The sequence below is a fragment of the Microcaecilia unicolor genome, chromosome 11 (genome assembly GCF_901765095.1).
Source record: "Microcaecilia unicolor chromosome 11, aMicUni1.1, whole genome shotgun sequence".
Classification (NCBI taxonomy): domain Eukaryota; kingdom Metazoa; phylum Chordata; class Amphibia; order Gymnophiona; family Siphonopidae; genus Microcaecilia; species Microcaecilia unicolor.
Window position 1 is genome coordinate 98,260,267 of NC_044041.1, and position 144,179 is coordinate 98,404,445.

General features: G+C 43.7%; 1 protein-coding gene across 1 annotated transcript; it reads right to left on the minus strand.

Moving 5' to 3' along the window:
• Positions 1–2,363: 2,363 nt before the first annotated feature.
• On the minus strand, positions 2,364–96,188 carry LINGO3 (leucine rich repeat and Ig domain containing 3). Its single transcript, XM_030219772.1, is given in 7 exon segments — positions 2,364–4,033; positions 4,036–4,209; positions 4,212–4,418; positions 4,421–4,514; positions 4,516–5,488; positions 76,466–76,571; positions 96,019–96,188. Coding segments are annotated over 5 exon segments (1,812 nt in total). The 5' UTR covers positions 5,455–5,488; positions 76,466–76,571; positions 96,019–96,188; the 3' UTR covers positions 2,364–3,635.
• Positions 96,189–144,179: the final 47,991 nt, after the last annotated feature.

A 144,179-nucleotide genomic window follows, 5' to 3' on the forward strand; every position in this document is an offset into this window, starting at 1 on the left:
GTTATAGGTGTCTACATGCCTTAGTAAAAGGGCCCCATTGTTTTTTTGTTTCTGGCTGTCTTAAAAACCCAGATCAGATTTAAGAGCCATAACTCAGAACAAAAACAAAAACACACACACATAACAATTGCTCCCAGTCACAGAAAGAGATAAATAAAACTCCACAAATCTTTAATTTTTACATGTTTTTAAAATTATAGCGCATATCACATGCTTTATACACAAAAAGGCAACTTGTCATTTTTGTCTTAACCGTCAAAGCACATAACAGTGAAGTTTAAATTTTTTCATCTAAATGAAAAATAGAAACCATGGCTACAAAATATCTGCTCGCACCATGGGGTGCTTATACTCTCTGACAGTACAGCACATGCATTGGCCTTTTGCTCATTTCTACAATGGTATCGCTCTTCCCCATCCCTCCTCTAACCCAGTTTAACCCTACCCCAGTCCCACCTTCCCCGCTTATCCTGAAAAAGAAAACATGTGAGCCTGGAAGACATATGCAAAGGTGAATAATCGCTGGAAGAGAAATGTATTCCCCTCTCACACCAATCCCCCTTGCCTTGGAAATCTGGATATGTCACTCAGGGATGCAGAAGATGGGAAGGAAACAAGCTCATGTTTTCAGAACAAGAAAGTCAAACTGTCCATGGTGCACATTGGTGCCCTGCTCTGGGGCTTCCATTCCATGAGTTTTTCAGGAAGCTTGAGGGCTTGGCCTTGGCTTTTTTTCTTTTTTTAGCATGCAGTGTAAAGTGTCATAGATCCCTATGTCCTAAGAAGCAGGCTAAACAAGTCTTGGTTTGGGCCACATTCCATCCATGTAGAAAACCAGCATGGGATTAGCAGTATATAAGCCCCTTGTACCCTATATCCTAGCTTAGTGGGGGAGCTTTAAATACTGATTTGGGATACTTTTTTTGGAGGGGGGAGGGAAACCCATGCTTAGAAATGAATTCTGTACTCCAAATACAGTCTGCTGAGAGCTTTATATGGCAGATATTGGCATCTTTATTAAGTTAATCGATTTTAATGTATACTAAACAAGCAGAATCATTTTCCTGCGTTGCATACTCATCCTCTAGTTAAGCCTGAGCAAAAAAAAAACTCTTCCTCTTTCTTTGAAGCACACCAATTCTGGAGGCAGCAGAGTTGCCAAGCCTACCCAGTTCCAGTTCCATTTCTGCATTTCTGAGAACACCACCCCAAAGTATTATGGGACCTGTAGCACTGATTTCAATGGATATCAAAAGCAATGCTTTGGGATATAAGTTCAAAACCAGGGCTGGCCAAACACCTTCCCCCCCCCCCCCCCACCCAGAACTGGGTAACTTGGTACCTCTGAGAAGGGACAACAGTCATACTGTAATTATTTATCTAGACAGATAAACTAAGGCCAGGAGTCTTCCTAACTTACAGCTTGACACTTTACTACTACTAAACATTTCTAAAGCGCTACTAGGGTTATGCAGCGCTGTACAGTTTAACATAGAAGGACAGTCCCTGCTCAAGGCGCTACTTTATCCACTGGACCCCATTCTTTCCTGAAGGAATCAAATGGAAGTTTTGTTAAAAGCAAGAAAATACATCCTCACGTGGACTAGACTTAAGATCCAACTACAAGTGCTGGCCTGTCTAAACAGACCCATCCGTACACCTAGTTTTTGCCTAGATAGCCAGTGTCTGCTATGGAAAGAGGGTTGAATCACTCTTGTTATTGCAGTACATATCAAAAGCTCGGAGTGAAGAAGAATCTATTATTAGTTCTTGCCAGCAATCTGGTATAAAAACATAAAATGTGTCGTGTTGTGTCAGACTAAGGGCCTGTTGAGCCCAACATCCTTGCTTCTGATAGCAGCCAGTCTGGGTCAAGAGGAATTACCCAGTAGATCCCAAAGGGGAAATCTGTGCCTTGCTGCTCATTCCTGGGGTTAAGTAGTAGCTTTCATGTTCTCCAGTTTGTTTAAATCTGTTGCTGATTAATTTCATGAAGTATCCCTTAGTCCTAGCACTAGTTAATAGGGTAAATAGCCATTCCCTATGTATCTGTTATACTCTTTATTCTGCTTACTTTGTAGTCGAACAATACAGAATTTTATAAGAAATTACAGAGTTCCTAATTTTAGAATCCTACATTTTGCCCTAACTTAGAATCCTAAGGGCCCTGTTTACTAAGGTGCGCTAGCATTTTAGTGCTTAAAGGTTATGCTTATAAAGGGGTCCTTTTACTAAGCTGCGGTAAAAAGTGGACTATGATAGTTTGGGTGTGTGTTTTTGGCCCACACTTGGCCAATTTTTACCACGGCTGGGAAAAAAGGCTGTTTTCAATGGGGCAGGAAATGGCTGTGCACTAGAATTAAAGGTAGCACATGGCTATTTACTGCCTGAGCCCTTACTGCCACCCATTGACCTAGCGGTAAGAGCTCACATGCTACTTCAGCGGTAACGTGGGTACACTGCTGATTAGTGCCGGGAAGCCCCCCCCCCCCCCCCCCCCCCCGCTGTAGAAAATATTAAATATTTTCTACCCTGGGAACCAGCGCATGCCAACTTCAGAATTATCACCAGGCACCCGTGCTATTCTGGCGGTAGTATTAATTTGGAGCGTGCTACCTGCACATTAGCTCTACCGCTGCTTTGCAAAAGGGCCCCAAAGTTAGGCCTGTCATGCGTTTGCCTAGATTTATAAGCCTAATTTACGAATTGGATGCTGAAAGTCACTGCTAAGCTCCTACCTTTTTTTTCTGTACCCTAAATCTGTCCCTGTTGCCAACCCACTTTTTATGCTCCTAAATTGAGGAACGTTATTGAAATTTTGAGTAAATCTTTAGGCACTCAGTCCTAGTATATTTTCAAAGTTAGGAACATAAGTTCTTTATCAGGCCCTATATTTTTTGGTCTCTCCTTTATCTTTTCAGGTTTCCTTGTTGCTTGTTCCTTAGCCCGTAAGCTTCCTTGCCTCTCTGTGTTGTTATTAAAATGTCAGATAAAAATGTCCATTCTAATAAGACAAAGTGCACTGGATTTAATAGAAATCTAGTACAAGCACAAGTGGAATGAGCTCTATAATCAAACGTCTGCAGTCTCAAAGTCCATTGCTAGTGGTGTGCACTATCAATACAAAGTGTTTTAAAACTATCTGATCCACATTAAAAAATAAAAATTTTCAGTACCAGAGATGAGAAAATGATCATAGTGCTTTAAAAAAAAAGTAGTAATCTAAGGTCTAGTTTGTCTTGGGTATAAATGCTCTTTTACATTAAGCAAATGGTTTCTTGGAGTTAAAAATAAACACGGTTTTCAAGGAAGTCCTTCTGAAGCATCTTCAGAAAGTCACAATGGGAATTCATGATGATGGAAGCCATTCTAGAAAGGGGCCAAGGAGCTCAATGAAACATCTTGGTCCTGTAGAGTGGTGGTCAACACATTCCATCATGTGCCGGAAAGCCCTTGTGGTCGATCTTAATCAAGGCAAAATTTTCAATGACATCTAAATTAATCAGTGTGCATTACCGATTTTAGTCTATTTAACAAAACCATTGCCTGTATATGATTCAAGGAAAATGCACAAAGAATCCTTAGTTAAGCCATGCCCAATGAGTCAGGCAAGGAGTTTCCCTTCCAGCTTATTCTTAGATCATCTTCATGTTGAACTTCCTGGCACCACCTTGACCAGCAGCCGAGGTTGGCCCATCGACTTTGCGGAAGGAATATTCCACTGAGAAGTTATTCTTGTGCTGGCCCCTTCCTCTGCTCCAGACGAAGAGGAGAAGAAAGCAAAACAGCACAACACCCAGGAAGGTTATGCAACCCATTGCTGTTGACACCAAGATCGTCTTAAGGTCAAAGGTAAACTTTAAAAAGACTTGTGTCTCATTATGCAAAGAATCATTGCGCTCACTGAGGTATAAAGTTTGGTTTGCATAAATGGACCCATCTGTTGGATGCCCTTTGACAGTCAAAGTGGCAAAATAGGTGTCGTTGCCACCTGCATTGCTAGCAATACAAGTATAGGTGCCACTGTCTGGACTTGGGCAAATCGGATTTCTAAGGTGCCCCCAGAGAGAACAGTTGCTCTCCCAGAACTCTTGCTTGTGATCACTTTGTGCTGAGGAGATACCCAGACAATTACTGGTGTGGGTTCCCCATCTGCTCTGCAGAGGAAAGAGACAGACTGTCCTTCATGTGCTGTTACATGTTGAAGCTTCGGTCCCTTATTTTGGGTTTTTGGCAGATAAAGTACTCAAAAAGAACTGAGTCAGGGAAGTCTCGCAGAGCATTACCCTGGATCTCGGTAGGTGAGGCACAAGTTGGTGGCTGGCCATCAAAGTTAAGTGTCTTCCTGCGCTGCAAGATCCAGAGAAGGCGGCAGTCACAGGCCAATGGATTCTGGTCTATGCGTAGGGTCTCCAGTTGTTGACAGACTGGAAGGTGCTTTCCTCCAATGTTGACAAAAAGTTGTTGGAAACATTTAACAAGCGGATTTGTCTCAGGCCAAAGAAAGCTTGAGGTTTCTACCATTGTCAACATAGCACCAACAATGTGGAGTTCACAAAGTCGGACAAGGTCCCTGAAAGAGCCCCTCTGCACAGTGCTGATAGGGTTGTAAGACAGATTTAAGTGTCTGAGATACACCAAGTTCCTTAAAGCTGCTATAGGGACTGATGTGATGTTGGTGTACGTTATGGAGAGTGAGGTGAGGTTCAGTCCTTGAAAGCTTGTTGGTGAGATGTCCTCCAAGAATAACCAGTTATCGATTTCCAACTCCTTGAGGTTGTATAATTTTTTGAAGTTCTGATCTTCCACGGAAGTTATGCCAAGGTAGCGAAGCCTAAGAACTTCCAGGTTCTGAAGATAAGAAAGAGATTCTGCCGATAATGAGGTCAAATTGCACCTTTCTATCGTGAGTTGCTCAAGGCCCAGAAGGCCAGAGAAGGCCTTCTGAGAAACATATACCAAATCGTTATCACCCACTTCTAGGCTCTTCAAATTCTTTAAGTCTTGGAACATGTAGTCCAATAGAATCACAATTTTGTTTTCGCTAATGTCTAAAAAAGTCAAGTTAGATAGCTTGGTGAAGACACCGGTGGGGATCAGCTTCAGCTGATTGTCTCTCAGGTGCAAGGTCTGCAGATTGAATAAGTTACTAAATGCCCCTGGCTCTATACTTGAAATGATGTTCTCACTGAGATCAACTTCCTCCAGCAAAGGGTAGGGGGACAGATCTCCTGGATTCAGGTAACGGATTCTGTTTTTGCTGAGGTCAAGAATTTTTGTCTCGGTGGGGATCCCTTCAGGGATTGAGTTCAGTCGCTTGCGGTGGCACACCACGGACTTGATCTGGGGAGCACACTCACACCGGGCTGGGCAGGCCCCTGCTGAGTTCATGCTCAGCTGGAGTAAATGGAAACCCAGTATTAGAAGCCAATATGATGTCATAGTGCAGCACATGGTCTCATGGGTGCACGATCATTCTCCCATGCACCTGCAAATTTAAAAAGAAAGAAATAGAAAAGTATTAATTCTATTTGCTCTAAAATAACAAACAAAGGTTAGTCATCAAGTACAGTAAAGCATTTGGTTGGAGCACCATCCATACTTTAAAATGATTAATCTAATTATAATACACGTTACGGTTTTGTTATTTTTGGACTTGTCAAAAAAAATCAGAGTTCATAGAACAGAAAACATTGGTGACAGCTACAGATTAAAAAAACACAAACAAATACATAATAGAGCTTGATGGTGAATTCCCTGTGCCACATTCCTGCCTCTGGCATTAAACCAGGACAAAATTATGGCTTGAACTCTAGAAAAGTAAGACTGTCTCTCCCCTTCCCCCCTCCACCAAATAAGCAGTGAATGCAAAAGTATTGTATGCATATTCATTATGGAGAACCTGAAAACCTTGACTGGTAAGTGGATCCCACAGGACAAGGCTGAAACCCTGAGCTAGTGTAAAGTTACATGTGCTGAAAGCGCCCCAACACTTTACTTCTGTTATTTGTGTATGTGACCGAGCAGGGCAAAAGAACAAACATAAAATTGAAGAAAAAAAATGCATGCTGTTTTCTCCCTTGACCTACAGGAACATCTCTTTTTAACCTACCTACAAATCTGTATGCCAGGGGTGTTGAACCTTGGTCCTCAAGGGCCACAATCCAGTCAGATTTTCAGGATTTCCCCAATGAATATACATGAGATCTGTTTGCATGAACTGCCTTCATTTTATGCAAAGGCAGAGGCTGGACATCCCTGCTGTATGCTGTAGAAGCTGACATGTGCTTTTACCCAGACAGAGAAGTATAATTTCATCCAGGACGGTAGGGCAGTTGAGTGGGTGAGGACAGTTTTGTGGGGTGGTGGGGCAATTATGGGGTAGTGCTTTTTCGGGGGCTGGGAGAATTGTGGGGTTATTTTGGGGGTGGGGCAGTTGCAGAGGTAGTCTGAAACTCTTTGCCAGAGGATGTAGTAACAGCGGTTAGCGCATCTGAGTTTTAAAAAGTTTGGACAAGTTCCTGGAGGAAAAGTCTATAGTCTGCTATTGAGACAGATATGGGGGAAGCAACTGCTTGCCCTGGGATTGGTAGCATGGAATGCTGCCATGGTTTGGCTTTCTGCCAGGTACTTGTGGCCTGGCATGGCCACAGTTGGAAACAGGATACTGGGCTAGATGGACCCTTGATCTGACCCAGTATAGCTACTCATATGTTCTTATGTATGGGGATGGGGCATTGTGTGGGGTGGTGGGGGAGTTGGAAGGGTAGATTTTTGGGAGAGACAATTTGCAAGTTGGTGAGGCTGATGTGGGTGGAGGCAGCTTTACAGGGTGATGTAAGTTTTTATGGTACAGAAACTGCAACTCTTTCTTCCATAGAAAAGCATTGGGCCTATTTATGGGGGCTTGTTTCTCTGGAACCACCAGTCACATCTGGCCTATTTTCACTGTTTTTTCCGCATGCCAAATTTCATCCCATTCCATGAAATTTTCATAGAGTTAATTGGCCCCCCAGACAGATGAACAGACAGATATTCTTGATCCCTGTTGTATAATTCTTTCCAACTTCCATTGGGGTTGGAAAGAATAGCCGTTCTGAAGAAAAGAAAATGTGATGCAGATCTGCCAGTACCTAACCAGAGCTCTACTGAGATGCTTGACAGCACTTTCATTCTAACCAAACACTTGGTAAAGAAAAAAAAATGTTTTAAATTCTTTCTTGAACCTCAATAAAGAAGATTCATTTCAAATTCTAAAGGGTAAAGAACTCCCTACTACAGGCGCTAAGTAAACCAACATGGATTTTCTTATAATCGCCATCTTAATTCTAAAAGAATATAGAACAAAGTTCCCTGGATGGAAAATAAGGAATAATCGCTACTGATAAATAATGTGGCACTCTTTTCCTGTTACTCATTTCTTGGCACTCTTAGAACTTCTAAAAATGTACTTGGTTTTGCAGTTACTGACAATTGAAACTGTTTCTGTTAGTCACTTACATTATTTGCCTAGAAGGTCTAGGACCCCCAATAAGGAAGGAGCTTTAGATACTATTCATTCTCCAGACAGCTTAGATTTGACTAGATTTCGCGAGTCCTCTCAGGAGCCTTTTACTAAGATGGTATCTTTTCTAAAAGAGGAACATAAATTTGTAATAATGAAAGCTTATTTGGCAAAGATAAATGTTCCTTTTTTGGGGGCAGCCTATTATGATATTTCCTGATGTTTGCCAGATCTATGCAAATGAGGTGGAAAGTTTTTCTTCAGTTAAAACCTAGGGTCTTAGCATTAAGAGATTCTTTCCTTTTTTTAATTTCCTTGTAAGTGTCTGGTAACATATGAGAATAATGTTTTTGTTTTCTTGATCTCTTACACCTGGAAACTTTTCTATTAGAAAAAGAGAACATTTAGTTTAATTTTTTTTGTCCTTTACTCATTGATCAGGTAATAGGTGGGTTATAGTGATTGATCCCCCCCCCTGTTTACAAAGCTGCACGGCATTGCTGGCACAGACCATTCAAAGTAAATAGAAATAAAACAAAAGAAAGGAAAATAAGGTGATACCATTTTAAGAACATAAGAGCATAAGTGTTGCTATACTGGGACAGACTGAAGGTCCATCAAGCCCACACAGTGACCAATCCAGGTTGCAAGTACCAGGCAAGATCCCAAAACAGTACAATACATTTTATGCTGCTTATTCTAGAAATAAGCAGTGGATTTTCCCTAAGTCCAGCTTAATAATGACTTATGGACTTTTCTTTTAGGAAAGTAGGCAAACCTTTTTTAAACCCTGTTAAGCTAACTGCTTTTACCACATTCTCTGGCAATGAATTCCACAGTTTTATTATACATTGTGTGAAGAAATATTAAATTTACTACTTTGCAGCTTCATTGCATGCCCCCTAGTCCTAATATCTTTGGAAAGATTAAACAAGCGATTCACATCTACCTGTTCCACTCCACTCATTATTTTATAGACCGCTATCATATCTCCCCTTAGCCATTTTCTCTCCAAGTTGAAAAGCCCTAGCTGCTTTAGCCTTTCCTCATAGGGAAGTCATCCCATCCCCTTTAACACTTTCATCATCCTTCTCTGTAACTTTTCTAATTCCACTATATCTTTTTTTGAGATGCAGTGGCCAGAATTGCACACAGTATTCGAGGTGCGGTCACACCATGGAGTGATACAAAGGCATTATGTTTAAATCTTTTTTATTATCATTGCGCAACAAATAGAAAACCCAGTAAATATGCAACAAACAGTGAAAATCACAATGATCAACAGCTAGCCAGGCGTCAACATGTCATTTACATTTTCTCCCATCCCCCCAACCACTCCCTCCGATTCCCTCCTCCTCAACCCCCTCCCCTCTCCATCCCTAGCCCTCCCAACACCCCCCTCCTCCCTCCTCCTACTTAGCATCTCCCCTTCCCTTCTCCCCTCCCTTCCCTCCCTATAATCTTATGCGGATAAGATTATTAATGTTAACATTACTATCACTATTAGGTACTATGAATTGAGGATTCTACTTCGTGCAGTGGGTTGCAGAGTGTCCCAAAAGTTCGCCTATGTTTTCTGCAGTGTCCGACCTTCTCTTGATGTCAAATCTTGAATTCCGCGCCTCTCTAACTTCAATAATTCAATCATTTGTATCTGCCAGGCTGCTATGGACGGTGCTCTACTGTCTCTCCAGTGCAGCAATATGACTCTTTTCCCCATCAATGCTGCCCTCTGTAAGAAAGCGCGAAGGCCTGAGGGAGAGGGTCCAACGTATTTGAATTCTCCAAAAAGGAGTAAGGGTTGTCGCTGAATTTATGACCCCAATATCTCCTAGTCTCACGCAGTATCTGTGCCCATAGCAATGACGAGTGGCAGCAAGTCCAGAACATATGTCCAAGAGAGGCTTGAGCTAAACCGCACCACGGGCAGATATCAGACTGTCCATATCCTGCTTTAAAGGCTCTGCTTGGAGAAACGTAAAGTCGAAGGGCAAATTTATATTGTAATTCCCAGAAGCGGGTGAAGACCGAGGTACTTTGTATGGAGGTCAGGAAACCACTCAATGTATCCTCTGTAATCTCCACCTTCAGGTCTGCCGCCCATTTTCTTGTCACTGTTCGATAATCTATGTCCTCTGTCGAGTCTTGTAGGTATCTGTGGTGGTATTTCAGGGGTACCGGGTTCTGTGCCCCTAAAGTCAATGCAGTGCTTAAAATGTCCTGAACATCCTCACTTAAGTTGTACCATCCCAGAGATCTGATGTAATGATGCACCTGTAGATAGGCAAAGCGGTCTTTCTCGGTCAGCTTAAATTCCTGTTGCAGTTCTGTAAATGGTCGTATCTTGCCCTCCTCCGTCACTAGTTGATAAATGTATTGTATCCCACTTGTCCGCCATCGGGCGAAGGCTGCCGAGGTAGATCCCTCAGGAAAATCCGGATTGTGATACAGTGGCTGAAATGGAGTCGCCCTTCAATCAAAGTTATGTCTCCTACAGAGCCACTTCCATATTGCCCTAGCTGCCAGTAATAATGGATTCTTCCTCAACCCCTCATCTAATCTATGTCCCGGCGCATGCAACCCCCATCCTAGATGTGCAGTGGGAGCCAGAGCCATCTCTAAAGATGTTATCGAAAAATCCTGGGTTCCTGCTAGCCAGTCTTTTATGTGCCTCAAAGAACTAGCTATAGTGAGGTAACGTATGTTAAGTAGGCCCATTCCCCCATGTGATTTTGGTTTCTGTAATATCTGAATAGGGAGTCTGGGCCTTCTCCCATTCCACAAAAACTTCTGTGTGAGCTGATTAAGAGTCCGCTCCTCTCTCCCCCTCAGGTACAAGGGCAGCATCTGAAATATATATAGCCACTTAGGGGCAATCATCATGTTAAAAGGCCTATCCAACCCGAAAGAGAGAGAGGGCATGCACTCCATGCCTGTAATAGTCTCCTGGTTGAGGTCATGAGGGGTGAAACATTACTCTCATATAGTGCCTCCATGTCTACTGGGATTGTGACCCCCAGATAACGGATTTGCTGTTGTGCCCACTGCAGCGGCTGTTGGCCTCTCCACTCCCTCCGCACCGTCTCACTCAGCGGAAGGGCCAGTGACTTAGACAAATTAAGCTTATATCCCGAAAGTTTCCCGTAATTCTCTATCACAGATAGGAACAACATCAGCACGTCATCTGCGTATGCAAGTACTTTCAGTTCCCTCCCATACACCTAGATGCCCTTAATACTGCACTGCGATCGAATTTCTGCCAATAAGGGCTCCAGAGTCAATATGAAAAGCAATGGTGACAGAGGGCATCCCTGTCTTGTGCCCCTTTCGATGTCAAAACTATCTGTGTACACCCCATTTACTCTTATCATTGCCCGTGGGTGTGTATACAATGTTTCTACCGCTTGAAAAAATCACCCTGCCAACCCTCTGTCTTTCAGGACTTCAAACATGAAAGGCCATTCCACCTGGTCAAAAGCGCGTTCCACGTCTAAACTCACAAGCAACCCACTGGCCTCTGAACCTGGTCTAGCCAGCATGGCTAATAGTAATTTCCGCACGTTGAGGACTGACTGGCGGCCCCGGATGAAGCCGGTTTGTTCCTCCTGTACTAGTTGAGGCATTAGGGGCGCCAATCTATCTGCTAAAATGTGGGACAGTAGTTTCGCCTCTACATTAATGAGTGATATGGGTCTGTAGGAGCCAGGGTCCAAGGGGTCTCTACCTGGTTTAGGTATAAGGCTAACAGCAGCCGTGTTCGCATGTGCTGGGAAACACCCCGCCTCCACCACCGTATTTAGATATTCTGTTAAAGGACCTATTATCTGTAATGTCAATATTTTGTAAAATTCGCCGGACAGGCCATCGGGCCCAGGGGCGGAATGTAACTTCAGCGCTCTAATGGCTGTCTGTAACTCTTTGGCCTCTATCGGGATATTTAAAGAGGCTAAATGGTCCGTCAAAATACTCCCCAATTTTCTCTCTTGTAGGTATTTCTGAATTTTCTCCCGGAGGCCTACTTTTTCTGTTCCTCCCCTATATAAGGTGGCGAAGTGATCTTGAAAAGTCTGAGCTATTTCTGATAAGTTATTTGTAGTCTTGCCCCCAGGTGTCTTTATGGCGGAAATGAAATGAGGTCTCCGGGTTCCTTTCACTAGTCGGGCCATCATTCCTCCTGCTCTGTCCCCAAATTTGTACAACTGGTACTTCCTGTACAACAGGGATTTCTTTGTTCTCTCGTGTAGTAGACTATTTAAGGCCACCCTAGTAGCCATCAGTGTCTCATAGTGGGGTTGAGTAGGTTCATGAATGTATCTGCGTCTCGCCCCTCTTAACTTCTTCTCTAGGTCTATGATTCCCTGGGTGATTTGTCGATTCCGTCTACTGACGTAGGCGATAATCTCACCCCTGAGTACCGCTTTGGCGGTAGACCAAAAAAGAACAATATCCTCTACGTGTTCCCAGTTATGTGCCTGAAACTCCTCCCATTTCTTTTGCAAGTGGGCTTGGAATTCTTTAGAGGAGAATAAATATGCTGGGAATCTCCACCCTGATGGCCTCCAGAAGAAAGTCCCCGATTCAATATCCACCCAAATGGCAGAATGGTCCGAAATCTCTTCCGGGCCTATTGTGGCTGCAGTGATCTTCGGGAAGAGATCCGGTGTTACAAGTATATAATCTATTCTAGACTGTGTGTGATGTGCTCTGGAGGTATGTGTGTAATCTTTCTCTTCCCCATGGAGGGTCCTCCAAGGATCTATCAGGCCCAGTCCCTGACAAAAAGTTTCTAACACCGAGGGGGAAGAGGTCGGACTTTTGGGAGGTGGGTTAGATCTGTCTAACTCTGCATCCATCACCAGATTTAAATCCCCTGCTACTATTAAGGGCCGCACCTTTCTGTCTTGATATCGGGCTAACAGCTGTGCATAAAATTTTTGTGCTGAGGAGTTTGGTCCATACACTGAGGCCAGCAGTATCTCGTTCCCTTGTAGGTTAAGTTGTATCCCCACCAATCTTCCCTCACCATCTTTGTACATCATTTTTGCTGTGCATAATAGTGTTTTGTGAATCAGGATCGCTACCCCCCCTTTTTGACCTATTGCTGGGGAACTAAAAACTTCTCCCACCCAATGGTGCTTCAGCTTCTCATGTTCTTCCTGAGAAAGCCTGGTCTAGAGGCAGGCTATTCCTACTTTGTGGCGATTAAGGGCCGCAAGTATTTTAGTTCTCTTAACTGGAGAGGAAATGCCCCCAACATTCCAAGAGATCAGGCGAATCCTAGCAGGTGGCATACAGGGGTAACAGGCTGTCCCGGCAACGCTAAGATGTTTTGTTTATGTCTCCAGGGCACCCAGCCTTGCCCCAGAGCTCCCTTTTTCCCACTGCACATCGTTTTGTCACTATCCTCTCTTCTGTACCTTGTGTTGCTATGTGTTTTCTTAACTGGTACCAATGTTGTAGTCCTTGTTCCCAAATGAAATCTTATGCTCCCCCTTTCTCTAACCCTTCCCACCCTATATCCTACCCCCCCTCCCAAAAATCTAACCTGTTTACCCGTTCCCTATACATCAGCCCTCGTTAAGTTGGGAGCCCCTACCATGCACGAGGCCTCCCGCCCTTGTTGGATGTATAACTAAGAAGTGTTCTCACAACTTGTTGTACTCACTGCATCAGTCCACTGCAAAGTCCAAGAACAGTCTCACTCTCCCCCTTCTTCTGCGGAGCCAACTTGCTTTCCAACTCTGCGATGTATTCCTTGGCTGCCAGCTCTGTGTCAAACGATTTCCATCTGTCTCCATGTCGTATACGTAACACCGCTGGGTAGATAAACATGAATCTGACCTGCAATTCCTGCAAACGGCGGCACAACGGGTTAAATTTCTTCCGTCGTTCTTGTAGGGATACTGAGTAGTCCTGGAAAATTCGAATCAGATGGCCGTCATATTTGGTGGTCTCTCTCTTTAATCTGTATCCTCTCAGAATCTCTAGTTTATGTAGGTAGTTATGTACCTTCAATATGACTGCACGCGGTACCTGGCGGCCATCTTGTCTCCGGCCTACTCTGTGAACTCTCTCCAGACAGAGTGCCCCAGCGTGGTCTGATAAAGCAAATTTTGATTTGAGCCATTTTTCCACGACCTCTGCTAATGCCGGGTCGCTGATCGATTCTGGCAGACCAATGAGACGCAAATTGCTCCGTCTCGATCTATTCTCGAGATAGTCAATCTTTTCATTTAGTGCTGTTACCGTACTCTGCAGCTGTTTCATTGTTTGCTGTATCGGGGGGTGGATATCATCCAAGTCTGACACCCGCTTTTCTAACTCTCCGGTTCGCTTGGAAGATTCTGCCAGACGGGCTTCGAACTGTTCTATCTGCGTCGATAAACGTTCTAGGCGCGGCTCCAGCGCTTGTGTTACTGCTGTCGTTATTTGCAGTAGCTGTTCCTCGGAGAGGGCAAACCCGCCTCGTGCCGTTAGCTGATCCGCGCCAGCGTCCGCTCCTCGCGGTTTTTCTTTTTTGACGCTGCGGGCTGGCATTGTTTTTGGTTGCGCTTCGACAAACTTGTCTATCGGTGGGTAAGCTTCCTCTCTCTAGTCTTTTCTGACCTGCTCAAGATATTTTAGCGAGAATAATTGACGATTTTGGGCGTCGGGCCTCGAAGAGCAGAGATCTCACGTCCTGCTCTCTCAGCGCATCACGTGACCCCCCTCATACAAAGGCATTATAACATTCTAATTTTTGTTTTCCATTCCTTTCCTAATAATACCTAAAAATACATTTTTTGACAAACTTTCAAAGAAACTTCTTCAGGTCAGATTGAGCAAAAGATGACAATATCAAAATATATATAAGACATGAAAAGCATTTCAATGACAATAATGATAAGGAAAAGGTAGGGATGAGGGGGTGGTGCATGAGGAGTGAGAAACAGGAAGAGGTGGATAGGCAGAGTGAAAAAGCTGTATAATTTTATGGTTTATAATGTGATAGAAAACTCATATTTTTGCTAAGTCTTGTCTGATGTGTGTCAAAATATTTCATTATCTTAATTTCAAAAGTCTTATTTTTCTGGATTATTTTAAAGCTACCTCTTTGTATTCTGACCATAAGGAAATTGATCAATGTTCTTCAGGTCATGAAAAATGCTCAGCCACATAGATGTCACCTTTATTTGTCTCCAAATGGGTTGGTTTTGTACACACTATGAACCTCATTCCTATGACCTCAGGGCTCCTATTACTAAGCGGCAATAAGGCCAATGTGGGCTTACTGCTAGCTATACAGGAAATACTGCCGGGCTACCACAGCAGCCCGGCGGTAATTCCTACCCCTAGTGTGCTGTCATTTCCAGTGCTACAAAAATTTATTTTTGTAGTGCCGGAGTGTACCTGGCGGCAATTGAGCGGTGCCGCACGCTGCCCGGTTACCACCGGGTTAACGCGGGAACCCTTACTGCCACCTCAATGCTTTACTTACCGCCCGGCCATTTCCTGTAGGAAAGTGAGACTTCCCTTTTACATGCGCCGACGCCAGCCCCCTTTTGCCTCAGCTTGGTAAAAGAGGCCCTCAGTTTCTTAAATTTACTGCTAATGTTTGCCGTAGTAGTTTCATTGTGCCAAAGAGAGCCTCCCTCTGGAGCTCATATGATGTTACATGTATAGGCAACCATTCAGGCATACCTGCACCCAAAATGATGAGAAATATTTCTGTAGCTTTCTGCTACATTTTCTTGGTCTCAGACTGCATTTCTTGGTACTTGAGGATCTTCCCTCTCTCCACATGATTCACAAAATAAGCGCTTGGGACTGACACCTCTACGATCTGCTTTGTGGTGTTTGATGGATGCCTACAGTGTGATTCTTGTTGTCAGCACCTGTCCTGTGTCCCTAATATAGCACATTATACTATATTATACTACTTGGGCGCTAGAGGTCACTACATGTTCATCTCAATCCAAATAAATGCAGATGAAGCAGGCAAGGAAAGGCAAGGGAGAATATAGCAATTAGCCACTGCAAAGGAATTGAGTGGCCTAGGTGTATCTTTGTGCCTCGCTTGAAATTTTGATAATTATATTCAAAAGTCATGATCAGCCCTTCCAAAATGATATAATTGAACATCATATTCTTATATATGGGGGTAATTTCAAAGCAGGGCATGCATTTTTTTCTACAAGTCCCTATGTTATAAAGGCAACGTGGAGGGACATTATTGATATGATGTCTAAGTCCAACTTTGGACATTTTACTAAAGACATACAAAATTCAAGTGGGGAATATAGCCATTTTCAAAACAGAAAAACATTTTTTTAAATGGCTATTTGGTAGATGCTCTTGTGCTCTGTGCGTTTATCTTTTTGGTCCATTTTTGAAAAAATAACCCGTCCAAGTGAAAACCACACAAAATCAAGCCATTGGGATGTAGGAGGAGCCAGCATTCTTAGTAGACTGGTCATACACACATCCCAGGAGAGCAATGGGGCACCCTAAGGGGCACTGCACTGGACTTCAAATAAATGCTTCCAGGTGTACATCTCACCGCTGCTCCCTTGTCTGCTGAGTCCCCCCAAAACCCATCACCCCCAACTGTACACCACTACAATAGCCCTTATGGGTGAAGGGGGCACCTATATGTGGGTACAGAGGGTTTCAGGTAAACTTTGGAGGGCTCATGGTTTTCAGCACAAATGTAACAGGTAGAGGGAGGTATGAGCCTGGGTCCACCTATCTGCAGTGCACTGCAACCACCACTACACTACTCCAGGAACCTGCAAGCAGTTCTAATGGACCTGAGTATAACATCTGAGACTGGCATAGAGGCTGATAAGTAATGTTTTAAATCACATTTTTGGGGGGTGGGAGGAGGTCAGTGACCACTGGGGGAGGAAGGGAAGGTTATCCCTGATTCCCTCCAGTGGTGATCTGGTCATTTAGGGCATTTGTTTTGTGGCTTATTCGTTAATAAAACAGGTCTAGACCAAAACGTCCAACTTATAGCCCTGGATATTTTTTGTTTTGTTCCATTAAGACAGAAAAATGTCCAAGTGTTAGGAACACCCAGATCCCACCCTTAACACGCCCCTGGCAAGTCCCCTTGTGATTTGAACCCACTTCTGATGGACTTCATAGAAAAACATCTAAAAATCCTACCTTCACTACCCTACTGGCACGCCCCCTTGAATTTTCGCCAGCTCTGCAACGGAAAACAGTTGAAGCCGTCCAAAATCGGCTTTTGATTATACCGATTTGGCCGGTTTCAGGAGATTGCCGACCATCTACCGATTTGTGTCGGAAGATGGCCGGTGATCTCTTTCGAAAATGAGCTGGATAGTCACCTATGTGCCTTTATAAAATAGGCTTGCACAGTGACCCCAAACAGTGCCCAAATAATGTGCACAAGTTGTACACCTGCTTTAAAGAAGGTGTAAAGGTGTGCACAAACCAGGGGCTTAGCCAGACAACAGATTTTGGGTGGGCTTAGACAAGAAGTGGGTGGGCACCAAGTGTTCTCCCCTTCACCCACCACCAAAAAAAAATCTCAGCTGGTGGGAAAACACTTCTTTCCACCTTAGTACTCTGCAGCAGGCATGCGCTGAAAATTGAGCATGTGCAGGTGCTGGTATCGTTGAGAATAGCGTTTTCATTACCATCAGGGGGAAGTCTTCAGCTGGCGGAGCTTGGGATCCCCACCTGCTACCACTAATACGTGTGCTACTGTTAGGTGGCCCTGATCCCTAATTGGGTGGGCCCTGGCCCACCCAGGCCCACCTGTGGCTACGCCACTGGCACAAACCCTATGAATGCATATAAGTATTTTATAAAATACATGTGCACATCTGCCCCAGTTCTAGCTAAACTACCCCTGGGAAAGCCTATGAGCAGACTGCACCTACTTCTATACAATCTTTTGGTGTGTCCACTTCTTACACACTATTATCATCTCACACAATTTTTATAAAAGCCATTTTTCACATGTAAAACCACGACTAGCATTACTTAGGAGCCCCTTTTACTAAGCCGCATAGGGGCCTACGCACGCCGAACACATGGCAAATTGGAGTTACTGCCCGGTTATCACATGGCACTTGCGGTAATTTCAATTTTGGCACGCGTCCACTACGCGTGTCTGAAAAATATTTTTTATTTTCTGGTGCACGTAATGGACGCGTGCCAAGTGGCATTTGATACACGTGTAGGTCATTACTGCGCAGATTCTTTACCGCTAGATCAATGGCTGGCAATAAGGTCTCAGACCCAAAATGGAGGCGCTGCAATTTTGATTTTGCTGCATGTCCATTTTTGGTTAAAAAAAAAGAGGCCCTTTTTACAGGCGCGCTAAAAAATGGATCGGGGCGCGCCCAAAACCCGTGCCTACACTACCGCAAGCCATTTTTCAGCGCGCCTTTGTAAAAGGACCCCTTATTATTTCTATAGGGCTAGTAGATGTATGCAGGGAATGTCTGTTCAAGACAGACAAATAGAACAATTGAGAGAATTAGGGAGTTTAACAGCAGTATTTTGTGTACAGAAATAAGGATTTTGAAAACTGCCAAACATACACACATATACTAGGGAGGTAGTTCCGGGAGGGGAAGTAGAGCAGTGTGTGCGTTTAATTTAACCACACGCTTTTGGGTTTGCGAAAATACATATACTGGAGAGGTAGTTCTGGGAGGGGAAGCATGTATACCCTGGAGGAAAGGAGAAACAGGGGTGACACGATACAGACGTTCAAATATTTGAAAGGTATTAATCTGCAAACAAACCTTTTCCGGAGACGGGAAGGCGGTAGAACTAGAGGACATGAAATGAGGTTGAAGGGGGGCAGACTCAAGAAAAATGTCAGGAAGTATTTTTTCACGGAAAGAGTGGTGGATACTTGGAATGCTCTCCCGAGGGAGGTGGTGGAGATGAAAACGATAATGGAATTCAAAAATGTGTGGGATAAACATAAAGGAATCCTGTTCAGAAGAAATGGATCCTCAGAAGTTTAGCAGAGATTGGGGTGGCAGCACCGGTGGTTAGGAGGCGGGGCTGGTGCTTGGGAGGCGGGGCTAGTGTTGGGCAGACTTCTATGGTCTGTGCCCTGAAAATGGTAGATACAAATCAAGGTCAGGTATACATATAAAGTAGCACATATGAGTTTATCTTGTTGGGCTGACTGGATAGACCATACAGGTCTTTTTCTGCCGTTACCTACTATGTTATTATAAGAAGATGGTGAACAGGAGAATATGGGATTTAGGTTTAAAAGCAGCCTCAAAATGTTGAGCTTTTAGACTTGGTTTGGATGAGACCAGAGAGGGGCCATGAACCCCTGATTAAGGAAGTCTGTTCCAGGTGTATGGAGCAGCAAGTTGGAAAGAATATAGGGGACCCTTTTACAGAGCGGCGGTAAACCAACGCAGGCTTACCGCTCGCTCTTCCGGGACTACCGCCGGTGGCCCCAAGTGCGCACCATTTCTAGGGAAAAAAGAAAACTCCTGGAAATGGCTTGCGCGGCAGTAACCTGGTGGTAATAGGGCATCGCGCTGCCTGGTTAGCACGGGAGCCCCTATCGCCACCTCAATGAGTGGCGGTAAGGGCTCCCCGTTGAAAGGCCACATGGTAAGAGTTCTCTTACCATGTGACCATGTGTGTCTGGGGGCCTTTTACCCGCTGAGGTAAAAAGGGCCCTGACGTGGGGGAAAACGGCCCCTGCCACTAGCACAGGGCCCTTTTTCCTGCAGCATGATAGAAGGACCCCAAAGTTTGTAGTTGGCAGTGGAGGAGAAGAGCACAGGCACAACATGCTTTGTAAATGGAAAAATATTGATAAAATTATCCCCCAGGAATGTTAGTTTGATTTATTAACTTGTTAGTCCATTCTTCACCGAGCATTGCTGTGGCTTACAATAGCAATTAAAATAACAATAACATGGCAAATCGGGCTATTTGAACACTGCTCATCCTCTCTGCAGGTAAAAGTACACCCTGATGGTTATTGGAATTAGTGTATCCATCTGCAATTACTGGTTTGCTTTTACTGCAGCTGCTGTTTGACATTCTTCCCTTCCCCTTCCCCCTGAAGCTGCCTAATGGTTAATCCAGACCTGCATAGCGAAGCCCTTTTCAGAGGGGAACAACATCAAATTCAGGTAATCCTGCCTGACTCCTGGCCTGCCATGGAAACTATCACGCTTGTGGTGGCCCCCATAAGTTATTCACAGCTTAGTGCTTATGTGCAGAGGGAACAGTTGCATTTAATTTTTAGTTTCATAGCTTTATAATCCATATTTTTACTGCTTCTGTGAGTAATGACTTTGGTGACTCTCCCTTCACCCCTCCCCAGTATTATTCAAATTTTTCCTTCCCAAGGACATTATGAATTCAACACTGCAGAAAAATTAGTAGAAATTGTTTGACTGCTAACAGCCCCTTACAGGGCGAGTCTCCCTATATTTAGGATTTATTTACTGCCTTTTGAAAGAATTCCCTCTTTCATTAATTCCACAGTTTCTAAGTGGACAAGACAAACAACTTGTATCTCCCTGCTGCTGCTGCTTATTGATATTAGTATCTTATTAATAATTAAATGCATGCCATGTTGCTTGGAGACACCCACCACAGCCAGGTTGCTTGCTAAAGAGGTTGGATTGTTAGGTATTATGTTACCTGCCTTGCAGACAGGACTGAAATGGACTAGAAGCATCCAAGATGCCTCCAGAACTGAAAACAATACTCCAAGTGGGTCCTCGCCACAGGGGTATTAACTTCTCCTTTCTTCTGCTGGTTATGTTTCTCTCTACAAAGCATAGCATATGCTATGATATGTGCTTAAAACTAATTATATGTTATGTTTACATTCTATAAATTACATATTGTAATTCCACTTAGAAATAGAAATATATTTATAAAATACAATTTACATAGCTAATTTAAGGGACAAATTTCAAACCATTTACACTGGGACAAAAGACCGTGGGGCTGATATTCAGACCACAGGAGGGAGCCCGGCTAACTCCTGCCGTCAGCATTAAACCTAGATATTCAATGCTGGGCCGTTTTCGGTGACCGGCATTGAATATTACTACTACTATAAATCACTTTTATAGCGCTACCAGTCGTACGCAGTGCTTTACAATTGAACATGAAGAAGAAAGACAGTCCCTGCTCAAAAGAGCTTACAATCTAAATCAGGACAAACAGACAGGACCAAAAAGGATAAGGGAAGGACAGACAGGAGGAATATCCAGTTTATTTTTGGCTGGTTTGAACATAATTGGCCAATTCAATATTCAAACTTAGCCGGCTAAAGATATTCCATGTATTGACATGGCCAAATATAGCCTCTAAAGTGGGGTTGAAAAATCAGTGGACAGCCGGTTATGTTGTCCGATATAACCGACTATCTGCTAACCAGCGATATTCAGCGGGAGATAGCTGGCTATCCTCTACTGAATATTGCTAGACAGCCGGTTATAAGGCATTTAGGGCCCCTTTTACCAAGCTGCGGCAAAAGGGGGCCTGCACTGGCATCGGAGCATGTTTTTTATGTGCACCAAGGCCCCCTTTTACTGGAGCGGGTAAAAGAGAAGTCTCTCTTTCCTGCAGGAAATGGCCATGCAGCAAGTAAAGCACTTGCCGTGTGGCCATTTGGGGGGGGGGGGGGGGGAGCCCCTCCAAATGACACACTAATTACAATTTATAACAAATAACTACTCTACCTATGAAAAGTTATTTCGTTATTATACTTCATCTGTATACATCTCTATGCTTCACAAGCTGGCATGTTTGAAAATACAATTGAGATGATATAAAAAAGCTACCAGCAATAAAGGGGAAATGGGACTTGATGTACCACCTTTCTGAGGTTTTTGCACTACATTCAAAGTGGTTTATTTTTTTTGTTACATTTGTACCCCGCACTTTCCCACTCATGGCAGGCTCAATGTGGCTTACATGGGGCAATGGAGGGTTAAGTGACTTGCCCAGAGTCATAAGGAGCTGCCTGTGCTGGGAATTGAACTCAGTTCCTCAGGACCAAAGTCCACCACCCTAACCACTAGGCCACTCCTCCACTCCTATATATTTAGGTACTTATTTTGTACTAGGGGCAATGGAGGGTTAAGTGACTTGCCCAGAGTCACAAGGAGCTGTAGTGGGAATTAAACTCAGTTCCCCAGGATCAAAATCCACTGCACTAACCACTAGGCCACTCCTCCACAATAACCTGGCTGCAGAAGTTCATAGATTGGTTTGCTAGGTTTGCTTGCTTTGTTTTGCATGTGAAGGGGAAACAGAGACTGACTTATTGGCTTCAACTTTTTGACTTCATCCCATCTCCTGTTTTCATCCAACCTCCTTGGCAGCAAAAGCGTGTCCTAAAGGCCGTCTGCTCTGTGTCCCCAATGGCTGTGAGAAAAAAAAAAAAGCAAGCGCAGGGCTGCAGCAGCCTTCAGGCATGCACTGTCTGCTCTGCTGGTCCTCTGCCTCCGCTAAAGTCAACTTCCAGTTCTGGGGGCAGAGGACCCACAGAACTGACAGCACATGCTTGAAGCCTGGTGCAGCCCTGTGCTTGCTTTTTTTTTTTTTGTTTTGCCGCCGCCGCTGTCTGCAGTAGCGGTTTGGGAGGCAACCCAGAGAGTTTGCTGCGGTGCACCAGGGTGGCACGGCACACAGTTTGGTAACCGCTGTTCTAACTGAAAAACACTACTGTAACTTCATGTAACTGTAAAATTGTAAGCCACTTTGAATCAAAACCTGTTTTTGGAAAATAGTGGGATACAAGAATGCATAAATAAATAATATTGAGTTTCAAGTTTTATTAAGGGATTGCTATCCTGCCTATCAAGGCATGTGTCTAGGCGGCTTACATACTACAAGTTACATCAAAATAGTATAACATATATTTATAGTGACAACATGACTCAAGAGGGGCAGAGGGAGGAACTAAAATATGGATAGGAAAGATGGGGGTGGGGGTGGGGGGGGGGGGGGGGAGGGAAGGGAGAGGAAGTACAGTCATTCGGGTTCATTCTCCCCAGTAAATGAGTAGTGAATTTTGAGTATGCATGGAGAATTGGGAGTATGCATCCAGGAACAGAAATGTTTTGAGCTCTGCTTTAAATATTTGAAGGGAGATTTGATGACGAAAGAATTGTGGTAATTTGTTCCAGTGTTCAGGGCTCTGTACAGAGCTATAGATACTTAGGGTCACTTTGCTTTCCCCTGGCTTGGCTCCTAACAGAGTTGTTAGGCAATAAGAACTCTTTAATGCCTTCAGTGTGAGCAGGGCTTTGGCCAATCATACTCAAGCCTTGCCTCCCCCAACAATCTTACAGGTGCTCAAGATTGTGCCCCTCCCCTCAGCCAGTCAGGTTTTCAGGAGATCTCTAGTGAATATGTGTTAAATAACAATCTGCTGACTACACTTTTCCCACAAACAATATTATAAGAGTTTAATACTTATTACTTTCTTATGGTTTTCTCACATCCATCCATTCAAACACATTCATTCTACTGTCTCCTCCTCTCTCAAACCTTTTATTTGTTTATATAGAATCCAAGGAGATGACACGATACATAGATTTTACATAACCCATAGGTATGCAATCAATTGTTACAACTTATCACGTATATGACCTTCCTCTAAATCTCTTTTTGCAATTGTGGATGTCCTCTTTTCCTCAACGATAGTCTATTCAAAAGGGTACTTTTCCACAGCAGAGTAGTTAACTCCAAACTGATGTATCACCGGTCAAAGTTTCACAAAGTGTTAATAAGTTGTCTATAATAATTCTTCCGTCTTTGTATCACGCTTCATCCTCGGTATTTCACTTATATGATCTCATATCAACAAACTGTTCACCACCTTTACTTCCATTGGTGAATCTAGATGAACAGCACCTTACTGTGTCAAACCCAACGCACTTGATGCGTTTTACCTGATTGCATCTTCAGGGGTTAAACTATAATGAAACATGAGCCTAATCATTTGTTTTACAGATGCTAGTGGAGTGTGAGGGAGGGTTGGGGGGGCCTGATGACTTGAAGAGCGCAGCAGTTTTTCAGAAAACATAAGAAGTTTCATACTGGGTCAGACCAAATGCCCATCAAGCCCAGCACTACATCTCTGATATCAGATTCCCTGCACTCAAGAAGCACAGTCCGTAGAAATCCCTGCAGCTGCTGCAAGGTAACACAGTGCTGTTCTTCTCCATCCCAGCAGGAGCAGGCAATAGGGCAGTGGGATATCTTTACAGCTGTATTAATGAATACATTTCAGCTGACTCCAAATGGGAAGAATGGAAATGTCAGCTCATTAGACATTAGATGAGCTAATTATGGACACGAGTTCAGCTTGTCAGATGAAAATGAAGCACAATGTGAAGAAGGACTTAGGGCATATTGTTTATATTGGAGAAAAAGAACCAGAACTGATAAAGCATGATTTGGACAGGGGTGGGGGCAGAGAAGGTGTATGTGTAAATATATTGGGGTTGAACAGATTGTGTGTGTGTGTATGTAAATAGACTACAGCTAGACAGATCACGTGTGTGTAAATAGACTGGAGCTAGACAGATCGTGTGTGTGTAAATAGATTGCAGCTAGACAGATTGCGTGTGTGTATAAATATATTGGGGCTGGATCGTGTGTGTGTGTGTGTAAGCGGATCTGATACTGCAGTATGGGTACAACCTGCAAAGGAAGCCCTGACATTGCTCTGCATATACTGGGTGAAAGAAAAGGGGAGTGGGGCAATAATGATAATAAAATGTTGGAGCTGATGGGTTAGGTATGGGAGGGCAGCTGTTCACCCAGCAGGTAAACCACTATTAAACCTTTAGTTTCTGCTGAAGTGAAAGGAGGGGAGGGAAAAGCAGGCTGAGAGCTTTTCCTTGCATTCCACAAAAGCCCATTAGTTATTCTGTATTTATGCAGGTATTGCCACATTAATCTGAATCTTCAGCCGGTTGGATGGCGCTGGTGACATGTTCCTTAGGCTCCGGATCTGCCTGAAAGCACATTTTCAGAGATTGGAAAAAAGGTGTGTAAGAGTTTAGATGAATGCCTGTATATGTGTGCGAATGTTTATATCTATCTATATGAGGGTTTTCAGGATTAATATGCATGAGATCAAATTGCATATACCTGTCTAATGCATTCGGATTAATCTCATTGATATTTAGTGTAGTGATCCTGAAATCCCATTGACTGTGGAGTCCCCAGATGGTCCAAAAGAAGAGGAGAAAATCCAAACCTTACGAACGTGCAACAGCAAAACAAAGGAAGTGAGGCACAAAAAAAGATGAAGATTCCAAAGGATAAGTATAGAACCTTTAATCTTGTCAGCAAGTCTGTTTGTCTAACTCGATACGGCCGTGTTTCGGCATTGTATGCCTGCATCAGGAGTCAAAACATTTGTCACATATGCTGGTGCAGTATGGCCCCATATATGTATAGTTGTGCTTGCTACAACCGATGCTTGGCAGCAAAAAATAAAAGAGCGTCAACAGCATTGTGGCTGCGGGAGAAGTCCAGAATGCTGCCGGACTTCTCCTGCAGCCATGTTTTTAACGGAAATGCTCATTTTTGTTGCTTTCCAATTTTTAAAGTAGTCCGTTTTGGCTTATTTTTATCTTTCTGAACGTCCTTAGGCATTTTTAACTTGATTAGCTATCCTACTTAAAGTTTTTTGAATGTAATTATATCTTTTTGCAGTTACCTTTGACCTCCTCAGCCTGTACATAACTAGTCTGTGTTATCAATATGGCTGATTCACTATTTTGAAATTGAGGTGAGAAGCTGCTCCTGCTCTGTATCGTACTGCTTCTATTTCGTATTCAGGAGCTGCTAATTGTAAGTAATTATCTTCTTTTGATAATTCCTCTTTTAAAGGAATTTTTAAATAAAAGTATTTTGATTACTGATGTTTAGATTGCATTTTTTCTTTTAGGCAGTGTTGAATGCATATTTGCTAGCTAGGGGAAGCACTGCTCTAACCCCCTGTTAGGTATGTGTCCTTCCTGGTGTATATTCAGTCTGTTCTTATACATATCCACTACAGTGTTTGACACACAGAGTTTTACATTCACATTATGTTATTTTAAAAGCACAAACATTGTTTGTATCGGTTAGGAATGTTATACTGGGTTGTTGTCTGTCTGTACATTGGGCATATTTTATTTGATTCCTATCTGGCACTCTTGCTTTCTTTTAAAGAATGTTTATATTTTCAGGATGTTATGATTTTTAGCATATGAATATACTTATGTTTATTATTGCATGTTTTTAATTTTTTTGCATGTACATGTATTTTAATTATATTTATAATTTGCATTTTATATGTATGTTTAATTCCCACCCACCCCCACCCCCGATGCAGCCTGTTTGGCAAAACATAGCCACATCGGGTCTATTTTAATAAAGGTTTCTCTGGACTCCGGATCTGGTGTGGTTTCTGTTCCCTGTTCTTTCTGTAGACTTGAAGAGCCTCTTTTGATGTTGTGTATTAAGTTGACATTGCCAGTAGCATATAATATGAATTGTTATGTGAATATTTGTATTTATTTATTTCTTTATGCATTTTACAAACATTTATTCAAGATACACCTTGAAGGATAGTGTTACATCATAGGGATATGAAATTAACAAACCAAAATAAATATTACCATTATTCTTAAATGGGAATACTTCTGACATAACTCAAGTCCTAAACAAAATGGGATCCAAGATTCTAAATTATGAGGAGAATCAGGAAAAGTAAAAAATAAGAAATCATACACTTGTGGAGGGAGTGCTATCTTTCCTTAAGGCTACCAGAAGTTCTTTTAGACGCAATAAAAGCCGACAGCTGGGAAGGGTCCAAAAAGACACTTAACAGAGTCAATCCTAACAATACATTTACATGGGTATCTCAGAAAGAAAACACCTCCTAACTGTTGAATCGCTGGTCTCATAATAAGGAACTGTTTACGTTGGGTTTCTCTAGAGAGATCAGGAAACAAGGAAATTTTTAAACCCAAGTTATGTGAATATTTTGTACTTATGTAATTGTCTATTGCCTATTGCTGGCTTATTCTTGTTGTGCACTGCCTTGGATGAATTTCCTCAACAAGGTAGTCCATAAATCCTAATAATAATAACAACTAAATAACTGCACCTCTACTCCACCCAAGTTATGCCCAGGAAAGTCTCTGCATAGACCCTGCAGTAATAGGCATGCACTTTCCATGAATCTATATTCTGGGGTAAATTCTATAAATGGCATCCAAAAAAAAGCAGCACTGAAACAAAAACGTTTAAGCGGTATTCTATAAGCCGCGCCTAAAGTTCAGCATGGTTTATAGAATACATGCTTTAGCAGAGAGTCGCACATAAATTTAGGTGCAGCCATTTGCACCAACGAAAACGTAGTGCAAATGCCTGCATGAGTTGCTACTTGCACACTTTTCCCACGCAATTGGGCGGGTTTTTAACATTGGCCACAGGAAATCTTCAGCAGTCGTTGGTTGTGGGTTTTTGGGTGTTTTCACTGTTCCGATTCCTGTGTGCATTTCAAGCCTCATTCTGGGGCTCCAATAGCTTCTCTCATTCCAGCCTTCATTCTGGGGCTCCAATAGGAGAGAAAGTTATTGGTCACTTATGTCATCATCATCATCTTAGTGCTGGGCCAGGATGGGAGAGAAGGCAGAGAAAGCGAGGTGAGCAGCTGAGTACAGTAGCAGCACATGTGGTAGCCAGGACGGAGGAGGAGGAAGAGTGAGCTGAGCACAGCACACATGATGCACAGGTAAGGCAGTGGATTATGACCAGGTGGAGGCAGGGGGGGAGGGTAAAAAAATTGTTGGGCACAAAGTTATTCAGGGTCGTCAAGTCACAGGAGGAGTGTGAAAGATTACAGGAGGACCTCGCGAGACTAGGAGATTGGGCGTCCAAATGGCAGATGAAGTTCAATGTTCACAAGTGCAAAGTGATGCATGCAAGGTTCCGCGTTAGGAGTTACAGACCTAGAAAGGGATCTGGGAGTCATCGTGGATAAGACTTTGAAAACTTCTGCTCAGTGTGCTGCGGCAGCTAAGAAGGTGCACAGAATGTTGCGTATTATTAGGAAAGGGATGGAAAACAAACACGCAGATGTTATAATGCCGTTGTATCGCTCCATGGTGAGACCGCACCTCGAGTATTGTGTTCAGTTCTGGTCACCGCACCTCAAAAAAGATATAAAGGAATTGGAGAAGGTGCAGAGAAGGGTGACAAAAATGATAAAAGGGATGAGAGGACTTCCCTATGAGGAAAGGCTAAGATGTTTAGGGCTCTTCAGCTTGGAGAAGAGGCGGCTGAGGGGTGATATGATAGAAGTCTACAAGATAATGAGTGGAATGGAGCGGACAGATGTGAAGGGTTTGTTTACACTTTCTAACAATAATAGAACCAGGGGACATAAGATGAAGCTTGAATGTGGTAGATTTAAAACAAATAGGAGAAAGGTTTTTCTTTACTCAGCGCATAGTTAGACTCTGGAACTCATTGCCGGAAAATGTAGTGACAGCAGTTGGCATTGCTGAGTTTAAAGGGGGTTTGGCAGATTCCTGTAGGAAAGGTCCATTGAACATTATTAATTTAAATTTTTGTTTTGTTTTTGGGTTTTTGCCGGGTTCTTGAGGCCTGGATTGGCCACTCTCGGAGACAGGATGCTGGGCTTGATGGACCCTTGGTCTTTTCCCAGTATGGCGGTGCTTATGTTCTTATGACCATCTCTTTGTCCTTTTTTTAGAGGCAGTAAGAAGGGTCATATGGCATCCAAGGACACCGTAGCCTGTTGGTTGCGGGAGGCCTTCTCTTCGGCATACGTGGCATTGGGCAAGCAAGCCCCTTTGCAAGTTCATGCTCATTCTACGCGAGCTCAAGCTTCCTCCTATGCAGAGTCCCGTTTGGTTTCACTGGAAGATATCTGCAGGGCAGCTACATGGGCTTCGGTCCATACATTCACTCGTCATTATCGGGTGGATGTGGTAGCTCGTCAAGATGCGGTGTTTGGCTCGTTGGTGATTTCTGCTGGGTTGTGGGTGTCCTGCCCTACTTGAGGACTGCTTGGGTACATCCCACAAGTCTCTGGATTGATCTGTGGGACGCCATGGAAGGAAAAATTAATTCTTACCTGATAATTTTCTTTCCATTAGTCCCAACAGATCAATCCAGAGGCCCCCCCTGGGTTTACTGTTTGCGGTTTTGTTGCGGTTGGTTAGTTTTTTTTCCGGGTTCCGTTCTGAATGTTCCTTCATTTGATTAGAAAATAAAATAAATATAGAAGTGCTGGAAGTATGTTGGGCAATTGGTCTGACAATGTCAGGAGAGTTTTTTATTGTTTCCATTCCACTGCTTTGGTATCGTTCATACTGAGGTTCAACTGGCTGCACAGGTCCACATATAGCAAACCTCGGAGGTTCTCTCTATCTCCACCTGCTGGTAGAGGGACACAACCCACAAGTCTCTGGATTGATCTGTGGGGCGCCATGGAATGTGAGTCTTATAAAGAGGATAAAGGAAGGAAAAAGCCTCAGAGAACTCAGTGGGTTTGATACCCTGATTCAAATTCTGTCAACTGGCATAAAAAACCTTCTTGTGTATTGTAATATATTTAAATTATCATGCAAAATATCAATGATCAAATTGAAATAAATAGAAGGTAGCAAACGTTTTGAGGGACAGTTTATTCCTTGATTCAGCGGTTATATAAACAGAAATCATGAAATACTGACCACTATTTTTTTTTCAATTTGATCAATGATATTTTGCACAAGAATTTAAATATATTACAATATAGGAGGAAGTTTTCTTTTTTATGCTAATGACAGAATTTGAACCAGAGTATCAAACTCATTGAGTTTTCTGAGGCGTTTTCTTTCCTGTATCCTCTTTATAAAACTCAAATTAAGTACTGGAGTAATTTTTGATTATTTCTGGTAAAACAGGATGCATGTCCAGGTCAGGGGTGGGGAAGTACACACGTGGATGGAATTTTCAAAAATTGTTGCAAGCATTCTTTCAGCATTAATCTACCCTGCAGAAAAAGCAGGCAAATGCGACTATATACTTTGTGCTCCCAACATGTTTCAGAGTGAAAGTACACCAGTGGATAACATTTATTCCTGACATGTCTTATGGAAGTAGGAACCCAGTTGCATATGGGGGAGGGTCATATTCAGAGGAACAATGGCCTGACTCAAAACTGCTCTCTTCAGTTGTGGCTAAAGATAGATGCAGCTTCATAAGTATTGCCATACTAGGACAGACCGAAGGTCCATCAAGCCCAGCATCCTGTTTCCAACAGTGGCCAATCCAGGTCACAAATACCTGGCAAGATCCCCAAAAAGTACAAAACATTTTATACTGCTTATCCCAGAAATAGTGGATTTTCCCCAAGTCTAATTTAATAATGGTCTATGGACTTCTCCTTTAGGAAGCCGTCCAAACCTTTTTAAAACTCTGTTAAGCTAACCGCCTTTACCACATTCTCTGGCAACGAATTTCAGAGTTTAATTACACGTTGAGTGAAGAAACTTTTTCTCCAATTCATTTTAAATTTACTACTTTGTAGCTTCATCGCATGCCCCCTAGTCCTACTATTTTTTGAAAGTGTAAAAAGACGTTTAATGTCTACTTGTTCAACTCCACTTATTATTTTATAGTGTAACAATAGACCTCTATCATATCTCCTCTCAGCCACCTTTTCTCCACGCTGAAGAGCCCTAGCCGCTTTAGCCTTTCCTCATAGGGAAGTCATCCCATCCCCTTTATCATTTTTGTTGCCCTTCTTTGTACCTTTTCTAATTCCACTATATCTTTTTTGAGATGCGGCGACCAGAATTGAACACAATATTTGAGGTGTGGTCGCACCATGGAGTGATACAAAGACATTATAACATCCTCATATTTGTTTTCTATTCCTTTCCTAATAATACCTAACATTCTATTTGCTTTCTTTGCCGCCACCGTTGCCGAAGCCACACACTGAGCAGAGTGTATCAACGTATTATCAACGATGACACCTAGATCCCTTTCCTGGTCAGTGACTCCTAATGTGGAACCTTGCATCACATAGCTATAGTTTGGGTTCCTCTTTCCCACATGTATAACTTCGCACTTACTCACATTAAACGTCATCTGCCATTTGAATGCCCAGTCCTCTTGAGATTTAATCCTCTTGCGATTTAATAACTTTGAATAACTACTACTACTACTTATCATTTCTATAGCGCTACTAGACGTATGCAGCGCTGTACACTTGAACATGAAGAGACAGTCCCTGCTTGACAGAGCTTACAATCTAATTAGGACAGACAAATAGGACAAACAAGAGATAAGGGAATATTAAAGTGAGGATGATAAAATAAGGGTTCTGAACAAGTGAATAAGGGTTAGGAGTTAAAAGCAGCATCAAAAAGGTGGGCTTTTAGCTTAGATTTGAAGACGGTCAGAGATGGAGCCTGACGTACCGGCTCAGGAAGTCTATTCCAGGCATATGGTGCAGCAAGATAAAAGGAACGGAGTCTGGAGTTAGCAGTGGAGGAGAAGGGTGCAGATAAGAGAGATTTACCCAGTGAATGGAGTTCCCGGGGGATAACTTTGTGTCATCCTCAAATTTACGCTGGGGTTTACTAAGTCACTAGCATGGATGGATGTGCGCTATTGCCGACACAGCCCATTCGTTTTGTTTTACACGTGCACCGAGGCCCCCTTTTACCGCAGCTGGTAAAAGGGAAGTCTCGCCTTCCTGCAGGAAATGGCTGTGCGGTAAGTAAAGCACTTGCTGCACTGCCATTTCGGGGGGAATCCCTTACTGCCACCAATGCCCGATTACTGCCGGGTACACTTTTTGTGACACCGGAAATGATGATGCGCTAGGGGTGGGGAGTACGGGTGAGCTGCTGCGGTAGCCCGGCGGTACTTTTTGTATAGCAAGCGGTAAGCCCGCATTGGGCTTACCGCCGCTTAGTAAAAGGAGTGCTCTATATTCAATTTAAACAACAGATTGATTTCCCGTAGGACTACAGAACTGAATTTAACAATATATTCAATCTCATGGGAACACTTTTGGACCAGAATTTCCAGACTAACACAATCAGCCAACTTGCTCCAATCTATGTACTTCTAGCTCATAGAACATTATGGACTCCAGAATGGAAATATAAAGTAAAATTACATGTTACTAATCTTTGCTGGCATTGTAATTGTTCAGTTGAAACTTTAAAACGTATGTTTTATGAATATCTAATCTTACATGGTTTTTGGTGCTCTATTGGGAAAACTGTACAAACGATTCTAAATATTGATGTATCAATCACATTTTCTGTAATAATTCTTCAATCACTGCATCCCAATCAAATTAGAAAATCATAGTACTTTACTGAACTTACTTCTTTCAGCTGCTCTTCAAATGACTTTAAGATCATGGAAAAATGTAACCACTTTAAATGAAACATTTTGGTGGCACACTGTATGCCTTGAATAGAAATAAAAGCATCAGAAAAAAAAACAACAGGGTCTATATGGGTTTTTATCATTTTCATTATTTTATTTCTCACTATTCTTTCATTTCCATTTGGTTTACTTTTTATTTTTTTTGTTTAATCATGTCATTATTCATGCTCCACAAATGTTATTATTGAATTGACATGGTTACTTGTTATTTCCAGGATGGTAATTATTGTTCTGATTGTACTGGCTAATTCAGTCACTGTTATATTTATTGAAAATTCAACAAAAATTGTTTGAACTAAAAAAAAAAAAAAAATCAGAGCTGTAAGTCCCATAACGCTCTAGGATTGGGTGCTCAGAAATCTAGGACTGTCCCAAAATCTCCAGCCTGGAACTGAGAAATAGGTACTACAGCTTCCATGCCTGCAATAAGGGGAAAGGAGTGACTCAGTCTGTCTCTTTTTAATATTAAATTGTTGGCAACCATGGGTGCTGAGCATCCTCAATATCAAGCAAACTCCTTCACCGTGTTTAGCAGCAGTGTAGCTATGGGTGGGCCTGGGTGGGCACAGGCCCACCCATTCTTGGCTCAGACCCACCCAGCAGCACCAGCCCACATCAACATTTCTCCTCCTCTGCGACATCCCGGCATCTGCCTGCCCATTGCTGGCCCTCCCTGGTATACCTTACAGGCATCCCCGGTGCCTGCAGTGTTTCAATTATTGCTGCCTGCGCCAGCCCTGCAGGTTTCCATCAGCCAGGTCCTGCCCTCGCTTTCATCATTTCCTGTCTGGCGGGACCTGGCCAACGGAAGCCTGCAGGGCCGGCGCAGGCAGCAATAAATGAATCACTGCAGGCATGCCCCTTTTTGTTTCTTCTCGATTACTCAGTTCTTCTCTTTTTATGAGGACTCAGACGCCATGGCTATGTTGGTGTAAGGGGTGATCTGAATAATCCAGCAGAAACATAAAGAGGCTAGTCTTGAGACAGCAATAAGACGAAACGCATGTCAGCACGTTGTCCCCTGAGACTTCTACATTGTGTGGGTTTAAACGTCCCCCAAAACCATCAAGTTATCTGATTAAGATAAGTACAAGTATCTTGTTACTTCAAGAAATTATACAGATTGATAAAGTTTGTTTAAAGAATAGTTGGACCGATGGCAATAAAAGGTGGATATCATCATTGAACCACTAAGGAATTTGAGGAGAACTTTCTCTGATGGTCTGAAGTTACCTTTTTGCATGAACTGTTAAGAATTATAATATCAAGTGTTTATATGCGGTGTGATATATTAATTTGAATCTACTGTAATTAGCTTTGAGAATTATTGGCTATTTGATTGCTTGCTTAAGACCTAAATTATAAGCATAACTTTTAAGCTCCTAAATTACAATGAATTTTCAGCCAAAAATTCATGCTCCTAAGTTTGGTTAAAAATAGGGCATACGTTAGGAGCCTAATTTAAGAGCATACATTTAGAATCTCAGCCTTTTTTGAATATTGGGCCCTAAAGATTCAGAGGCAGGACTCAATGTGATTAAAGCCTTGTCATTAGGGTGTGACCCTCTGGGCACTACAGCTCTAAACTTGGAGGTATCCAGTAGTAATGCTTCTTTTGGCCCTTCACCATTCTCTTGCTAGATTGAACCACAATCTTCCAACTGCTGGCGTGCAAGCATTCTAATAATAACATTTGGTTTAACAGACTCTCTCAAAAGCAAAGTGTCCCTTGATGACAAAAGAAAAGCAAAGCAAGAAATGGTTTAAGATGAGAGAAAATAAAAACAGGATGAGGCCTTGTCAGAGTAGCAGAACAGATGTTCTTGCCAGGGGTCTCCGTTCTTGAAGACATTTAGATAAAATATGTATGAGCAGAACATGAGGGATGTCAGATGATTCATGCACAGTAGAAAAGATTAATATCTTTCAGGGAGGTGGGAAGGCAGAAAGTTGGACTAAGAGAGACAGTGAAAGGAACAGGGGGGGCTCCTCGTGTGTCTGTCAGTAGGGGTGGCACGGGGAAGGCTTCCACAAGGGTTCACAGTCTGCCCTGCAGAAATGAGATGTAAAGATCTAAATAAAGTATTCTGTAAAGGGGAGAGAAGAAAAGTGATAGAGATACTCAAATACCTCAAAAGGTGTATAGAATGCACGTAGGAATGTGTGTTTCGGAGAAAAGGAAATTGTTATTTTTAAAAATATTTCTGTCTTGGACCATGTTACACTTCTAGGCAAGTTATGCCTTTGCATACATAGTTGATAAACATCAAAAAGTAACTTCCCCACACTGCTTCCTTTCTAACATAGCTCCCCCAAGCCATTTACACCCTAGGTTTCAGTCTACAGCTCTGGTAGACATTTGGGCATCATGGGGATCTTGCTTCCTTTGAATATTGATGTGTTTTTCTGTCAGCCCAATGCGGAATTAATGAAATCTGACCCCTCGGCAACTGATCGCTTTAATAATCATACCAGGAAATAAAACATGCTTCTCCACCTGGTGCCCTAATTAAAGAGGCTGATGAAACGCTTCTGTGGAACAGCAGAGCGGAACTGCACATTCCCCCCACCCCCACCCCTGCTGCAGATTCTGGTGCTGAAACATGCGTTATTGTGCCAGATTATGCATGCATTTCAGGGACTTTTATTATCCATCATTTCTCTCTCTTCCTCTCGGTCCTTTTTAAGTCCCCCACCCTTCTGTTCTTTCGACTCCTCTGATTTTCATTTGGCCAGTGCATAAATGCTGTACATGAATTATTGATTTTATAGTGCATAGCTTAACTTTTGATTAAAAGTGCTTCACTGAACATGACAGCAGATAAAGACCATTCATAAATATGCAGTTAATAGCCAAATAAAATTACAAGCAAAATGACATATCAAGGACATTGACTCACTATAATCACTCTTGGCACACTTGGTCATAGCCCAGTGGAAATGTATTCCAGTGCACAGTTCTGCTCCACTAGCTGGGCTCCCTCAATCCTATCTTCACAGCAAACCTTAGCGCACAGAGAAATTGGGCCAAGTGGGACTTCAGGGGCTACAGGGATCAGGAGCTGGAATCTTAAGTGCCATTATGCTGCTAACATTCACAGAGTGAGAAATGAAACCGCAGAGAAAATTTCTGACAGAAGAAGAGACAATTGTTTGGATTGATACAGTATTTACTTACTACTACTACTACTTAGCATTTCTATAGCGCTGCCAGGGTTACGCAGCGCTGTACAAGTTTAAACATGGGGAAGGACAGTCCCTGCTCAAGAGAGCTTACAATCTAAAGGTAACAAACTATGTAGTAAGTGTAAGTATCATGAATGGAGAAGGTGATTAGGCGCCAAAAGCAAGGGAGAAGAGATGGGCTTTGAGTAAGGACTTGAAAATGGTCAGGGAGGGTGCATGGCGTATGGGCTCGGGAAGTCTGTTCCAGGCATAAGGTGATGCGAGGCAGAAGGGGCGGAGTCTGGAGTTAGCGGTGGTGGAGAAGGGTACAGATAGGAGTGATTTGTTCTGAGAGTGGAGGTTACGGGTGGGAACATACGGGGAGAGGAGGGTAGAGAGGTAATGGGGGGCTGCAGATTGAGTGCACTTGAAGGTCAATAGGAGAAGCTTGAACTGTGTATGGTAGCGGATCGGGAGCCAGTGAAGCGACTTGAGGAGAGGGGTGATATGAGAGTATCGGTTCACGCGGTAGATGAGACGTGCGGCGGAGTTTTGGACAGATTGAAGGGGGGATAGGTGGCTAAGCAGGAGGCCAGCGAGAAGAAGGTTGCAATAGTCAAGACGAGAGGTAATGAGCGAGTGGACGAGGGTTCGGGTGGTCTGTTCAGAGAGGAATGGGCGAATTTTGCTAATATTATAGAGGAAGAAGCGACAGTTCTTAGCTGTCTGCTGGATATGGGCAGAGAAGGAGAGGGAGGAGTCAAAAATGACTCCGAGATTGCGGCCTGAAGAGACGGGGAGGATGAGGGTGTTGTCAACAGAGACGGAAAGTGGGGGAAGAGGAGAAGAGGGTTTGGGTGGAAAGACAAGGAGCTCAGTCTTTGCCATGTTCAGTTTCAGATGTTTGCTTACACCTTTTTCCAGTAGTAGCTTTAGGGGAGTTACATTCAGGTATTCTATCAGGCTTATTTTCGAAAGAGAAGGGCGCCCATCTTCCGACACAAATCGGGAGATGGGCGTCCTTCTCTCAGGGTCACCCAAATCGGCATAATCGAAAGCAGATTTTACACGTCCTCAACTGCTTTCCGTCGCGGGGACAACCAAAGTTCATGAGGGCGTGTCAGCACCGTAGCAAAGGCAGGACTGGGGCGTGATTAAGAGATGGGCGTCCTCGGCCGATAATGGAAAAAAGAAGGGCGTCCCTGACGAGCACTTCGCCGACTTTACTTGGTCCATTTTTTCTTGCGACCAAGCCTCAAAAAGGTGCCCGAACTGACCAGATGACCACCACAGGGAATCGGGGATGACCTCCCGTTACTCCCTCAGTGGTCACCAAGCCCCTCCCACCCTAAAACAAAAACTTAAAAAAATGTTTTTGCCAGCCTCTATGCCAGCCTCAAATGTCATACCCAGCTCCATGACAGCAGTATGCAGGTCCCTGGAGTAGTTTTAGTGGGTACAGTGCACTTCAGCCAGGCAGACCCAGGCCCACCCCCCCCCCTACCTGTTACACTTGTGGTGGTAAATGTGAGCCCTCCAAAACCCAACAGAAACCCACTGTACTCACATGTAGGTGCCCCCTTCACCCCTTAGGGCTATGGAAGTGGAGTACAGTTGTGGGGAGTGGGGTTTGGGGGGGTTTGGGGGGCTCAGCACCCAAGGTAAGGGAGCTATGCACTTGAGAGCAATTTGTGAAGTCCACTGCAGTGCCCCCTAGGGTGCCTGGTTGGTGTCCTGGCATGTCAGGGGGACCAGTGCACTACAAATTCTGGCTCCTTCCACGAACAAAGGGCTTGGATTTGGTCATTTTTGAGATGGGCGCCCTCGGTTTCCATTATGGCCGAAAACTGGGAATGACCATCTCTAAGGTCGACCTAAATGTTGAGATTTGGGCATCCCTGACCGTATTATCAAACCGAAAGATGGACACCCATCTTGTTTCGATAATACGGGTTTCCCCGCCCCTTCGCGGGGCCGTCCTGCGAGGACGCCCTCATGAAAACTTGGGCGACCCATTCGATTATGCCCCTCCACATATTTCCCTTTTGCTGGAGAGCATATAATCTAATATTTGTATCTGAGGCAATAGAGGATTAACCCCCTGATTCTGTAAAGGTTAGAAAAAATTGCATGTGCAAATTCAGGTGTGTTCCCGATTTGTGCGCGCAATTTAATTGAATAACAAGCCAATTACTGCCAATAATTGGCTTTTTTACAAGCAATTATTGGCATGAATTAGATTTAATTGGGACCTATGTGCATAGATTTAGGCACAGTATATAGAATACGTTTAGTTGATGTAGTACCTAAAACTACACACATCACAATGAAAATGTGATGTAAATCTCCGCACATAGATTTAAACGCAGATTATTTATTTATTTATTTATTTGTTTGTTTGTTTGTTTCGATTTTGCTCACACCTTTTTCAGTATTAGCTCAAGGTGAGTTACATTCAGGTACTCTAGATATTTCTCTGTCCCAGGAGGGCTCACAATCTAAGTTTGTACCTGAGACAATGGAGGGTTAATTGACTTGCTCAAGATCACAAGGAGCAGCAGTGGGATTTGAACCCGCCACCACTAACCATTAGGCCACTCCTCCACTCCCCAGACAGATAAAAATTGCTTCTGGTGGCATGGAGAAAGGCAAGATCCAAAAGATTCCCACAACATTAAGGAGTGTAGCTTATTCCTCCAATACCAAACAGAACATGGGTAATCAAATAACCAGTGATTTAAAACGCATTTCTTCTCTAAAATGCTAGATTTACTGACAAATATTTTACCTCCTGATGTAAGCAACCCCATGGCCCTTGAACTACCCAAAAGAACCCATTCTGCAGAGACTCGGAAACAATAGCCCAGCACTGACTGGAGGTATTGAAACAAGGCTGCCCAAAATGCCCGGATTAAATGACATTGCCAAAGGCCATGAAAAGAAGAATTATTCTCCATCTGACATTTCCAGCAATAGGGTGTATCTGTACAGCCCGCTAAAAAGGCTTTACACTGAGATGATCACCTAGTACCAGAATCATTTAAGACTCCTGAGGCAGGCGTGTGCCGAAACACGGTACTGTGTCGAGTCTGTGAATAAAGTGGTACTTTATACATCAGTATCCCGTCTCCCTGGAGTCATTGGTCCACTTCCCACTTCCTTTTAACTGTTTACACTGAGATGGCCATGTTCTATAACAACGGATTTAAATTTTGGAATGCCTAAGAAACACACATTTCGCCACCCATGACCACGCCCCTTTTTGCTTGCGTGCATTAAAATTTAAGTGCAGTGCATTACAGAAGGGCTAGATTCTATATATGGTGCCTAAAAAATCCGTGCAGAAATAAGTGTGTTCTATAAATTTAAGACGCGGACCTTATCAATACTGCAGCGACTAAAGCTAAGCACATTCATTTACGCCAATAAAAACCTGGTGTAAATCCATGCATGTAGATTTAGGCACAGTGAGGCATATACTGTAATTGCGCGTGTCCAAAAAAAGGGAGGTACGGACATGGGAGGGTCATGAGTATTTTGGAGTGGACGGGGCAATTATGCACATAATTACAGAATAATGGTGCTCCATGCATAAATTTGGGTGCGGGCATTTGCATCATGTTTTCTGCTTAAGCATGTATCCCGTGACTTTCCGCTTAAGAATGTATTCTCTAAACGGCGCTGAACTTTTTTTTCAACACTTATTTTAATTTATTTATGATTAGGATTTATTTACCGCCTTTTTGAAAGAATTCACTCAGGACCCCTTTTACCAAGCTGTTGCAAAAGAGGGCCTGCGCTGGCGTCGGCACGTGTTTATGTCATGCACCGAGGCTTCCTTTTACTGCAGCGGGTAAAAGGTAGGTCTTTCTTTTTTTAAAGAAATGGCAAGGCGGCAAGTGAAGCACTTATCGTGCGGCCATTTCAGGGAGGAGCCCTTACCGGCACCGATTGAAGTGGTGGTAAGGGCTCCAGCGCTAACCAGGCAGCGCGTGGCACTGCCCAATTACCTCTGGGTACACACTGGCGCTACAAAAATAAACATACTTTTGTAGCGCCGGATATGACAGCACGCTGGGGATGGGAAGTACCTGTTGAGACTCCATGACACACTGTGGCTTTTTCAGCACCATTTAGTCTTACCATTCCCTGACAGCAGCATCCGTATACATTTATATATGGTATTCACTCCAGGTTATTTGACTGTACTGATTTCCAACATCCATCAGTGTCTCCATGACCCCTGAGGCAGGCGGGTTTGCCCCACTGAAACATGGTCCCACGTCAGGTCCACACTGGTCCCACGTCGGGACCTTGAGATGGGAGTAACTAGTGAGGTAATTAAATTCGCAGATGACACAAAGTTATCCAGGGTCATCTCGTCGCGGGAGGAGTGTGAAAGATTACAAGAGGACCTCGTGAGACTGGGGGATTGGGCGTCCAAATGGCAGATGAAGATCAATGTTGACAAGTGCAAAGTGATGCACGTGGGAAGGAGGAACCCGAATTAATGCTATGTCATGCAAGGTTCCGCTTTAGGAGTTACGGACCGAGAAAGGGATCTGGGAGTCATTGTGGATAGGATGTTGAAATCTTCCGCTCAATGTGCTGCGGCGGCTAAGAAGGCGAACAGAATGTTGAGTATTATTAGAAAAGGGATGGAAAACAAAAAGGAGGATGTTATAATGCCGTTATATCGCTCCATGGTGCGACCGAACCTGGAGTATTGTGTTCAGTTCTGGTCGCCTCATCTCAAAAAAGATATAAAGGAATTGGAGAAGGTGTAGAGAAGGGCGACGAAAATGATAAAAGGGATGGGACGACTACCTTATGAGGTTAAGAAGGCTAGGACTCTTTAGCCTGGAGAAAAGGCGGCTGAGGGGTGATATGATAGAGGTCTACAAAATAATGAGTGGGGTAGAGCAGACAGATGTGAAGCGTTTGTTTACGCTTTCTAACAATAATAGAACCAGGGGACACAAGATGAAATTAGAATGTGGTAGGTTTAAAACAAATTGGAGAAAGTTTTTCTTTACTCAGCGCGTGGTTAGACTCTGGAACTCATTGCCGGAGAAGGTAACGACGGCAGCTGGCCTTGCAGAGTTTAAAAGGGGTCTGGACAGATTCCTGAAGGAAAAGTCCATTGATCGTTATTAAATTTTGGGGTTTTGCCAGGTTCTTGGGGCCTGGATTGGCTGCTGTCAGAGACGGAGTGCTGGGCTTGATGGACCTTTGAGTGTGGCAGTGCTTATTTATTTTAGTTACATTTGTACCCTGTGCTTTCCCACTCATGGCAGGCTCAATGTAGCTTACATGGGGCAATGGAGGGTTAAGTGACTTGCCCAGAGTCACAAGGAGCTGCCTGGGCCTGAAGTGGGAATTGAACTCAGTTCCTCAGTTTCCCAGGACCAAAGTCCACCACCCTAACCACTAGGCCACTCCTCCACTCAATGGTGCAAATAAAGGTTTTCTCCTGGTCAATTACCTATGTGGGATTTTTTTGCATATACTCCCAGAGCTGCTACTCTTGTTGTCTCCTCTACTTTGATTTATTGCCTTTGTGTTCCCATAGAGGTGGTTTCCTGTTCCCCTTGCTTCATCACGTAAAGACCTGCATGGTCCAACCACTCTGTCCAACAAGATGGAATAAAATATGCATTCATGATCCTGATATGTCTTTGCAATTTTCAGGATACAGACCATAGAAGTCTGTCCAGCACTGGCCTTACTTCTCAACTACTTGAGTTGCCGTCACAGCCCATCCTGATTTATCTTTGCTATTTTCGGGACACAGAGGGCCAGGTGCACAAAGCTTACCTTGCTATTAACGTTTGCTTTAGACTGGTTCTGGGCCGCCAGTCTAAAGCAAACCTTGATGTAGCTAGGAATGCACAAAGGGGTTTTCCGTGGCTCTAACATGTGCCGTTAGCAGCCACTGAGAACCCCATGCAAATGTATTACAATGAGCTCATTAGTATTCTAACGAGCTCATTTATAATCTAATGTGTATTCCACGGGATGCACAGCTCCAGAGCAGCCCAATTTAACAAGCAAATTTAATGGCTGCTCTGGAGCTGTTGAAGAGGAGAGAAGCACAAGCAGGAAGCTTATAAAGGCTGCCTGCTTGTGCTTCCTACATCTCACCTCCCGGTGCCCCCCCTGAATTTTTTTAAAATTTTCCCTGGTGGTTCAGTGGATCACAACCTCCTCCCCATGACCCTGGAACCTTTTTAAAAAGTTTTCCATGGTGGTCCAGTGGACCAAACCCCTTCCCCTAAGTTGGACCAAACCCATCCCTCCCTCCTGCACCCGACCCATACCCCCGCCCTTCCCTGTACCTTACAACAAGGTAGGAAGGGAAAAAACTCCTTATATGGGGTTTAGCCCTGCCCAGTGCATCCCAGACCTGGGCGTCACCATTATGTTCCAGGCAGCCCGAGGCAGGAGGGGGGAGCCGTTGCGCCTGCCCTCTTGCCTCTACCTTGTTGTAAGGTACAGGGAGGGGCAGGGGTGTGGGTCAGGTGTGGCAGGGAGGGAGAGGTATGTGCCTGTTGTGCAGGGGAAGGGATTTGGTCCACTGAACCACCAGGGAATATTTTTTAAAAAGGTTCCGGGGTCATGGGGCGGTGGGGGGGGGGGGGGGGTAGTCGTGGCCCACTAGATGAAAATGTAAAAAAAATATTTGGGGGGGTCAGGGTCCACTGGACCACCAGGGTAAATTAACAAACAACAGTGGTGGCCCAGTGCTTCAGAGCTGTCAAATGGATTTGACATCAGTCTGAAATCCATTTGACAACTCAAACTTGCAAACAGTGAGGATGCACAAAGGGGGATCCGTGCAGTTCATCTGCATGTAATCCCCTTTTGCATCGCTGGTTATTAGCGATTCATTAATTTTCCGCGAGGCAGCCATATTTTACGGCTGCCTTTGTGCATCGGAGCCTCACTGTAGAAGTTTGCCTGGCTCTGGCTTTACTTCCCCACTGCTAGAGTTGCTTTCTAAACCTCACTCCTGCCCATCATAACACATCAACTGCTGTTTTGTTTTACATCCATCTTTTTTCTATAAAGGATCCTCTGTGCTTATTCCATGGATTTTTGAATTCCGTCACTGTTTTTCTGTCCACAACCTCCACAGGAAGAATATTCCAGGTATCCACCACCCTCTCTGTGAAAAAAAGTATTTCCTGATATTTCTCCTAAGTCTACCACCCTGCAATTTCATTTTCTTTCCTCTGGTTCTACCACTTCCCTGTCTCTGGAAAAAATTTGTTTGAATATTAATGACTTTCAAGTCTTTAAAAGTCTGTATCATATCTCCCCGTTCCTCCTTTCCTCTAGGGTATACGTGTTTATATCTTGAACTCTCTTCTCATTCATTGTTTGACACAAACCCATTTTCATTTTCATTGCTTCAAGTCTTTTTATGTCCTTAGTGAGATATGGCCTCCAGAACTGAACGCAATACTTCGAGTGGGGCCTCACCAATAATTTCTACAGGGGCATTAACACTTCCATTCATCTGCTGGTTATGCCTCTCTCTATGCAATCAGGGCCGTTAAGATACTAAACCGGGCCCGGGGCAGGACTGCCACCACCAGGCCCAGGGCAGGGCCTCCACCCCCCCCCTAGGATCGTCGCCGCTGCCGCCTCCCCCCAGGATCGCCACCGCTGCTGCCGCCCCCCAGGATTGCCACTGCTTCTGCCGCCCACCGCAACTACTTTGGCTGGCGGGGATCCCCCCCCCATGCCCTGCCAGCAGAAGAGGTCTTCCTCCAGCACTGCTCTACTTCACTCTGCCACAAGGCCTGCCCCTGTGGCTGTTTTTTCTCTCACGTCACACATGCTCGGTTTCAAAACCAAACATAAGCGGCATGAGGAGAAAAGCTGCCGTTTGGCAGGAAGTCAGCAGAGTGAAGAAGAGCAGCGCTGGAGGAAGACCTCTTCTGCTGGCGGGGCCTGAGGGGGACCCCCACCAGCCAAACCAAAGGCCCTGGCCCGAAGTCCATCCTCCAAGGGGGGCCTGGCGCCGGAGCTTTCTCTCTCCTGCTCCTGTTGGGATGTGATCACCCGGGTCCCGTCAGGAGCAGGAGAGACAGAGACCGCACAGGTTCCCCCTTAGAGGCCCAGGCCCGGGGAAGTTTGCCCCCTCACCCCCCCCTCGGAGGCACCGCATGTAGCCTAGCATCCTTATGGCTTTGGCCACTGCCTTCTAACACTGTTTTGCCGTCTTGAGATATTCAGACATTATCCCCCGATATTCAGCACTACTTAACTGGCCAGGAATATCTCCTGGCTGGTTAAATAGCACTTAACCGGCTATCTGCAAATATTCAGTGGGAGATAGCCTGTTATCATCTGCTGAATATTCCTGGTCAGCTCTTAAACCCTGGATTCTATATACGGCGCCTTGAGTTACATGTGGAAATCTGGGTGTATTCTGATTTGCGCCTGCAATGGTGTGCTGGAGCCAGCTCACACCAGCTCACGAGAGCCGGCTGCAGTGGTGTGCTGGTAAATGTTTAACAACAGGCTCTCTCCCCGGTCCACCTCTGTGCCCCCCCAAATTGTAGAGCTGGCTATAGCCAGGGAGAGAGCCTGTGGGGTGGGGGGGGGGGGGGGGGGGGGGGGGCCCGCAATGCATATTACTCTCTCCAGGAAAAATTTTTTTTAATGCTCCCAGGGTCCAATCTAATTCATGTTTAATGTGGGATAAAATGCCATAAATAAGTAAATAAATATAAATTTTTAATGTTGAGAACCTGATTCTCATAACATGATATCTGTCTTAGAAGCCCTTTACCAGGAAAAAAAAAATCTCTGCAGTATACCCAAAATGACACAAACCAAATTAGCATACAGACCAGGAATTAGGAGAACAGACAGTCTTGCCAACTCTGAAAAACAATGTGTTATCAAACTCTCAGAACCTAACAAACAGATCCCTATCCAGACACTTGGCCTTGCAGTCAAACATGCAGAACAGAGATAGCCCCTATTAAAATTCTTCAAAAATTAACCTGAAATCCTAAGAAGTTAGACTCTGCATGCAGCACAATACCAGAAAAACAGAAAGAAACACGTTGCTATACATTGAAAAATATGATAGCAGATGTAAATTCTCAAAGTGGACATATTCCAAACACTAAAATGAAAATAAAATGATTTTTTTCTACCTTTGTTGTCTGGTGACTTTGTTTTTCTGATCATGCTGGCCCAGTATCTGATTCTGTTGCTCTCTATCTGTTCCCTTGACTCCATTTCCAGGGCTTTCTTTCCATTTATTTCTTTTCTTTCCTCCTTTCTTCTTCATTTCTTGCCCTCCATAAGTAAAGGCTAGGTCCTCCGCAGACTTGACTGTCCAGTGGATCCAGCTTCTACCTATTTTCTCCATCCATGTGCAGTTTTTCTCCTCTCTTCCTTTTCCCTCAGCTCATCTCCTTCCTCTCTCTTCCCTCCATGTCCAGCATTTCTTCTCTCTCCCTTCCCTCTCCTCCATCAATGTCCAGCAATTTCTCCTCTCTCCCTGGGCCCTGCCCTCCCATCCATGTCCATCGATGGCTTCGATGCTCCTCTCTCCCCTGCCCTCCTGCTCCCATGTCCACCTGCTCGCCCTCTTCTCCCCCCAACATCCCTCTTTTTGCTCCTGCCAACCTGCGTGGTTTAAATCTTTTATTTACCTCCGTCGCAGCAGCCGCATCAGTGAAAGCCCTGCCTGTCTCTAGCCTTCCCTTTGTTTCCTGTCAGTGTCCCACCCTTGCGGAAAGAGGAAATGATGTCAGAAGAAGGCGGGACACTGACGGGAACGAAGGGAAGACTAGAGATGGGCAGGGCTTTAAATGCGGCTGCTGCGACGGAGGTAACTCAAAGATTTAAACCCCCCAGGGCGGCTGGAGGTGAGGTAAGCAGCATGGCTTGTGGCGCCCTCCTGCCATGCTTACCTTGCTTACCACTGGGTTGCAGCGCCCCTGGGAGCTGGCTCGCCTGCCAGAACAACCGGCTCGCAAGAGCTTTAAAAAAATAACAATCGGCTCTTGTGAGCCAGTGTAAGCCAGATCCAGCACACTACTGGCTGGCTGTTAATTTTTCTTTAATTTTGCGAGCCGGTTGTTGCGCCAGATCATCTGGGCCAGGAGCAAACCTCCTACATATGCTCCTGCCCATGCAATCTCCACTCTCCATACAGAAAGTGACCGCCGTAAGTTTCAGTGGCAGTCTCGTGAGATTGCCGCAGGAATACACAGCAGCTAACTGGCCCTCTTGTGGTGATAGGCTCCCAGAATTCTCCTGCAAGGACTATTTGAACCCCTGCTGGATTTTTTTGACAGTAACTGATTTAGTGAGAGAAAAGATCTCAGTGAGGTTTTATTGGTGACAAATGCTAGAACAAGATTTTTGGGGAACATTATAGTGACTGGCTGTAGTGAGACGGAAGTATGATAGAGACTGGCAGTCATAAGTACATAAGTATTGCCACACTGGGACAGACCAGAAGTTCATCAAGCCCAGCATCCTGTTTCCAACAGTGGCCAATCCAGGTCACAAGTACCTGGCAAGATGCCAAAAAAGTTCAATACATTTTATGCTGCTTATCCCAGAAATAAACAGTGGCTTTTCCCCAAGTCAATTTAATAATGGTCTATGGACTTTTCCATTAGGAAGCCAGCCAGACCTTTTTTAAACCCTGCTAAGCTAACTGCCTTTACCACATTCTCTGGCGTGCACTGATGTTACATTTACCCAGTCAATATCGGGGTAATTGAAATCACCCATTATTATTGTGATAGAGACCTTGGCAAAGAGAAATAGCAAATGAAGGAATGATTATCACCTCCGTGGAAATCAACTTGTGGAGTACCTCAAGGCTCACCTCTATCTCCCACACTCTTCAATATAATGATGATTCCATTGGCCAAGACTGATGATGTTACAATGTATATTCCCTTCAGATATGATTTGTCCGAGATCTCTAATGAAATCAATCACGGTCTAAACACGATGCACTTTTGGGCAACCTCTTTCAAACTAAAACTGAATACTGAAAAAACGCACTGCCTTATCCTATCATCACAACACAACAAGTACAGACCTTCAACCTTAAACACCTCCACCCTTAACCTTCCCATCTTGGACAGCCTAAAAGTACTGGGGAGTAACACTTGATCACAACCTTTCACTTGAAAGCCAAATAAACTACACTGCAAAGAAGATGTTCTTCTCACTGTGGAAGCTAAAACGGTTAAAACCTTTTTTCCCCGAGAGAGGTATTTCGTCACCTGATACTGTCAATCGTTTTATGTCATTTAGATTATTGTAACGGAGTATACGAAAGTTGTAAAGAGCAACTTATTAAGAAACTGCAGACCGCCCAAAACACAGCGGCAAGATTAATTTATGGTAAAACCAAATTTGAGAGTGCTAAACCGCTCCGAAAGAAATTGCATTGGCTTCCTGTCAAGGATTGCATCACATTTAAAATCTGCTCCCTAGTACAAAAAATTCTCTATGGTGAAGTCCCTGACTACATGATTGACCTAATTAGCCTGCCACCGAGGAATGCATTAAGACTATCCCTTTCATACCTTAACCTTCATTATCCAACCTGCAACGGGCTTAAGTATAAATCCACATATGCTTCATCTTTCTCCTTCATCAGCTCACAATTATGGAATTCCTTGCCAAAAGCCATAAAAACCATTCACAACCATCTAAATTTCAGAAAATCTCTAAAGACTTTGTTATTTGGAAAAGCTTACCCCAAGGTCTCAACATGTCTCCACTACTTGATTCATAACAATATAATGACAATTTTGGACACATCCACCCTTCCCTTCTCTCCCCTGATTTCCCTGTTCCTTTTGTTTCTTCCCCATTCTCTCCTTTATTTCTTATGTAGGTTACATGATGTATTAGCTTAATTTACTGTATTGGCGTCTGCCTTTGCAGTGTGATGTAAGCCACATTGGGCCTGACACAGTTGGGAAAATGTGGGGTATAAATGAGATAATAAATAAATAAATATAAACCGTGGCAAAGTATTACATGGACAAACTATAGTGCGTAAGGGGCTCCTGTGGAGAGTGGCTGGAGCTGGCTGTATTGAGGAAGACACCATCCTTTAGGAAGGTGAATAGGAACTGAGTGATGTGCTGTGAGGATTCCCAGCCCTCTTCTCTTGGGGACAGTCATGAATAAATAAAGGATGCCTGAACAGCACAGCCTTCCTTAGGTACGCTCAGTCCTCCGCGAAGCATGAAGATCAGAAAAGGGCAAGATAGGAGAAGGCTGGCACGCAGCGGGGCGGGGGGGGGGGGGGGGGGGAGGAGGGAAGGAGAATGGGCTGCACAGCTATAGGAGAGAAACAGGAGGCACTTAGGATTGCCACTAGATCCAGGATAGCCCTGACACTCTTATTTACTCAAGCCTTTGGGTAGGGTTACCATATGGCTCCAGAAAAAGGACGACACATTGATCCAGTCCGGGTTTTGATTCCGTTGAAAGCAATGGAAGTAAAACCCAGACTGGCTCAATCTGTCCTCCTTTTTCTGGAGCCATATGATAACCCTACCTTTGGAGAGTGCTGATGCACTTTGTTGGGTTGGGGGGGGGGGGGGGGGGGAGGGAGGGGAATGGAACAAGGGCATGCCTCACTGATGATTCTTTTTTCCTTTCTTTACATTTTGCTTGTTTTGTTGTAACCACCTTGCTGCACTGGGTGATATGTCAAGCTGAATACGTTGAATTGAACTGATCCCATTCTGGTGTTGTCCCCACCGTACCTTTGGCCAATTTCACAAACAAAGGTCCTGATGCTCAAAAGTCACCGTTAAATATTGAGTGCATCTATATCCAGAGCTGAAATTACCTATTTTGAAACAGTGATCGATGCTCTAAGGAAATCGCATGCACATGAGATGCGCGGAACTTCTCCATGTGGCTCGCTAGGGAAAGTGCCTAGCACAGTGCAGCACAAAATTCTTGTGGTTGTGACTTCATGTTTGTGTCTCCGCAGAAGAGCATCATAATGATACACCCATGTAGTGCCTGCCCAGGTCACAACCCTAAATGTGACATGCAAGACCCACAGTTTGGGTAGTGCTACATTAGCCTGTGGAGCTTGTGCAGGGGAGAAGCTCGCTGCCTCTGAGTTGAGTGGTAGGCAAGATGCTTTCACATGTGCAGACACTTTGCTTGATCCTTGTAGGCTGTGAAGCAGAGAAGCTGCCAATATATTCACAATTCTGTTTATTAGATTCTTGACATACCGCTTTTCTGTGGTACAACCAAAGCAGTTTACATATTACATACAGGTTCCATGAATATTCATGAGACAGATGATCTGCATGAACTACCTCCATTGTATGCAACTTATCTTGTGCCTATTCATTGTAGACATTATGAAAACCTGACTGGCTGGGTGTATCCTGAGGATTGGGTTTAAAATCATCACCAAGCTACTTTGTGCTTTTTACTAGGAATAGTGTGTGATACCCCTTCCCCCCCCCCCCCCCCCTCATGTCTGCAGTGTGGTTGTACTGCATTTTTTTTCTATAAAGACAGGAAAGGAGAAAAAAAATTACAGCTGTATGTGTGTGTGTGGGGGGGGGGGGGGGGGGGGGGAGGAGGGAAGTGTTACTCTCCACTCCAGTAAGCAAGATAAAAAAGGTTCCATTATCCGCAACAAAAGGTCAGCAAAATGGCTTGACCTGGCAGAAATCAGTATGGAAGAGAAGCTTCTCACCTTTGAGATGACAGAAAAGCAAATACCTTGTACTAGCCTCTATGTGCCATGAGCAGATGCTGTCTTTCTGAAAAGTCAGCATATGCCCATCTTCCAGGGGACTTTATTCAGGAAGGTTCATTTTTTACCTTTGAGCAGGGAAGATGGAGAATGCTGACATGTCTGAGCAGTCCAAGAAGCCACACTCAGGCTCAATATGATAGGGCGATGCTTTCAAATTTGGACATGGCCAATTCCTTTTTTGGAAGAGAGAGAGAGCTGGGGGATGACATCAAGGACACTGAAATTAAGTGGACCCCCCCATCTCGGAAATGCCAGCTGAAACCCAGATGCAAGACAGAACTGTGTAGCTATTGCTCAATATCAGTTAATCACGTGTTGTCAGGGTCTAATGACCAAGCTGTTCTGTGAACCACCGAGAGCAGCAGCCGCTGTGGTTCCTTGCATGGGGTCACAGCATAGCATTTACCAGGGATCATAGGCCAGCAAAAAGTAAGACAGCCAGTAAGCCCTGTTGAGGCACCAAGAATAATCAGGGGAAACACACGGTGTTGCAGTCAGCAATGAGAATATTCAGAGGGACAGGGCATGATGCTGACTTCTGGAGAATGACGACACAAGCTAGTTCTTATACGCACAGACTACACGGACACACTGATCTAGTCCCATTTAAGCATTTGGTTCAGGGGCAGAAGAATGCAATGACCCTCGTCTCCTTTTCTATCAGCAGCTGTCAGGAGCTAATATCTGGTTTTAGCAATTTGGTTCATACTAACACAGTAGAAGACAGCAGAGAAAGAACACTTGGTCATCCAATAAGTCCAATTACTTTTGTCTGCATGGCCAAGGTCATATACTAGCTGCAAGCCTCAAAGCGCGTCTACTGATAGAATATCACTACTTATCAGACAGATTTTGGAGCCTTTCTCCATTGCACTCTGCCTTCTTGGGTAGCTCAGCATATAAGCAGGGCTGCTTTTACCAATGGGCAAAGGAAGTAGCTGCTCCAAGCCCAGCTTAGCAAGAGGTCACAGGTAAAATCGGACCTGAGCACAGGGCCCACTCCCGTCCAGCATCTTCCTTCCCTCTGCACCCCCCCCCCCCCCCATCCAGAGCAACTGCTTACCGGGAATAAAAAGTGGCATAAAGGTACAGAGCTACTGTTGGTCCCCACCACTGATGGCTCTGCCAGTCCCAACCTTTCTCATGTCAGTTCCAGTTTCTGAGAGGTGGGACCAGCAGAGCCAAAGTGGTATGGACCTACTGCGTTTCTGTGCCGTTATACTGCTTTTTAAAAATCCTCAAGAAGCAAAGTAAGCCACATTGCTGAACCCAGGGATGGAGGGCAGGTGGGGGGGGGGGGGGGGGGGGTGGGGGAACAGCAGGGAACTACTGGACGGGAGGTGGGGGGGGGGGGGGTTCCGGAATTATTCACAATAGTTTTCCCAGGGCCCCATGGATGGTTAATATGGTCCTGCATACAAGATTCACTTTTTAGCTCACATTTCTACCTTTCCTCTCCTCTCTGGATCCACAAGATCCCACAATAGTCCAGATGGCAACTGACCCCAGCACAGTTGTTTCTTATATCCATGTGACCTTTCTGCATAGTGTCCTGCCACCCCTACCTTGTGACCGACTTGGTCAGCAAGAGGCAGACCTAGGGATGGCAACAGTGTGCTTATATTTAGAGGGCTATTGTATAAAGGAAGGGAGGCACCTACTTTCCTTCACAGAATTCTAGCGTACCAGTGAAAATACATGCCAACAATTTAAGCATAATAAAACCATTCAAAACCAATGAGAATCTTAATGGGCACCAGTCCAATTGATTATCTCAGTAAAGCACCCACAGAAGTAAATGCAGTTTTTTCACAAATAACAATTTCCTTAAATAATTTTTTTGACCTCGGCAATGCAGCTCAGTGCTCTTAGTTTACCAACGAGCATTATGCATCAGAATCGTCACTGGTCAATTTTTTATTTCTTCCAATTTTCAAAGTTTTAACTCTTCATTCATAAAAATGTATACTCATCTTATCTTTGAAGCAAGAAGTCAGGTAGGGGATATGTTCCAATATGACGCATGTTTTGCAAATACAGTATCAAGGAACCCCCCTTAAGCAGCATAAGCACTTATTCCGGTTGTAGAGCTGGGATAAATGCTTGTGCCTAAATTTCTGAAAAACGCGTGTAAATTCTAGCGTTCTATAATTTACACGTGGAACTGTGTGCCCCACTTATGCTCCACCCAGACTTCACTCGTGTATACACTAAGGTGTCATGTTATAGAATAGTACGTGATTAGATTTTTGGTATTTACTTACTTATTTGAGGGTGACTTCTAAATATGACACCGAAAAAAGCGCTATTCTATAAGCTGTGCTTAAAGTTGGTGTAGTATATAGAATAGTGCGAACATCCAGGAATCACACCTAACTTTAGGTGCGGCCAATTGCACCAACTGAAGTGTGGTGCAAATGTACACACTTACATTAGGCGTGTGTCCCCGTTATTCTATAATGATGTGCGTAAATGCTAGGAATGCCCCCATTTCGCCCATGACTCTCCCATTTCCACGCCCCTTTTTTACCTAGCACGTAAATCTAATTAGTGTCAACACAGAAAAAACACAATGTCTCATCCCAATACAATACGAATAAACCCACAAACATAAACACCCTTCCTATCTCAGACAGCCTGAAAATTCTCGGTGTTATAATCGACCAAAACCTCTCACTAGAGAACCAAGCACAGGGTCGTGCCAATGCGGTAAGCGGGGTAAGCAAGGCAGGGGGGCGCCTGCCTTCGAGGGGTGCCGCTGCCCTGCCGTCCGCTCACTTGCAAAATCTTTTACCTGAAGTTGCGATTCTCCTATTTACCCTGCCCTCCTTTTCATGGCAAACAGCAGTATTCACTGAGGCAGGCAGGCTCTTCAAGTTATTTGAGAGCATGCAACCAGATTGCTATATATGCTTTGGTTTGGGGATAACTCCTCACTCAGGGTGAGCTTCAGAGCTTGAACAGCATTCAAATTAAAGAGAACCTGAAATTTTAAAAGTGCTAAAAATAAGTTTTAAAAGTATTTGCATTAAATCTAATTGCAGAATTCAGGTGCTGGGAGTCTGTACTTGGTTGTCATATGCTCAGATTTGTTTAAATCATATGCAAATTAGTCCATTTTTGGGAGGTTCTCATTTGCATATTTATGAATAAAAAATGATGGAAATGTTTACAGCCTTAATGTTAGGTCATGGCTCTGATCAAAAGTGTGAAGTTTGATCCAAAAATGAAGGGTTTATCTAGTGTTTTTGACTAAAAATTCCCATTACAGTGTCTGTATGTTAATCTGCATTCAAATAGAGCTCTCTGATTGGATGATCAGCTTCTGTTAGAAATCTGCCGTGAAGGGAACAGAATGAGACAGCAACTGACTGTCGGTTTGGCCCAGAGAGACATGCAGCTGTGAGTTCCTGTGTGTGTTGACTGAAATTATAAAAGAGTGCCTGATTATGTGGTAAATGAGAAAATATGAATGAAAAGAGGTTGGTGGAGATTGAAGTTTGAGGTTTCTCTAGTGAGAAAAGGATCTGAATATTTCAGGATTACTTGAAGTTTATGAAGAATAGAAAAGGGTGAATTTCAGTTTAAGAGTGTTTAAATCCTATAAGCTATGTAAAGGCTAGGTAGATTTAAGTGACTGTAAGCAAGGAAACCTTAATATTTGATCTGAAATAAATATTTGATCTGAGATAGTTGATCAGGGATAAACGTTTGATCTGAATTATATCCTTTGGTGCAAAGGAGATTAGAAAAAGAATCTTTGGAAACTAAGAGGACTTTGCTCACATATTGAATTAGCATTCCTATTTTGAGTTGGAAATCTTTGAAGTGTTAGGAAAATACATTTTACTTTAATGAAATTGCTAAACTTTAGAGTCAGAGACTTATCAATGAGGGATACATACAGTGCTATTTTTTCCTGAGGTCCGGCTTACTTGCCTGCTCCCTTCTGTTCCTGCTCTGCTAGATGGAGGGGGGGAGGGGGCGCCAACTGATAGTACATAAGTACATAAGTACATAAATAATGCCATACTGGGAAAAGACCAAGGGTCCATCGAGCCCAGCATCTTGTCCACGACAGCGGCCAATCCAGGCCAAGGGCACCTGGCAAGCTTCCCAAACGTACAAACATTCTATACATGTTATTCCTGGGATTTTGGATTTTTCCAAGTCCGTTTAGTAGCGGTTTATGGACTTGTCCTTTAGGAAACCGTCCAACCCCTTTTTAAACTCTGCTAAGCTAACCGCCTTCACCACATTTTCCGGCAATGAATTCCAGAGTCTTCAGGGGGGCACCAGAGACCCTAGGCACGGCCCTGACCAAGCAAAATCTACAATAAAGAAAATGTTCCACTCAATGTGGAAACTCAAACGTGTGAAACCATTCTTCCCGAGGGAAATATTTTGCAACTTGATAAAATCAATGGTACTAAGCCACGCAGACTACTGCAATGGAATTTATGCGGGATGCAAAGAACAAATCATAAAGAAACGTCAGACCGCTCAAAACACAGCAGCCAGGCTTATATTTGGAAAAACGCGATTTGAAAGCGCCAAACCCCTCCGAGAAAAACTGCACTGGCTCCCAATCAAAGAACATATTGCTTTCAAAATCTGCACCCTGGTTCATAAAATCATCTACAGCGAAGCGCCGGGATACATGACAGACCTCATAGACTTGCCAACCTGAAACACAACAAGATCAGCATGAACATACCTAAATCTCCACTACCCAAGCTGCAAAGGACTCAATACAAATCAACTTATGCATCCAGCTTTTCCTATATTTTTTCATTTATTTATTGCATTTGTATCCCACATTTTCCCACTCCTTTGCAGGCTCAATGTGGCTTACAAAACATCATGAACAGTGGAAATACATAAGAAAATATACATTTAGTATTACAGCAGGATCTTGGGTAACATGATAATGATGAAACTTGATAGTAGTTTAACAAGCAAATAATATAAGACAGTTCTGGATATATGTGTGGTCGTTCACATTTGTTGATCTTTGTGGTATGCCTTGTTAAAGAGACGGGTCTTCAGTAGTTTGCGGAAGTTAGTTAGTTCATAGATTGTTTTTAAGTTGCGCGGCAGCGCGTTCCAGAATTGTGTGCTCAGGTAGGAAAAGGTTGACGCATGTGTTAGTTTGTATTTTAGACCTTTACAGTGCACAACTATGGAACGCACTGCCAAAAGTTGTAAAAACAACGTATGACCACCTAAACTTCTTGAAATCACTAAAAACAAACTGTTCAAAAAGGCATACCCCACCAACCCAACTTAAAAACCTGAATCCCTACAACACAACGAAACCAAAGCTCATAATGGACATAAAATAACTCTTCCACTCTAAGATCCCTAATGTGTCTATCACACATGAACCTTATTCTACCATAATATCACTTTGTATTTGTCCATACCAGAATTGGCAAACGCCTCTACGGTACTATATAAGCCACACTGAGCCTGCAAATAGGTGGGAAAATGTGGGATACAAATGAAACAAACAAACAAACATAAATAAAAAATGTTAGCCCTCACTTTCCAGAATTGCCTCCAGGGTGCCAGATAGATCCTGCTATCTGACACCTGTGTTTCTGCTAGGGACGCTCACTTTTGTTTCATTCAGCCTTGTGTAATGAAATAGTGCAGACTTACACGGAAGAAAACCAAACAGAACCCCCTTCCCCACCATACAGAAACAAAACAAACCCAAATCCCTCCAAAACCCAAAATCTACAATTAAAATGTTTCTCGTGCATGCGATTTTGAGTTGTATTTAAAGCCTGCCAGAGAAATCCAGTTGCTAATTAATTCTGTTCAATCAAGAAAGCCTAGCTGCTAATTAGTAATATTCAATCAAAAGGTTTCAGCACACTAGGGGGTTAATTTTGAAGAATTTAGCTAGGACACGTGTGCATAAAATAAGAGATTTTATTTATTTAGATTTTGCTCACACCTTTTTCAGTAGTAGCTCAAGGTGAGTTACATTCAGGTACTCTGGATATTTCCCTGTCTCAGGAGGGCTCACAATCTAAATCTAACCACAAAAAACACCACTCCTCCCTTATTCCGACTGTCTTCTTTCCATAATTGCTTGACTAGATCGACTTGTTAGCCTTGATATCTTTGTAACACCAATTGTATTTCTTGTTCCCTGAAATGGTGATGCCATAACAGGTTTTTGTAAGCCACATTGAGCCTGCAAACAGGTGGGGAAATGTGGGATACAAGTGCAATAAATAAATAAAAATAAATAAATTTGTACCTAAGGCGATGGAGGGTTAAGTGACTTGCCCAAGATCACAAGGAGCAGCAGTGGGATTTGAACTGGCCACCGCTAGATTGCAAGACCAGTGCTCTAACCACTAGGCCACTCCATGACAAAAACCATGAGGCCCTTTTACTAAGACGTGGTAGGCTCTACATGCGTGCAGTGCATGCCCAAATGAGACTACCGCCAGGCTAGCACACCCTCCTGGTGGTAATTTCAGATTTGGTGCACACCCATAACACATGGATGAATAATTTATTTATTTCCTCCTACACGCGCCAGTTCCGACGGTAACAGGCACTTGGCGCGAGCCGACCGGTCACCACAGATGTAGCACATGAGCCTTTACCACTAGATCAATGGGTGGCATTAAGGGCTCAGGCTGGTTTGGGGCGAGCACTGGTTTCATTTTTACTGCAGGCCCTTTTCCTGTCCCATTAAAAAAAAAAGCCCTTTTTCGTAGATGCGGTAAAAACTGGCCTGACGTGCACCCAATACACGTGCCTACACTACTGCAGGTCACTTTTTACCGCTGCTTAGTAAAAGAGCCTTCAAATTAGCCAACCCAATCTGCCTAGGTGACATACTTCCATTTTGGATAGATACTTTAAAAATATAACTAATTAAATCGAATATATCATTCATAATCAAAAACATCTTTGTGGTGTACAATTTAAGGATAATCAATGCAATATAAAACCATCACATGACATAATATGACAGTAATATTTTGTAAGTTTTATATATCTTAAAAAGAAGAAATTCTGAGACACAAGGAAAAAGGAATGTGAAGCAGATCTGCCAATACCCAGCCAGAGCACCGCTCCGATCCTTAATAGGACTTCTCCCTAACCAAACCAAAAAAAAATCAAGTTTTGTGGGAAGGGCCATTTTGTCAAGGGCTATTTTGTTAGAGGCTGATTTGTCAAAGGCTATTTTATTACCAGGCTGTTTTGTCAAGGCTTTTGTGTCTGGGCTATTTTGTCAGGGCTATTATGTTCTGGCACACCCTGGTACTACACTGGATATGACAGCACGCTAGGGGTGGGAAGTTCCACCAGGCTGCTGTGGTAGCCCAGCAGTACTTCCTGTTTAGCGAGTGGTAACCCTGCGTTGGGCTTACCACCGCTTAGTAAAAGGGGCCCTATATGTGTTAATAATCATGTATATTAGTGACTTGAGCACCAGGAGCTGGAAATCTGTGAGTAAAGAGTAACTGGGAAGGGAATTAGAACTAGTGCGAGGAGGTGGAAAAGGTATTGGCATTTGTGCATCAGTCTCTAAGGCACCTGTAGCATCATAATGAGCTGTTTCTCTGTTTTCTTTGGCATCAGTACACAGACACAGATAATGAAAGTTTGATTCCTGCTATCTTGATTTCAGAAATGATTTTTAAATGAGTCTACAAAATAAATAAATGGCAAAACAAAATGAATCAGGCCTTTGCAGATCACTTGTAAGAGATAGGGAAGTGGCAGAAGAGGCTGCAGGGTGGTAGACTTAGGAGTAACACCAAAAACATAGTAACATAGTAGATGACGGCAGAAAAAGACCTGCACGGTCCATCCAGTCTGCCAAACAAGATAACTCATATGTGCTACTTTTTGTGTATACCCTACTTTGATTTGTACCTGTGCTCTTCAGGGCACAGACCGTATAAGTCTGCCCAGCACTATCCCTGCCTCCCAACCACCAGCCCGCCTCCCACCACTGGCTCTGGCACAGACTGTATAAGTCTGCCCAGCACTATCCCCGCCTCCCAACCACCAGCCCCGCCTCCCGATCTTGACTAAGCTCCTGAGGATCCATTCCTTCTGCCCAGGATTCCTTTATGCTTATCCCACGCATGTTTGAATTCCGTTACCGTTTTCATTTCCACCACCTCCCGCGGGAGGGCATTCCAAGCATCCACTACTCTCTCCGTGAAAAAATATTTCCTAACATTTTTCTTCAGTCTGCCCCTCTTCAATCCCCCTTCAGGAAATACTTTTCACAGAAAGAGTTGGTGATGCCTGCAATACCTTCCCAGGGGAGGTGATGGAGCCTAGGGGCATAGGTAGAGCTGATATTCTGGGAGTGCCCAGAGTTAAATTGGGGGGGGGGGGGCACTAGGCATAAAGGTGTGAGTACTGCTTGGTGTACTCCTAAATTGTGCCTTAGAGCACACTTGATAATGGATTTCTAAGTAAAAGGTCTGTCCTGCATCAACATAAACCACATATACATTTATGGAAACCCAACATTGATAAAGTTGCATTATCCCATAACTTCAACTTTGCCATTATAGTAGTCTTGAGTCTGGTCAACCTCTCAACACACATCACAGTATCTAATAAAATAATTACTGCAGTGGCACATATCCCTCAACCAAAATTATAAAGGGAATGGAATCATTCGCACCCCATATCAACTAAGTATGGAAGAAAACAAAGTTTAAAATGAGACAACTGCATCTAATCAGGTCACTCTTTGATCAAAAAACCTTTGCGTTGCTGGTACAGATGCTTACCCTACCGCACCTAGACTACTGCAATGCCTTATTTCTTGACATTAAGAGCAAGCAATAAAAAAAACTACAGATCATACAGAACACAATGGTGAGATTGATTTTCAAACTGGATAGAATCACAAGCGTTTCACCTTACCTTACAAAACTACATTGGTTACCAATAGCCGAAAGAACTAAGTTTAAAGTCATTTGCCTAGTCTTTCAAATTCTTCAAGGTGCTACCTCTGCACTCCTGATTAACATCTCATCTATTTGTATAGTTCACTCCAACAGACTAAAAGAGCAATTGATCCTAGCTCCACTGTTTTACAAGGGAATAACTCGCTCTTCTCAGTGGCAGGGATCACCTTATGGAACTCACTCCCTCTGTCTATCAGAGCACAGAATTTCTTACCTGAGCTTCCGGAAGAAGCTAAAAATGTTCTTAGTTCCAAAGACTGCAACATAATACTGATCATTGATCCCCTAATGCTTTATACCACTATGTCTGACCTATAAGAATGTATTTATCTATTGCCCTACCCACATATCTGTAACTGTTGTTCCACTAATGTTGTAAACTGCACTGAACCCTAAACAGGAGATATTAGCGGTATATAAGACCTAAATTGAATTGAATTGAACTCCTTCCATATGAGGATAGGCTAAAGAAGTTAGGGTTCTGGTTAGGGTTCTTCAGCTTACAAAAGAGACAACTGAGGGGAGATATGATTGAGGTCTACAAAATCCTGAGTGGTGTAGAACAAGTAGAAGCGAATCGATTTTTCACTCTTTCAAAAAGCACAATGACCAGGGGACACTCAATGAAATTACATGGAAATACTTCATAGCACTTACTTCCAAGAATCACACAACAAAAGCCTACCAAGGAAAATGTAACGCTGTAAACACATCAGTGGACACAAGAACATTAATTTACCTACTAAACAAACTGGATTACTACAGATCAATTCTACATAGACATTCAGTGCTATCAGAATAACTGTTTTTTTTTCCCACACAGATAGACCCTCACCAAGTATGGGTGGGACAAGTACCCACAAACTAAAGATAGAAATATGTAGACAAAAATGAAACTAAAACCCCAAAAGGCTGGACTCCTCATACAGTATAACACAGGGCCGGTCTTAGGGCGAGGCGACTGCATAGGACCTCGCGCTCAAGGGGGCCCTGCGTGGTGCGCCTCAACTCCACCCCAACTGCCCGAGTTCCAGTCCCCCTTCCTCTGAATTTTAAAAGTCATCTAAGTTACCTCGTCGGGGTTACGACGGTAGGCGGCAGCAGTGAAAAGCGTGTGAGCTGCTTGGCGCTTCAGGAGCCTTCCCTTCCCTCTCTCAGTTCTGGTCCCACCCTCCCACCCTTGCAGAAACAGGAAATGAGGGCGGGAGTTGGGACCAGAGCTGAGAGAGAGAGAGAGAGGAAGGCTCCTGAAGCGCCGAGCTTGCACGCTTTTCACTGCTGCTGCCTGCCGCTGTAACCCGACGAGGTAAGATGATTTTTAAAATTCGGAGGGAGGGCGGGAGGCCCCTGGAGGAAGGGGAGCCCTGGAGCTGGGAGGGAGGCGGGCCTTAGAGCTGGGAGGGAGGGGAGCCCTTGGAGCTCAGAGGGAGGGAGGGGTGGCGGCCCTGGAGCTCAGAGGGAGGGGTGGCGGCCCTGGAGCTCAGAAGGAGGGGGTGGCTGGCCCTGGATCTCAGAGGGAGGGGGCCCTGGAGCTCGAAGGGGTGGAGCTAGGGTGGGGCGGGGCTAGGAAGGTGCCCCATCAAATTGGTCTGCACAGAGCCCCACACTTGCTAAGACCGGCCCTGGTATAACACCAGAGAACTAGAAACAGTAATTCATTTCCTTCTCTACTGTGCAAAATATAAAGACAGCAGGTGTAAACTTAAAATGAACACATTCCACTAATTAAATTAAAAATTAATACATAAAAATAAAACTAAAGAGAAAATAAGGCGATACCTTTTTATTGGACTAATTTAATAATTTTTTTTGATTAGCTTTCAGAAGCCAATATCTCCTTCCTCAGGTCAGGATAGTTTACTTACCTGAGGAATTTAGATTTTGGCCTCTGAAAGCTAGTCAAAAAATGCATTTAGTCCAATAAAAAGGTATCACTTTCTTTTCTTTTTATTTATTAACTTTAATATAGACTAATATTCCGTATTATTTCAGCCTAAATTTAAAACTAAAATTATTTTTTCTACCTTTGTTGTCTGGCCATTTAATTTTTCTACAGTCCCTGATTCTGATTTCCTCTCTTCTCATAACTCTTTCCAGATTTCCATGTGTCATTTTTCTCCCTTTGTGTCTTCTTCAGCTCTTCCACTACATCCACCTCTGACATTGATATTTTCCATTCAGCTTTCTTCTGTTTTATTGCCTCTCTGTCCACTCAGATTTCATTCACTGTTAGTATCTAGACTTCAATCTCCACCCCCCCCTTTTTTTTACCTGCATCTACGTACAGTTTTCCATCTCTTTCACTGAGGCCCTCCTCTTTTGCTTCTCTAAGGGGTCCTTTTACTAAGCCGCGGTAAAAAGTGGCTTGTGGTAGTGTAGGGCGTGGGTTTTGGGTGTGCGTAGAAATATTTTTCAGTGCTCATACAAAAAATGCCTTTTTAAATTTTTTCCTGAAAATGGACGTGCTGCAAAATCAAAATTGCCGCGTGTCCATTTTGGGTGTCTGACCTTACTGCCAGCCATAGACCTAGTGGTAAAGAATCTGTGCTGTAATGACCTGCGCACGTCAGATGCCACTTGGCACGCGGCTGCTACATGCGTCCGAAAAGAAACATTATTTTTCAGACGCACGTAGCGGATGCGTGTCAAAAATGAAATTCCTGCAAAAGGCACGCAGTAGTCGGGCGGTAAGTCCATTTTGGCGCGTGTTTACAGCGGCATAGTAAAAGGGGCCCTAAATCCCCAATCTATCACCAACTCTTCCCCCTCTCCCCCCAGCCATACAACATCTCTTGTCTGTGGGTCTCTCTCTTTTATGTGCCATCTATGCAGCATCTCCTCTCTTTTCCCTCTCCCCAGTCATGCGGCATCTTCTCTTTCTCCCCCCTGTCATGCATCATGCATCATCTCCTCCCCTCAGCTATGTAGTCTCTCCTCTCCCACCCCCACCAACCTGTTGGAATAATGTATTGTATTTTACATGCATTGTCTGTCACCAATTTTTTCTCTGTGATTACTCTGTGACCTCTGATGTGAATTACCTAGAGAGGTCACACCCATGCAACTTCCTGTGGGTGTGAATAGGCACAGCACATGGAGCTCATGGTCTCTCCTAAGCTGAGGATCTATGGTGTGAGCATCCATTACCATCTAAGCTCATGGAAAGAGCTGATAATCCAAATGTATAGTATTATGTTTATATAAGCCTGTCTGAATATAATCTAACTACAAACTGTGAGTAAACAGATGTTTTGTTACTTCAACTTTAAAGTGACTCAGCAGTGAATTATTCTGGGGTGTATGTGAGAGAGATGAAGAAAAGAAATTAACATTTCTAAAGCTGAAGCTGTGTGTATAAAAATCTGCTAATTATTTACTACAAATAATCCAACAAAAGGGTTATGGGCCCAGCCCAGGAATTGAAAAGGAAGAGAAATATTACCAGGCAGTGAAAAAGCCACATTTTTTCTCTTAAGTTTTAAAAGAAAGATTCAGTCTGTCTCTCTCTCCCCCCACACACCAAACAGAAGGCAAGGCTAAGAAATGGCTGAGGGAGGAAATTCACCATTTTTCTACTCTCTCAAGGTGCCTAAATTAACTGAATTTAATTATCAGCAGTGGGAACTAAGATTCAGATGTCTCCTTCAAGCAAAGAAATTAAGTATATGTTTAGACCAAAACAGAACAGCTGAAAATATGGCTGAATGGGACAATGCAAACTATTATGTGAAGTGCATGTTTTTGGAAGCTCTTTCAGAGAAACAAGCCATATTAGTGGAGGCAAAAGATACAGCAAACGAAATTTTATATAAACTGAGAACTATGTATGCAACTACATATGCAAAACAGCAACCAATTTGGTTAGCAGAGTTGAATGAAACCAAATTAAGGGATAAAAGTAAATGTAATGATCACATTATGCATCTTATGTCTTCATTTCAAAAGTTAGAACTTTCTGGAATTCCCATGTGTGATGCATTGAAAAGAGCATTTCTTTTTACCTCACTATCAAAGAAGTTTGATGTTTTTAGGTCTGTAAATGAAGCCATTGAAGGGCAATCTTTTGAACAGGCAGCATCAAAACTGAGGCAGGAATGCATAATTAATGATTCTGAGGAGATGTGTTCTCAAAGACAGTCAGAGAGAAATGAAACAAATCTCTTGGCAAAGAACAGAGGAAGGCGGAGCTATGGGAAAACTCCACCTAAGGGCAAGCTGATTTGCTATTCATGTGGAAAGGAGGGACATGTATCTAAATGGTGTAAGGAAATACAAAACACCCCCTCTAGCTCACCTAAGCCAATGGAACAAAAGAATTTTCCAAGCAGGACATGTACAAAAGACAATGATAAACATAAGAGCTTTCTAATGGTAGAAAAATCTTTGACTATGGTAAATAATAATTCAAATGAAAGTACTTGGATTTTGGATTCAGGGAGCACATGCCATTTAACCAATTGTAAGGATTTCTTTCAGGAAATGAGTCCAGAAGAAGGTATTCTTCAAACTGCAAATGCAGGGACTACTCAGATCCAAGCAAAAGGCATTGGATTCTTAAAATGCAAAGTGTCTAATGAAGTTAAAGAAATTCCTGTAAGTGATGTCTTGTATATTCCCCAAGCAGTTTGCAATATGCTTAGTGTATCTACATTAGATAAGAAGGGATTTGCGATTCATTTTGAAAACAATAAGTGCACAATCTCTAAAAATGATGAAGTGTATGCTGAAGCTTTTATGCATAATGATGTTTATAAACTGAGCATTTCAGGTGAAGCCTCACATCTGGCGCAAGTAAGGAAGAATGATGGTAAATGTAGTCTGGAAATCTGGCACCGCCGCCTGGGACATCGTGATTTTAAGGTGATCCAGGATCTTTACAGTAAGCAACTTGCTACAGGCATTCAAATGAGTGCAGATACTGGTAAAATGGAGAAATGCATAGACTGTGTTACTCAAAAAGGTGTGAGACCCTCATTTCCTGCATACACAGGAAATAGGAGTAATAAAGTACTGGACTTAATACACAGTGACTTATGTGGACCGTTTAATATCCCATCATTGGGAAATAACAGATTTGTGCTAATATTCTTGGATGATTTCTCTAGATATTGTGTGGCCTATTTGCTGAAAGAAAAAAGTCAAGTCACAGACATGCTGAAGAAATACGTAGCCATGGTGAGCAATAAATTTGAAAGAAAACCAAAGGTTCTTCAGACCGACAATGGTGGTGAGTTCACTTCACAAAGCATGCGCACATTTCTAGAACAAGAAGGCATTCAGCATATCACAACAGTAGCTTATACACCAGAGCAAAATTCTGTTGCAGAGAGAAAATTTAGGTCACTTGTGGAAATGACCAGGTGTATGCTGTCAGATAGCAATCTCCCTAAAAGACTATGGGGGGAAGCCATTCTCACAGCAGTGTACCTACAAAACAGAATGCCAACTAAAGGCGCTGAGCGCACACCACATGAGACATGGCATGGTAGGAAGCCAAACCTGTCACACATAAGAACATTTGGAAGTACAGCATATGCTCATGTACCAAAGCAAAGAAGGCATAAGCTGGATTCCACAACAGAAAGGGGCATTTTAGTTGGCTATGCTCCAGGACACAAAGGATATAGAATTTTGAATCTGAAAACTGGCATTGTTGGCATAAGACATGTTACATATTTTGATGAAAACAAAAGGGTTGATAAAGGCTAGATTATCCCAGATGAGCCTTATCATCCAGAATATGAAACTAGAACCATAATAGACATGCCAGTGTATATAAATGCCATACCAAGGCAGATGTCTGAAAGCAACTCATCTGTATCTAACGAGGAACAGGCAGAGGAAGCAGACACAGAAAGGATCATTGCAGAAGACAGTACAGTTGGAGAAGGGGAATCAATTGGAGAAGGACTCTCAGATTTAGAGGATGCGGAAAGGTCGGACCAACCTGTTGTCAGACGCTCATCCAGGGAAAACAAAGGTGTTCCACCCCCAAGACTGTCTTACCTAACAAAGTCAGCAGAAGCTCAAGAGCCCTTAACATGGGATGAGATTGAGAAAATGCCAGCAGAAGAAGCTGCTGAATGGCGTAAAGCTGCACAAGAAGAAATTGATGCATTGCATAAAAATAATACTTGGATTCTTACAAAATTACCTCCTGGCAAGAAAGCTATAGGATGCAAATGGGTATTCAAGTTAAAAAGGAATGCACAAGGAAAAGTGGAAAGGTATAAAGCCAGATTAGTCGCAAAGGGATATCTTCAAAAATATGGAGAAGATTTTGATGAAGTGTTTGCACCTGTAGTGAAACACACGACAATTAGAACACTTCTGAGCATTGCAGTCTCAAAAGGCATGCAAGTCAACCACATTGATGTGAAAACAGCATTTCTTCATGGAGATATAACTGAAGACTTGTACATGGAACAGCCAACAGGTTTCATAAATACAAAACAAAGACAGCTAGTGTGTAAATTAAACAAAGGTCTTTATGGATTAAAGCAAAATGCAAAATGTTGGAATGACAAATTGCATGAAATATTGACAAATTTAGGATTTAAGCAAGGTGAAGCAGATAAATGCTTGTACACTAGGTGCAGAAATGGACAATATGCATACATTTTAGCTTTTGTTGATGATCTGCTCATTGCAAGCGAAAGTGAGCAAGAGTACAAGGACATTGTAAAATATTTAAACCTAAATGTTGAGATAAAAGAACTTGGTAATGTGTCATACTATCTTGGTATAGAAATTGAGAAACAAAATGATGGTTCTTATCTTCTAAGCCAGAAGCAGAAAATAAATGAGCTTATTGAAAGTTTAGGTATGCAAGATGCCCAAGTTGTAAGCACTCCCATGATCACTGATTTTCTGAAGGATGAAACAGTAAGAGAACCTTTACCAGATAACATCCAATATAGATCAGCCATAGGTAAGCTTTTATATCTGACTACCACATACAGGGCTGATATAGCAAATGCAGTAGGAATTTTGAGCAGAAGGGTCAGCTCACCTACCAAATCAGATTGGACTGCAGTTAAAAGGATGGTAAGGTATTTAAAAGGTACCATTGATTGTAAATTAAAGATTTCAGCCAATAGTAATCCAAAACTAATATGTTACTGTGATTCAGATTGGGCAGGGGATCATTCTGATTATAAATCCACAAGTGGATATGTGTTTATGTATGGAAATGTACAAATTTCTTGGGCCAGTCATAAACAAAGTATTGTGAGTCTGTCTTCTACAGAAGCTGAATATGTGGCTGTGTCAGAAGCATGCAGAGAACTGATGTGGATTGAAAAACTTTTGCTGGATTTTGGAATAGCTGAACAGAGACCAATCCAGATAATGGAAGATAATCAGAGCTGCATCAGACTGTCACAGAATGACAAGGTTCAGTCACGCACCAAGCACATCGCAACGAAATATCACAACGTGCGAGAGCTGGCGAAAGAAGGGGTCATCAGTCTACACTATTGTCACACCAGTGAGATGACAGCTGACATCATGACCAAACCGTTACCCAGAGAACGTTTTGAGAATCTGCGAATAAAGCTTGGACTTTGTATGAATTAATAATTGCATGACAGTTATGCATGAGAAGGGGTTTGTTGGAATAATGTATTGTATTTTACATGCATTGTCTGTCACCAATTTTTTCTCTGTGATTACTCTGTGACCTCTGATGTGAATTACCTAGAGAGGTCACACCCATGCAACTTCCTGTGGGTGTGATTAGGCACAGCACATGGAGCTCATGGTCTCTCCTAAGCTGAGGATCTATGGTGTGAGCATCCATTACCATCTAAGCACATGGAAAGAGCTGATAATCCAAATGTATAGTATTATGTTTATATAAGCCTGTCTGAATATAATCTAACTACAAACTGTGAGTAAACAGATGTTTTGTTACTTCAACTTTAAAGTGACTCAGCAGTGAATTATTCTGGGGTGTATGTGAGAGAGATGAAGAAAAGAAATTAACATTTCTAAAGCTGAAGCTGTGTGTATAAAAATCTGCTAATTATTTACTACAAATAATCCAACATCCTCTCCCACCCCCACCAACCAGTATCTCCTCTCTCCTCCTCCATCCAGAATCTCCTATTTTTCTGTCTGCCTGCCATATGTTATCTTCTCTCTCTCTTTGCCCCCTGCCCCTTCCCCAGCCATGCAGCATCTCCTCTCTCTCTCTCTCTCCCTTCCCTGGCCATCCAGGATCTCCTCTGTCTCTCTCTTTTGCCCCCACTGAACATTGCCCCCCTCTCTCTTGTTCCCTACCATGCAACATTGCCTCTCTCTTTTTTACCTCCAATTCAAAATTGCCCCTCTGTCTCTCTCAGCCCCCTCCTTCTCTCTCTTTCTTCCCCATATAAACTTATCCTTCTATCTCTCATCCTCTAGCAGCCACCATTGCCCCGTCTCTCTGTACCCCCTCCATCCAGCATTGCCTGTCTATCCCTTGCCCAATAGACCTGTCGCTTTCTTTTCCCTATCCCTCACCATACAGTATAGATCCATCTCTCATCCCTTTACCCCATGATCACTCCATCTCTTTCTCTCCTCCTCCCCATGCTTCACTCCACTTCACTACCTCTTCAATCACACCTCCTCCGGGCTGTTGCCTGTGTTTGTCTATGGCAGCAACACCAAATAGGAACTACCAGTTTCTCTTCCCTTCCCTGCTGCTGCCTGCCCAACTAGATGAGTGCAAATGAAACAAACCCATCTGTGGGGCCAGAGCCCTTTGTCTTCCACTGCCAGTTTCCCTCCTCCTCCCTCCCCGTGATGTAACTTCCTGCTTCAGGGAGAGAGGAGCAGGAGCGAAACCAGTAGTGGTGCGCACAAGGCTCTGGTCCCGCAGATGGTTTCATTTCATTTGCATTTACCTAGTTGGGCAGACTGCAGAGGGTTTCATTTAATTTGCGCTTACCTAGTCAGACAGATAGCTGTGTAGGGAAGGGAAAGAAGTGAAAGGAAGCTGGTGGCTCCTATTTGGTTGCTGCCACAGACTCAGGCAGAATAGCAAGTGGGGCAGGGAGGGTAAGCTAGTGATTGGGACTGAGGGGAGGGGGTGCCTATGCAGCAGCAGCAGCAAACAGTGACAGGCAGAAAAACTCCAGACAGCTGCCGAGGCTCTTACTCACCCGATGCACAGTAAGTGATGCCCAAAACAAAGGCATTTGACTGCCCACTAGACTTGGAGGCTGGAATGGGAGGGGCCTGGGCACCCAAGGTCCCCCCATAGCTATGCCACTGGTGGAGCCAAAAACAGTGACAGATTTAAAAAAGGTTTGTACGGTTTCCTAAAGGAAAAGTCCATAGACCATTATTAAATGGACTTGGGGGAAAATCCACTATTTCTGGGATAAGCAGTGTAGAATGTTTTGTACTTTTTTGGGACCTTGCCAGGTATTTGTGACCTGGATTGGCCACTGTTGGAAACAGGATGCTGGGCTTGATGGACCTTTGGTCTGTCCCAGTATGGCAATACTTATGTAAACACAGAGAATCCCTACATAGAAAGACGAGGGAATCAAAGCAAAACTTAAATGACCCTCACACTTTAAACATAGTAACTGTCAGACTTGTGAGTTCTTGGTACTCAGACCAGGTTCCGCTTGGTGGCTGGACAACCCCGGGTTTCACCTGCGCTTACCGCCGTTCCCCAGAGGTTGAGCCCCTAGGTGCGGGCGGCCTGCAGGACTTACAAGACGGAGCAGGGAGCGGGGTGGTGAACGTAACGGCCAGACAGGCAGCAGGCAAGAGAGTGATCCAGGTACAGGCAATGTCAATAGGCAAACAACAGGCAAGAGAGTAATCCAGGCACAGGTAAAGTCAATAGGCAGGCAGCAGGTCAAGAGAGTAATCCAGGTACAGACAAAGTCAGTAGGCAGGCAGCAGGCAAGAGAGTAATCCAGGCACAGGCAAAGTCAGCAACGTAGAGAAGAAGCACACTACTGAGCAAGTAACACCTACCAAAGTAGAAGCCGAGGCATGGAGTCCAGGAAGAGCTCAGCTGATAATGTGCTGGCATCTGACATCAGCAAGGACCAGCAGGGAGAAGGAGCACAGCCATAGGACAAGAGCAGAGAAAGGAGGAACCGGAAGACCAATAGGAGAAAAGCAAGGGAAGCCAGGCAGAGAGAGAGAGAGAGAGCAGACCCAGGTGCGTGGAAGCAAAGCAATCAAGGAGCCTTCAGCCAGAGAAGAACTACACACACATGGCTCAGGGCTGTGCCAGTCAAGTGTGCGTGTCGACGGGACCCCACGCAGCCTGAGGACGCCGCTTGCATTGAGGTAGGGGACATGATAGTAACATAGTGGATGACGGCAGATAAAGACCTGCTTGAGAAGATAAACTCACTAAACAAGACATAAAGTGGTGTAACCTGTACAGAACAGCAGGTATAAACATAAATAGGTATAAGTTACAAGGAGCAGAAGGTCTTGTTAGGTCTGACTGTCTTGTTAGGCATACTGGATGGGCTACAGGTCTTCATCTGCTGTCATTTATTATGTTACTATTGGGTCCTTTTACTAAGCTGCGGAAAGAAGCGGCCTTAGTGCCTCTTTATGTGGGTCACTCCCATGCATTAAGGCCATTTTTACCACAGCTGTGAAAAAGAGCTATTTTCTATTTTTTCAATATATTGCCGTGTGATAATGTTACAACACAGAAAAAAAGCACAAAAGGGCCTTCAGGAATGGAACAATCCAGAATCCTTTAATCAAAAGACCCGTATGATAAACACAGGACTGCCCTACCCTGAGGAGGCTGCCAGAGGGTGCTGTCCTAGGGAAAAGACTGGAAAATGCCCTGATCTGGTCACTAGAGGGAACCAAAAGGGGTAGGTCCAAGTAATGACCTGAAGGGACAGCTAGGGGGTGCTCATGGTATAGGACCTGCCCTTCCCTGAAGAGGCCACCAGATTAGGTGAGGGAAAGGTAGAGAGAGTTCTGGGCCTGGACCTTTCTGGAACCAGGGGGAGGGGCCTAAAGAGGTGGGGAGGATTATTAGCCACCCTATAAAGAGCACCCTCCAAGAAGAAGAAGGAAGAGAGGAGATGGGAACCTGGGAAGCCTGATGCCTGCTGGAGGAGATCCCCTGGAAGTGGAGAGAGAAGGATCCCTCTAAAAACTTACCTGGTATGCCTTTTGGTAGTAATGGAACTGTGTATTATTGGAAGTTGAATGATATGCTGGAAAGAAGTTGTTCCCCACAACACGAGCAGGGTGCTAATAAAGGGGATTTGCATCTGATATAGAGTGAATTTGCATATTGATGAAAGCTGAGAAACCAGGGTTATATTCCCAAAATGGGTGACAGGGGGCCCATCAGGGGTACCGGAAAAGTGACCTGTTACCAGAGGATACAGCAGGGAGGCATGTCCACAAACTGGTGGTAAATGAGGGAGTCACCCTGAGTTAAAGGGGAAGTCCAAACATTGAGACCGAGTTTACAGGCTATCATAGAGGAGCCTTGTCTCTGGGTCTTTCTCAGAAACAAGGTGCTAGTGAACCCTGGCTGAGGGCTTGTGATAATGGACAGGAGCTACAAGAGGTCCCTCAGCACATGAGAGTATCCCTGGGGGATTACACCCGACACGACAGGGGCTGTGTGTGAGCACATGCGTCAGGGGTCAAATAGAGATAGACTCTCAAACAGAGCTGCAAATAGAATAACTTAGATGTTATCAAGAACAAATAAAAACAGTGTCTCAAACAAATGTGTCTTCAGTAGTCAATAATCTGTCTCTGTTTGACCCCTGATGCAGGCGCATAAACACCAAAACACAGCTCATGTCAAGTCTTTTGATTAAAGGACTCTGGATTGTTCCATACCAGAAGGCCTTGCTTTTTTTCTGTTGTGTTTGTCTGCATTTTTGGACTCTCTCTTTTTGGTACTTCCTGTGCTATTGTTTGCACTTGTACACAACTTTACCAAATTTTGAATTTCTGGATGTGATATTTGAGCTCCATTGGATTCAGAGCATTTTTGAATAGTACTCTTGTTAAATTTTGAAAAGAATAAATATCTTGTTGGAGTATTTTTGCACGTCTGGGACTTTGTGGAGGAACTTTCTTTTGTGCAATGTGCACTTGTACACAGCCATTTAAAAAAAAAGACTGTGGGGGCACTTACTGCCACTTATTTAGGAGGCAGTAAGAGTTCCTATGTTAATTCGGTGCTAACCAGTTAGCATGTGGTAATACAGATATAACTAGTTAGCACAGGAATACCCATGATACGCTCCCTCAAAAAAGTTACAAAATAATAATTACTGTATGCATATATAAAAGCTAACATAGAACACTAGAGTGTTAGGCTATTTTCACTGCATTACGAATGTGCTAGTACTTAACTAGACGAGCGAGGAGAGCCAAGACAAGAGATAGATGAACAACGGCCCCACTCCGCAGACGCCGCTGACAAGAACCTGCATCTCCCCTGCACAAAATTCAGAGCTTGCTGCTAACTAGAAACTAAGCCAGTCCACCCTGATGTTCTGCAGCAGTTGGAAGCAGCTGGATACAAATGAATGGTAGACGATTTTGGGAACACGCCACAGCATAGAATAATACGAACATTTTAGAAGTTTTGGACAAGACAATTGTTCAGATAAGTGGATAAGTACTTATAGCTCTGATGATAGTGAAGTGTTCTGATGGAAAATATCTTATAGCAACTTTGCTGTATCTGTAGTACAATACTATTCTGATATTAGAATTGTAAATTGTTTTAGTCAAATGCTGATAACTAGCTGCCACAGGGACCCAGCAGTAGACACCATGCAGTAGCTGCACCGCGTATATAGTACTTTATATCATATATACTGTTACTTTAGTAATTGCTGTAGTGTCTTAAATGCTGATATGTACCCCAACAAAATACCCCTAATTATCTACTGTTTCACCCTACTCATACAAGCACATACAACCCAAGATACATATAACAACAACCTCACAACTTTCGAACCACACACCATACACACACAAATCATGCTCGCACAAAACAACAACAACAAAGAACACAACAAACCTAACACCTACCAACAAGGGTTATCAAAAAAAGAAAATACCAAATCCACACATCAAGAAAATAGACAACTGATAAAAATCACCACAAACCCGAACCCAAGGGAGCAATACCAATTAATACAAATAGGCTACTCTAATGCTAGATCAATAATAAAAAAAACCATAACGATAACTGACTGGATAACAGAAGATCACCTTGACTTCCTTCTCATCAATGAAACCTGGATTCATGACTCTAAAGACCCAATAATCCTAGAGCTTTGCCCACCAGGATACAAAATCACCCATTGGACAAGGGAAGGTAAAAGAGGCGGAGGCATAGCTATAATTTATAAATCCCAATACACAGTCACAACAACAGCTGAATCTATCCTTCCCCAACTCAAATAGCCTCAATCAGAATCAACCACCACAACCTGCAGGACCAACTAAACATAATCCTATTTTATAGACCCCCGGCTAAATGGCAAGATGCCCAGACACATTTCACGGACTTCATATCAAACACTTGCCTGTCCTCCCAAAATATTCTTATAGCAGGAGACATCAACCTTCATTTGGAAGAAGATAACACAAACAATGTACATGAATGCAAGGAATTCCTACAACTCTGGGAGTTCCACTGGCCTAACATGCAACCCACCCACAAGAAAGGACGTACATTAGACATCATTACCCATAAATTTTCATCAGAAGCGAACCTCAGAATCAAAGATACAAAATGGACAGCCACACCGTGGTCAGACCACTACAAGGCAAACACCTCCCTCCTTTGGAAAACAAAAGAGACACAACAAAAACAAGAAAAAAGAACATACACTACAAGAGGCAAAATAGACCCTCTAATATTCTGGCAACAAATATATACTGATGAATGGACAACAACTACTGACTCACCCCAATTTCTACAAGAATGGGACAATAGATGCAGAACAGTCCTAGACAAGATAGCACCACGCCAAACTAGAACCTCACATAGGAAAAGCTCAATCCTGTGGTTCAACGAAGAACTGAAAGAACTAAAAACACAGGTTAGAAGGCTAGAAAGAGCTTGGAGCAAAAAAAAAAAAAGACGAACACACACTCAAGGAATGGAAACGGTTACAAAGAAAATACAAATACAAAATCAGACAAACCAAAAGAACGCACTACAGAACTATAATAGGACCAAATTACAAGGATACGCATAAACTCTTTTCACTTGTAAATAATCTCCTAAACACCACACAGGTAACTCCGAATAGCATAGAAACCCCATCAGCAACCAACCTAGCGAACTATTTCAAGGAAAAAATTATAAAGCCCCGATGCATGATACCAAGCAATACAACTGAGTACACAAGCATCCTTGAATGCTTAGACCCGAAACCTGGGGAATATCCAGCCGATCGATCATGGACCAACTTTGACTTGATTTCAGTAGACGAACTCACACACTGGCTCGGAAAATATGCCAAATCTCAATGCAAACTTGACATCTGCCCTACTAGCCTACTAAAAGCCGCCCCCAAACAATTCACAAAAGACCTCACAAACCAAGTAAATTATAGACTCCTAAACGGTCTCTTCCCCACGGACAAAGGAAATATCCTTCTCACTCCACTGCCAAAAGATGCCATGAGAAGCACAATGGACCTAACCAATTACTGTCCAGTTGCTTCGTTCCTGCTCATAACAAAACTGATGGAAAGCATAGTGACGCAACAATTCACAGAATACCTAACCACACACTCAATTCTACATGAATCTCAATCAGGATTTAGATCAAATCATAGTACTGAAACAGTACTAGTGTCTGCAATGAATTCTTTCAAAAAAACAATTGCAACCGGCAAGAACATACTCGTACTACAATTCGACATGTCTAGTGCTTTCGACATGGTAGATCATGGAATATTACTACACCTGCTAGAATACTTTGGAATCGGAGGCCCAGTTCTCAAATGGTTCAAAGGATTCCTCACCACCAGATCCTACCTAGTAACAACGAATAATGACAGATCACCACCTTGGACACCGGAATGTGGAGTTCCTCAGGGATCCCCCCTTTCGCCAACTATTTTCAATCTTATGATGATTCCACTAGCCAAACTTCTAGCTAACCAGAACTTCAATCCCTACATTTACGCGGATGACGTCACGATCCACATCTCGTTCAAAAGTAACTTAAACAAAATAACCAACGAGATCAACCAGAGCCTCCAAATCATGCACTCTTGGGCGGACTCATTCCAGTTAAAACTGAACGCAGAAAAAACTCAATGTCTAGTTCTCACTTCCCAATACAACACAATCAACTACCCTACCATAACCACACCATATTGCACACTCCCTATTTCAGAAAATCTGAAAATTCTTGGCGTCACTATTGATCGATACCTCACACTCGATACCCACGTGAAGAATACAATGAAACAAATGTTCTACTCGATGTGGAAACTCAAGAGAATAAAACCTTTTTTTCCAAGAAACATCTTCCGTACCCTAGTACAGTCATTAGTAATAAGTCATCTGGACTACTGTAACACTTTGTACGCAGGCTGTAAAGAACAGACCATTAAAAAACTCCAGACAGCCCAGAACACCGCAGCCAGACTCATCTTTGGAAAAACTAAATACGAGAGGGCGAAACTTCTAAGAGAAACACTACATTGGCTACCACTCAAGGAACGAATCGAGTTCAAGATCTGCACAACCGTCCACAAAATCATCCACGCAGACGCCCCACTTTATATGTTAAACCTAGTGGACCTACCACCTAGAAACGCCAAAGAGCGGCCTGCAAATTCCTCAATCTAAACTTCCCCAGCTGCAAAGGAATTAAATACAAACAGTCATACGCTACTACTTTTGCGTATAAAAGCACACAGATCTGGAATGCGCTACCCATGGCCCTGAAAAATATGGACAATCTAACCAGCTTTCACAAATCTTTGAAGACACACCTCTTCAACAAAGCCTACGAAAGACATCCTTAGTAAATCATTCCTTAAATCACTCAGGTGCATCAAAAACACCTCTCACAACACATTTCTAGCACCTTGCATCTAATTCATCTAATTTCAGCTTATGTATTTAAAATCATGTAATGACCTTGCATCTTATTCATTTACTTTCAGCTTATGTATCTAAGATCATGTAATGACTGCATCATAACAACACTCTGTAAGCCACATTGAGCCTGCAAAAAGGTGGGATAATGTGGGGTACAAATGCAATAAATAAATAAAATAAATAAACTTAGGGGCCCATTTACAAAGCGGCGGTAAGCCCATCACATGCTTACCATGACCCAATCTGGAGCTACCGCTGGCCCAATGCGGATGCCGGTGGTAGTTCCATCCCCAGCATGCGGCATTTTTATTTCCACAGGCTCTAACCCGGTGACAAAAATGGCCCCCGCCACTAGCGCAGGGCCCCTTTTACCGCAGCTTGGTAAAAGGACCTCACAGTTTAATAACCCTCCACTGCCCGCATGTAAGCCGCATTGAGCCTGCCATGAGTGGGAAAGCTCGGGGTACAAATGTAACAAAAAAAAATAAAAGGCTCCTATGTCACTAAGTAAGCGGCCAAATAGAGGGATAATTACCTCAGTGAGTAAAGCCATGCTCTATGCTCCGAAATAGCCAGTATTAAAATTGCTCAATTGATATGTGGGTAAATGTACACTGTACTGCCTGTATATGTTCAAGTTTACAGTTCTTTGAAGAGGTGTTCCCAAGGTCACAGTTGAGTAGGGTTTGCATATATGCTCACACTTTTGAAAATTCGAGCGTATGTGCATTTGTTTACTAGAAAAATTGTGTGCCCCAGAGAGCAGGTGTCAATGTAAATTAGCTATGTTCCAGCCACATTTAGGATCCCTCAGCTGGTGTAACTACAGGTGTATAAATGTTAGGCATACCGATACCGGCTTACACTAGTCCTATATAATAATTTGCACCTCCAACGTTCCATGTCTGGCTGCCTGGGTTTGTAACATCTCCTGACGTCAGCCAGCCTCCAGCATTCCATTCCCCCTCACTGTCCCGCCCTCGCGTCAAGACATAATGACGTCAGAGGGCGGAACAATGAGAGGGAATGGGACGCTGGAGGCTGGCTGACGTCAGGAGATGTTACGAATGGAACGGAAGCCAGCGCCAGCCAGTCAGAGAACGTTCAGGTCAGGGGTGTAGCCAGACTTCAGCGGGAGGGGGGTCCAGAGCCCGAGGTGAGGGGGCACATTTTAGCCCCCCCGGCTCCGCCGACCCCCCCGCCATTGCCGCCCCTCCCCGATTGCCGCTGACACCGCCCACCAGCCGTTGTCGACCCCCCTCCCCGACGACCCGCTCGATCCCCCTGCCGACGACCCACTCGACCCCCCCTCCCGCCGCCAGCCTGCCTACCTTTGCTGGCGGGGGATCTGCAAGGCTTCGTTCTGTGAGTCTGACGTCCTGCATTTACAATGTGCAGGACATCAGAAACAGAAGGACTAGGAAGCCTTTTGCGAGGAAGACCTCGGCTGGCGGGGGGTTGGGGTCCCCCGCCAGCAAAGGTAGGTGGGTTGGCGGCGGGAGGGGGGTCGAGCGGGTCGTTGGCAGGGGGGTCCAGGGCCCAATCTAGTAACATAGTAGGTGACGGCAGAAAAAGACCGGTACGGTCCATCCAGTCTGCCCAACAAGATAAACTCATATGTGCTACTTTATATGTATACCTGGCCCTGATTTGTATCTACCATTTTCAGGGCACAGACCGTAGAAATCTGCCTAGCACTAGCCCCGCCTCCCAACCACTAGCCCTGCCCCCTAACCACCGGTGCTGCCACCCAATCTCTGCTAAGCTTCTGAGGATCCATTTCTTCTGAACAGGATTCCTTTATGTTTATCTCACGCATTTTTGAATTCTGTTATTGTTTTCATCTCCACCATCTCCTTCGGGAGCGCATTCCAAGTATCCACCACTCTCTCCATGAAATAAATACTTCCTGAGATTTTTCTTGAGTCTGCCCCCCTTCAACCTCATTTCATGTCCTCTAGTTCTACCGCCTTCCTGTCTCCGGAAAAGGTTTGTTTGTGGATTAATACCTTTCAAATATTTGAACGTCTGTATCATGTCACCCCTGTTTCTCCTTTCCTCCAGGGTATGCATGCTTCCCCTCCCAGAACTACCTCTCCAGTATATGTATTTTTGGAAACCCAAAAGTGTGTGGTTATATTAAACGCACACACTGCTCTACTTCCCCTCCAGGAACTACCTCCCTGGTATCTGTGTGTGTGTTTGGCAGCTTTCAAAATCCTTATTTCTGTACACAAAATACTGCTGTATGCATGCAAATGCCTTTTAAAATTACCCTTATAGTTTTCATGGGGTAATTCTCAAAAACAGAAGAATGTTTGCACTTTTGCTTAGAAAATCTGGCAAAGTCTATACAGTGAAAAATATGTTCATACTTTTTAATCTTGCACACGCAGTTCAAAATTGATGCCATGAAATAGCAAAAAGCACAAGGTGTTACTTCTGCAGGATACATCTTACCGTTCTGCAGTAGAGGGGTGACTGCAACATTTGTCTAAGGTTCCTGAAAGCACAGCAGAGGTGAGCAGGAAGAATCACAGGTACTTCAACATATCACAGTCATTCTCTAAAGACCAGAGAAAGAAATATTTTTAAAAAAGAGTCCACATATTGCCAAAAAAGCAACTTGGCTTTCATTTGGCAAGTTTCTGTTTTCGAGGGAGAAGATTATTGTAAGCTAGGCAGAGCCTTTAAATGGGTTTCCTTCAAAGGTGATTGAAACTACAGTAGAATATAAATAGAAAAGTAGCAGACAAAAGAAAAATGAAAAAGAAAAGCTGCAGAGGTCCCTGTGTACTGGTGCATAAAAAGGGGACCACCCAGAGAAGTACCAACCAAGGGATATTTATTAAAAATCACATAAAAAGATATACAGATCTATAAAATCCATAAAAAATGTAATATCAAAACTTGACGCAGTCCTGCGTTTCGGTGCACAATGCGCCTGCCTCAGGAGTCTGAACTTCAATTGGACCTTGTACTGTTTAGAAACAGATATAAACACAACACCATCAAACAGCCAACCACAATATGTGCATTGGCAGCAAAATGACACCAACTGCTGAAAGTTACACAGCTGGGGCTAGATTCTACATATGGCGCCTGAAAACTCTGTGCGGAAAAAAAATACACCTAGGCATATGCTCTAAAGTACATCTAAATTTTATAGAATAGGCTTAAATTTCCACATAGTATATAGAATTACGCCAAGCGCCTCTCCACGTGACCAAATTTTATTGCAGCCATTTATGTCATGTTTTACTTGGCATAAATCCTGGTGCCTAAATTAGATGCAAAGGGTCCAATTCAAATATGGTGCCTAAAATGAACGTGTGTTAGGCAATCATGCCTAAGTGTATTCTAAATACTGCACGTAAATCTACATGCGGTATTTAGAATACGCTTAGGCGTAATTCATGTGACTAAATCAATGCACATTCATTTACACCAATGAAAAGCTGGCGCAAATCCCTGCACATAGATTTATGTGCCCTGGCCCATATTTTATAACAATGCACATAGATTTTGGAATGCCCATAACATGCCCATTTCCATGCCCCTAAGCACACCCCTTTTTGCTTGCGCACGTTAGAATTTAGGCACAGTACATTACAGAATACACTTAGCAATGTACATGCGTAAATTCTAATTTTTACCAATTAGTACTCGTTATTGCTTGTTAAGAGCTGTTAACAACACTTAACAGCTTGTTAAAACAATTAATCTATGCGTGTAGTTATTGAATATGCCTAGATTTTAAGTGCAGAACCACGTGTAACTCTATGTGCACTATACAGAATCCGGGGGTGACTGGGTATATTCTATAACAACGTACATAGATTTTAGAAATGCACATGCCCCGCCCATGGCCACACTCCTTTTCAACTATGTGACTTAGAATTTATGTGCATCAAATTTTTTTATTCATTTATTGCGTTTGTATGCCACATTTTCCCACCCATTGGTAGGTTCAATGTGGCTTACATGTTACAAGGGGGGCAGTTACAGAATTCAATTCCATTGACATTTAGTTCAGATGCCAATGGATATCATAACTTAGACTGTGTTTACAGGTATTGTTGAGGAATGGGTAGAAGTTTGTGAAAGTGATGCATGCTTCGTTGTTTCCTGTTCTGAGGTTCATGTTGGCGAGATTCGGTGTTTGAAATTAGCCAGAGCTGGTGGGGAAGAATTTCATAAACGTGCGTTTTTAGGTGTTTCCTGAAGCTTAGGTAGTTATTCTTGAGTTTCAGGGCCTTTGGCAGAGAGTTCCAGAGTTGGGTGCCTACAAAGAAGAAGCTGGTGGCGTAGGAGGATTTGTATTTCAACCCTTTGCATTTGGGATAGTGGAGGATATGATCTAGCAGTTTCTATCAGGTTTCTTGTTGGTAGATCAATAAGATCAGTCATATAATTTGGTGAAAGGCCGTAGATGATTCTGTGTATGGTTGAGCAGATTTTGAAGGTTATACGAGCTTTGATTGGTAGCCAGTGTAGTTTTCGGAGGAGGGGTTTCGCACTGTTGAAGCGTGTTTTTCCGTAAATGAGTCTGGCTGCTGTATTTTGTGCTGTTTGTAGTTTTCTTATGATTTGTTCTTTGCAACCTACATAGATCCCGTTGCAGTAGTCTACGTGTGCTAGTATCATTGTTTGAATCATGTTGCAAAATATGTCCCTAGGGAAGTACGATTTTAAGCGTTTAAGTTTCCACATAGTGTAAAACATTTTCTTTGTCGTAATCTTAGCTTGGTTTTGGAATGACAGATTTCGATCTATTGTTACTCCTAGTATTTTCAAATTGTCTGAGATAGGTATGGGTGAGTCCAATGCATTAATGGTAGTGAGTAGTTGGTTCTTGTATTGAGAAGAGAGGATGAGGCTTTGGGTTTTATTTGTGTTGAGTTTTAATCTCAATGCTGATGCCCAGGATTCCATAATGGTCATACTATTTTTTATTTCGTTGGTGATTTCTGTAGGATGTAGTTTAAAGGGTATGTAAATTGTAATGTCATCCGCGTAGAGGAATGGATTGAGGCCATGTTTGGCTAATGATTTGGCCAGTAAATACACTTAGCGAGTTGTGCTGTAAATCTTAATTAATGTCAATTAGTGCTGATAATTGCTTGTTAACATCCAATTAACAGCACTGATTAGTTAAACAATTAAGTTTTGCACATTGTTATAGAATATGCTTTGATTTCCATGTGGAAATTAAGGCATGATATATAGGATCCAAGGGCTCTGAGGATTAAAAAAAAATAAAAAATAAAAGTTATATTCAACCGGGGTCACACAACGTTTATGTGGTCCTGGCTGAATATCGGCCAGGCCCACATAAGTGCTGAGTGCCCAGCGCGCTCAAATTTATCTCTGATATTCAGTGCCGGTGCCAAGACATGACCTGACATTGAATATCTGAGGATACTATAGTTGGCAACGATCAGCGTTTTAAAAAAACGCTGACCGCCGCTGGCTGAGTATCAGGGGGCCTACTTATCTCCCTAATTCTATATAGTGTGCCACAAGTTAGGTGCCAATTAGGCAGTAAACTTTAGGTGTTCAAATGGCATTTAGGCGTCTAAACAGGGGTAAATAGCAGTTAGCACCTCACTGTACTTAGGTGCTATTCTATAAATTTACTCTTAAGCATAGGCGCCGACTCCGTGGGTGCTGTGGGTGCTTGAGCACCCCCAATATTTCACCCACCAGAGGGACCAGAGAGAGAGAGAGAGAGAGAGAGAGAAGGGAAGACTGAACTAAGCACCAAGCCTGCACGCTTTTCACCGCTGCTGCCGCCCTAACCCTGACGAGGTAAGATGATGACTTTTAAAATTTGGAGGAACGGGGCCTGGAACTTGAAGGGAGGGAGGGAGGAGGGGGGCCTTGGAACTCGGAGGGACCCTGGAACTCGGAGGGAGGGGGACCCTGGAACTTGGAGGGAGGGGGACGACCCTGGAGGGGGCAGGGGGGACGACCCTGGAACTCGGAGGGGGGACCCTGGAACTCGGAGTGAGGGGGACCCTGGAACTCGGAGGGAGGGGGGCATGGAACTGGGAGGCACTGGAACTGGGAGGGAGGGAGGAGGGGCCTGGAACTCAGAGGGAGGGGGAGGGGGACGATGGAGGGGGGACAAGGGAGAGGGAGGGGGAGGGGGAGGGGGACAGAGGGAGGGGGATGAGGGGGAGGGGGAGGGAATGGACCACCTGTAAAAAAGAAAAAATTCAGCACCCTCAATCATTTTGAAAAGTTGGCTCCTATGCTCTTAAGTGCTTCAATATGCAACTACAAAAAGGGTGTACATGTAGGTGGGGCACACACTTAGGCATCAAACTTGTAGAATGCTGTAATTTGCATGCCTAGGTGCCAACATTTACACCTGCCTTTGACATGGTATAAGTGCTGCTGCCTAAATGTTGGTGCTTATTAGGTTCTATTCTATAATGGAATCTAGGCACCCAGATACCATTACAGAATAGTTTGGATACCTAATTTTTTAGTGTCTTTAATAGAATATCCTCCTATCCGCCGGATTCTATATAGGGCGACTAAAATTGCATGAGCAAATCAGCACTCATTGCCAATTTGTGCGTACAACTTAATGGATTAATGGGCCAACATCTGAAGGAGTGGCCTAGTGGTTAGAGCAACAGTCTTGAAATCCAGAGGTGGCCAGTTCAAATCCCACTGCTGCTCCTTGTGATCTTGGGCAAGTCACTTAACCCTCCATTGCCTCAGGTACAAACTTAGATTGTGAGCCCTCCTGGGACAGAGAAATATCCAGAGTACCTGAATGTAACTCACCTTGACCTACTACTGAAAAAGGTGTGAGCAAAATCTAAATAAATAAATCAATCAGCATCAACAATTGGCTAACAACCAATTATTGGCATTAATTGGCCTTGATTTGGAGTTGCATGAATATCATATTATATTATGATGTGTGTGTAATTCTTGTAGCATGTAATTTCAAGGGGGTGTGGACAGGGGCATTTTTCGGGGGGGGGGGGGGGGGGGGTTCCAGGGGCATTCCCAGAATTTACATGCATTGTTGGAATGGACTCGATCAGCCCCTAACTTAGGTGCCACCATTTATGCCTGCCTGCCTGCTTTCAGCAGGCACAATTGCTGGTGCCTAAAGTTAGGCACTGTTTATGCGCTTAGGGCCAGATTCTATATATGGCACCTAAAAACTCTGCTCGGTAAACATTTCCACCTAAGTATTCTATAAGAGGCACCTAGATTTAGGTGTGGTACACAGAATAAGCTTAGTTGATATCCCAGTGCTTAAAACTAGGCACCTACATTTAAACAAATGAAAACATGGCGTAAATCCCTGCATTTAGATTTACGTGCACTGGGGCATATTCTATAACTACACATGTAAATTTTAAAACACCCATGAAACACTCTTTTCCCCACCAATAGCAACGCCTCCTTTGAACTGCGCATATTAGAATTTAGGCACACATCATTACAGAATACACTAAGCGAGTTGTGCACATAAATTCTAATTATTGCCAATTAGTGCTCATTATTGATTGTTACATGCTGTAATCCAACGCTGATTAGCTTGTTAAGCCAATTAATTTACACACATAGTTACAGAATATGCCTGGATTTCAGTGCAGATCTCTAGGCTTGCTTTATAGAATCTGCCAATTAGTGCTATTCTATAAAGGATGCAAATCTTAAAATTTTTAGTGCCGATATTGTGCAAGCTTGTGCCCTGCCTATGCTCCACCATGTAAATGTCCACCTGCAAGGTTTGTGCTGTTGAAAGATATGCGTATACTTACAGAGTAATGCATAGCTGGATTATTCTGAATTATGTGCATATGTGTTTCACATACATGCATAAATGACTCGAGTACTGGCATTTATGCACACACCATGCTGCTTATCTGTAGGTGACTCCTTATAGAATTTTCTTCATAATGTCCCAGCAACCTTACAGAGATTGGGCCCCATTTCTCTAAGACAGAGGTTCCCAATCCCAACCCAGTCCTTGGGTACACTCAGCCAGTCAGCTTTCACAATATCCACAATGAATATGTATGAGATAAATTTCCATACACTACCTCCACTGTATGCAAATCTATCTCATGCATATTCATTGTGGATATCCTGAAACCCTCACTGGCTAGGTGTGTTCCAAAGACTGGGCTAAGAACCAGTGCTCTATGCCTAACTTAAGTTTCTGCACCATGGCTTTATAATGTAGACCAGGCAGTTCAGTTAGTTTTTTTTCATGTATTGATACTTGCAGGTAAGCACTTTAAATGTAATACAATCTTTGATGTTATGAAATTATATAAAGGTTGACAAGGGAGAACACTTTATACTTGTGACCAATCATAAACCATTCTTGCCTTCAATCGAAAAATCACTTTACCATCTAAATGAATGTTACAAAGAGGACTAATTTTACAAGTCTGCAGGCTTTGATTATGGGACCCCCATCTCATTTGCAACACACAAACTCAACTCAATAGTCTGTACTTAGGCCAGTTGCCAATTTAAAATACAGATACTGACAATTAACCAGAAAACAATCTATTTTGACAAAAGTACTAGCAACTATGCTAGTGGGTTGGCTAAGCTGCTTTCACAAAACATTACTGAAGTCACACAGAAGGCATTTTAACAGATTGCTACAGGGAGGGCAGGATATACTCCTCTTACTTTCTTACCTATCTATGGGGCCCTTTTACTAAACCACGTAAGCGCCTACGTGCACCAATTTGGAGTTACCACTTGGCTACCGCATGACTCTTGTGGTACTTTCATTTTTGGTGTGCATCCACTATGCGCGTCTGAAAAATAATTTTTATTTTCTGACGAGCACCAGCTATTCGCATCAAGTGGCATTTGATATGCGTAGGTCATTACTCAAGGGCATAGCTACGTGGGGCCACGGGGGCCTGGGCCCCTGTAGATTTGGCCATGGACCCCCCTGCCGACGACCCTCTCGACCCCCCCTCCCGCCGCCAACCCGCCGCCAACCCGCTGTCGCTGCCTGCTACCTTTGCTGGTGGGGGACCCCAACCCCGCCAGCTGAGGTCCTCTTCTTCCTTTGTTCTGTTTCAGATCGCAAGGCTTCATTCTGTTTCTGTGAGTCTGATGTCCTCCACGTTGTACGTGCAGGACGTCAGACTCAGAAACAGAACGAAGAAAGAAGAGGACCTCGGCTGGCGGGGGTTGGGGTCCCCCGCCAGAAAAAGGTAGGCGATGGCGACGGCGGGGGAGGGTTGGCGGCGGGAGGGGGGTCAAGAGGGTTGTCGGAAGATGGGGGGGGGGGTCAAAGTTGGTGGTGGCGGCGGCGGCAGCGGGGGGGGGGGGTCGGCAGCGCCGGGGAGGGGCTAAAATGTGCCCCTTCACCTCAGGCTCTGGACTCCCCTCCCACCGAAGTCTGGCTACGCCCCTGTCATTACCGCTCGGTTAATGCGTGAGACCTTATCGCTAAGTTAATGGCTGGTGGTAAGGTCTCAGACCCAAAATGCATGCACGCCAATTTTTATTTTGCTGCATGTCCAATTTTGGCAAAAATAAAACAGGGCCTTTTTTACAGGCCCACGGAAAAATGGATCTGCGCATGTCCAAAACCTGCGCCAACACTACTGCAGCCAATGTTTCAGCGCACCTTAGTAAAAGGACCCCTATATGTTCCATCTTTGGTTATACCCTAAACTGTCTATGAAAATGTTTTATTATATATTGTATTGACATTGTCAGTAGTATACTGTGATTTGAATATTTTTACTGCTGTAATTAATTGTCTATTGCTTATGTTTGATATATTCTTACTGTACACTGCCTTGAGTGAATTCCTTCAAAAAGGCAGTAAATAAATCCTAATAAATAATAATAATAACAACACTATTTGGTAGGTCTTAGGCCCCCATTGTAATACACGTACATTTTAAAACTTCCACAACTAGGGCCAGTATGGTTCTGCCTGCTGAAGAAAACCAGCAGAGGAGGAAAGATGCACAAGGGGTGAGGAGAATTAAGAAAGACTGTACCCCTCCACCCCTTCACACAACTTTTGGCAGCAGCTGACCTTCCAGGGCAAGAATTAGCACATCCAAAAGGGCCCCTCCTACAACCTTGGCTCCTAGACATAGTAGATGACGGCAGAGAAAGATCTGTACGGTCCATCCAGTCTGCCCAACAAGATAAACTCATATGTGCTATTTTATGTGTATACCTGACCTTGATTTGTATCTGCCATTTTCAGGGCACAGACTGTAGAAGTCTGCCCAGCACTAGCCCCGCCTCCCACCACCGGCTCTGCCACCCAATCTCCGCTAAGCTTCTGAGGATCCATTCCTTCTGAACAGGATTCCTTTATGTTTATCACATGCATTTTTGAATTCTGTTACCGTTTTCATCTCCACCACCTCCCACGGGAGGGCATATCACTGTATGCCTATGCCTTAATCCTGCCTTGACAATGGTTGCCTATGGCAAGCACTTTATGAGTAATTATTGCATAAAAAAGATTTAAGAGTGATGATTAGAGAAGCTGCATGAAGTGTCAACCAGGCATTTGCAGAGTCAAGGTGAAGTTAATGACTGTGTTGCGGTGGTGCGGACTTCACTACGGCAAAGAAGAATTGGACACAATGTGAAATTGATTGTGTAAAACATGGCTCTACGTGTCGTCATTCATATCCATGGCTTAATCATGACAGCAGGAGGCTGAGAATTAGGGGCGTATGGTTAAAATCCAACTGCAGCTCCTTGTGATCTTGGGCAAGTAACTTAACCCTCCATTGCCTCAGGTACAAGCTCAGATTGTGAGACCCAGGGAAAGAAAAATACTACTACTACTACTACTACTACTACTTAACATTTCTAAAGCGCTACTAGGGTTACGCGGCGCTGTACAATTTAACATAAATTTAACATAACATAACATAACATAACATAACATAACATAACATAAATTTAACATAAAATACCTACTACACCTGAATGTATACTATTTTGATAGCTTTCAGGCTTACAGGTGGTATAAGAAACAAGAGGGGAACTTATCAATGTGGGTTTCTGTTAAGTCGGGTTATTTTTACACAGAGTCCCATTTTATGCAATGAGACCCTGTGTTAAAATAACCCGACTTGTGGTAAAATAACCGGAGTTAACAGTAGCCCACATTGATAGTGTGCCCCCTAAATTTACAGGACTAAACCAAGTGTTCTCAACCCAGTCCTGGGGACAGATATGGGAAGAAAACAATAGATCATAAGGTCTTCCAGGCACCCTTGAGGATTTCATGAAATGGGAAACAGTCAATATGTTCTAATTTAACCACCTAAGCTGTCAACTAATGCAAGGGCTGAGCAGGCCAAATACTCAAAAAAAATATAGAACCACCTTCAGAAATATGAACATACTCTTCATATCAGCACACCATCATTAGAGGTGTTGATGCCCCTGTATAAGTCGTTGGTGAGGCCCCACCTGGAGTATTGTGTTCAGTTCTGGAGGCCGTACCTTGCTAAGGATGTAAAAAAAATGGAAGCGGTGCAAAGAAAAGCTATGAGAATGGTATGGGATTTGCGTCACAAGACGTATGAGGAGAGACTTGTGGACCTGAACATGTATACCCTGGAGGAAAGGAGAAACAGTGATGATATGATACAGATGTTCAAATATTTGAAAAGTATTAATCCGCAAACGAACCTTTTCCAGAGATGGGAGGGCGGTAGAATGAGAGGACATGATATGAGAGTGAAGGGGGGCAGACTCAAGAAAAATGTCAGGAAGTATTTTTTCACGGAGAGAGTGGTAGATACTTGGAATGCCCTCCCGCGGGAGGTGGTGGAGATGAAAACGGTAGCGGAATTCAAGCATGCGTGGGATAAACATAAAGGAATCCTGTGCAGAAGGAATGGATCCTCAGAAGCTTAGCCGAGATTGGAAGGTGGGGCTGGTGTTTGGGTGGTGGGGCTAGTTCTGGGCAAGACTTCTACGGTCTGTGTCCTGAAAATGGCAGATACAAATCAAGGTAAGGTATACACAAGAAGTAGCACATATGAGTTTATCTTGTTGGGCAGACTAGATGGACCGTGCAGGTCTTTTTCTGCCGTCATCTACTATGTTACTATGTAGAGAGGACTCATCATCTATCAAAGGGGATGAGGTGCCTGGAGGGTCTTGACAGTCTCGTGAGATTTCTGCAGGGAGTCTTGGCCGCCATTTTTAAAGTATGGCAGTGCCGGGCAGGGGGAATAGTGGCAGCACAATGGGCAGGAAAGAACATGTTCCCCCATGCAGAGGCCACTAGATCACCAGGGGCGTGCCTTTAAAGGTAGGACCGGGGAGGGCTGTAGTGTGTGCCATGCATCCGGGTAGAGCCTCTGGGCCTCCTAGAGCCTCTGAGCCCTCGAGAACTGCCCGGTTGTCCGAATGGTCAGTCTGCCCCTGCCTAGAGCAATTACAATCAAAGGCTGAATACCATAACTGGCATGCCTTCTTCCCTTCCAACCCCACTGCTTTCCAAAAATGTTGCGAGATAAGAATAAATGAAGTTTTTAATAACAAGAATAAATGTGTGTATATGCTTATGTGGGGATCGATACACACTGGGAGGCTTGCAAGGAATGTGAACAATAAGAAATCTTTCTGTTTTGGACCTCTCTTCCAAGTGCTGTTTTGATTGCACTTGGCAGCAGGTTTCAAACCAAAGCAACACCGTGGAATTTAATTTTGAACAAAGCTGTCAGTGAGCCGCATTGTAATAGGGAAAGGCTATTACAAACAAACAAAAGGCATTTTAACACCACGAGGAACTGTCGGCCTCGATTCTGCCAGTTACAACACCAACAATCAAGTTATAGCCAAAATAAGGCTGTCTACTTTTTCACTCAAACAGATTTGGATGCTTCCGATTAGTGATAAATGACATAGTATTATTTCTGCTATTTATTTCTACTGTAGGGCTGCTAGACAAATGCAGTGCTGTACAGACACACGTCAGGGATGGTCCCCCGCTTAAGGGAGCTTACAATTTAGTCAAGACACAGAGATAAGACAAATGAGACTTCAGGAATATATATGGCTATAATCAACAAGACAATGGGTCACGGAGAGCCAAGTTTTAAAATTGAAAAGCAGCTTCAAAGATGTGGGATTTTAGGCCTGATTGAAAGACGGCCAAAGAAGGGCCAAGATTCATTAGCTCTTGGGTTGTGCTGTCATTAAAAATACAAAGGAATATGTTTTGTTTCACTTCCCACCCAAAACGACATAAAATAATTGACATTTTGTTTGTTTTCTGCTGTTTCCTTTCATAGGCACATCTTCCTTCCATCCGAGCATCTGTCCCCCACACCACCTTGGCAGACTTCAATCCTCTCCCCACCCCCCATCCCGTGAGCCCCTGACTTGCAGATAGGAGTAGAAAATCAACACAGAGGCAGGTGGCACCAGACTAACCAATGTATTGAGGAATGAGCTTTTGATGACCAGAATCCATTTTGTCAGATGCGTGAAGTGAAATTCAGGACATGGGTAAAGAATGAGGGTGGAGGGGAATACTTTATCAAGTATTGGAAATTACAGGATAGAGTGTGGAAAGGGGGAGATGATGGCTGCAGGGTTCAGTTAACTGACAGCTGTGGTGGGTAAGAGAGAATAGGGTGATCTCAGAACAGTTAAGCCCATTCACACCTGTAGTGTGTTACGGATTCATTGTCTCTATTCAGGTCTAGGGGTGATGATGTTAAGCTTTTTGATAGGTTCCAGTTCAGCAGTTTTAGGCTGGAGTGGCCTTTTGAAGTTTGTTTATAGGAGTAAGGCAACCTTATGGACATTTACAGGCAGATGATCAAAAGCCCCACGCTGTTCCAAACAGCGCTCTAAAATAGTGCTGAAACAGCGCGGGGCGCTATTAGACATATGATCAGAGATAATGCATGCAAATTTAAGCAGCGCAATTATCTCTGATGATGGGGTAGAAGTGCGGGAGAATTGTGCCTGAGCATGCGCTCAGCACAATCATAGTTTTTACCTTTAGATTGTAAGCTCTCTTGAGCAGGGACTGTCCTTCCCCATGTTTAAACTTGTACAACGCTGCGTAACCCTGGCAGCGCTATAGAAATGCTAAGTAGTAGTAGTAGTAGTAGTAGTTGTTTGACAAGTCTGGGATGGAGACCAATGAAAAGAGAAGGACGCCCATCTTTAAATCGGAAGATGGACGTCCTCAACTGCCCTGTTGCAGGGACGGACAAATTTCAAAGGGGGTGTTGGAGGTATAGGGACGGGGCAGTTGAGGACGTCCAAAATTTGGACGTTTCTGTGGCAGGGCAGTAGAGGATGTCCAAAATTTGGACATTTCTGCAATGGGCAGATAAGGACGTCCAAAATTGGATGTTTCTACGAGAAAGATGTCTTTCTCATAGAAACATCCAATTTTGGATGTCTTTAACTGCCCATTGCAGAAACGTCCAAATTTTGGACGTCCTCAACTGCCCTCGCTGGCAGGTTTGCTATAGGGGGGAATGGGGGCCTGCTAACATGCAAATGCATGCTGGACAGGGCTCACCATTCCTCCCCAATGATCTGCAAACCCTAACGCCAGCTCAGAGCTGGCGTAGGGTTTGCTGCGGCCAGCGACACAATCTTTGGTGCGCTGGTCGCTGATCATTGGGGATGAATGCATTAAGCACTGATTAGCATGCATTTGTAAGCTACTTGCACTAAGAGCCCTCGAGCACGTTGTTTCACACACTCGAGGGCTCTGATCATGGGGTGGTAGCAAACACCAGTGCTAGTATGGCACTAACAGCCTCTAGCGCCGGCGTTTGCTTTTGATCATCTGCCAGTTAGAGAGTGTTCTGGAACAGTGAAGCAGGAGCTTTCAAGGACCACACAGTCCACTTCCTCAGATGCACAAAGTGAAAGTTCAGGATATGGGCAGGTTATACAGGAGCCTTCCAGGACCCTCTCTAACTGAACAGTTATATTATTACTACAAAGAAACTGTAAGGGACTAAAACAGCTACCCTTTTCAAAGTTTTACTCCATCTTGCTTCTGCACTGGTTGCTAATGATGCTGGCCAGGGCTGGATTATGGTATAGGCAAACTAGGTACATGCCTAGGGCCCAAATGTTTAGAAGGTACACTCTCAGGTATGCCAGTTCAATGGATCCTAAGGCAAGTTTTTGGGGTCTGTGCGTTTGTGTTGGGGAGGGGGGGGAGGAGAGATCAGTGCCATAACTGCCCACAGATGTCTGTCTGTTCTCCCTATCCCTGAGCAATGTCCTCCGTTCAGCAGGCTTTTACCTGCTGCTTCTTCCTCTGTCTGTTTTCATCTGCAGTCGGGACCACAGGAACATAATTTGTGGATGTTTTAAAATGTATTTTATATTTTCATGGGAGGAGCCCAGTGCACTAAGTGCACTAAGAGGTTAATCCCATCTTGTTGCTGGCAGTCTCCATCATGTTAATAAGTGCCATGTACCATGCACAAACATACAAGACATAATAAACTGAATGAGAAATTTATCAGTGCCCTTTCTCAGGTCACATCCCTATTTCTGTACATCATGGTCTAAGTTTCCTGTTACTTTTTAAATGTTTACCCTTTGAAATGTGACCACCCCATATGTTCTTGTTGTACCGAGAAGCTCCGATATGTTGGGGCCTGAGCTTTATAACCCTCGATCCTCAATCCAACTGCCTGGGATACAGATTTATACACAGCTCAAGGCTTCCCTAGGGGCGGTAAATGAATCCTTTCCTGTCTGAAACCTGCTTGGATAGATCTCCAGGGGTTTCGCAGCCTGAGGCGCATATATTAACTCAACTGATTGCTGTTTCTTAATGGCTTGCTTAATTGGTTCAGGTTAGGCATAGAAGTTAGGAGCTGGGGGGTTTAATTATGCCCTAGTGGGTAGGGAAGATTATTTTCATTAATTCTTCTGATTTACAATGGAATTTGTAAGACTTCCAGTTGTACTGTCTCCCATGCTCTGCTTCACCAGACTTCAGGTATAGCTACAGTACCAGACTAGCCTTAGATGACTCAGGATCATAAGTACTAGTTCTCTGTATTCCTAACAGCATCTTCTGGACATCTAGCTTTGATTTACAGCCACTTTCTTCCCTTTAAAATCACTGGGGCCGTACCGTTGCAGGAACCATCTGCTATCATATGCAGGATTTTACAGACCTCTATCATATCTCCCCTACAGCTGTCTCTTCTCCAACCTAAAGAGCCTTAATCTCTTCAGCCTTTCCTCATATAAGAATTATTCGATCCCCTCAACCATTTTGATCACTCTCCACTGTATGTCTGAACTCTTCTGCCCAGGGTGTGGCGGTGCACAAAAAAGCTAACAGGATGCTAGGAATTATTAGGAAAGGGATGGTAAATAGGACTAAAAATACTATAATGCCTCTGTATCGCTCCATGGTGTGACCTCACCTTGAGTATTGCATTCAATTCTGGTCGCCATTTCTCAAAACATGATATAGTGGAATTAGAAAAGGTTCAAAGAAGAGTGGCCAAAATGATAACGGAAATGGAACTCCTCTCATATGAGGCTGGGTCCAGGACACCAGCCAAAACATGGCGTAAATCCCGGCACATAGATTTAGACACACTGGGCCATATTCTATAACTAGGCGCCTAAATTTTAGAATGCCCATGAAACGCCCATTTCCTCACCATAACCATGCCCCTTTTTGCTTGCGCACGTTAGAAGTTTGGTGCACATCATTACAGAATATGTTTAGCGAGTTGTGTGCCTAAATTCTAATCAGTACCAATTAGTGTCCATTATTGCTGGTTAAGTGCTGGCATCAATGTTCACTAGCTTGTTAAGCTAATTATGCGCGATGTTATAGAATCCACACTGATTTCAGCGCCTAAATCTAAGCGCGCTATATAGAATCCGGGAGTTAATGTGAAATGACTGGTTTTACCATTTATTTATTTATTCATTCATATGTTAATGCTATTTATATGTTTTTGAAAGATTTTATTTCTTTACTTGTTCTGTAATGCGTTTTATTTTATTATGTATGTTGTATCTCTGGTTGTTTATTTTCACTTTTAATTCTACATATTTTTGTATGTAATTACTTGTTTTTATAGTGTGTATTTGACCTTTGACACAGGCACCGTTTGTGCCAAAACACAACTTTGTTGGGTCGTCTTGCAGATATTATTGACATTGGTAATAACGTCCTTGTTGGTTCCACCAGTGTATTGTGTGCTCCACTTATGTTTTGTCTCTGTTGATTCCACCCGTGGAGTGTTTTTTTCCTTCTTTGGGTCTCTGCCTCTATCCTTTTGGACCATTTTTAGGGGGAAAAAAAGTCCATGGGAAAAATGCACAAAAACAAGCCATTAGGATTTACAGGGGGGTGGGGGGGAAGCATTCTTAGTATTCTCAGTAGACTGACCATACATTCATTCCAGTAGATCAATGGGGTACCCTAGGGAGCACTGCACTGGACGTCACATAAAAGGTCCCACATACATATCTCACCATTACCCCCTTATATTGCATGGTGAGCCCTCCAAAACCCACCAAAAGCACACTGCACCCAACTGTACACCACCATAATAGCCCTTATGTCTGCAGGGGTCACCTATGTGTGGGTACAGTAGGTTTTTGGTGGGCCTTTTAGGGATCATACTTTCCACCATCAGTGTAACAGTTAGAGCAGGATATGGGCCTGGGTCCCCTTCTCTACAGTGCACTGCACCGACCATTAGGCTACTCTAGGGAACTGTCTGCTGCTCTAATAGGACTGACTATAACATATGAAGCAATCATAGAGGCTGGTATGTACTATTTCTTTCATATCTTTGGGGGGTGGGAGGGGGGTCAGTGACCACTGGGAAAGTAAGGGGAGGGGCATGCCTTAATTCCTCCAGTGGTCATTTTGTCATTTAGGGCAACTATTTGTGACTTAATTGTGATTGATACCATCTAGCTTTTAGCCCCGGACATTTTTGTTTTGTTCCGTTATGGCACAAAAATGTCAAAGTTTTGGGAACAGCCGGATTCTGCCCCCAGCACACGAACTACATAGTAAACTTCTTAGAAATATGTCTCGAAAATAGCGATTTGGACATTTTGTGCTGCTTTTTGGATGTTTTTCTGTTTTGAAAATGAGCCCCATAACATTTATAATCTATACGTATTAGTTCATTGAGAACAGGATGAATATGAGGTAGCTCACGGATCAGAGGATCAAGCCTGAGGTAGCATTTCATGATGTCTTCAAGAAAATAGGTGAATACATTTGGAACAGAATCAATCAAGTATAAAATACTATGTTATCTCGAACTGGAATAATGTTCTATATATTTCAGGCATGAATTGCAGTGAAATTTGTTACTGCAAATCAAAAGATTCAATACCAACATTCCAAGATCAGTGGCGTTCCAAGGGTAGTTGACACCTGGGACTGGTCATTTTTAACACCCCTCTCCAAAATCCAGTACTAGGCATACCGAGAATACAAAACACTCAGGACCTATAGAGCAATTCTACTAATACCATAAGCAGTCATTTCTACGAGTCACACAAGGAAAAGGAAAGCATCTTAAACACTACAGTGAGCACTAGAACATCAATTCACCTATTGTAAAACGAAACCAGACAGAATAGTACAGATCGTCGATCCTGCACAGTCAATGCCAACTGAAAGCCATGCCTTTTTCACAAACACAGATACACCCTAATCCACTATAGAATAAGTAATCATAAACTTTCTATTTAGACAAAAATTAAACTGAACCCCCAAGATGCCAGACTCTGCATACAATGCAACACCACAGAAACAGAAAATGTCCCCTAGTACTGTGCAAAATATAAAGACAGCAGATGTAAATTTGAAAAAAAGTAACAAATACCAATCACCACTTTACAAATTAACAGAAACAAAACAAATATAGAAAATAAAATAATACCATTTTATTGGACTAATACATTTAGCTTTCAGAGGCCAAAACCTCCTTCCTCAGGTCAATACAGTATAGTGCTGTTATAGTATCCTATCCTAATCTGAGGAAGGGGGGCTTGTTCTCTGAAAGTTAGTCAAATGTATTAAAATTAGTCCAATAAAAAGATTACCTTATGTACATGTTCTATTTATAAACATTTATTAATGCATCTACTATACTACTTTATCCTAAAGGAATAAAATTAAAAAATATATTTTATTTACAGTTTGTTGTCTCTGGTTTCTGCTTTCCTCATCTTCTTTTCACTGTCTTCCTTCTATCCAGCATCTGTCTTCGCTCTCTCTCTGCCATCCAGTGTCTGCCCTCTCTCCCTGCCCCTTCCATCCACCATCTGCCCGTCTGCCCTCTCTTTCCCTTCCATCCAAATCTACCCTCTATCTCTGTCCCTTCCATCCACCATCTGCCCTCTCTCTCTCCCCCTTCCATCCACTGTCTGCCCTTCCTCTCTGCCCCTTCAATCCACCATTTGCCCTCCCTCTCCCAACCATCCAGGGTCTGCCCTCCCTCTCGCTCCCCCTTCCATCCAGGATCTGCCCCCCTCTCTCTGCCCCCTCTTTTTGGCCCCCAGTTCCAGTCCCATTATCCCACCTGCCCCTAGTTCCAGCCCCAGCCCACATCTACCAACTGCCCCTCCTTTACAGCCCCCAGTTTCAGCCCCACTATCCCACCAGTCCCCAGTTTCAGCCCCAGCCCCCAGCCCTTTTCTCCCACCAGTCCTGAGCTTCAGCCCCCAGCCACTTCTCCCTGTCCCCTTTTCAGCCCCCAGTCCCCACAGTTTCAGCCCCTGCCCATTTTCAGCCCCCAGTTCCAGAACTAGCCCCCTTATCCCACCTACCCTCCTTTTCTGCCCCCATTTCCAGTCCCCTTCATCCACATGCCTTGCATTAGTGCCCTCCTTTTCAGCCCCAGACCCATTCTCCCACCTGCCCCAGGCATGGCCCCATTCTCCCTCCTGCCCCCTTCTCAGACCCCAGTTCCAGCTCCATGCCCCTTCTCCCATCTGAGCCCCCCCCCTCCCAGACCCAGTCCCCTTCTCCCATCTGAGCCCGACCCAGTCCCCACCTGCCTACCAGCTTCGTCAACAGACGACCCTCTTCTCCTGCCACCCGGCACCCTGCCTTTAAAAAAAAATCTGTGAAGCAGCAGCGCAGCGCCTTGTGTGTCGGCCCTTCCTTCACTGTGACCCAGTTCTGACAGTGGGAGATGCTGTTTCACTATCATATTTTCAATAGCGAGAGACGGGTAAGCTTTCCTCTGCAGAATTCTAGAGAACATGCCTGTCCCTAGCAATTGAAAACACAATATTGAAACACTGCCCTCTACTGGCAGCAATGCAGTTGGCGGACTCCCACTCAGTTTAGAGGGAACATTGTCCCCAACCCCATAGAAACACAAATGAACACTTCCCTTCAATGCATGGCTCAAAAAGCATATCTGAAACCAATATGATCCTGCCCAAAGAGTGCCCAGCCTATACAGCCCTGACACACTGCCCAAGAACTGTATTCTGCACTACGCTCTGCAAAATGAACAAGGAAAGCAACAATTTTAGCACTGTAACACCATCCAAGAGCTAAACGCTGTGCCACGGCAACACTGCCCAAAGATCCTGGCAACACCTCCCTGAGGGGCCCTTTTACTAAGGTGCCTATGCACGTCAAACATATGCCATGGGCGGTAATTTCATTTTTTGCGCGTGTCCAGTATGTGGGCTGGAAAATATATTTTATTTTCTGGTGTGCAGCACTAACCTGGCGGTAATCAGCATTGTATGCACGCTGATGATTACTGCTTGGTTAACGCGTGAGACCTTACTGCTAAGTGAACGGGTAAGGTCTCAGGCCCCAGATGGACGCGCGGCAATTTTCATTTTGCCGCATGCCCATTTTCGGCCCCCAAAAAGGCCTTTTTTGCAGGCATGCTGAAAAATGGACCTGCGCACGTCCAATACACGTGTTGAAAACAGCGCAGGCCATTTTTGGTGCACCTTAGTAAAAGGACCCCTAAAACTGCAGACTGCACCACTTCCCCGTAAAGTTTTGCAACACAACTCCAGGAATAGAGCCTCTACCCCAAATGGAGAATAGCCACAGGCGCTGCCCCAAACCCACTGTCTTCACAAACCGAGGCTGCAGATGAAGCACCTGCATATGGGCACTTGTGTCCCCATTCGCCCTGACAGCGGTCTTCCCAACCATCTGTCATAGACAGGGCACTTAAAATGTCACTTGTCCAACAAGGAATAAAAACTGGGGATATCTATACAAAATAGCGCTGATGGGTTAATATACATAAATATATTAAAAAACAAACCCACAGCTAAAAGCAAACATTCACAATTATTAAATAGATAGAAAAAAATATATATGTATTAAATGTGCTCAGAAACATGCGAAAGAGACCAACTCTGTTTCAATGTCCAGAAACAGCAGGCACTTACAACGTATGTGACAGATCTCTGGTGACCCTAGAATGTTAGAATACATTATTGGTTAAATTAGATTCAAGTTTGAAGGTGGAGGCTTCTTTTAAACCTGAATGATGGTGTTGGGGGTATCAGTTTTAGATTGTCTGTGCACCCTTGTTTACACAATGCCCATGTACCAAAAACCCTGTTATATCTGCATTAAAAAATAATAATGAAAATATAAATATACATATATGAGCTATTGCCTTCCCAGTACATTTGCACAAACCTCCCACATCTATGTAAGCCTAGCTTCACTGAGTCTAATGGAACCCGGGGGTTTTAATCTCTCCTTAAGAGGTGCGCACAGGACCGAGTAGACACTGGTGGCAAAAATGTTCAGAACTGATGCACAGGGTCTAGATCAGAGCTGGTCCACACCGTGTGCATCCGTACAGCCAGCTCACAAAGACTTGGTCTGCTGAGAAGGGGGGCTTCACGTCTCCTCTAGATACATGCATGCACATTTTTTTCCCGGTGCATGTACACCTGCGCGTCACCAAGTCCTTACAGAAGCGTATTTACCCCCAGCACAAGCACAAACATCATCCTACCTGCACCGAGCGCCAGACCGCAGGCGCATTCCTTTGCATGCAGCCACTTCTCCAGCAGCTTCAGCCTCTGCGTTCAAAGAGCACCGGGACCAGCTCTACGCCTGACCATCCACGCTGGACCAGCTCCCCTCCTCCGCCACAGGAGGAGCCAATGAGTGATGGTGGAGAGAATCTGGCACTCACTGGTGCTGCAGCTGCCTCCAGGTCTCTCTTGCTGTCTCTCAGCAGCAGCCGCGGAGAGATTCAGATCGAGGGGTGGTGGGCTGGGCTGGAGTGGGATGGGAAAGGGGGGGGGGGGGGGGATCAGATGGTCTTTCAAAGCAGATTGCGCACTATCCGTATATAGGAAACTAGAAAGCCGCAGGGGCTGGTGGTGACTTTCCTGCCTGATCTTCGGGGCTTGCAGAGGGAAAAAGATTAACCACTCCTTTTTGACTCTCTTCCCTCTTCAAATTTTTGCTTTCATTGTCCCCTACCCGTCCCCTGGGAGAAGCTGCTGGAGGCAGATCCTCCACTGGCTCCTTTCTCAGCCTTCACTTCATTGTTAGAACTTCTACCGTAGGTAGATGTAAGGGCTCCTCTCAAAAGTTCACAGCCATGCCAAAAAGATAAATATGTGTGAAAGCAACAAATGCAATAGTCAGATGGTATGGATGGAGCTGACAGGGGGGTATGCTGTCATTTGAGTACTTTTTGTATGAAGCCTGATGGTTTGTAGGTGCATTTTATAGGGCTATTAGCAAAGATGTCAAGTTACCCAATTCCAGGCTGGAGATTTTGAACTCAAATCCCAATGCAGTGTGGGCTTGGTAGTGACTGATCCTGCCCATTGAAAGCAGTGCTTTAAGTCCCATAATGCACCAGGTGGTCAGAAATTTAAGGCTGTCCCAAAATCTCCAACCTGGAACTGGGTAACCAGGCATCTTTGCATTAGCAAAATTTAAGCCACAAGGTTGTAGGGCATGGGGAGTGGGGGCAGGGAGGCTAATCCAATTCCTGTTTTACTCTCTTTCTCCTCCCCCCCTCCCGATTGCAGCCATGGAATTATAGTTTTAATTTCTTGAAGAATTGAAGGATTAGCTGCAATGAGGTGACAGAAATACAAAACTGGGATTAGCTCAGCCTGTGGGGTCACCTTGATGATCATTCTATTAACATAGAACATGATGGCATATAAAGTCCATAGGGATTATGCCATTCACCCAATCAAAAACCAATTGCTCAGTTCTACAATCCCCTTTTCCTTAAGGGGTCCTCTGTGCCTGTCTCATGCCTTCTTGAAGTCTGATGCTGTTCTATTGACTATCTCCATTGGGAGGCCATTCTGTGCATCTATCAACCCTTTTGCAAAGAGTTGGTTCCTTTACTATTTCTGTACAGAAATGCCCAGGCAGCAGCATAACTGAATGGCAGGTCAGAGAGAAATGGCAATGACAATTGATGCACAAAATGATAAGAAGGTCTCTAAAGACACAGATTCACTTACAAGTGTGCAGATTTTCCTGAGGTGTGCTCTTACAACAGAGACAGATTTATGTGTATTGTGGCCCCTAAGCTATAACATTTAAAACGTCCCCCCCACCAATTAAATAGAAAGGGAAGTTTATTATTAAGTTTAACAGCTTTGCACACTAGTAGCTTGTCTAGCTTATATATAAATCACAGAGATGCCAAATTACCCAATTTCAGGATGGAGATTTTGGGACAGTCCTGGATTTCTGACCACCCCATCAAGGCTGAAGCTGTCTGCAACCAAGGAGGTTTAATTGCTTCCCTACACAGCCGCCATCTTGATACACTCAAAATACATTACTTTGTATGGCGGCAAGCTCTGCTTTGGGATGTAAGTTCAAAACCAGGGCTGCCCCAAATCTCCAGCCTGGAACTGGGTAACTTGGCATCTCTGAAATCAGGCCCTGACTTACAGCTCCCTTCAGAAACAGTTTAATGAAATGGGAGTGGCTCAGAGTATTACTCAGGTAACCTCATCAGTTGTGCTTCCCTTCTGTGATATGACCAGCATGGAAGGTTTGTGTAGAGCACTGATCCTTTGCCTTGGATTCTCTGCTAAAGGATACTGCTTACCCTTTCCAGAAAATCCCTAAATTTTGCAGCTGTCAAAAGAGCTCTCAGTTGCTATTTGTATCTCATTATAGCCAGTTGTCCCTTTCTCACAATTAATGCTTCCAACCTCAAAGTCAATTCACTTATTTGTAGCTGCAGCAGAAGATTGGGGTCAGGGGGAGAAAGACATAATCTAAGTCAGACAACCTTTTACAAAGAAACAGAAGACGATGGCAGTTAAAGATCATATGGCCTATTCAGTCTGCTGATCCATACCAACTACTAATCTAATATCTAATACTGAATCTAAGAGGGTTACGTAAATTCAAAGACATACTATTAAAGTCAAGAATATCCTACTAAAATTACTCATTCAAATACTTATTAAAAAGATTGGTCTTCAATCATTTACGGAACTGCAGATAACCAAAAATCACCCAAATTTGTACAGGTATAGAATACCAAAATTTACTAGCTTGAAAAACGAAAGAACCATCATGAAATCTCTTATACCGGACTTTTTTTAACAGATGGAAATCCCCAGTGGCATACCAAGGGCAGGGCGGAGGGGACAGTCCGCCCTGGGTGCATACTGCAGGAGGGGTGCAGGGAGCAGCTGTGCGGCTGTGGACTCTGCTGATTCCCTGTTCCCTCTGCTGTTACTTCCTGCTCTGGGGCAGGGGGAGCAGGGAACCAGCAGAGCCCAGAGCTGTTTGACTACTCCCAGCACCACAGTAGGTAAGAAGAATGCACCCAGGGGTGAGACAACACTGCACCGGAGGGGGGGGGGGGGGGGGGGGGGGGGGTTGGGAAGCGGCAATTTGTCCCGGATGGCAGCTGACCAAGGAATGCCACTGGAAATCACAACTGTAATGTGGAATGAAAATGGGAATTCACTGTGAAAGCTGGATAAGCTATCAACTGTGGAAGAAGACAGGAACAGTTCCCACTGTAGTATGCTAAATTCAATACAGGCCATCTTAAAAAATATCCGAGCACAAACTGGTAACCAATATAAACTTCTTAGGAAAGGTGTCACGTGATCATAACGAGAACAGCTATAGATCATTTTGGCTGCAGTATTTTGTAATAATTGCAACCTTTTAACTTATCTTGACTGTAGTCCTACGTATAAAACACTGGAGATAACACAATAGCTTGAACCAACATGTGGAAATTTTCAGCAAAAAAAAAAAAAAAAAGAGATCTTATTACTCTCAATTGTCGCAATTTAAAAAAGAACTCCTTACTCAAATAACTTATCTGTGGATTCATTGTCAATTGAGTATCCTTTTACTAAGCCACGGTAAAAAGTGGCCTGCACTACTGAAATTGGCGCGTGCTGGGGAAAAAGCCTTTTTTACATGGGGCAGTAAATGGCCATGTGCTAATACAAAAGTAGCGCATGGCTATTTATTGGCTGAGCCCTTAACACCACCTATTTACTTGGCAATATGGGCTCGCACGCTACTCCTGTGGTAATCAGACAGTGTACGGCAATGTGGCCATGCTGCCGATTACTGCCGGGATTGCCCCCCACAGTAGAAAATAGAAATTTACTTTCTACCACGGAAAACTGCATGCACCAAATTTGGAAGTACTGTAGGGCACTTGCGCTACCCTGGTGGTAGGGTCAATTTGGTGCACGTTACCCGTGCGTTAGCTCTACCGTGGCTTAGTAAAATGACCCCTTGATTAACCAATAGATACCATATTGAAGTAGAGAAGCAGTGTGATAAGAATAGAAATCAAGAACTTAATACCACCCTTAGTAGATTTAATTGCTCTCATGGCTATCCTTGGAGGTTTATTTTTCCAGAGGAATTTAGACAATTTTGAATCAATTTGTTTATAAAATTCTTTAGAGCAGTGTCTAGGTAGCATCATCAATATATAGGGATCCTTTTACTAAGGTGCACTAACAGATTTAGCGCGTGCTAAATGGAAAGACACCCATAGGAATATAAGGGGTTTCTTAATGTGAAGGAGTGGCCTAGTGGTTAGGGTGGTGGACTTTGGTGCTGGGGAACTGAGTTCAATTCCCACTTCAGGCACAGGCAGCTCCTTGTGACTCTGGGCAAGTCACTTAATCCTCCATTGCCCCATGTAAGCCACATTGAGTCTGCCATGAATGGGAAAGCACAGGGTACAAATGTAACAAAAAAAAAAGTGCTTTTGTAAAAGACCTCATAATTAATCTGTAGGGTTAGTACCATTTTGATGGTATCTAGCCTACCCCACCAAGACAGATTAAAGGGTGGCCATTTTGTGGTAGCTTCATTAATGATGGTCAAACTTTCTTTTTGTAATAATATATATAGGTTTTTTTTTACTAAGGTGCACTAGCATTTTTAGCATTTGCTAATAATTAGGACATGTTAAACACTAGAGACGCCCAAATATTCCTATGGGCATCTCTAATGTTTAGCACATCCTAATGATTAGCATGTGCTAAAAACACTAGCACGCCTTAGTAAAAGACCCCCCATAGTTTGTTCTAAATCTTTTTTAAGCCTATGCCTAGCTATTTTAATTGAATTGGGGACCATTTAAAGCTGTGTGCTCCAATATTATGTTGTGTAGTCTATTGATTCATTGGCATGATTTCCAATTTTTCCCAGTTTATTTTGTATCCTGAGAAAGTGGAGAAATTATTTACTGTGATCGTCAAGGGTTTGATGGATAATTCTGGCTGGGATAAGAACAGAAGAAGATCATCTGCATAAGCAATGACTTTTATCTTGGTATTAGTATTGCCTATCCCCATATTATTGGAATTCTGCCTAATTGCCAATAGTAGCTGTTCCAAAGCCAGATTAAAGAGTAATGGGAAGAGAGGACAACCCTGTCTCATGATTCTTTTAAGTTGTATTGGGTTGGCAATGTTATTATTAATCAGGATTCTTGAGGTTGGTGAATGATAAAGGATTTTAAGCCAATTTGAAAAATCACCTTCTAGATTGAACCAGTTTCTGATCTTAAAAAGATAAGGCCATTCTATTTTGTTGAAGGTTTTTTCAGCATCTAATGATAAGGCTACACAAGATTCTTTTTTAATAGAGGCAATATAATTAAGATCATAAAATAGTCTGAGATTAAATCTCCTCTACATCTATTTTTCATGAAAGCAATTTAGTATTTTGGAGAGCCTCATAGCTAAAGTTTTAGTTAAAATTTTATAATCAATATTTAGCTAAGATATTGACCTGCAATTTTGTGTTAAAGCAGGATCTCATCCAGGTTTAAGAATCAACATAATGGTAGCATTTGCAAAATTGCAATGGTTAGAAAGAGATTGATGAAGATAATTGAAATATTTGGTTAATACGGGAGAGAGGAATTTATAGAAGGTTTTTACAAAAATTCTGAGGTACATTACAAGATACATCTTCAATATATTGATTAATGAAGGTACTACTACTACTACTATTTATCATTTCTATAGCGCTATAAGGCATACGCAGCGCTGTACACCATACACAAAAGACAGTCCCTGCTCCAAGAGCTTAAGGTAAAATAATAGCTTCTGTTTATAAACTGATTAATCATGCTATATTTAAATGTGACAATAAATTGATCCCTCATTGGTCTGCAGATTTGAACCTAATATCATGTATAATATCCTGTGATCTCTTTTGGACTAAATCATTAGACCAACTCATTCTGGACTCAGATACAAATCAACCTATGCATTCAATTTTTCTTACTTAAGTACACAAATGTGGAATGCGTTACCAAAGAGTGTGAAAATGATACACCACCATCAAAACTTCAGGCGATCTTTAAAGACCTATCTGTTTTGCAAGGCCTACCCTACTGATTCTACTTAAATGCCTCAACTCTACAATGGACATTTTTATTTATTATTTCCTTGTCCCTTATTGTACCCATTTACCCCTACCTTACCTGACCCTTTTTCTAATTGTATTTGTTTAATACCTACCGTACTTGGCGTTCTCCATTACAATATTTTGTAAGCCACATTGAGCCTGCTAATTTGTGGGAAAATGTGGGATACAAATGTTACAAATAAATAAATAAATAAATTCAGCCAGTTTGCTTCAGTCACTAGTGTATACCTATTGCGCATCAGGAAGCACTGCCACAGGATGTGCTGAGGTAACCTGCGGTAGTATTCCAATCAGCGTGTGCTAAAACATAGTTTATATTTTTTGGTGCGGGAGTAGCTGTGCCCGGAGCTAATTGGGTAGGGTGGGTACATTACCGCATGGGAGGAGCATGGGATCCCTTACCACCTAGGAGCCCTTTTACTAAGCTGCGTAGGTGCCTACGTGTGCCCAACATGCGCCAATTTGGAACTACCACCCGGCTACTGCATGGCCTGGGTGGTAATTTCATTTTTTATGCATGTCCACTATGCGCGTTGAAAACTATATTTTATTATCGGGCGGTAATCAGCATTGTATGCGCGCTGACGATTACTGCCCGGTTAACGCATGAGACCTTACCACTAAGTGAATGGGTGGTGGTAAGGTCTCAGACCCATAATGGATGGGCGGCAATTTTCATTTTGCCACATGTCCATTTTCGGCCACAAAAAAAGGCCTTTTTTGCAGGTGTGCTGAAAAATGGACCTGTACACGTTCAATACAAGTATCTATACCAGCGCAGGCCACTTTTTGGTGTACCGTAGTAAAAGGACCCCCTAGTAAATAGATGACGGTAAGGGCTCCTGCAGTAATAGCCATGTGCTAATTGGGAAATTAACGTGTGGCTATTACAGGTAAATATACAAATGTGGCCATTTTACTGCCATGCTAAAAGTGGCTGCAGCATGTGGTAAACCCACGCATTACAAACAATGCTGGCCACTTTTGAGCATGGCTTAGTAATAATACCTAACATTCTATTTGATTTCTTAGCTGCCGCTGCCGCACACTAAGCACAGGGTTTCAACATATCATCAATGATGACGCCTAGATCCCTTTTCCTAGTCAGTGACTCCTAACGTGGAACCTTGCATTACGTAGCTATAGTTTGGGTTCCTCTTTCCCACATGCATCACTTTGCACTTGCTGACATTAAACATCATCTGCCATTTGGATGCCCAGTCTCGCAAGGTCCTCTTGCAATTTTTCATAATCCTCTTGCGATTTAACAAATTTGAATAACTTTGTGTTGTTAGCAGTTATAATTACCTCACTAGTTACTCCCATCTCTAGATCATTTTTAAATATGTTAAAAAGCAATGAGGCCAAAATCCTAGGGGTCCCACAGTTCCTAAAAAACACCCACATGCCGAGAATGCAAGCTGCCCGGATTCTTTAGTCAGGCCAGGACAACAGAGCTAACAAACTAATAAGTTTATTATTTTAAAAAAGTAGAACAGTGAATAGTAAAAATTTAAACAGGAACAGGTAAAACAAGAAGGATTTAGTGTTAAATCTAGCTGAACACTTTTATTATCTAAGTAATACTTGGGGAGGTCAGGAAAAGAAACTTCCAGGGCTGGTATTAGACATTCAGGGGCCCAGGGCAGAAACTGGGGAGGGGGCCCAAAAGCTGATATTCAACCTATGCTCTCTTCAGCCTGAGGCAGGTTTCGGGGCTCCCTGTAATATGGGGGCCCAGAGCAATTGTCCTGTTTGCCACCACCTAATGCCGGCCCTAGAAACTGCTCATAGGAATTGAACATGGTCTCAGCACAGAGGTCTACTCCCTCCACACTCCAGACTGAGGAGTTCTAGCACATTCTGGGCTAGGTCTTGCCCAATCAGGGAACAGAGCATTAGCACTAAAGATGTTTGACCAATGATACTGCAGGCTACTTTTCCCTTTTGGAGAATGTAGCTAAAAAGAAACTAGACCTCTGCTACAGCTATAATGCAGAGGTCAAACACCACCTGCTGGCCAACCAAGGGAAATACCCTGAAGAGAAAAAGTGTCATAGGGCAATAATACAAATCACAAAGCAAGGAAGTCCCCAGTGTGTATATGCTGGGCAAGTGATAATCTTGCTGGGGCCATTTGGGAGCCCACCAGCAGGCCGTATCTTCTTCAACTTCAGGTAGGTTTGGAGGTCCCCTGTTGCATGGGAGCCCAGGGCAATTGTCCTGCTTGTACCCTCCTAACACCAGCCCTGTGTGTATGTGCATGTGTCCCTAATAACTCTGGAGTATATACACTTAAAAACGTAGGCACGCAGAATAAGTGTGTCTACTGTTATAGGAGCCGCACATAGGGTTCCTGGGGGTGTACTTTGGGCAGAACTAGGCTGAACTTGTGATGTACACATATATCAGAGCTCACCAGTCCTGGATGTCTGACAGTCTCATTCTGATGCATCAAGGGACCTGCAGTACTGATTGCAACAGATAGAATCAGGGAATACAAATCCCACTCTGCTTTAGGATGTAAGCTCAAAACTGGGACTCGTCAAAAGCCTCTCTGGGTAATTTGGCAACTCTAATGTACTTTATAACATACACTTGTATATGCATACATTTACACATCCTTCAGACCTGATATAAATTTGTGTGTCAGTATTTGTATGATACTAGGGCTGATTCCGGGTACCTATTTTTTAAAGGCACATGGATGTCAATTTAACCATTATAAAATAAGCTTAAAATTAAAATAAATGTCTTTTTTTTTTTACTTTTCACATAGACATTTTTTAAATAAAATTACTCCCAACTGAAGTAAAACCAAGGCTGACTTGGCCCCTCCTTCAGGACTCACCATGAGTCTAGGTTTAGAGCAGTGATTCTAGGCTGAAACCTTTCACCCCAGTGAATTCTGAATCTGCAATGCAGTATGAATTGCCAAAACCTTAGCATGCTCTGGATTTGCTGATTTATAAGATTATGCTAAAAGGCAGTGGTGAGTAGCCAATATTAATCAAAATGTTAATCAACAAATAATGCAGAGCTGCCAAGTTCCAGGAGGGAGACTTTTGGTAAGTCTGCCAATTGGATTCAGATTTGCAGGACTGGGCTGATCCAGTCCTGGGCTTACCTTAGTGCATGTTGGGACTTGTAATCTTGCTTTTGTTGGAATGTAATTGTATTTTACATGCATTGCCTGTCACCTATTATTTCTCTGTGATTACTCTGTGACCTCTGATGTGAATTACTTAGAGAGGTCACACAGCTATGCAACTTCCTGTGGGGGATAGATGCAGCACATGCAGCACATGGAGCACATGGAGCTCATGTTCTCTCCTAACCTGAGAGGATCTATGGTGGTGTGAGCATCCATTACCATCTAAGCACATGGAAGGAGCTGATAATACAAATGTATAGTAATATGTATATATAAGCCTGTCTGATTATAATCTAACTACAAACTGTGAGTAAACAGATGTTTTGTTACTTCAACTTTAAAGTGACTCAGCAGTGAATTATTCAGGGATGAATGAGAGAGAGATGAAGAAAGAAATTAACATTTCTAAAGCTGAAGCTGTGTGTACTAAAATCTGCTAATTATTTACTACAAATAATCCAACAAAAGGGTTATGGGCCCAGGGTCCAGGAATTGAAAAAGAAGAGAAATATTACCAGGCAGAAAAAAAGGCCACATTTTTCTCTTAAGTTTTAAAGGAAAGATTCAGTCTGTCTCTCTCTCCCCCCACACAGCAGACAGAAGGCTAAGAAAATGGCTGAGGGAAGAAATTCACCATTTTTCTATTCTCTCAAGGTGCCTAGATTAACTGAGTTTAATTATCGGCAGTGGGAATTAAGATTCATATGTCTCCTTCGAGCAAAAAGATTAAATATATGCTTAGACCAAGACAGAACAGCTGAAAATATGGCTGAATGGGACAATGCAAACTATTATGTGAAGTGCATGCTTTTGGAAGCTCTCTCAGAGAAACAAGCCATATTAGTGGAGGGAAAAGATACACCAAAGGACATTTTATATAAACTGAGAACTATGTACGCAACTACATATGCAAAGCAGCAACCAATTTGGTTGGCAGAGTTGAATGAAACCAAATTAAGGGATAAAAGTAAATGTAATGATCACATTATGCATCTTATGTCTTCATTTCAAAAGTTAGAACTTTCAGGAATTCCCATGTGTGATGCATTGAAAAGAGCATTTCTTTTTACCTCACTATCAAAGAAGTTTGATGTTTTTAGGTCTGTAAATGAGGCCATTGAAGGGCAATCTTTTGAACAGGCAACATCAAAACTAAGGCAGGAATGCATAATAAATGATTCTGAGGAGATGTGTTCTCAAAGCAAGTCAGAGAGAAATGAAACAAATTTCTTGGCAAAGAACAGAGGAAGGCGGAGCTATGGGAAAACTCCACCCAAGGGCAAGCTGATTTGCTACTCATGTGGAAAGGAGGGACATGTATCTAAATGGTGTAAGGAAACACAAAACACTCCCTCTAGCTCACCTAAGCCAATGGAACTAAAGAATTTTCAAACCAGGAAATGTATGAAGGACAAAGATAAACACAAGGGCTTTCTAATGGCAGAAAAATCTTTGACTATGGTAAATAATAATTCAAATGAAAGTACTTGGATTTTGGATTCAGGGAGCACATGCCATTTAACCAATTGTAAGAATTTCTTTCAGGAAATGTGTCCAGAGGAAGGTATTCTTAAAACTGCAAACGCAGGGACTGCTAAGATCCAAGCAAAAGGTATTGGATTCTTAAAATGCAAAGTGTCTAATGAAGTTAAAGAAATTCCTGTAAGTGATGTCTTGTATATTCCCCAAGCAGTTTGCAATATGCTTAGTGTATCTACATTAGATAAGAAGGGATTTGTGATTCATTTTGAAAACAGTAAGTGCACAATCTCTAAAAATGATGAAGTGTATGCTGAAGCTTTTATGCATAATGATGTTTATAAGCTGAACATTTCAGGTGAAGCCTCACATATGGCGCAAGTAAGGAAGAATGATGGTAAATGTAGTCCGGAAATCTGGCACCGCCGCCTGGGACATCGTGATTCTAAGGTGATCCAGGATCTTTACAGTAAGCAACTGGCCACCGGCATTCAGATAAGTGCAGATGCTGGTAAAATTGAGAAATGCATAGACTGTGTTACTCAAAAAGGTGTGAGACCCTCATTTCCTGCATACACAGGAAATAGGAGTAATAAAGTGCTGGACTTAATACACAGTGACTTATGTGGACCGTTTAATATCCCATCATTGGGAAATAACAGATTTGTGCTAATATTCTTGGATGATTTCTCTAGATATTGTGTGGCCTATTTGCTGAAAGAAAAAAGTCAAGTCACAGACATGCTGAAGAAATACGTAGCCATGGTGAGCAATAAATTTGAAAGAAAACCAAAGGTTCTTCAGACCGACAATGGTGGTGAGTTCACTTCACAAAGCATGCGCACATTTCTAGAACAAGAAGGCATTCAGCATATCACAACAGTAGCTTATACACCAGAGCAAAATTCTGTTGCAGAGAGAAAATTTAGGTCACTTGTGGAAATGACCAGATGTATGCTGTCAGATAGCAATCTCCCTAAAAGACTATGGGGGGAAGCCATTCTCACAGCAGTGTACCTACAAAACAGAATGCCAACTAAAGGCGCTGAGCGCACACCACATGAGACATGGCATGGTAGGAAGCCAAACCTGTCACACATAAGAACATTTGGAAGTACAGCATATGCTCATGTACCAAAACAAAGAAGGCATAAGCTGGATTCCACAACAGAAAGGGGCATTTTAGTTGGCTATGCTCCAGGACACAAAGGATATAGAATTTTGAATCTGAAAACTGGCATTGTTGGCATAAGACATGTTACATATTTTGATGAAAACAAAAGGGTTGATAAAGGCTGGATTATCCCAGATGAGCCTTATCATCCAGAATATGAAACTAGAACAATAATAGACATGCCAGTGTATATAAATGCCATACCAAGGCAGATGTCTGAAAGCAACTCATCTGTATCTAACGAGGAACAGGCAGAGGAAGCAGACACAGAAAGGATCATTAAAGAAGACAGTACAGTTGGAGAAGGGGAATCAATTGGAGAAGAACTCTCAGATTTAGAGGATGCGGAAAGGTCAGACCAACCTGTTGTCAGACGCTCATCCAGGGAAAACAAAGGTGTTCCACCCCCAAGACTGTCTTACTTAACAAAGTCAGCAGAAGCTCAAGAGCCCTTAACATGGGATGAGATTGAGAAAATGCCAGCAGAAGAAGCTGCTGAATGGCATAAAGCTGCACAAGAAGAAATTGATGCATTGGATAAAAATAATACTTGGATTCTTACAAAATTACCTCCTGGCAAGAAAGCTATAGGATGCAAATGGGTATTCAAGTTAAAAAGGAATGCACAAGGAAAAGTGGAAAGGTATAAAGCCAGATTAGTGGCAAAGGGATATCTTCAAAAATATGGAGAAGATTTTGATGAAGTGTTTGCACCTGTAGTGAAACACACGACAATTAGAACACTTCTGAGCATTGCAGTCTCAAAAGGCATGCAAGTCAAACACATTGATGTGAAAACAGCGTTTCTTCACGGAGATATAACTGAAGACTTGTACATGGAACAGCCAACAGGTTTCATAAATACAAAACAAAGACAGCTAGTGTGTAAATTAAACAAAGGTCTTTATGGATTAAAGCAAAGTGCAAAATGTTGGAATGAAAAATTGCATGAAATATTGACAAATTTAGGATTTAAGCAAGGTGAAGCAGATAAATGCTTGTACACTAGGTGCACAAATGGACAATATGCATACATTTTAGCTTTTGTTGATGATCTGCTCATTGCAAGCAAAAGTGAGCAAGAGTACAAGGACATTGTAAAATGTTTAAACCTCAATGTTGAGATAAAAGAACTGGGTAATGTGTCATACTATCTTGGTATAGAAATTGAGAAACAAAATGATGGTTCTTATCTTCTAAGCCAGAAGCAGAAAATAAATGAGCTTATTGAAAGTTTAGGTATGCAAGATGCCCAAGTTGTAAGCACTCCCATGATCACTGATTTTCTGAAGGATGAAACAGTAAGAGAACCTTTACCAGATAACATCCAATATAGATCAGCCATAGGTAAGCTTTTATATCTAGCTACCACATACAGGGCTGATATAGCAAATGCAGTAGGAATTTTGAGCAGAAGGGTTAGCTCACCTACCAAATCAGATTGGACTGCAGTTAAAAGGATGGTAAGGTATTTAAAGGGTACCATTGATTGTAAATTAAAGATTTCAGCCAATAGTAATCCAAAACTAATATGTTACTGTGATTCAGATTGGGCAGGGGATCATTCTGATTATAAATCCACAAGTGGATATGTGTTTATGTATGGAAATGTACAAATTTCATGGGCCAGTCATAAACAAAGTATTGTGAGTTTGTCTTCTACAGAAGCTGAATACGTGGCTGTATCGGAAGCGTGCAGAGAACTGATGTGGATTGAAAAACTTTTGCTGGATTTCGGAATAGCTGAAAAGAGACCAATCCAGATAGTGGAAGATAATCAGAGCTGCATCCGACTGTCACAGAATGACAAGGTTCAGTCACGCACCAAGCACATCGCAACGAAATACCACAACGTGCGAGAGTTGGCGAAAGAAGGGGTCATCAGTCTACACTATTGTCACACCAGTGAGATGACAGCTGACATCATGACCAAACCGTTACCCAGAGAACATTTTGTGAATCTGCGTATAAAGCTTGGACTTTGTATGAATAAATAATTGCATGACAGTTATGCATGAGAAGGGGTTTGTTGGAATGTAATTGTATTTTACATGCATTGTCTGTCACCTATTATTTCTCTGTGATTACTCTGTGACCTCTGATGTGAATTACTTAGAGAGGTCACACAGCTATGCAACTTCCTGTGGGGGATAGATGCAGCACATGCAGCACATGGAGCACATGGAGCTCATGTTCTCTCCTAACCTGAGAGGATCTATGGTGGTGTGAGCATCCATTACCATCTAAGCACATGGAAGGAGCTGATAATACAAATGTATAGTAATATGTATATATAAGCCTGTCTGATTATAATCTAACTACAAACTGTGAGTAAACAGATGTTTTGTTACTTCAACTTTAAAGTGACTCAGCAGTGAATTATTCAGGGATGAATGAGAGAGAGATGAAGAAAGAAATTAACATTTCTAAAGCTGAAGCTGTGTGTACTAAAATCTGCTAATTATTTACTACAAATAATCCAACAGCTTTTTCTAGGGAATGCAATGGGGAAATCAGAACTACAAGCCTCTGCATGCAACGGGGTAAACTCAGGACTGGATCAATCCTGTCCTGCGAATCTGGATCCAGTTGGCAGCCTTAACTTTTGGGTCACTCTTGCATTTGAATTTAAATCCCAAACAGTGTGGTATTTGTAGTCTCTGATTCTAGCTATTGAAATCACTGCTTCAGGTCCCGTAATTCACCAGGATGGTAATGTTAGAAATCCAGACCTGGCTCCCCTCCTGGATTTGGGTAATTTGGCAGCTCTGAAATGGTTCTATAGAGAAAAATAGGAATACATTCTGCAGCCAGAAATCTTTGGAAAAACCCAATATGATAGCGCAAAACCCCTCCGCAAAAAACTACATTGGCAACCAATTAAAGAATGCATTGCTTTCAAGATCTGCATAATGGTTCACAAGATTATCTACGGTGAAGCCCCGGGATACATGACAGACTTGATCAACCTACCTACGAGAAACACATCCGAATCATCACGAACGTACCTAAACCTGCACTACCCAAGCTGCAAAGGACTCAAATACAAATCAACCTACGCACCCAATTGTGGAACGCATTACCAAAAGCCATGAAAACCTCGTACGACCACCTACACTTCCGGAGAACACTAAAAACTTATCTTTTTAAAAAGGCATACCGTACCAACCCAACAAATGCCTGATCTCTGTAACACAATAACACTAGAATTCAAAATGCACAAAACACAACTCTCCCACTGTTCAACGACCTTATGTGGCTGTCCCACAGAAACTGTATCTCATCTCAACATCTCATTTGTAAACACCGGAGACTGCAAACGCACCTCCGGTACGATGTAAGCCACATTGAGCCTGCAAATAGGTGGGAAAATGTGGGATACAAATGCAACAAATAAATAAATATTTTTCTTTGACATAGTTTAGACAGAGAGGTGTTCAATTACTTTACTGGGTAAATATTTAGCAATAAACATGTCCCCACTCTGCCCTCTATACCTGCTCTTTTACAGTAGGAAGGGCATGCTACTTTGCTCTTAAGGCTATGCGCTCCTCCATGCTTAGCCGCATGCACCACCCCAGGTGTAGATGTGAGACCAGGAAGTACATGTTCACATGTTTAAACCTAATGGCCATGCAGAGAAGAGAACACAGCAGTGAGAACAAAACATGCTTTCGCCACTGTGAAGGCTCAGCCGGTGAGGCAGGCTTTTGGCGCTCTTGAGATTACAAGATTACAAGTCCCAGCATGCACTAACGTAAACCCAGGATTGGATCAACCCTGTCCTGCAAATCTGAATCCAATTGGCAGACAAACAGTATTGGAATTCAAACGTGTGGAATAAACACAAAGGAATCCTATTTAGAAGGAATGGATCTATGGAATCTTGGCGGAGATTGGGTGGCAATGCTGGTAATTGGGAAGCAAAACCAGTGCTGGGCAGACTTCTATGGTCTATGCCCTGAGAATGGCAAGGACAAATCAAACTCAGGTATACATATAAAGTATCACATACCATATAAAATGAGTTTATCTTGTTGGGCAGACTGGATGGACCGTTCAGGTTTTTATCTGCCATCATTTACTGTGTTACTATGTTGAGCTGTGGCACTCTGAGCCAGTGCAAAGATGCCGTTACCCAGTTCCAGGCTGGAGACTTTGGAACAGTCCTGGAATTCTGATCACCCCATCCTGGTGCATTATGGGAGCTGTGGCAGTGATTTTTTTCAGTGGGTAGAATAAGGGACTACAAATAACACACTGCTTTGGGATGTAAGTTTAAAACGAGGACTGACCAAAAAGTCTCCTTCCTGGAACTGGGTAATTTGGCAGCTCTGGTGAATTCTTCTGTCACAGGCATAGATAGATCTGTACATTCCTTATGGTGGGTATGGTGTAGATTAGAATAGTGGATTCTTCTGTCACAGGCATAGATCAGTGCATTTCTCACAATGTCTATGCTGCAGACTAGAATAGTGGATGCAAGCATCACAGGCAAGGATCAGTGCATTTCTCATGGTGCTTGTGTTGTTCCTTGAATTTACATGAACTGATATCCCTCTGCTCCATTGATTTTTTTTTGCCTCAGGAAGCCTCATGGGTATGCTGTTCGAGCTGCTTTGCATGAGATTAGCACCTTAACAGGGCAGAGGCAGCGTGCATGAGGCTAGTGGCTGGTGGTTCTATCTTTAATCTCTGCAGACCTGCTGCTAGTTTGATCACAGCAGCAATGGGTAACCGCATCAAAAGATGGAAGGAAAAGAAAAGAAAAGAAAAGAAAAGAAGGATCTGTCTTCAGGGGTGGGAAGCAGAAGCAAAACACAGCGGAGATATCCAAAGTCCAGTGGAAAACAAGGCATCAACAGTTCAAAAGAGGGGGAATTTAGTAATGCTTTTACAACCCATGGAAGACAGAATCTTTAACAATCAAATGCAGCCCCCTAAAGCAAAGCTCTTCCTTTTCTGCATTCAGCTGGTTGCTGCCTTATTCCCTCTTAGAACCAATCAGAGAGCAGGGCACAGCAGAGCAGAACAGGGTACAGGCCTGGGGCTGGATTTAGGGCAGAGCTCCCAACCTGAAGGAGCAAGACTATGGCCAGTCCTGGATTTTTTTAGAATTTTTAAAATTTTTTTTTCCAAATTTAACAACAGGAACAAAACAGAAATCAATCATTAAGAAAAATCAAGTAGAAAACATGCTTTAAAATGCTATCAGAAGTCCACAAGTGAGGCAAGAGCAGGGAGTAACAAGAAATAATAGATCAATAAATACAGAAAGAAATAATTCCTGTAAATTCCCCATGCTCCCCTTCTGAATCTATTTCAAGTACTTTCCTGATTTATTTTGCAGGGCATTCTTAAATGCAAGGGATTAGTGAACACATAAAATCTTCGCTGGTATGTAGCACAAAAATTTCTAGGACCTTTCAAAGAGAAAGCCATACCAAGGCAATTGTCGATGGTCTCAATATAAGAAATAATCATTTTACCACTTGAGTTTGGGGAGAAACATGAGGGAGAACATTAATTTCATGACCACAGAGAACAGCATCTGTAGATCGAAACATAATCTCAACTGAAATCCCTATAACAAGGATGGAATCCCTCTAAAAAGGAATCCAATTAAAGCAAAACGTAAATGACCTCATATCTGGAGTGGGCTTTGATAGCAGCTTCAGAGGTTGGGAAGTAAGACCAAGGCTGGCCAAACTTTAGGCACAAGACAGTGGTGGGTCTACCTTTAGGCCAACAACAAAAAATGAAGGTAGGCTCGGGGAGGGGGGGGGGGGGGGGTTGAGGAACGAGAAGGGGGCAGTTGGCAGTGTGGAAAGATGTTGGAATTAGAGGGGGGGCGCAATGCAGAGGGGCTGGGATGCCATCTCATCTCAGCCTTAGGAGGCAGATTGCCCAGGGCCACCCCTGGCTAGCGCAATGGCTGGCATAAATTCTTGTATATAACTAGGCAGTTATGCATATCTGTTGTATCATTCCCACCTTAAGTACTGTAATTCCCTTATCCCTTATTTGTCCTGTTTGTCTGTCCTGATTAGATTGTAAGCTCTGTTGAGCAGGGACTGTCTCTTACATGTTCAGTGTACAGCACTGCGTTGGTCTAGTAGCTCTATAGAAATCATTAGTAGTAGTACTCCATGAAATCTTGCTACTCTTTGGAATTCCAGAATCTTGCTACTCTTTGTCCTTATCCCTTATTTGTCCTGTTTGTCTATTTTAATTAGATGGTAGTCTCTGTCAAGCAGGGACTGTCTCTTACATGTTTGGTGTACAGTCTAGTAGCACTTTTTATTTATTTAACACATTTATACCCCACATTTTCCCACTTAGTTGCAGGCTCAATGTAGCTTACACAATACCGTAGAGACAGGCTCCGGTTCGGTAAAATACAAATACACAATGATAAGTAGTAATAGTAGTAGTAGTAATAGTCTTTGGGATTCTGCATGGAATCTTGCTACTCTGGGATTCTGGAATCTTGCTGCTCTTTGGGATTCTGGAATTTTGCTACTGTCATCCCTTATTTGTCTGTCTTGATTAGATTGTAAGCTCTATTGAGGAGGGACTGTCTCTTTCATGTTCAAATGTACAGCACTGCATACGTCCAGTAGCACTCTAGAAATGATAAGTAGTAGTAGTAGTAGTAAATGGCAGTATTCTTAAACCCTTTACCTTATTGTAGTACCTTGGTGGTCTACTGACCTCCTCGGGGCAGGAAAGAGTCCCCTCTTTCCTGCCTGACACGGCTGCAGTCTCTCTTGCTCCTGGCACCGATTCAAAATGGCTGCCAGGAGTTCAAGTAGTGACCTTGCAAGACTTCTGCAGAAGTCTCACGAGGCTGCTGCTTGAACTCTCGGGGGCTATTTTGAAGCGGCACTGGGAGCAAGGAAGTCTGCAGCTGCACCGGGCAGGAAAGAGGGGGCTCTTTCCTGCCCCAAAGAGGCACTAGACCACCAGGAGCACTAAAGTAAGGTAAAGGAGGGGAGGGGAGGATAGGACACCCTGAGGCCCGTCTGTCCGTCCGCCCGCTAGCCTGCCTGTTCATCCACAGATCTGGACAAACGGAAGGCTGGCAAAACCCACCCAGATGCCTGGCTGTGTCCTCAAAAAGAGGACATGTCTGGGTAAAACCGGACGTATGGTAACCCTAGGCAAGAGTGGGTCAAGGTTGTTCACAAAAGATGCATGTCCAATTTGCATACCAGGATTTATGCCCCATTTTTTAAGTCCATGCACCCAACGTTGAGGGCCAAATTTGTCACTCAACTCTATATTCTATAGAGTGCTCATCTCAGAGTGCCCTTTAGAGAATAACATTGAATGCCAAATTTTATCGGTGCTGAATTGACAGTGCCATTTATAGGATCTGGTCCTTAGTCCCCTGGATTCTATATATTGTGCCTAGCGTTCTGCACTGAAATCCAAGCATATTCTATAATAATGCGCACAACTTGATTGGCTTAACAAGCTAATCAGCGTTGTTAACAGCACTTAATAAGCAATAATGAGCACTAATTGGCAATAATTAGAATGTATGCGCGTAACTCTCTATGCGTATTCTGTAAAGCACTGCACCTAAATTCTAATGCGCACAGGCAAAAAAGGATGTGGTTATGGGCGGGGAAATGGGTGTCTTATGGGTGTTCCAAAATTTACACGCACTGTTACAGAATATGGCCCTCTGTGCTTAAATCTACACGCCGGGATTTACGCCACAGTTTGGTTGGTATAAACGGAGGCGCATAGTTTTAGGTGCTAAGATATCAACTAAGCTTATTCTGTATACTACGCCTAAATCTAGGCGCCGCTTATAGAATATGATTAGGCGGAAATGTTTTCTACGCAGATTTTTTAGGCGCCATATATAGAATGTGTCCCAGTGTGAGCAAAGCATTAGCGCACTTCAGATCTGAACATCTTTTAAAGCAAAGGAGATGGAGGCACACAGCTGTTTCCAAGAAGTGCATATTGGATATTTCCCCCTCCCCGTCCCCCTCCTCCTCCCTCTCCCTTCCTCTGCTCTCATGGGTAGGCATGAGAAGACCTTAATGAACTTGGACGTACTTTTCTGTTTTCATTAATTTTTTTTCCACTGCAGAAATTGACATTGTTTGCCCTTTCCTGGTCTGGCATATTCTTTGGAGTAAATTAGTCATTATGGCCCCAGGGCGACTTCTTCATTTCCTGACTGGGGTAGCAACAAAATCAAGGGCAAAGGAGACAGCAGCATGCCTGCACTACTCTTTCATTCAGGGACTGTAACAAAGTTAGAGACTTTACAACACACAATGTACTACTCCAGATCATGATTTAAAAATTTGTTCTTCCTACCACACAATTGTAATTCTGTCTCCAAAAAGAAACTGCTCAATATTTCGAAAGACATTTTCTTCAGCAGGTTTAATTCTATTGCTTTGACAAGAGTCAGTACATCATTGTGTCTCCAATGGAGCTAGTTATATATATATATATATCTATATATAATATAATAAAGGCATTAACCCATATTTTTACAGATTCTGCGTCTCAGCTAAAGGGCCAAGATCAGAACCAGTGAGTGAACCTCTGTGAACATAAGAACATAAGAGTAGCCATACTGGGTCAGACTAATGGTCCATCTAGCCCAGTATTCTGTTTTCCAAACAGTGGCCAGGCCAGGTCACAAGTATCTGGCAGAAACCCAAATCATGCCAACACTCCATACTACAAATCCCAGGGCAAGCAGTTGCTTCCTACGTCTGTCTCAAAAGCAGGCTAAGGACTTTTCCTCCAGGAATTTGTCCAAACCTTTTTTAAACCCAGATACGTTAACTGTTGTTACCACCTCCTCCGGCAAAGAGTTGCATAGCTTAACTATTCGTTGAGTGAAGAAATATTTCCTCCTATTTGTTTTAAAAGTATTTCCATGTAACTTCCTCAAGTATCCCCTAGTCTTTGCACTTTTGGAACAAGTAAAAAATCAATTTACTTCTATTTGTTCTACACCACTCAGGATCTTGTAGACTTCAATCATATCTCCCCTCATCCTCTGTGGAGAGGCCAGGAGATGAGATGAGCAACCACTTTCTAGATAATATCAGTGTGATATTGGTATTTCCAATGAATATTACTGCTGTCCTACTCAAAGTAACAATTTATAACTCACTTTCTAGTTGACCTGTGATCGGCTATTTGTTATTTTTCTTTTTATTTCCTATTTGGAAGCTGTTGTATGGATCTGGCATGAAAATCATTAACTGGATTTTGCACCCCCCTCCCCCCCACCGAGGTTGCCTTTAGCTTTGTGGAAGGTTCCATCGGATTAGAGACACTTTATAGGTTAAAGGGGCAACATTCTTTTCAATTGCTTTTGATCAGGGCTTCTGGTGATCCCACAGCCAATCAGGGTTATAAGATATCCCTGAGAAATATACAGATGAAATGTAATGTGAGCAAGTACAAAGTAATGAACATAAGAAGAGCAGCCCAAACTATAACTATCAGGCTTATTTTCGAAAGTGATCGCCGGCGATTTTACGACATAAATTGGGAGATGGCCGGCGATCTCTCAAAAGCAGCGAAATCGGTATAATCGAAAGCTGCTTTTTTGACATCATCGCCGCTTTCCCGTCGCCGAGCCGGTGAAAGTTCAAGGGGGCATGTCGGCGGTGTAGCGAAGGCGGGACATAGGCGGGCATGGGCGTGGCTACCAGATGTGCAGCTTTCGCGGATAATGGAAAAAAACCGGCGTTAATCAGTATTTCGCCGGGTTTACTTGGTCCTTTTATTTTCATGACCAGGCCTCAAAAAGGTGCCACAACTCACCAGATGACCACCGGAGGGAATGGGGGATGACCTCCCCATACTCCCCCAGTGGTCACTAACCCCCTCTCACACTAAAAAAATAAAAATAAAAACCTTTTTTTGCCAGCCTGTATGCCAGCCTCAAATGTCATACCCAGCTTCCCTAACAGCAGTTTGCAAGGCCCTGGAGCAGTTTTTAATGGGTGCAGTGCACTTCAGGCAGGCAGACCCAGGTCCATCCCCCCCTACCTGTTACACTTGTGCTATGGTAATGGTGTAGAGTTGTGGGGAGTGGGTTTTGGGGGGGATTTGGGGGGCTAAGCACCCAAGGTAAGGGAGCTATGCACCTGGGAGCTATTTGTGTATTTAAAAAATTTTTTTAGAAGTGCCCCCTAGGGTGCCTGGTTGGTGTCCTGGCATGTGAGGGGGACCAGTGTACTACAAATGCTGGCTCCTCCCATGACCAAATGCCTTGGATTTCGCCGGGTTTGAGATGGCTGGCATTTTTTTCCATTATCGCTGAAAAACAAAACCGGCGATCTCAAACCTGGCGAACTCTGGCATTTGGCCGGGCCAAACCGTATTATCGAAAGAAAAGATGGCCGGCCATATTTTTCGATAATATGGTTCCGGCCAGCTGTTGCATCGCCGCCAAAATAGATCGCCGGCGATCTATTTCGCCAGCGCCGTTCGATTATGCCCCTCCACGTGATGCAGGGTTCCACATTAGTAGTCGCCACCCAGGAAAAGGATCTAAGGACCCTGTTTACTAAGGTGCGCTAGCGTTTTTAGCGCACACTAAATGCTAGAGACAACCATATTTTCCTATGGGTGTCTATAGCGTTAGCGCATGCTAATTTTTAGTGCACGCTAAAAATGCTAGCACGCCTATAGCGTGGCTTAGTAAATAGACCTTTAGTGTCATTGTTGATGATACATAGAAATCGTGTGCTCAATGTGCAGCAGCGGCCAAGCGAGCAAATAGAATATTAGGAATTATTAGGAAAAAAATGAAATTAAAACAGAGAGCATCATAATACCTCTATATTCCTCTATGGTATGACCACACCTCGAATACTGTATGCAGTTCTGGTCACCGTATCTCAAAAAAGATGTAGCTGAATTTAAAAAAAGGTACAGAGAAGGTTGACCAAAATGATAAAGGGGATGGAATGACTCCCCTATGAGGAAAGGCTAAAGAAGTTAGGAATCTTCAGCTTAGAGGAGAAATGGTTGAGGGGAGATATGATAGAGGTCTATAAAACCATGAGTGGAGTGGAAGTATAAGGACTAGGGGACACACAATTGAGTTACTATGTAGTACTCTACCTATTGCCATCAGAACAGAAAACAGGTACAGGTACCTTAGCTTCAGGAAGAAGCTAAAAACCTTTCCCTTCCCAAAGACTACTTCATAATATTCCATTATGACTTCTACCTCCCACTATCCTTTCTTATAATATTTTTGATCTCATACATTACATCAATGATATCTAATTTTATCATACCTCTCACTAACACCATCTACTTTTGTCTCACCTAGATTGTAAACTGCACTGAACTCTGGAAAGGGGATATTAGCAGTATACAAGAATTGATTTGAATTTAAAACAAATTGGTGAAATATTTCTTTACTCAATGTATAATTAAGTTCTGGAATTTGTTGCCAGAGAATGTGGTAAAAGTGTTAAACAAGCAGGGCTTAAGAAAGATTTGGATAAATTTCTGGACGAAAAGTCCAAAGATAGATCTGGGGAAAATCCACTGTTTATTCCTGGAATAAAGAACTTGGAAATTTATTACTCTTTTTGGGATCCTGCCAGGCACTTGGGACCTGGATTGGTCATAGTTGGAAACAGGATATTAGGCTTGATGGACCTTAGGTCTGTTCAAGTGTGGAAATACTTGTGTTCTTATATGATCAATTTGCACCCAACAATGATCCTGTATATGCAAAATTATCGCATGCATATTCCTTGTGGATATCGTGAAAACCTAACTGGCAAGACAGGTTTGGTAAGCCCTGATCTAGAGTGCTGCTGAGTCCCCTCTTTCCAGACATTACCTTTTCCACTGTCCCACTATGACCAGGGTTACCATATAAACAATGTCTAGCAGGAGAAGCTGAACCAGTGCTGCATTTACCCCACTGCATAGGGGCATGTAGCAGTTGTTTTCCTTAAAGAAATCAAATACAATTTCATGCATGCCATATAGGTTAGAAAAAGGACTCAGTCCTCCTTCACATGAAGCTATGTGGTGCTGCATTTTAGAAGGGATATTCAAATTGAAATTGAGACATCCAGGTCAGGACATCTCAAGTTCTGCCAACATAGAGCCTGTTCTAAAACCAGGGCTTTTTTTGAGGGGGTACTTGGGGGTACTGAGTACCGGCACCTTTTCCATTGTCTGCTAAATTTGACCCATGGTCCCCAAGTTTTAATGAAAGAGCTCAGGCTCTACATATTTTATTTATTTATTTATTAGGATTTATTTACTGGCTTTTTGAAGGAATTCACTCAAGGTGGTGTACAGTAAGGATAGATCAAACATGAGCAATAGGCAATTACAACAGTAAAAATATTCCAATAACAGTACAAAGTATGGCATAAAGGGGCATAATCGAATGGAAACGTCTATCTCCATGGGCGTTTATCTCCGAGAACGGGTCCGTGAAGGGGCGGACCGAACTGTATTTTCGCAAAAAATAGACGTCCATGTTTTATTCGACAATTTGTGAGGTGGGCGTTTTTGTTTTTCAGTGATAACGGAAAATGAAAGCGCCCAGCTCAAAAATGAATAACTCCAAGACATTTATTCGTGGGAGGGGCCAGGATTCGTAGTGCACTGGTCCCCCTCACATGCCAGGACACCAACCGGGCACCCTAGGGGGCACTTTTAGAAAAACAAAAAAAAAGGTAAAAGAGCTCCCAGGTGCATAACACCCTTCCCTTGTGTGTTGAGCCCCCCAAATCCCCCTCAAAACCCACTGCCCACAAGTCTACACCATTACTATAGCCCTAAGGGGTGAAGGGGGGCACCTACATGTGGGTACAGTGGGTTTGGGGGGGCGGTTTGGAGGGCTCCCATTTACCAGCACAAGTGTAACAGGTGGGGGGGATGGGCCTGGGTCCACCTGCCTGAAGTCCACTGCACCCCCTAATAACTGCTCCAGTGACCTGCATACTGCTGCCAGGGAGGTGGGTATGACATTTGAGGGTGAAAATAAAAAGTTGTGAAACGGCATATTTTGTGGTGGGAGGGGGTTTGTGACCAAACGCATATTTTTTTTCCATTATCGGCGAAAGGCGCCCATCTCTGATCGGCCGATAACCACGCCCCAGTTCCGGCTTCACCATGCCTTCGACACGCCCCCATCAACTTTGTCCGCATCCGCGACGGAGTGCAGTTGAAAACGTCCAAATTCGGCTTTCGATTATACCGCTTTATTCGTTTTTGTGAGATAAACGTCTATCTCCCGATTTGGGTCACAATATAGGCGTTTTTCTATTTCGATTATAAGCAGGATAGTATACTACTTACAATGTCAACACAACACTTAGTAGAACATTTTAATTGATAGTGAAGAGTAAAGCAAAGGTAAGAGAGTAAGAAGAGTTAGAAAGTAAGTTGATTAATTTTAAAGAAAGTTGTACATGAGGTCAGAGAGATGGTTAAATATTATCTCAGCTAGGGTAGGAGTGGATAATTTGTAGAATTTGGGGGTATATTCATTGTGCATATTCTGAAAACCTGACTGCTGTGGGATCTACAGGTTTGGGAAGCCCTGGTCTAGGCCCAGTTGTGGCCTTTTCCTTGAAAAGCCATGCTGCTGACAACAAAGGTATACTCACCTAGTTCAAGATCTTTCTATCTGTTTTCCCATTCTGGCATCTGCCTTGGCACAGGGCTGATGTGAACAATCTTTCCTTGCAGACCCATTTTTCACTTTTGTCTTTGCCCCCTCCCCCAATATCTGCCATTTTGAGACTGGATCATTTATTACTATATTCAGCCCTTGAGGAATGCAACCTGCCCAGTTTTCAGGATTTCCATAGGGAATATGCTTGAGGCTTACAGTACAGGCGGTGCATGAAAATTGATGTCATGCTGACTCATGTGAAATCCTGAAAATCTGACAGGGTTGTAGCCCCTGAGGACAGAACTGCCCAATTGTATATGGATCTGTCTCACATCTTTATTACGGCTAAGCTGAGTTAGTCACCCTGGGCCCAATATGAAAAGGACATATGTCCCTAACTTTGAGAGATTTATGTTCATAAATTGGGCTCCTTAAAATATACTAGGGCTAAGTGCCTAAATTTATACTCAAAATTTCACTAAAATCCTAAATTTAGAAGCATTGAAAGTGGGTGGCAACAGGGGCAGATTTAGGGCAGGGAAAAAATGTTTAGAGCTTAGCACAGATTTTCAGCACTAATCCCCGGATTCTATATACGTGCCTAGAGATCTGCGTCAAAATCCAAGCATATTCTTTAACTGTACCACTGTACCCACATGTAGGTGCCCCCTTTCATCCCTAAGGGCTATGCTAGTGGTGTTCAGTTGTGGGGAGTGGGTTTTAGGGGGGGTTTGGGGGGTTCAGCACCCAAGGTAAGGGAGCTATGCACCTGGGAGCAATTTGTGAAGTCCACTGCAGTGCCCCCTAGGGTGTCCAGTTGGTGTCCTGGCATGTGAGGAGGACCAGTGCACTTGGATTTGGTCGTTTTAGAGATGGGTGTCCTCGGTTTCCATTATGGCCGAAAACCGGACAACCATGTCTAAGGTCGACCATGTCAACATTTAGGTCGACCATCTCTAAGGTCGATCTAAATGTTGAGATTTTGGCTGCCCCGACCGTATTATCAAAACGAAAGATGGACGTCCATCTTGTTTCGATAATATGGGTTTCCCCGCCCCTTCGCCGGAACATCCTTAGAGATGGTCGTCCCCGTTCGATTATGCCCCTCTTGATCAGTTGCATATATGTTTTATTTTTTATTTTCAATTTCGCTCCTACTTTTTCAGTAGTAGCTCAACGTGAGTTACATTCAGGTACAGTAGGAGGGGCATAATCGAACGAAAACGTCTATCTCCATGGGCGTTTATCTCCGAGAACGGGTCCGTGAAGGGGCGGACCGAACCGTATTTTCGAAAAAAATAGACGTCCATGTTTTATTCGACAATTGGTGAGCTGGACGTTTTTGCTTTTCAGCGATAATGGAAAATGAAAGTGCCCAGCTCAAAAACAAATAAATCCAAGACATTTATTCGTGGGAGGGGCCAGGATTCGTAGTAGTGCACTGGTCCCCCTCACATGCCAGGACACCAACTGGGCACCCTAGGGGGCACTTCTACAAAAACAAAAAAAGAGGTAAAAGAGCTCCCAGGTGCATAGCACCCTTCCCTTGTGTGTTGAGCCCCGCAAATCCCCCTCAAAACCCACTGCCCACAAGTCTACACCATTACTATAGCCCTAAGGGGTGAAGGGGGGCACCTACATGTGGCTACAGTGGGTTTGGGGGGGTTGGACGACTAAGCATTAAGCAGCACAATTGTAACAGGTAAGGGGGGATGGGCCTGGGTCTACCTGCCTGAAGTCCACTGCACCCCCTAACAACTGCTCCAGGGACCTGCATACTGCTGCCAGGGAGGTGGGTATGACATTTGAGGGTGAAAATAAAAAGTTGTGAAACATCATTTTTTGTGGTGGGAGGGGGTTAGTGACCACTGGGGGAGTCAGGGGAGGTCATCCCCGATTCCCTCTGGTGGTAATCTGGTCATTTAGGGCACTTTTTGGGACCTTATTCGTGAAAAAACAGGGTCCAGGAAAAGTGCCCTAAATTCTAGCTACAAACGCATACTTTTTTTTTCCATTATCGGCGAAAGGCGCCCATCTCTGTTCGGGTGATAACCATGCCCCAGTCCCGCCTTCACCACGCCTCTGACACGCCCCCGTCAGCTTTATACACTTCCGCGATGAAGTGCAGTTGAAAACGTCCAAGTTCGGCTTTCGATTATACCGTGTTATTCGTTTTTGTGAGATAAACGTCCATCTCCCGATTTAGGTCGGAACTTGGGCGTTTTTCTCGTTCGATTATAAGCAGGTAGGTGTTCCTTGGGTGACGGATAGTAAAATTATGTACTTGGCAGTTGCATCCGAAAAGGGGGAGGGGGGCCCCATGTGCTAGTTCGCCCTGGGGCCCATCCACTTGTGATCTGTCTCTGCTTTGAGTGCTCCTAAGTCTGTTTGAAAATAGGGCACATATTTAGGAGCTCAGCTTTATTTATTTATTTTTTTTGATTATCGGGTCTCCTTTCTTTGCACACATTCATATCAGAAAATGTGATCACAAGTTCTCTGTTAACTGAAGTGTGAGCACATGAAGGACAATTTTATAACTGGGCAGCTAGATTTACACACCGCTGGCATGTGTAAATGTGTAGAGTACTGGCACTTTTGCAGGTGTAGATGGTAAATGACTATTTCTATTCTTTATGGATGGGTAAGTGGCATAGGACTAGACTCAGTATAAGCTGCTCGAAAATCGGCGCTCAATGCAATTCTATAATAGGCAGCCAAAGACGAGCATCTATTATAGAATAGCATTGACCCCCAGATTCTATATATCATGCCTAGATTTCTGTGCGGAAATCCAAGCGGATCCCATAACAATGCGCATAATCTAATTGGTTAACGAGTCAATCAATGCTGTTAATTGGATGTTAACAAGCAATTAGGAGAACTCAGTGGCATCAATTAGAACTTATGGGCAGATCTCACCACGTAACATAGTAGATGACGGCAGAAAAAGACCTGCACGGTCCACCCAGTCTGCCCAATAAGATAAACTCACATGTGCCATTTTTTGTGTATACCTTACCTTGATTTGTACCTGTCTTTTTCAGGGCACAGACCGTATAAGTCTGCCCAGCACTATCCCCGCCCCCTAACCACCAGCCCCGCCTCCCACCACCGGCTCTGGCACAGACCGTATAAGTCTGCCCAGCACTATCCCCACCTCCCAACCACCAGCCCGCCTCCCACCATTCTATAATGTGGTGAGTATAAATTGTAATGCGAGCTGTCAAAAGGGGGTATGGCCATAGGTGTGGAATGGACGGGTCATGGGTGTTCTGACAATTTATGGGCAGTGTTATAGAATATACCTGCTCGAGATTTACACCAGGTTCTGCTTGGCATAACTAAATATAGTCACACAGACCAACATCAGCATATTCTGTAATCCATGTGGGAAGTTTGTAGAATATGCTTAGGTGAAAATGATTTCCGCAAGGATTTTCCAGGTGCCATATATTATTATTATTATTTATTATTTGTTGCATTTGTATCCCACATTTTCCCACCAATGTGAGTGGAGGAGTGGCCTAGTGGTTAGGGTGGTGGACTTTGGTCCTGAGGAACTGAGTTTGATTCCCACTTCAGGCACAGGCAGCTCCTTGTGACTCTGGGCAAGTCACTTAACCCTCCATTGCCCCATGTAAGCCACATTGAGCCTGCCATGAGTGGGAAAGCACAGGGTACAAATGTAACAAAAAAAAAATTTGCAGGCTCAATGTGACTTACATTATGCCATATTGGCGGTCGTCATTTCCGGATAGAGAAATACAAGTGGTATTGCATTAAGGTGCATAAATGGTAAAGTAGAATACACAGTGGTATTGCATTGAAGTTCCTAAATGATAAAGTGAATTATAGAATAAGTTAGACAATCAACTATAGAAAGTTCATTTCCGGTATGTGAAGTAAAGTGGTAGTGCATATTGCGTAACTTTCATTAGTAGCATGTAGGTTATCAGTCTAGTGCGGAGATTTCGGTTTTGTCTAGTTCATGTAGAGTCTAGTTGTCTATTATTTAGGATGGATCATTATGGTATGCCTTTTTGAATAGGTTGGTTTTCAGTAGTTTTCGGAAGATTGCTAGGCCGTGCATTGTTTTTATGGCCTTTGGTAGTGCGTTCCACAGTTGCGCGCTTATGTAGGAGAAGCTGGATGCATATGTGGATTTATATTTAAGTCCTTTGCAGCTGGGGTAGTGGAGATTCAAGAATGTGCATGCTGATCTTTTTGTGTTCCTAGTTGGCAAGTCTATGAGGTCTGACATATAGACCGGGGCTTCACCGTAAATGATTTTGTGGATCAGGGTGCAAACTTTGAACGCAATTTGTTCTTTTAGTGGGAGCCAGTCTAGTTTTTCTCTTAGGGGTTTGGCGCTTTCGTATTTCATTTTTCCATATATTAAATCTAGTCCTTAGTGCCGATTTCAGTGCCCAGATTTGAGAACCGGGACTTACGCCTGCTGCAACCAGGTATAATTCCTGGTGCCTATTTTGGGCGCATATCCATGGTATTTTATAACACTGTGCAGAAATTTTAGGAACACCCCATATCTGCCCATGCACCTCCCATGGCCACACCCCCTTTTGGGTTGTGCGCTATGGAACTTGGGTGCACATTGTTATAGAATAACACAAAGAAAATGTGCACCCAATTCCAAATCAGTGCTGATGAGTGCCGATTCCCATCCAATGGTTGGCACAAATTGGCTCCTTAGTCAGTTTAATTGGGCACACATCTTGGATTGATGAATATTGGTACCCAATTTTGGGTGCCATATATAGAATCTGGGGGATAGCGTGTAAATGGGCATTCACATGGGTGGGGATTCCACCGACATATGCAACTTATGTGCGCCCTTGTCACAATTAGGTGCCTGCATTATGCCAGGTCTTTGGCTGGTGTAAATGTAAAGTGTGCTGATGCCAGGTTACGCTTGTATTCTATAATAGTAACATAGTAACATAGTAGATGACAGCAGATAAAGACCTGTACAATCCATCCAGTCTGCCCAACAAGATAATCTCATTACATATGGTATATGATACTTCATATGTATACCTGGTCTTGATTTGTCCATAGCACAGCAAAGAGATGGTACAAAGCACTAGACAAAATCCAAGTAGCGAAAGAAAGCACCAAGAGCCTACAGATTCTTGTCCCGTTTTCTGAAGGCTCTCGGTGCTTTCTTTTGCTACTTGATTTGTTCTTGCCATTTTCAGGGCATAGAACGTAGAAGTTTGCCCAGCATTGTCCTTGTTCTAAAATTTCTGAAGTTAACGTCGAACCCCCTGAAAAACTACACTCCAGCCCATCCAAATCTATTCAACCACGATCAGGGCACAGACCGTAGCAGTCTGCCCAGCACTGGTCTTGTTCTCCAACTTCTGAAGCTGAATCTATCCAGCCATGATCAGGGCACAGACCATAGAAGTCTGCCCAGCACTGGCTTTGCTTCCCAATTATTGGTGTAATCTCCACTTAGCTTCTGTGGATCCATTCCTTCTAAACAGGCACCTGGGCACTTATATTATAACCAGAAGAAGAAAGGAGGTGTTGGTGTCCCTCTACAAGTCATTGATGAGGCCCCACTTGGAAAATTCTGTTCAGTTTTGGAGGCCTTATCTCGTTAAGGATGTAAAAAGACTTGAAGCGGTTCAAGAAAAGCAACAAAAATGGTATGAGATTTGCGTTGTAAGACGTATGAGAATCATTCCTTTGTGTTTATCCCACACATTTTTTAATTCCGTTACTATTTTCATCTCCACCACCTCCTGCAGGAGGACATTCCAGGTATCTATCACACTTTTTGTGAAAAAATACTTCCTGACATTATTCCTGAGTCGGTCCCTTTTCAACCTCAATTCATGTCCCCTAGTTCTACTGCCTTACCGTCTCTGGAAAAGGTTTGTTTGTGGATTAATACTTTCAAATAGTTGAACGTCTGTATCACCCCTGTTTCTCCTTTCCTCCAGGGTATACATTTTCAGCACAGCAAGTCTCTTCTCATACGTCTTACAACGCAAATCCCATACCATTTTTGTTGCTTTTCTTGAACCGCTTCAAGTCTTTTTACATCCTTAACGAGATAAGGCCTCCAAAACTGAACAGAATTTTCCAAGTGGGGCCTCATCAATGACTTGTAGAGGGGCACCAACACCTCCTTTCTTCTTCTGGTTATAATATAAGTGCCCAGGTGCCATTGTAGAATAGGGTCTCACCCCATAACATCAGATGCCTAATTGCTCCCAAAAGGAATATGTGACTGAAAATCATATCGTGAATTGAGGGAGTGGAGCTGATAATTAACAAACCTGAGCTCTCAGTCCTAAACTCAGGCCAGCCACCTGCACGATGGTGAGGCCAGAAGTGAGGTGCTGGGATAGCAAGGGGTTAACAGTCCAACCTTTAGCACAGGCTATCAAACCAAATTAGTCCTGGTCCATTAGAGCAGTACAAAATACTGGAGCACTGAGGCTTGGGGAGGCCCTTGCTAGGGTTTTCACTATTCATGTCTTAGCCGGCAGCTTATTAGTGGCAGAAGAGGCAGGAAGACTTTACAGGTGCTTAATTTCAGATTCAACTTTGAGACATCATAGTCGATTGCATTTCATCTCCTGTAATCTTCACGGGAAGCAGCATGGATTTAAAAAAATAATTCTGCCTAACACACACAACTGAGAGACTTGCACAAAACCACAAAGAGATCAATTTTCCATATTGTGTGGGTAGCTTTTTACTGATGAACTTCTCACTAATTCTCATCTACTGAAACTTTCATTGAAACAGCTAGTGCAAAACCCTCAAAAAGCACCGATAGATTTTGTGTCTACCCACAGATCACATAAAAGTAGGCACGATTATGTGTGCTTAATTTTTATGCATGCATTACAGCTACCCTCTTATAGGCACTTGTAGCATCTTGACTTGATTACTGTGATGTAATCTGTACAGGACTTCCCTCGTATTGTCTGAAACTTCTTCAGTCCGTTCAGAACACTTCTGTTAGACTTCTTAACTGTGCCTGCCGTACTGATCAGGTAACTCCTCTGCTAAAGCATCATCATTGGCTTCTTACTGCCTTCAGAATACAGCACAAGGTATTGACTTTTGCCAAACAAGGTTCTCCATACTGAGAGCCTTTCATATCTGGCATCTCTAGTGATCCACGTACTCCCACATGGGTCTCACATTCTGCTTTTGAGTCTCTTCTCTCAGTCCCTTCCATTCATTGTGCTCATCTAGAGTCCGCGTATAACAGTGTTCTTTTTCCTTGCCCCTTCTCTTTGGAACTCCTTGCCCATTTCACTTTGCTCTGAGATTTCCTACTCAAAATTTAGAGTATTCAGGGCTCATTTATTTACTTACCACACAATATTCAAAGTGATTTAAGCAAGCAGGAGAGGCACGTAACACTTAAATTACTTGTGGCTGCCTAAACCCCAATATTCAGCAGCATTAAACCAGGTAGTGCCACTGAATATCAGCTCTGATTGCTCATATTAAAAGTGGGCAGGCCAGGGGCGATACCGACGAGTGATGTTGGGGATGAACCAGCAATTATGTGGGTGCCGGCAGTATTCAGTACCAGCACCTGCATCTAAATGACCAAATTGGAGTGCATAAAACGCAGTCCTAACTTTGGTCGATTAGCTATTGGACCCTGGCATTGAATATTGGCTGGGACCCACATAAAAAAATTCCAAATTTCCCTTTGATACCCCCTCCCTCCCCCCCGAAGAGGTCCATGGGCCCCCCTCCCAACTCCCTTGATGTGACCTATAGCCCCTTCTCACAAACCCTTCCCTCCAAAAGTCCACACCCTCTCCCATCTCAAGATAGGTCCCCCCGGGCCTACTTGACATCTCTGGTGGTCCAGTGGGGAGATGGAGGCAGAAGCAAAGCCATCTTGCTTCTCTCCCTAGCAGCTGCCTTTACAAAATGGCTGCTGTGACCTCTCATATCAGCATCACGGTACTTCTAGAGATGTAGCTAGGTTGGGTGCAAAGGGAGCAGTTGCTCCTCCAAATGAATTTTGGTGCTTATGTGGATTGACCCTTCAGCCTTGCACTGGTGCCTGTTTTACAAAAGGTCTGCTCCCCCTGATGACCTGGCTATGATTCTGGGCACTTCAGTAGTACCACAAGGCTGCCTCTAGAGGTCACGGTGGCCATTTTGTGCAGGTTATCGTCACTTCTACACCTCTGCCCATTTTGTATTCATCAATGCTTTCTGCTCTTCCCTACCTCTCTCCATCATCAAATTGCTCTTCCACTCTTGCTGGCTGTGCTGACTCCCACTGGGCAGCCCTTTTTCATTCCTCTCACCTTTTGGGCTTGTTTCCTAACCTTCTATGTTTGTCTGCTTGCCACAACGCTAGTACATCAGGCAGCAGGACATACTTGTCCTACCCCAACCCCATCCATAAGCAAACTTGCAGTTTATTTCTCCCTCCCCAGGGCAGTATGGATCATAAAAAGTAAGACCCACCATTTGGCCAGTCCTGCCCTCTGACATTATTCACCCAATATTTCCAAGCAGAACCTTTGCCTGGGGACTGAGAACCCACCTTCCCCTTCCCCACCTCCTTACAACACAACACTCCCCTGCTCTTAAATCATGGAAGACTGGAGCTCTTCAGCTTTCATAATTAGAAACTGAGATGAAATCAGAAAACACTAATTGCAATTAGGATTTAATTTCCCGAGGCCAGATTGTGCAGCACCCTGGGTTGTTTAGCCTGTCAGATTGAAGCACTCACTAACTCTTGTACATATGACTCCGGACATCTATTATTGTCTAAGAACATTACCATCCGTGTTCGGTAAGAGAACCAGGAGGATGACTATTACACTCTTATACAATAAGAGATATGTGTCCTGGGGCATACAAGCTTATTATTAAGTTTTACATGCGTGTTTTTTTCTTCTTTGTTTAATTTAAGTCCCCTAGAAGTGAATTATTGTTATTGCATATTTTGTATACAATTAGAAGTTCATATAATAACATCACTAGATTTGATTTTCTGAATTTTGAGAGGTGCTTTATAAGGAGGTGCACAGGGGCAGGATCAGACCACACAACCCCCTCCCAACAAACATGAATCATTTTTTTTTTTGAGTGACAGGTCTATCACAATGACCTTCATAAATGATACAGGCTGATGGTAGAGCAGATTACAGATTTTTAAGGCATGAGCTCTTGAGGATGAGACCACTTTGTTAGATGTCAGACCTTGGTCATTTTCCTTTTGAGTTGCTTCCTATCCAAAATGACTCAAAAGCACCCCCCACCTTCGAGATTTCACTGTGTTTAGTTAGCATGCATGCAAATGCAGACATAAAACACCCTTAAACTGAAATGTTGACTTAAGTTCATTTCTTGGGTGGTGAAATGACAGTTGCATACTAGTGTGTATCTATCCACAGCTGGCTAGGGGTGTTTCACTGATGTTCACAATCAACATCTGGACAGCACTTATGATAGATAGACAGATGCCATCAAAATTAATAGCCCTTTTTACTTTTTTGAAATGAGTAGAAAAGGTAAGATTAAAATTTGCCAAAATATAAACTAAGTGCCTGCTTAACAGCTAATGCTACTAAGTATAAGCACTGCAAGGTGAACACAGTGCTGTACAGACAACGTAACAGAGGCAGTCCCAGCGCTATGGAGCTTACAGTCTGATCAACAATGGTCAGTGAGGTACACATGGCTTTTGAAGTATATTCAGGATGTTAGTCCAGCATTTTCCTCTCTCTTCTTTTATTTCACCCATTGAGAGATGGTCAGTTCCAGCAGAACCTGTAATAGGAACTTTCATTACAGAAAAAATAGAGAGAAATGACTGTATGTAGATAAAGCAATGTCTTGTGTTATAACCTAGGCAGCTGTATGCTCCCTCCCCACCCCCATACCCCTCAGATAATCACACAACACCTGATCTGACATACAAGGTTGAAGCTTTATTGATATACACATCAAGCAAAGAACTTGCCCTGAGTCAGGTACAGTCACAGTTCTCTAGCAATTAGTCCTCAGGCTGCTATTGGGGAGGGGGGCAGGCAGCCAGGCTGATGTCGTGATTGGCGCAGAATCCGTGCTTGCCTTCACCCCTTCAGGAAAAGAGGCCAAACCTACCAGCTCACCCCTTTGTATTCTCTCACCTGCTGTCCACCTCCTGGTGGTCCAATCCCATCTTTGACCTTTCCTTATGGCCTCAACAACCAGTGGTGAGTGGCTGCCACCCATTCCAAAGGGAGGAAAAGGGGAAAATTCCCCCACCTTCTTCAGGAAGAGGCAACAGCACCAGGTTAGCCTCACCTTCTTGGGCACTCCAGTTCGAGGGCTCCCTTTTACCTTGACTGTACACAAATATCACTTCAGCCCCACGGTACCAGAACACCCAGGAGGTACCCTTCATCCTGTCGAGCTCAGTAGCTGGCCATGACACACAAGAACTGGGACAGCCATGGAATTTGGGAGTGATGGAGATAGGCAGATTAGAAACTGGTAGCCATATCAAAAATATGGGTTTTTAGGCAGGCTTTGAATATGACCAGAGAGGGAGCCAGATGCACCAATTCTGGAAGGTCGTTCTGGGCATTTGAAAAGCAAATTCTATAAATTAGGCATTATCATATCCATGTGCGTTACACACACAGGGCCCAATATTCAGCAGATGATATTTTAAACACTCCCAGTCAGGGCCGCCGAGAGGGGGGGACAGGGGGGACAAAATTCCCCGGGCCCAGGCCTCCAGGGGGGGGGCCTGGCACCGCTGCCGCAGTCCGGCCCGCCCGCCGTCGCTCCCTGGCATTGAACTTAAGTGCCTCACCTTCAAAAGCGCAGCAAGCAGCAGCAGACCACTCCTTCCTTCCGTGTCCCACCCTCGCCTGACGTAACTTCCGCGGGACACGGAAGGAAGGAGTGGTCTGCCGCTGCTTGCTGCGCTTTCGAAGGTGAGACGCTTAAGGTCAGTGCAGAGGGCCTGGCGACCTCGGGTGGGGGGGGGGGGCCCGGGGGTGGCCTTGTCCCAGGCCTGGCCCACTCTCTCGGCGGCCCTGCTCCCAGTCTGCAAGAGAAGTTGTTTAAACCAGTAAGTGAAATTGTGAGACTACACCTCTGGATTTTGTTTCAAGCCTCTGATGCAGTCCTTGAGAGGGCAAAACATGGCCTTGTTGGGCTTTTAGTTATTTATCTATTTATTGATTTTGTGGTGAATGAACTGGACTTCTCTGAATTTTAACTCCACGATCTGCTCAATTTTTTCCATGCAGGATCTTGTAAATCGATTGCCTCTTTGTTTTCTTGGACCAAATGCAAAGTGTTGCACATTGGGAAGCATAATCCAAATCATAGTTACCTGAAGCTGGGGTCCACCTTGGGAGTCAGCACCCATGAAAAATATCTAGGTGTTATTGTAGACAATATGTTGACATTTTCTTCCCAGTGTGCGTGCGGCCGAAAAAGCAAACTGGATGTTAGGAATTATGGTACGACCATGTTGGAGAAGGAGGATGTTGTCCCAACTCAACCTCAAGTGTTTACTAATGCTCTCCTCCCCTAGAGGGATGCCATGAACCTTTTCTTCTCCCACTGTTAACGCATTACTTTATTTATTTATTTATTTGTTGCATTTTTACCCCACATTTTCCCACCTATTTGCAGGCTCAATGTGGCTTACATAGTACCGTCAGAAGCGTTTGCCTAGTCGGTTGATAACAGATACAAGGTTGTATAGTGATCGTATGAGGTATAAGTGGAGGGTCGGAAGGGATGAAGATTGCGTGTTGTCCAGTACGATTATAGTCTTGCTATGTTGCTGGGTGAAGAGGTTTATATCGGGTCGTTATGAAGGCATTGGTAAAGTTGACTGGATCATCTTTGGTGTGCAGTCCTTTGGTGTGCCTCTTGGGCTTACATAATGAGAGGGATTCTTGGAAGGAGCGTAAATGGTTGTGCTGGGGGTTGGCAGCAGCTAAGTGCCTCATAGTCTGTGGGACCTTTAAAGCCCTTTTGCAAAGATGCCAAGTTACTCAATTCTAGGCTGGAGACTTTTTAACCAGTCCTAGTTTTAAACTCACATCCCAAAACAGTGTGGGATTTGTAGTGCCTGATTCTGCCCATTTAAATCAATGCATAATGCACCGGATGGGGTGGTCAGAACTCCAGGACTGTCCCAAAATCTCCAGCCTGGAACAGGATAATGGCATCTCTTGCTTTTAGTGAACTCATTGACTCCCTTACATAATGGTTTCCAAAATAAGTCTGTTGCCATCACTACTCAAGATCCTGTCATGGCCTCTTTATTTCTAGTCTGTCTTCCGTCCTGTCACCCCCAGTGTTTTTAGTCTCTGCAGAGATACCAAAGAGATTTCTGAATTCCAGCTCTGATAGCTTTATCAGCATTCACCTGGGACATCTGAGCCTGGGCAGCTCTGGACGCATTTTCAATTTAGAAAACTAGGACAGCAGAGCAGGAGAGGATATGGGATCTTAGTACTTCTGTTTTTTTCTCTCTCTCCTTCCTCCTCCATGCTGTTAGAATCTGTGCCCCTGGAGATCATCTCACTTCCCTTTCCCAGGCTCATCTGCAAGGCAGAAATTCAATGTTTGGTGCTTGGCTTCAGAAGAAGCGGGACAAGGAGAATGACAAAAGTCAGGTGTTCTTACACTAGGTTTATTAGGTACAACTTTATCACCAAGATTATCTTCCTGGCAGGGGGCAGAATCATAATTCCAAAGCCCTCCCCCTACCCCCACCCCCTGTCAGCCTGCAACACCTGTGTCTTCATAGACAATAAGGCTTCTGGTCACTGTTGCCACCCAATTTGTACCTGCTCATTTGACTTCTCACAAAAGACTCCCAATTAAGCATTTAAGGATATGATGGGAATTGTATTGAATTACATTTAATTATATTGCATTGTTCATGGAAAAATTTGAATTGAAAACAGCACAGAACTGATGACGATGAATGGTTTATTATCTGTTGAAGAGTTGAACAAGATTTTTATACCTCTAGGAGCTCACCTCTGAAGGTCCACTAAATTAAATGTATATATATATGAATTTAGTGATATTATTGAAATAGGTATAAAGGTGAGGTATACTTTACATTTCTGCATTTACACCTGATCTGAGCAGGTATAAATGTACATGAGTCCATGGAGCAGTGATTGTGGCAGCTTTTGTAAGTTTATTTAATAGGTGCCCACATGCCTTTATAAATTAGACTCAGAATAAGAATTTACTTGGACTTCCAACATAGGTGACCTGTCATAAAATTACCCTATTTTTATGTTCTTCCCCACCCCCTCCATCTATCCAGAACCCAATTAATGTGAACCCTAAATCTGGCCACTAGGTGTCACTTTTGATCAATGTCTAAGATTTCCTTTCCCCATGGCAGGGTTTTTCAAACCAGCCAGTCAAGTTTTCAGAATATCCATAGTAACATAGTAAATGACGGCAGAAAAAGACCTGCACGGTCCATCCAGTCTGCCCAAGAAGATAAACTCATATGTGCTACTTTTTGTGTATACCTTACCTTGATTTGTACCTGTCCTTTTCAGGGCACAGACCATGTAAGTCTGCCCAGCACTGTCCCCGCCTCCCATAGTAAATATGCATTATTATCTACCTCGAGATCACCACCTTCCAATCCAGACACTATACTATAATTATTATCAATCAAGAGACTGCACTTCCTTTGTTTTTTGCACAATTATAAATTTATTATTCTTGTTGTATACACTTCAATATACCTATAACTCTATTGATCCTGTATCTCCACCAACTTTCTATCCGCATTCCTCATTCATTCTAACTTACGCTCCACTTTCACTTATACTTTAAATCTAAATTCAAGGTAAGTACACGATACTTGTATTACAAAAAGTATCATGTACTTACCTTGAATTTAGATTTAATGTATAAGCGAAAGTGGAGCGTAAGTTAGAATGAATGGGGAATGCGGATAGAAAGTTGGTGAATGGAGATACAGGATCAATAGAGTTATAGGTATATTGAAGTGTATACAACACGAATAATAAATTTATAATTGTGTAAAATACAAAGGAAGTGCAGTCACGTGAATGATAATAATTATAGTAAATATACATGAGATAAATTAGCACAGGGATGGGCAACCACAGTCTTCGAGGGCTAGAACCCAGTCAGGTTTTCATGATTTCCACAATGAAAATGTAAGGGATTTATTTGCATATACTGCTTCCATTGTATGCAACAGTGGCGTAGCCACAGGTGGGCTTGGGTGGGCCAGGGCCCACCCATTTATGGCTCAAGCCCACCCAACAGTAGTGCATGTTTAGTGGTAACTAGTGGAAATCCCAAGCTCCACCAGCTGAAGATTTTCCCCTGATGGTAACAAAAACGCTACTCTCCATGACACCGGCATCTGCACATGCTCAGTTTTCAGTGCATGCCTGCTGCCAAGGTGGAAAGAAGCGTTTTCTCACCAGCTGAGATCTTTTTGGGGGGGGGGGGGGGAGAACACTTGGTGTCCACCCAATTCTTGCCTAGGCCCACCCAAAATCTGTTGTCTGGCTACGCCCCTGGACTATGCAAATAGACTTCATGCATATTCATTGTGGGTATCTTGAAAACCCGACTGGGTTGTGGTAGCCCATTCCTGAATTAGCAAATACTGGGTTTCGAACATATGCATATTCATTACTCTTGGGGTCCCCAAGACAGAGTTTAGGAAGCCCTTCCTTAAGGCTGTGAACATTGCCTCCAAGGCACCCCCAGCCCTTGCCAGATGCAAGAGGCACAGTCCTCTGCATGGCAGTGTGCAGCACTTGTCACTGGGCTGTGGATTGGTAATTTTGATTTTTTTTAAAGGAAATCAAATTACAAGTCTAGGCTTGGAATTAGTATCAAATTTTTGTGGATCCCTCTGTTCAACCCTATTTAGTCTGGGGGGGGGGGGCAAGAGATGGACACGGGTATTGCAACCCATGCTGTGCTTATTGTCGCATTATGGGATAAATCTGTGCATTTTTTCTGGCAGGCACATCCTTATTACAGGCTGAAACTCAAGGGTCATATCTCATAGCCCATTCTTCTCTCTCAGTGGTGCTATGGTAGATTTATACTACCCATATCTCTGCCAAGCACACAGCCTCATGTCTCACCTCAGGGGCTGGGCTTGATAACTGCACAGCTAGATTTATACACATTCCCCTTCCCACTGAGGGGAATGAGCTGCAGGTTGAAAATCCACCTGGGTACTGTTCCTCAGAGAAGACTGGCAGCTGCCTTGTGAAAAAAAAAAAAGTTCATAGCTTTTATTTTTTTTCTTTTGCGTGGCAGAACATTAAGAAAACAAGTTGTTCGTTTCTTGACAAATAATTAATACAGAGTAATCCTTCTGCCCCAGGATGTATTACGAATTTTTGGTTTTCTCCAATTCTTGTTGGGATGTGATTTGCCCACAGGGAATCCCATTGCATTTGGAGTCCTCTGAATGCCATAGAGTGATTTAATTCAGTACCTGAGTCAGTGAAAGGGGGGGGGGGACTGCTTACTTACTACTTACTTACTAGGAGAATCCCCTTCCCCACCCCATGGCAATCCATGGTGTATGGAATCCAGTGGTGTGCTGGAGCAGGCTCTCACAGGCTCGCAAGAGCCGGTTGTTAAGTTTTTAAGAATTTTGGGAGCCGGTTGTTAAAGTAGGGCCCTTCATGGCTACTTTAACAACTGACTCTCAAAATGTGGGCTTGGGCCCCTTGCTGAATTCTCTTTTACTTCGCTGGTGGGGATGCTGAGCCCTGCCAGCCAAGTAAATAGACTACTGCTTCTCCCCGCTCCTTGTTTCCAGCTCTGGGCAGCAGGCTGGGACTTCTCGAGCATGTGAGAGAAGTTCCAGCATGCTGCTCAGAGCAAGACGTTGGGAGTGGTGGCAGTCCATTTATTGGCTGCCAGCAAAGGTATGCCTAGCGTGCCCGCACGAAGGGAGGGAGGGAGGAGAGAGAGGCAAGTGTTGCTCCCCCATCCCCACCCCCCCCCCCCCGGCCACCCCTGGCCCTTCCAATTGCAGAGCTGGCTACGTCCGGAGAAAGAGCCTGTTGTTAAAAATTTACCAGCACACCCCTGATGGAATCCCATCCAACTATGGTGACACAAGCATTTGTGGGCACTAGGCTGCTAATGGTAATTGCTACTGCATGGCAGTAATAGGGGGGGGGGGGGTCAAGTATCAGTTGACTCCATTTAATTGGTTTTGTCCTGTTGCATCTAGAGACTTAGTTCCTGCTTTTCTTAGATGCACTGTAAGACTGGCTAAACTAGTCCGGAAACGGTGCCGGTAACCCCAGGTTTATATTGCGTGGAATGACATTTAGTGGTGAACAGGATGTGTATATAAAGAAGTTGTCCATGGTCTGTGACCTTGAAGCATTCTAACATTATGACATGGAAACAAAGGCAATGGGGAACTTCAATGGTCAGTTACCAGAGCAGGAGGTGTTTTGGCGTCACAAGACCATTGTTTATAATCTCTGGGATATTCTTTATCCATTCATGACTTCCTACAGTTGGTTCAGCTTCTTTTATCTCCATTGGCAAAGGATGCAGCTGAACCATCCTGCAGGAGCTAGCCATTGCTTTCTAATCGGGGCAATAGGTGTCAGTGCAAAGAAGTGACCAGGCACGCCGAGAGGGGGGTGATGGGGGGACAAGATTCCCAGGGCCCAGCCTCCAAGGGTGGCCCAGCGCTGGGGTTTGTCTCTCTCCTGCTCCTGTTTGTTGGGACCCAGGTGATTGCATTAACACGATAATCCGGGTTCCAGCACGCAGGAGCGGGAGAGTGACAAATGGAGGAGCAGACACAGGAAAGTAAGGGGAGTGGGGAATGGAGGCTGCCCAAGTGTGTGTGTGTGTGGGGGGGGGGGGGGGGGGGGGAAGTAAGGGGTGGTGGTGGACCGAGTGAGTGGTGGGGCAGGGCAGTGATGGCAGCTGCAGCAGATCTGCCCCAGGCCCAGCTCTGGCTCCGCGGCCCTGGAAGTGACTGAAAACCTGCCATTCCAGAGGGCTGTGATCAGTCACTGTCCAACCCTGGCAGGTCTAAGGACAGAGCTAGATGTTTTCTCTGTGCTGTTGCTGTAGTGGTGACCTATTCACCTCTCTTTGGCTATCCTCATAACAACTCAATGTTCTATACCTGCCCTGTTTTATGCATAATTTCTCCAAGCGGAGACTAGGTACTGGGTCAATATGTACACTTTTTTCTGATTCAGTCTTGCAACTCATATATTTTTAATCACAAGGGCTTCCACTTTCTTAATCTAGAACCACAGTTTCAGAGGCACTCAGACTGAAACACATTCTCTGGCACATTCTGGCATAAGAACAGTCAAGGGGGTCAGAGTGGGGAAAATGAAAACTTAAGGGACATTTTTCACCCAGACTCATGCAACCCTAGGTTCTGAGTGAGCATCAGGTGAGCTGCACAGATATATTTTCTTGGACTAGTTTGAGGGCAGAGTGGGGACTAGCAGAGCTAGGGGGCTGGTCGGTGCATAATCCATACACTCAGGAAGCTTCTCACAGTCAATAAAGCAGTCCATCCAATTAGGTGTGCTTCAGACTGTAAGGGTGTACTCAAAACTTTGATACTTCAACATAGGCCACTTCAGTCATTTATATTCCCTGTAATATGCCACTATCCCCAGTATATTCTTATTGCTTATTCTCCTTCTCATTTGTAGTCCTTAAAGTAAAACCTTACCTTTTTTCTTCACTAAATCTTCTCTGGGTCCCAGCAGAGATGGGTCCTTATATTTGAAACTCCCTTGAACTATCCAGCAGCTGTGCAGGCTCTGAGGTGCTAGTCCAAGGACTTCTCCTTAGTGGATCAGAAGATACTGCAGTTTGGAGGTTAACAGTTATTTTAGTCCCTTGGGGTTTGGCCAGGGACTCTGCCAAACCCTGGCCCCCTTCCCCCGATATTTGGTTGGCGGCAGGCAGTGCTGTTAGCTGCTGCCAGCGGTGCTGAGCCTGGACGTTCAATGCCGGACTGTATCTGGCAACCGGCATTGAATATTGTCTGTGGCAACTTAACTTGTTAAGCCAATATTCATCGCTAACCAGTTAAGCGGTTAGGCCCTTATTCTATAAAGGCTATTTTCCTAAATTTACGCTCCCTAAAATTTATCTTCCTAAATTAATGAGCATAATTTATGCTCCTAAATTACGAGCATACTCTGTGCTCCAAAATAGATTAAGCTCGTTAATATAGGAGCATAAATTTTGGAGCGTAAATTTAGCAGCACTAATATCAAGCAGAGATAACCAGTTATCTTGCACTGAATATTAGCAGTTAGCTGGCTGTTCCTGGTCGGTTAAATAGAGCTGAATATCGAGCCCCTTGTGTTTAGGTTTTCTGGCCAGGGATCAGAAACCAAAGACAATGACCCTCGGCTGGTTATTTATACAACTCTGTTTTTCCTCCAAGGGATAGATCCTTCTACCATGTCAGTCAGGAAGGACAAACCCCTGTTCTAGAAACTGCTGTGGTGAAGAAAAGGTCAGAACTGCTTTATACTGAAGGTTATAGTACTGTTGCTTCTGACTACACTCATAAAATAATTGCTTTTTTTTTTGCAACACCAAAATATGTGTCCCTTCCTTTAAAGAATGTCTGACTCCTACCCTTTACCTCCTTCCATATTCTACTTATATCAGCAGCCTGGTTGTGATGTTTGGCAGAGTTCTCTTGATGTCCCTTTTCCTAGCCCACCACCATTATATTACTTCATATTCTCCATACTTCTACCCAGGGAAAGCGTGCCATTTGTTACCATCAATTCCCTTCACTCGGCGCATGATCACAAGACGTTCATTTGGCCTCCCAAATGTGCCTGCTGCATCACTGACCTGTGACCGTATTCAGGGAGACAGAGTATGAGTGAGGCACAAAGCAATTACCTCGGATGCTGCACCCTCCCCCCTGCCATGTGCCCAAGTCCCTGAAATTCATTTATTCAGCTGGGTCAATGCTAGATAAAGTGCAGAATGGAAATATTTATTTCAGGAGAGCAGCACAGCAGTGGTGGAGCCTGACCTCTGCCAAGAAGCATGAAGAGAGTATAAATATACCAGGTGGGAAGCAAAGCAGGAATATTGTCTTGGGGAGGGGGGGGGGGGGGCGGCAGCAAACTTTGTTTCATCTCTCTTCTCACTGTAGCAGTTACTACAAATCAAGGTCAGGTATACATATAAAGTAGCGCATATGAGTTTATCTTGTTGGGCAGACTGGATGGACCGTACAGGTCTTTTTCTGCCATCACCTACTATGTTACTATATTATGTTACTATATTATGTTACTATATTATGTTACTAGCCTGCTTATTTTCGAACGAGAAGGCCGGCCATCTTCCGACACAAATCGGGAGATGGACAGTCTTCTCCTAAAGCCGGTCAAATCGGTATAATCGAAAACCGATTTTGGCCGGCTTCAACTGCTTTCCATCGCAGAGCCGGTGAAAATTCAAGGGGGCGTGTTGGCAGTGTACCGAACGCGGGACGGGGGGGGGGGGGGGCGTGGTTAAGAGATGGCCGGCTTCGGCTGATAATGGAAAAAAGAAAGCCGGCCCTGATGAGCATTTGGCCGTCTTTACTTGGTCCCTTTTTGTTCACGACCAAGCCTCAAAAAGATGCCCCAACTGACCAGATGACCACCAGAGGGAATGGGGGATGACCTCCCCTTACTTCCACAGTGGTCACCAACCCCCTCCCACCTCAAAAAAAGATATAAAAAACATTTTTTTGCCAGCCTCTATGCCAGCCTCAAATGTCATACCCAGCTCCATCACAGCAGTATGCAGGTCCCTGGAGCAGTTTTAGTGGGTGCAGTGCACTTCAGGCAGGCGGACCCAGGCCCACCCCCCCCTACCTGTTACACTTGTGGTGGTAAATGGGAGCCCTCCAAAATCCCCCCAAAACCCACATGTAGGTGCCCCCCTTCATCCCTAAGGGCTATGGTAGTGGTGTACAGTTGTGGGGAGTGGGTTTTGGGAGGGATTTGGGGGGCTCAGCACACAAGGTAAGGGAGCTATGTACCTGCGATCAATTTGTGAAGTCCACTGCAGTGCCCCCTAGGGTGCCTGGTTGGTGTCCTGGCATGTGAGGGGGACCAGTGCACTACAAATGCTGGCTCCTTCCATGACCAAATGCCTTGGATTTGGACGTTTCTGAGATGGCCGCCATTAGTTTCCATTATCGGCGAAAACCAATGGTGGCCAGGGCCGTGCCGATGCGGTAAGCGAGGTAAGCGCCGCAGGGGGGCGCCCACCTCTGGAGGGCGCCGCCGCGGTGCTTACCCTCGCCCCGCGCCGCAAAGGCCTTTAAATATTTTACCTGGGTCGCAGCAGCGTCAGTGAAAGCGCTGCCGACCAGCAAGGGCGGGGCGGGGCGGGGCGGTCCGCCCCGAGTGTCATCAGAAAGGGGGGTGCCGCCGCTCCCGCTGCTCTTCTTCCTGGCAGCCCCTCCCCCGCACCAGCCCTTTAAAAATAAATTGCCGACGCGAATAGCGAGCGCAGCACCTCGTGTGCAAGTAAAAGAAGCGGATCCGATTATCTCATTGGGCCTTCCCTCACTGTCCCGCCCTCCTCTGACGCAACTTCCTATTTCCTCTAGGGCGGGACAGTGAAGGAAGGCCCAATGAGATGATCGGATCCGCTTCTTTTACTTGCACACGAGGTGCTGCGCTCCCTATCGCGTCGGCAATTTATTTTAAAGACCGGGTGGCAGGGAGAAGACGAGGCAGGGTGAGGGTGGGGGACAGATGGGGTGAGGGTGGGGGGGACTCGGATAGCAGAAGGGACTGGGTGGGAGACAGATGGGGTGAAGGGGACTCGGATGGGCAGAAGGGACTGGGTGGGAGACAGATGGGGTGAGGGTGGGGGGCACTTGGATAGCGGAAGGGACTGGGTGGGAGCCAGATGGGGTGAGGGGGACTCGGATGGGCAGAAGGGACTGGGTGGGAGACAGGGTGAGGGTGGGGGCACTTGGATAGCAGAAGGGACTGGGTGGGAGACAGATGGGGTGAGGGGGACTCAGATGGGCAGAAGGGACTGGGTGGGAGACAGATGGGGTGAGGGTGGGGGCACTTGGATAGCAGAAGGGACTGGGTGGGAGACAGATGGGGTGAGGGGGACTTGGATGGGCAGAAGGGACTGGGTGGGAGACAGATGGGAGAAGGGGCATGGATCTGGAACTGGGGTCTGAAAAGTGAGCAGGAGGGAGAATGGGGTCATGCCTGGGGCAGGGGTGGATGGGAGAATCAATGGATCTGGAACTAGGGGCAGCCGCAGGTGGGAACTGGGAGCCGAAAAGAGGGGGCATTGAGAGAGGGGGGATAGATCCTGGATGGAATGGGGAGTGAGAGGGAGGGCAGACCCTGAATGGATGGGAGGGGGAAAGAGAGAGGGCAAATGGTGAATCGAAGGAGCAGAGAGAAAGGGCAGACAGTGGATAGAAGGGAGTGAAAGAGCAGACAGTGGATGGAAGGGGCAGAGATAGAGGGCAAATGCTGGAGGGAAAGGAGAGAGAGAGGGCAGATGGTGGATGGAAGGGGGAGAGAGAGATGGCAGACTGGGGCAGATGGTGGATGGAAGGCACATTAGAGAGGGCAGACACTGGATGGCAGAGAGAGAGCGAAGACAGATGCTGGATGGAAGGAAGACGGTGAAAAGAAGATGAGGAAAGCAGAAACCAAAGACAACAAACTGTAAATATATATTTTTATTATTTTGCTTTAGGATATAGTATTTTAGCTGTGTTAATAAATGTTTATAAATAGAACATGTAAATAAGGTAATCTTTTTATTGGACTAATTTTAATACATTTTGACTTAACTTTCAGAGAACAAAACCCCCTTCCTCAGATCAGGATAGGATACTGTAACAGCACTATACTGTATTGACCTGAGGAAGGAGATTTTGGCCTCTGGAAGTTAAATGTATTAGTCCAATAAAATGGTATTATTTTATTTTCTGTATTTGTTTTATTTCTATTTGTTAATTTGTAAAGTGGTGATTGGTATTTGTTAGTTTTTTCAAATTTACATCTGCTGTCTTTATATTTTGCACAGTACTAGGAGACATTTTCTGTTTCTGTGGCGTTGCATTGTATGCAGAGTCTGGCATTGGGGGTTCAGTTTAATTTTTGTCTAAATAGAAAGTTTATGATTACTTATTCTATAGTGGATTAGGGTGTATCTGTTTGTGAAAAAGACATGGCTTTCAGTTGGCATTGACTGTGCAGGATCGACGATCTGTACTATTCTGTCTGGTTTCGTTTTACAATAGGTGAATTGATGTTCTAGTGCTCACTGTAGTGCTTAAGATGCTTTCCTTTTCCTTGTGTGACTCATAGAAACGACTGCTTATGGTATGGTAAAATTGCTCTATAGGTCGTGTTTTGTATTCTCGGTATGCCTAGTACTGGATTTGGGGGGGGGGGGGGGGGGTGTTAAAAAAATGACCGGCCCCGGGTGTCAACTACCCTAGCTACGCCACTGCTGCCGACGTCTCCCTTCCCTTGCACTCGTTGGTTCCCTCAGTGTCCCGCCTTCTTCTGACGTCAGAAGAAGGCGGACACTGAGGGAACCAAGAGCGCAAAGGGAAGGGAGATGTCGGCAGCGCTCCGCTTTCACTGACGCTGCTGCGACCAGAAGTAAAAGATTTAAAGGCCCCAGGGCGCGGAGGGAAGGGCAGAGAGGCATGGATGGGAGGGCAGAGAGGCATCGATG